This window comes from Rhipicephalus sanguineus, chromosome 3 (genome assembly GCF_013339695.2).
Source record: "Rhipicephalus sanguineus isolate Rsan-2018 chromosome 3, BIME_Rsan_1.4, whole genome shotgun sequence".
Lineage (NCBI taxonomy): Eukaryota > Metazoa > Arthropoda > Arachnida > Ixodida > Ixodidae > Rhipicephalus > Rhipicephalus sanguineus.
The window spans coordinates 129,992,301-130,125,375 of NC_051178.1; the positions used below are offsets into that span (position 1 = coordinate 129,992,301).

The 133,075-nt window shown below is 47.1% G+C and overlaps 4 protein-coding genes across 5 annotated transcripts in view; 2 read left to right on the forward strand and 2 right to left on the reverse strand.

The window, feature by feature from the left end:
* The first annotated feature begins 25,155 nt into the window (after nt 1–25,155).
* On the forward strand, nt 25,156–57,931 carry LOC119387139 (serine hydrolase-like protein). Of its 2 annotated transcripts, XM_049413384.1 has the most exons (3): nt 25,156–25,236; nt 54,750–55,028; nt 56,113–57,931. In XM_049413384.1, the coding sequence occupies exons 2-3, from the start codon at nt 55,018–55,020 to the stop codon at nt 57,071–57,073; spliced, it is 972 nt and encodes a 323-aa protein (XP_049269341.1). In that variant the 5' UTR covers nt 25,156–25,236; nt 54,750–55,017; the 3' UTR covers nt 57,074–57,931. The 2 variants fall into 2 exon arrangements, with proteins under 2 accessions (XP_049269341.1, XP_037510376.1); XM_037654448.2 differs by lacking the exon at nt 25,156–25,236 and having other exon boundaries at nt 54,713–55,028.
* On the forward strand, nt 45,968–54,837 carry LOC119385842 (uncharacterized protein K02A2.6). The gene is made up of 4 exons (XM_037653215.1): nt 45,968–46,252; nt 47,045–47,965; nt 48,683–49,267; nt 54,745–54,837. Exons 1-4 carry the CDS (start codon nt 45,968–45,970, stop codon nt 54,835–54,837), a joined length of 1,884 nt encoding a protein of 627 aa, XP_037509143.1.
* A 14,399-nt stretch (nt 57,932–72,330) lies between the features above and the next one.
* LOC119385843 (serine/arginine repetitive matrix protein 2) lies at nt 72,331–121,048 on the reverse strand. Its single transcript, XM_037653216.2, has 12 exons — nt 120,592–121,048; nt 115,014–115,061; nt 96,130–96,336; nt 94,554–95,011; nt 91,204–91,464; nt 88,961–89,173; nt 86,468–86,653; nt 84,575–84,783; nt 82,493–82,764; nt 79,463–79,616; nt 76,713–76,832; nt 72,331–75,423 (listed from the first exon to the last, which is right to left on the reverse strand). The coding sequence occupies exons 1-12, from the start codon at nt 121,046–121,048 to the stop codon at nt 75,237–75,239; spliced, it is 2,772 nt and encodes a 923-aa protein (XP_037509144.1). The 3' UTR covers nt 72,331–75,236.
* Nucleotides 121,049–125,100: 4,052 nt separating this feature from the next.
* The window catches only part of LOC119385844 (neprilysin-1), a 23,757-nt gene continuing 15,782 nt past the window's right edge, over nt 125,101–133,075 (reverse strand). The window contains exon 9 of the mRNA XM_037653217.1: nt 125,101–125,118. Coding sequence (XP_037509145.1) covers nt 125,101–125,118 — 18 coding nt within the window. The remainder of the gene's footprint in view (nt 125,119–133,075) is intronic.

The window sequence follows — 133,075 nt, forward strand, 5'->3', positions numbered from 1 at the left end:
AAACGCGGTGCGAAAACACCGCTGATGAAAAACGTTCATTATCTTTAATGTTTTTCATTTGTTAGTCTAGTCAAGTGTAGCCATTCAGAACATCGCTTATCTCATTTTCCTGAGTCATTGCTCTATCACAGCTGTGATGTTTTGATAACACGTACGCGCGTGTGTGCGTGCACACACACACACACACACACACACACACACACACACACACACACACACACACACACACACACACATATATATATATATATATATATATATATATATATATATATATATATATATATATATATATATATATATATATATTTGTGTTAAGTGTGGTTGGTTCATCAGTAATAAATGTTTTCTAAAATCGTTGGAATTTCTTGTGTTTACCAGAAATAAAAAAGAACAATGATATTTGATCATAGAATTCTGCTCCAAAACTATCTTGCATTGCTCCAAAACACACATTTTGGCGCTCCAAAGCTGCTCCAAAACAGCATTATTCCTGCTCCCTGAGCTGCTCCAAAACACTCAAGCCCGCTTTCACCCCTGGTGCGTATTCAATCGTACCTTCCGTTTGTATTCTGTTTATCATACTGTTCCCATCCATTCCCACAAATAAAAGCAGGCACCATTCTGCACGTTCAAGAACACGCCAATAAGGTGATGGATACGACGAGGGAAGAAGTGATCATTGCTATTGTTCTGCCATCTTGGCTATAGCTCCTTGTTGTACATATTCAGCATACATTTTCCCCGCAATTCTACCTATTATTCTTCCCATGACATTTTGGTGGAGGCATAGGGTAAACGATGCTTACAATTACTCTGAAAGTTTCCACTATTTATACATCTGCACAGTATAGTGTTTTAAGCAGCAGTTGCTGTACTCTACAAAAAACTTCACACTCAGAGCCTGGATACCTTTGACTGGTAACGAGTGAGATATACATTTTGCTTATGATCTGCCTTAAAGTGTACCAAAAAAACTCGCGGGACCCCTTTTGCATTCACCTAAGACAAGTGGAAGGCGAAAGCCATTTTCTTTTTCTCCTCAGGCGATGTATTGATTCTGCCCCGCCACCCTCGGAAAGCTTTCTGCACCTAACGTGGTTTTGCACTGCCTCCAGGATCGGAGGTACCTCACCTGGTTTGCACTGCCTCCGTGATTGGCGCATCTTTGACTAAGCTACGATATCGTGATGACGTCATCATGTGACGTGATGTCACGGTGACTCACGAATTTTGGCGATCTGTGACGACATTATGACGTTACATGGCGACGTCATCGCGTGATGTTTTTTTTTTGCGTAACTCGTGTTGACGCCGCCGACGGGGGACGCCGGTCAATTTTCGCGTTTAATGAGGCATCTAAGGCTTTTGCCTTCATATATATTTGTATTTTAGGACAAATCCTAGTTGTGGCTTGCGTAGGCTCTGTAAACTGCATCCTACATGGAATAACCTATTGGGATTCTAAAAGTAATTTATTCGCGTTGCTCTGTGACGATGCAAGAACTCATGTCATGAATTCTCCCGTTTACATCTCGGTTCATTGTGCTAGCTAAAACATTCATAGCTAAAATGCCCATGGTTAAGTGTACATAGGCGTGAACGAAGCTCAGAATTACCTTCTACACAATATGGAAAGTTTCCTATCTTGGTGGTAAACAACTCTGAAGAATACCGTTCACGTGACGAAGTGTGCATTTCTGCTGCTTGAATCTGATAAAACACTTTTGGCTTTGTAGAACGCCGCTGTAGAGCTTATCGGCGACATTGTGTTTCATTTCTCTTTCTATTGCCAGGGGCGCGACGTGTTTTTTTCCGCTGCTGGAAGAATGCCATGAAGGGTTTTGCTATTAACCGCGCATCGCCTTCCAAGTGTTAATCTTTTCGTGGCGACGCGGCTTGTGCCTTTAGCCGCGGCCAACTTTCGTGTAAGCTTTTCTCGATACCAAGAATTTTCAATTTTTTTTTTCGTGTTGAAAACTGTGAAGCGTTTAGAGTATCACTTTTTTGTTTTTCTGTTTCAATTTTCTGGCGCAACAAAAGAGCTAAAAAAAGCTCACAGGGTCGCTTAAGACGACTGGAAGGCGAAAGCAACCTTTTTCTTCTCAGTCGATGTATTGTTCCTGCGCCGCCACCCTCCGAACACCTAATGTGGTTTTGCATTGCCTCTAGGATCGGACGCACCTCACCTGGTTTTGCACTGCCTCCGTGATCGGCCCACCGTTGACCAAGCTAAGGTGCACGTGGTAACGTAACGTCATTACGTCACATGATGACGTCATCACGTGATGATTTTTTTGCGCCACTCGTGTAGACGCCGACGCGGGACTTCGGTCAATTTTCGCGTTTGATGTGGCATGTAAGGTTGTCGCCTTAATAATTGTTAGGCCATTGTTGAAGGCAGGATGTGGAAGCATCTGCGGTTAAGAGCACGCTGTAAGAACGGGTGAGATTGAAAGTGGTTGCTCGTGGTTCTCTAACACATTGTTATCGCAACATTCTATTAAACACGTGATTGCATATCAGCGAAACAGTGACGCAACGGGACAAATGAAAATTTGCCGCATTGCTGAGCAAGGTCGTAGTGAGTGCCGGTTTTTTGCCACAACTGTCAAATTGTTCATAATCCCTAGAGGTACACCGTTTTAGGTACTAAAAACGGGTTATTTACTCGATAAACATTTAAACACCCTTATAGCGGGTGTTTTTGGGTGAGCTACACAATGGACAGCAAAATACGCCCCAAACGGTGCAAATGTGTCAGTGCAAGATGACGCTTTTCGAGGTGTATTTTGTCCTGAAAAAAGTAATTGTCATCAGTCTTGCTAGCGTCTTTCTCGAAAGCTCCGCGCTCACGCTATGTCACGCTGATAACGCGCAAGCTACTGGTGACTGGGCTGTACCGAAGCCCTAGTGTTACATTAAAGAGCGGCACGCAAAATGAATGACAGTTTTGTTTGCAGACAAGTTAAAATGGCCAGGGGCGTATGCAGGAATTTTTTTCGGGAGAGGGGGCACATCTTTGATCTGAAGTGGGGGCCGGGCAGGCAGATGTGGTCGAGCGTCATTTTGTCAAGTGCGGCAAGTTGGGCAGGTTGGTAAAAATGCATAACTTCGAATGGGTAGCGCATAAGACAAGGATGCAAAAGATAGAGACGTAGACAGCACAGGCGCTAACTTCAAACCACATTTATTTCGGAACACACAAGAATATATACTATCACAAATCACAACCATCTCACGCATCACGCTCATATAATGACAGTACTAGGTGCACGTTAAAGAATAACAGGTGGTCGAAATTTCCGGAGCCCTCCACTACGGCGTCTCTCATAATCATATCGTGGTTTTGGGATGTAAATTAATTCCCGCAAGTAATTATTATTAGAAAAAAAAAAGAAGGATATCATCTGCAGACAAACACGCATAATATATTCCATGATACACTTCGCATGACAGAAAAAATATAGCGAAAGCAAAAATCAAAGGCAGATACAGGACCAACCAAGTGCAGTAAGGAATGTTTACAAAGTAAATAGCAGGGTTCATACACACGTGAACCAACATCTTTTGAGCATACTGTAGGCATCTATTATGCACTGCTTCCTCATCTCTGTATTATTGTAATTATCATCACGCGTTTGCCTTTCATCATCATCGTCTTCGGGTGTGTGCTATTGATCATCGTGGCCGTGGCCCTTGTTCACTCTCGACGTCGCGACCAAATAAACCTCGTTACGACTGAGACGTCATACGTGGTGGAGGTGACGTTACGATCCTCGGTCCTCTCCTCGCCCCGACTACTCGCTGGAGCTTCGTTCGGGCCGCCGCTTGCACCCACCGTGCCCCAGCATGGCGCAGAACCAGCCAGCCGACGCCCATGTCGCTCATATTGCCGCTCCCATTCCGGCGCCGCAAGCCTCACCTCTCTACGTCATCAACAACCTCCAGCGTGACCCCCCGATCTTCACCGGTCTCCGCGGAGATGACGTGGAGGACTGGATTGACAATTATGAAACAGTAAGCGCCACTAATCTGTGGGACGATCCTCACAAGCTCCGTCACGTCTCCCTCTATCTCATGGGTGTTGCGAAGACGTGGTTCTTCAACCATGAGATTGATTTCGCCGACTGGCCAGGCTTCAAGCAGCAGCTTCGCCAAGTTTTCGGGACACCTGTCGTCCGATCCGCTCTCGCGAAGAGGACCCTCGATGCTCGCACACAACATCCCGGCGAGTCATACACATCGTACATCGAGGATGTTCTTGCGCTCTGCCGGCGTGTCAACTCATCGAGGACGGAGTCAGACAGACTACGCCACATTCTGAAGGGTATAGGGCCTGTTGCCTTCAATGCCCTCGCTGCTCAGAATCCGTCTACTGTCGCTGACGTCGTCACAACGTGTCAGCGCCTCGATGAACTTGACTCCGTCCGCCTACAACCGGCCACTGTCGAACACCGTCCTACGGCGGACCGTGACCTACGCGACATGATCAGGGAGCTCATACGCGAAGAACTGCGGTCAATGGGCTTCTACCCACCTTCACAGTCCCCTGCACAGCCTTCAGCAACGGCCTTGCGAGACATCATCAGGGAGGAACTAACATCCTTGACCTGTCCAACGCACGTCGCACCAGATGCTTCTCGCCCACCGACGTACGCGCACGTTGCTGCCGCGCCTCCCAGCAACGTGAATTCAACGTTGCCGCTACCATCGTACGCGTCGGTTGCTGCTGCGCCGCCCGTCCACCTCCGGTCGATGCCATCTGAATCTCCATCTAGCCACCTGACTGCACTATCCTCCGGTGCACCGAACGCCCTCTACTACCCGCCTTGGCGTTCGTCTCGCCCAACGTGCTATTATTGCGGATATCGCGGGCATATCTCACGTTTCTGCCGCAAGCGCCAGCAGGACGAGCGTCGTGGTTACGATATGCGAGAACGTGATTTCTCCACTGGGGATTCTTACGGCCGGCGTTATTCGTCCCTTCCGCAGCGGTCTCCATCTCCGCCCGCATCGACTGACGCACGGAGTACGTACCGGTCCGCAAGACGCCGATCACCTTCGCCCTTTCGTCGCTCCTCCTCTCCGCTCCGCCCTGCCTCATTCACCACTGCCGACCGTACGGAAAACTAAGTAATGCAGTTTTTGGAGGGAAAACTGCATTCCGAAGTAGAACTGAAATTCCTCCAGCACGCCCGTTCAATATGCTTTCTGTCATAGTGGAAGGAGTTCTCGTCGATGCTTTGGTGGACACCGGTGCGACATTTTCTGTGATCCATGCTGATTTGTGTAAACGCCTCAAGAAAGTCACGACGCCTTATAATGGACCCACGCTAGTCGCAGCCCAGGGAAACACCATTCGCCCTTCCGCTCTTTGTACTGCCCGTGTTTTTATCGATGACATCCTTCATTACATCCAGTTTACAGTGTTAACCCAGTGCTCTCACCAGCTAATTTAAGGATGGGACTTTCTATCTTCTGCTTCGGCCGCCATTTGTTGTGGGCAACGTGTTCTACACCTTACAGACACAGACTCCATGTGAGACGACGACACCTACAAGCCACTTCGTCTGTTCGCTACGGAAGATCTCGAACTACCGCCACGTCAAGAGCGAATTGTGACCCTTACGTCTAAGGACATCGACCACGGTGACGTCTTGGTGTCCCCTTCATCCCATTGCGTTACCAAAGGCATAGCTCTTGCGTCAGGTGTCGTTCGCTTTAGCAACGGCTCCGCGCTCGTCATGGTCATGAACGCAACATCGGAGAAAATTCTCCTTCCACAGGGTACCACGGTGGCCTGCGTTGCCGATGCTGAGCCTGTAAGCGTGGCGCCACTTACACCTGTCTCTACCAACGACCCTCCAACTTGTGAGCCTCCTTCTTCCTCTCACTTTACTGCACTCCTCAGCGATGATTTGTCCGCTACGCAGGCGCAGCAGCTGCTTGCTTTGTTAACAAAACACGCCAATTCTTTTGACGCCTACTCCTCGACGTTGGGCCAGACTACCGCTGCAGCGCATCGCATTCAGACAGAGGGAACATCTATTGTGCACCGCCGCCCATACCGCGTGTCTCTTGCTGAGCGCAAAATCATCGAAGAAAACGTCGCTGACAGGCTCCAACGAGAGGTAATCCGTCCATCAGCTAGCCCCTGGTCGTCGCCTGTTGTCTTGGTCCGGAAAAAGGATGGTTCCGTGCGTTTTTGCGTTGATTACAGGGCGCTTAACAAGATCACTCGCAAGGACGTGTACCCCATGCCACGCATTGACGACGCCCTTGATTCCCTACAAGGCGCGGAATACTTTTCAAGCCTCGATTTGCGTTCAGGATATTGGCAAATTCCCATGCACGAAGATGATAAAGAAAAAACAGCGTTTGCAACTCCCGACGGACTCTGCGAATTCAACGTGATGCCTTTCGGGCTCTGCAATGCACCCGCGACTTTTGAGCGCATGATCGACACCGTGCTGCGTGGTCTGAAATGGAAGACTTGCCTCTGCTACCTTGATGACATTGTCATCTTTTCATCAACATTTCCTCAGCATCTGCAACGCCTGGATGAAGTCCTAACATGCCTCGCCACCGCTGGTCTACAATTCAACACCAAGAAATGCCGTTTCGCCAGCAAATCCATCAAGGTTCTCGGTCATGTCGTGAGCAAGGACGGAATTCGCCCTGACCCTGACAAGATTGCTGCGGTCCTTCACTTCCCTCGCCCCGAAAGGCCTAAGGATTTGCGAAGTTTTCTTGGTCTCGCATCCTATTTTCGTCGTTTTATACGGAACTTCGCTTCGATGGCTGCGCCCCTGCACAAGCTACTTGCTTCCGATGTACCATTTGTCTGGTTCGACGAATGTCAATCGGCGTTTGACCTGCTGAAGGGAGCCCTCACGTCAGACCCTGTACTATGCCATTTTGATGAGACCGCACCGACTCTCCTGCACACAGACGCTAGCGGCCGCGGTATAGGTGCTGTTCTTCTCCAACGCGACGACTCTTCCCGCGAGAGAGTCGTTACGATCACTGAGCAGGAGTGATCAGGATCAGAGCAGGACTATACGATCACTGAGCAGGAGTGCCTGGCTGTGGTTTGGTCAGTACAGAAATTTCGCCCTTATCTGCACGGCCGTCATTTCACCATCGTTACGGACCACCACGCCTTATGCTGGCTTTCTACACTAAAGAACCTCTCCGGACGCTTGGGTCGGTGGATTCTACGTCTCCAAGAGTATGATTTCGACATCATTTACAAGTCTGGCAAAAAACATCAAGACGCCGACGCTCTTTCTCGTTGCCCACTACCTACCGCTCCGCTCGACGCTCCCGCAACCGTTTTCGACAACACCTGCTCGGACGAACCTACTAGTTCAGTTGCCTCGCTCGCCTCGATGGACCAGCTACCAGCCGATGACGATCAACCATTCAGCTCTCGCCAGCTGGCTGAGCCGTACTGCCGGCGCAATATAGATCACCTCTCTGCAGCATCTCGTCCACCTAACGCGCGGCTTCGTCGTCAACTCTCGCAATTTAAGCTGGAGAATGGTGTTCTGTATCGTCACATCTACCACCCTGACGGTCAACTCTGGGTGCCCGTTTTACCACGCTCTCTTCGACATCATGTTCTTAACGCCTTTCACGACGATTTGACAGCTGGCCATCTTGGCTTCCACAAAACCCACGACCGCATTCGAAGCCGTTTTTATTGGCCTGGCCTTTCAACCAGCGTAGCAAGGTACGTAGGTTCCTGCTCTTCTTGCCAGCGTCGCAAACTTCCGACATCTGCTCCTGCCGGCCAATTACAGCCAATTCCGTGCCCCACAACACCATTCGAGGTCGTAGGTGTCGACCTTTATGGGCCTCTTCCCGTCACTGGCGCTGGAAATCGATGGATAGTGACTGCCGTGGACCACCTCACGCGCTACGCTGAGACGACTTCAGTGATTACTGGTTCAGCTTCGGAAGTTGCTGACTTCGTCCTTCACGCCATAATTCTGCGTCATGGTGCTCCCAGAGTACTCCTGAGCGACCGTGGAAGGGCATTCTTGTCACAACTGTTAAGTGAAGTCCTACGCGCTTCTAGCACTACACACAAGACAGCGTCTAGCTACCATCCTCAAACCAACGGCCTGACCGAAAGATTTCATCGAACCCTTGCCGATATGATCGCCGTCTACATTCAACCCGACCACAAAAACTGGGATAAACTGCTACCATTTCTCACTTTCGCCTACAACACGGCCGTTCAACGCACAACCGGCCACTCACCGTTTTATCTCGTTTACGGGCGTTCGCCTACATTTTTTCTCGACGTTTCTTTCTTCACCTGCAATGGCCATTCATCCCCGACTTCTTGCGAAGAATATATTTCGAGACTTGCGCAGTGTCGTCAGCGCGCTCGCATGAACACAGAAGCCACACAACAAGCCAGGAAGCTCGTTTACGACACATCTCATCGCGTTGTCTCCTTCCGACCTGGTGACGAGGTGTTGCTTTTGACATCACTTCGCACACCTGGTCTGTGTGACAAGTTCCAGCCTCGGTTTATCGGCCCATACATAGTTTTGGAGCAGACTTCTCTTGTAAACTATCGCGTGACACCACTTGTCGTCCCTACTGACCGCCGTTACCGCAGTACTGAGATTGCTCACGTTCCTCGGATGAAGCACTTCACGCGACGTTCCTCGTCGCCTTGACTTGCAGCGGCCAGGCTGGCCGCTTCCACGTGGGGGGAATTAGTGTAGGCATCTATTATGCACTGCTTCCTCATCTCTGTATTATTGTAATCATCATCACGCGTTTGCCTTTCATCATCATCGTCTTCGGGTGTGTGCTCCTGATCATCGTGGCCGTGGCCCTTGTTCACTCTCGACGTCGCGACCAAATAAACCTCGTTACGACTGAGACGTCATAATACAGCTGATATCAGTGTGTCCATTTCTTACGCAAGGTTGACGACGGAACAAGTTTTGCTTGCATGTCAATTCGAAATACTAGCTGGAAGCTTACGTTGTAAATGGATGATGCTCGTCGAATGCCACTTGTCGCGTTTGATTTTTACTGTCCAAACAAACCTTCTTTTCGGGTCTCTTGGAAAACGATACAGCTTCCAGCGTTCCTGAATGAATGGTGCACTGCGGTACGCAACACCCGGCCATGGTGACGGTAGCGAGCGCATAAAACTGGAGGGACCGAGCACCGAACTAAGAACAGCACGCGCGCAACGCACAAGTGACGAGGCGAGGGATTCAAAATGGTGGCCACGCTGCCCGCCAAGGCCGAGGAGGCGGCATCTGCCCTTTCAAAAGCTGACACCACTCTAAGCGGGCGCGCGCGCATCGAGGCACTCTACTGATACGCTGCGGCAGCGCCGCTTCCACCACTGGCGGCTGCCGGGTATCTACTAGAAATAATTCACAAACAAAACATTTCTTTCATGAAGTCACTGGTCAGGTTAGCAAATAAAGGGAAAGGGCACGAAACCGAGAGGAGGAGGGTTGCCGCGGAAGGCCTCCTTTTCCACTTGGCATGGCAGCGGAATGTGCTCGTGCTATGCAGGTACGCTGGGCGCTCGGGCGACGCGGCCATTCGTTTAATTTAGTTAACCATCTCTTCAATTTTGTTCGTGTGTTGTGAAGTGGACAAACTAAATCTTACCGATTTCTCAGTAAGACAAAACTCGATCAACACAAGAAAAATTTAAATCTTTTCTTTAAATCAGATATGTTTCGTACTAAAGAACAGATACATAAAATTATACAATCTCCCACTCAAGGGAACCATGAGGGGATACAAAGCAGCATTGGGGGCGCACGCCAAGTTTCCGTTACATTCACTCGGCGTTTCCGTTAGTGTGTGAGGTTTGTATTTAGTGTTTGTGTTATCATTACGTTGTGCTTGTGCGTTGCTCTTAATTAGCGCCGAGTGAACGAGTGGCGCCGACGTTGACGTTACAACTCATCTGAACGGGAGCGAAGCGAGAATGGCGAAAGCCGACAGAGCGCACGCGCTTATATACACATGAAATGGGGGAGAGAGAAGAGAGAATGGCAAGGTAAATGTAAATGGTAGCGAAGCTTCCATAGAAACCCATACGTTCAGAAAATGGCTGCTCATCAGCTGCTCATGGGGCTTAGCGCCATCTGTGTGAGGAGGGAACACTTCCGGCGGAACAAAAAATAAAGCGGATGTGACGCAATATCCGGTAAAAAAGTGACGTCATTTTGTTGGCCCTAGCGCGAAATTTGACCTCAAAATATTCTTCTTAGGCCCCTGATCGCTAAGGGGTCGCGCTACGGCGAGCCGGCAAGCCCTTGGCGAATGCGCTTGAAGTCAACGCTAGCTAAACTAGTATCGACCCGTGACTAAACAGCGGTGTTTAAGTGTACCGTCATGCAATTCGCCTTGGTTTTACCAGGAAACTTTATTCTTTGAGCTTTTATTCTGCGTTCGTGTCATCTTCCGCAGCGTGAATAATGTAGGCAACAGCGTAACTCTCATGTCTGCAGCGTTGCTTATTTGCTTCGCACATGCGCAGGGGACTTAAAGAGCGCATTGCATGTGTGCTTCAGTTCCAACGAGAAGAAATGACGCCTGGTCACGCCAAAATAATGATATTTCAGTTTTATTCAATGGCCACAATAACGCAATTACACACTCTACACAATGAGCAAGGAATGTCATAATATGTACAAAAGTGCGTAGACTACGTGCACTATGTTTTGCCTTTTGTTCCGATAAATTAACCTTACGTGTAACATATCAAGACATGCGAATTATAGTGATTGTAGCGCGACAAATAACTTAGCGATGTGCTCACCGATAACAGGAAATATAATACGCACGGCGTGTTCACGAAGGAAACCGGGCAGCAGAAATACTGATTCATGAAAGTCCAGCAAGCGCACTACTCCGAACCGTTGCCCCGGTGTCTTATCTAGAAGCGAGGGCTCGCCAGGCGTACGCGTGTTGCTATTGCATCCTTGGAATACCACATCGTTTCGTCGTTTCCGCGAGTACCGAGGAAAGCGCTCGGCGTGAAATGTTAGCCGCCTCGTGCCGTTGTCCGTTGAACACCGTAGCCAACACGTTCACCAACGATGAAACGCACCTCGCAACTTCGCGCACACCAAAATAAAGTTCTCACCAAATAATTGACAGAACGCATGCAAGTGCGAAACACCAGAACACCTGAGGGGGCGTGTCGCCGCAGACGAACTTTACGCGCGCCTTTCCGAACACTACAAGGACTGCGTCGCAGAGCAATCGCATGTGTCATTCTTTAGAGGGCGCTAATAAGAAGATTTTTCATAATGCATATACATTTTCATGAATTCTTTGTACACTGGATCTAAATAAATGTTATTCTGAAATAAATCTCGGTCATAAAATATAAATATTATTTTGTTGTTGAATGAAATTAGGTTTTTTGTTATTAGTGTTTGTTCCCACCACACCTAGTCGCGCTTCAATCGCTACTCCCATAACTCCCCATGCTGATGTCGCTGACAATAGGATCTGAACCGCTTTTCGCCCGAAGCTTCGCGACCTATTTGGATAGACCTTGAGAATGGGTTGCAGGCTGTATTTGGCTGCGGCGCTGCTGCAACACGTGGGAGGAGAGGCTGCGCCGCGGCTGCAGCTCGTGGGAGGAGAGGAGAGAAGGCGACCGAAGACCTGCGTAAAGGAGGAGAGTGGGAGAGAGAGTAGGCGTATGCGCAGTGGAGCGCGGACGCCACCACCGACGACAGAGACATCCCCGAGCAAAAAGCTGCTTCGCATCAAAAAACATAGCGTGAAAGCGTCAATCTGCAAAAGCAGCTTTAATTCACAACTGAAATATTCACATAATGAGCAAACATTGAACCCAGAATATCCGAACCAACGCGAAAATTATTAACAATCACGCGCAGGCCACGTCGTACTTGACTGAATCAGGTCTGTTATGACGGCGAACATATTTTTCTTACAGAACTCGTGTACCATACAAAACAGAAGGGCAGCAGCATTTCCTTGACGAAGAAAAGACCACTTGTCGAAACGTTGGCTCCAGCGACATTTCCTGTTAAACGTTTTCTCAATGTATTAGTGAGTCCATTACATGTATTTCAGTGCCAGTATTAGAAGGCCCACAAAGTTCCAAACTGACTACATGCATTTCCATGAACAGGAAGGAGCCTATATTATTGCTTCACATCATTTGAAGTACATGCCAAAAGTAAAAGATGAACAAACTGTGTCGCTGAACCAACACGCATTCAAGCCTTTCATTAAACGTATTTTACCGGCAACAGGCATGTCGTCATGACGAATTAGTCTAGCGACACTTCGCTTATGTCACTCCAGTCAGGCTTGCAGAGAACTGGATTTACACATGTACCCATGCAAAAATGAATACCTGCTCAAATAATGAACCCAAATACTTGTGCTCACCCGTTGTCACTTGGAAACCTGAAAAATCTTCGCGGAAATGGAAATCACTGGGTTAACACACCACAGAGCCGCGCAAAACATGTGATGCTCCGATTTAGCTATCTTCGTCTAATACTCGGTTGGCCTCCTCGACGTGGCTCCCTGCGGCTTCCGTTCGCTGCACGCCCCATCAAATGTCTTTATCTTTCCCGTATTCATACTTGGTACGTCAACCGAGCGAGATAACCGAGCGTGATCCAACTTGTGATATCGCTGAGCGAGTGGCAAGGGTGAGCGGAGGCAAGCGGTACGAACGTATACATAACTTGCAAGTGACGTCAATTCCTGTCTTCCGTTCGCCTTCACCGAGCACATACGTCTCAGTAACCTCGCTGTGTTTACGTTCGTGCGCGGATCGTTCAGCGTAGTGCGCGTGTTTCGATCGTTTGCCTTGCGCTTATGACGAACGATAATCGTTCAGGACACTATGCAGCCTGCAGTGTCGTCAGTGGTGTCGCACGTCATGGTTGAAACAACTTCGCACGAATCACCTACAGCGGCATTTTGCGGCGCTCAAACTGCACAGATTTCGTCCCTGATTGCTGCATAAAACCATGGCCCAATAACGTGTTTGGCGCCCAGTCGGGATTCGTTTCACCGAAGAGCTAAGAGGGCCTGCCGAAAACCAAGGCGCGATCGATGTGTTCAATTCGATGCTTCACGTTTCGACAAAAATTGACCTCGCGCATAACTTCGTGGCGATACACTCGGCTGAAAGGTGAGGAGATTCGGAAGCATAACTTGCCTGTTATGAAGTGACACCCGCACACTAGTGGTGCAGAACTATCGGTATATTGACTATCGATAGCATCGATAGTTTTTTAACACGAAAGTGTTTTATACCGGGGTCCACCACGGCTCCACTGACGTATTTCCGTCTCGGATATGACGTTGTAAAATATAAAGACTAACAGTGGGCAAAGAAAAAAAACCAGAAGAAAACGTTCCGTCACCGGTAATTAAACTTACGACCCCTCGCTCTGCAGCGCGCAGCGCGAAACGATTCGGCCACGGACGGCACGTTCCTCGCAATGCTAACGGCGAGCTATTTATATACACCATTTGCCGGTGGCTGTACTCAGAGATCTGTGTTACAGCGTGTTTTCATTATCACTAGCAAGATGGCGCGAAGGGCTCGAAGAGCGTAGAGTTACTGTATATAGCATATACAGTGACTCTAGAAGAGCGTAGAATTACTGTATATGCTACCTTTAGGTAGCAGAGTTGCGCAGGGCCGTAATTAAGGGGGGGGGGGGGGGGGTTGAGGAGGTTCTGACACCCCCCGAATTTTTCCTATTCTTTCCTATTTTCCTATTCGGGTGATAGTCAAATATTTGCATGCCTTCACAGCGACCACGAGTTGCCAAAGTTGGCAGTTCAACACACAAACACCCCCCGAAAAAAATTCCTGGGTACGGCCCTGGAGTTGCGCATCTGTTTTCCAAACGACGCTAGCAACCATGCATTGCGGAGAAGCTGACGCTCGGGCTAATTTTTGTATTTCTCGACGCCGCCGCTGCAGCTCACTCAATTAACACTAGTCATCGACAGCCAACGTTTATCGCCGGCCTTCGACACGGCAGACATGTTTATCGGCGACGCGGTAGGCATGTCGCCTGCAAAAATGGAGTGCGACTTCACCGCATAGCTGTGGTTGCTAGCCGGACCTATGCGCTACTCTGCTACCTAAATGTAGCATATACAGTGACTCTAGAAGAGCGTATAAGGAGAGTGCGCTTCAAAGGTCGTCGCCGTTGCGACGAGCGCCCGCGTCTACAGGGCGTGGTCGCTTGTGCGTGCGCTTATCTCGTGATCGCGGTGGTTTGTACGTCTCGCGTTGAGAGCATGAAGGTCACTTGGCTCACTGCAGCGGCCGCTTTTGCGAAAGGAGCGCGGTGCTCACGCAGAACTGAGTTACAAATGTGACAGAGTGTTCGCTCTCATCCTGTGCATGTTCGTTCCGTGCGTCCTTTCTGCTTGAGCGGCGCGTTGCAAGTTTCGAGCTGCTTGCCGTTCTTTGCGTGACATTACAATTTGTTGCTGTAGCATTCATTCCTTTGCCCTTGGGGCGAAAGAATGCGCAACAAACGCTCATCTACCTTTGTGAAGACACGTTTCACTTTCGTGTTATACCGATTCCTATGACAGAGGGATCAGCCATGTTTTTGAAACTATCGGTAGACAAACTATCGATAGTACTACTATCGACAAACTATCGATAGTGCTATCGGTAGTACCATGGTTAATATTACTAGCGATATTATTGCCATGCGTGTTTATTGCTTTACTTTGATGTATTCGGGTTTCACCCACAGAGACTGTTAGCAACGTTTGACGCAGACCGCGCCGTAATGTTTGAGAAGCTTCACGATTGTTTGAGATCATTCTGTTGTAAGGTTACGCGGCGGACGCGAATAGTCAAGTTTATTCGAGAGCTAACGCGAGCACCAGCGATAACGCTTGAAGATTCGACGACTGATGTATAAAAGACGACGCTTTCCACCGATGATCAGATTACTCGACCGCCGACCACTGTTCTCGCCGCTATCAGTGCGTAGCCTGTGTCGCTTGTATTTTGAGCTTTGATTTTCTGATCACAAGATCGCCCAAATAAAGAGCTCCGTATTTCCCAGTCTTGTTGCAGCATTCTTCACCGTCACAACCACGTTACAATACTATCGATAGTGTTGTGAATAATGACGTTGTCGCGGGCCGGTTATATTACCAAAATATTTGTTATCAGCTTCGCTTAATTTATGAGCAATTCTCGGCAAAAGAAATAAATTATTTCCGCAGTGAATATGGCGGAATATATCCATCAATAAATTAATACATTCGCATCCAAAAGCAACCAGTTACACCTTACAATTAACAAACTTGGTTCACTATGTTTTGTATTTTGAAATCATAAAATGCAGTATAAACTTGAAGCCGCGAAGTTCCACTACATGTAACGCCTTCCTTTCCGCTACAGCTCAATAGTTTGACCTTATGATCACGTGTCAGCAAAGCACTCAGGTGAAGAACAGTATGTCAACTTTCTTGCCCTTCAGCCTGCTCCTCCGGCTCCTCTATGTACCATGCGCGCGGGGAACCAAGTTTATTTTGCAATGATTTCGTGCTGTTGATTTTAGATGCGAAGTATCTTAAGGCGGAGCTCAATACGGTGGTGGTGGTGTGCGGCGTGACCACCCTTACTGCGCGCATGCGCATACCCTCTCCACACACCTCCTCTCCACTCCCCGTCACCATTCCCCCTGTCCTCTACACCTTTCCCCTCTCCCATCCCCTCTCCCCTCCCCCTTTCCACTCTTCCTCTGAAACGCGGGCTAGACATGCCGAAATTCTCTCCTGCGCAACGCCGCGATGAGCTCGAGCGCATGCGCGTCCCCTCCCCTTCTCTCTCCTCTCCTACGCTGCCCCCCTCTCGCCCGCCTGTCGACCGCGTTACCCGTTCGCCATGTGAAAATTAACGGCCAGGCTAGATGGAAGATCGGACGCGCGTAGCGTCCTTCTTCGCGTTCCACGACGCGAGGTCGGTAGCATGCCCAACGAACGCCAACGGAACGCGATCGTGCAAGTGCTCCGGCTTCGCATCGCCTCATGGTCCCCTTTAGCGGGAGATGGTGTAATTTTTATACTATCGATAGTACCATCGAATTTTTTACTATCGATAGCGCTATCGATAGTAGTTTTTACCATCGATAGTTCGATAGTGACTCAGCTATCGATAGTACCATAGATAGTTCTGCATAACTACCGCACACACAAACATTGTGTGGCGTCTGAGGTCCTTCACGCGCGCATAAGCCATGTGCTCCGCTTCTCGGACAGCTCTTTCGTGCGGTCGCACGGGTTTGTGATCACGTTTGGCAAACAGTACGCCCCCGCGTCTGGTCTTTTTTAGGGACGAAGCTCCTTAAGGCGGCACCCGTTCGTCCCTCGTAGTCGTAGTAGTGCGTAACCAGTCGTAACGCTAGTACCAGATCTTGACCTCCAAGCATAAGCGTGCACAGGGTTCCCCTTCAGGGGGGGGCGAAGGTTCGTCGCAGCGCCCCCTCCCTATTATGTCAATGTATGCGGCTGCCTTTGCGCCCCTCTTCTCGCCCCCCCCTACAATGTATAGGGCTGATTTTGCGCCCCCCCTTCTCGCCCCCTTGCCCCCCCCCCCCCCCTGCGCACGCCTATGCCTCCAAGGTGGTGCCGGTGGGAGATTTTTCCTGTGCGTTGTTGAACAATAAAAAATTCGCAGCGTGCGCGTTAACTAAAAGCCGAATTCTTCTGTCTCTCATTCCCCATTAGCAGCCATTGGCATGTTCCAGTAGGAAACGTTAGTAGAAGTGTAAGTGTTAGCTAAAAGCCGACTACTTCTGTCTCTCATTCCCATTGGCAGCTATTGTTTACCTCCAAGGTAGTGCCTGGTGAGATTTCTGCTGTGCGTGATTAAACAATAAAAATTTTGTTCAAAACGCCGTTGATTGATGAAATAAACCAACGAAAGACGCCAGATGTTTTCTAAAAGCAAAACGAAAGAACGCCAGATGTTTCTAAATCAAAACGAAAAGACGCCAGCTGCTTAACGAAAGACGCCAGATGTTTTCTAAAGCAATGGTTTTCTAAACAATGAAAATTCACAGCCTACATGTAAAATTAAAGTGAGCTGCAAGTCGTCATAACTCATCGAACCTTTAGTATAAACGCGCCCGATCTCACGTCGGTGATGATGTACTGGGCAGAATTCACGGAAGATTCACGGTTTACCGATGAACCTCCACAGCTTCGCCCACTCATCATCATTCACTCCGTGGATATGCTGTGATTTTTTTTATTATTGATTTACACTTCTCGTGCAGCAGCTAAATATCGCACAAATCGCCGTTGCGATGTGCAGCGTTGACGGGAAATGCGAGAGCCGCACAGCTTGAGTCGGTGTCGTTTGCTGCTATATATATGTGCTCGGTAATGGCGGCGCATGCCGCGAAATCGTATCCCAGAGTTCCGCGGTGTGACGTAGTTGCAAGTTATGTATACGTGAACCAGTTGCCGCGCTTTGCTCGATTTAATATTCACAAAATAAGAAATAGAAACGACGAATAAGCAAAAGAAGTGTTCTTTACAGTTATATCAAATTCCTTTATTTGTAAGAACTCGTGAAAGACAATAAATGCGAACATCCACATCAACCTCACTTCGTTCAACCAGATCTTAGGATGCCCGGCAACCGCTACGAGCGCGCATGTTCCTTGAAACCGAATCTGGCGCTTAGTTTCCGGGGCCTGCTAATAGTGCGAAGACTGAGAAAGCAGCGTAGCTGATGACGTTGCCCTCCTCATTTCCCTCCTCCTTATCCTCACAATCACTTCCCTTTCCCATCCCATCTACCTCCGTTTACTTCTTTTACTGTCTTTCTATCTTTTTCTGCCTTCGTTCCCTTTATTTCTCTTTCATTTTGTACTCGTTCTCTCGACTTCTATCCTTTTTCTTTCTTCCTTCCCTTTATTTCTCTTTTTCTACTTCTCCCTCTCTTTCTGTGCAAATGTGTACTCGTTCTATCGGCCACCCGAGTTATTGCATACCACGCCGGCGAAATCGACGCACGTGTTCTGGGAGCGAAGCAGATGAAGAGAGCGCGTGCCGGTTCATGATGGTGATAGTTTTCAGGTCACCACGCGGCATAACGAAAAGCTTAAAGGACCCCTGACAGCAAAATTTTTGTTTGTGACTTCTTTACTGTAATTTGTAGCTTTGTGTCTGGTAATCCCTAAGTTAAATCGTAAATGCGCTAGCGTATCGTATAACAGGGGCGTAGCCAAGGGAAGAAGGGGGGGTTGGGGGGGGTTCAACCCCCCCCCGAAATTTTTCAGCTTTGCTTGCGTAAATATATATATATATATATATATATATATATATATATATATATACATACACGCACACATACAAACGCACGCACGATCATACATAAAGTATGGTTGAACCCCCCCCCCCCCCCCCCCCCCGAAAAAAATTTCTGGCTACGCCCCTGTCGTATAACTAATTCTAGCGTAGTTAATTGTGACCATTTTAGCGTCACTTCAAAACGCCCGCCGAAAAACCACAAGAAACTAGCGCCCCATGTGGGGCAGCGTCAAAGACCACGTGCACTCAAGCTGTGGTGACGTTGAAAGTGGTTGAAAGAGCAGTTTTCAAATCGGGGCCCCGCGCGGTAGAGATTGAAACGATGTGGGTGTCTCGGTATGGGTTAAACCTGTTAAGCGCGTGTCCCCTCAGGAAAACTACCTCGAGAGCAGCCCGACAACAGAGCGATAGGGGTGAGGAACAATAGCTGATCACGTGGCGCAAAATTTGACACAGGACAAGAGAGGGGGACGAAGACGAGCGCTTACTTCCAACAAGGTTTATTTCGAGGAGCGTACACATATATACTCTCGAAATGCGAAAAACAAACAAATCATTCAAGAAGCTCACAATTGCCATGCGCGAAAATCTTACATTCTCAGGAAGGACAATTCTTTTTGATAAAGCCCGAGAGAGGGAGTGCTGACGCAGTTCAGCCCTAATCTACAAATCCTCTCTGCCTCGATAATTTCTCTTGTCGCTTTATTTCTGTTTTTTCCCACGATAACGGTGTCATGAAAAAAATGCCAGGCCTGCGCGGAAAGCGCAGCACAGTCACAGCGAAAGCTGGAAGAGCAGCATTTCTGGAGCCCGTTGTAAACTCTCTTGGGGCTACTAATACAAGTACACTAGCAAGGTACCCACTACGCCATAAATCACAATATTTGTGAAATTGGTAAGCGCCTACGACGCCATTATTCGTCATTGTGCGCAGAAGCGAGGTTCCAGCTACACATATGTAAGGCATTATGTGCATTATGTGCACTTTGTTTACGTGACGACTGATGATGATGAAGAATTGTGGCTCAGCCCTTTGTAATGGGTTGGAAGCTTTAAACGGCTCACCAGTTACGTAATTCGCATTGTGTGACGCCCGGTCGCTATTTGACTCTCCCACCATGCAATATAACATACATTGACGTGAGAAAGAGAGACAGAGAGAGGGGGGAAGAATTTTATTGAGACCCTCGCGAAGAGTGTACCCACTCCCTCACCCCAAACTTAATAGGCCTCAGGCCCTTACGCTCAGACTACTGCAGACGGAGACGTACCCTAATCCGAGCTCCCTACACGCCATTTATCCCGAGGTATTCCCCAGTGACGCTTGCCCCGCATGCGGAGACGTAGCTACTCTAGCACATATGCTCTGGGAGTGCAAGGCAACGCACACTAACCCCGATACTGCTTCGGCCAGGTGGGAGGCGGCCCTCCGCAGCTCCCTCCTGGCTGACCAGCTCTGGGCCCTCCAGCAGGCCCGCGGAGCGTCCGGCAGGCTTGGTCTGACGGTCCCGACGTGGGAGTCGCCCGCTGCGCGCTGACGCGCGCCTTGCAGGACCCAAATAAAGTTTTTCAACCAACCAACCTGAGGAAATGGATGATGGGCTCATGGGCTTCCTTGGCAACCAATGCATGTGCACTTGTGAGGAACCAACTACGCTATAAATCATCATTTCTGTGAAGTAGGGAAGCAGCCACTATGCCATTTTTCGTCATTCAACGGAGAGCCGTGGTACCCGCTGAAACCATCTAAGGCATTATGCGCACTTGTTGGTGTTGTGCCTGATGACGATGAAGAATTATTGCAGGGCCCCTTGTAGTGGGTTGGAAGCATCCAACAGCCCACTCTTTGCGCAATTCGCATTGTGTGACGCCTGGTTACAGAATTCGCGTTGTGTGGTGCGTGGTTGTTATTTCACTCTTCTACCACACTAAATTAATATGTTAATGTGGTTCCTTCTGGACATGAAGCCTGTATAGCGTCGTTTTGCAAGGCAGTTCCGAGCACAGGCATGGCTCTGAGGTACAACACTGGGCTCCCACGCAGAGGGCCCGGGTTCGAACCCCGTTCAATCCTGGAAATTTTTTCTTATTTCGTTTTTTTTTCTTATTTCGAGCGATAGTGGTTACGGACACCGGCGGCAGCGGCGGCGGCGGCGGCGGACAACTACGCCACCAAAAACGGCCGTTGAAATGATCTCATAACAGCTTTCGCTGTAAAAGCGGTTTGCAGCCACACGTGCTGCAGTGCAATGCCAAGAACCATCGCGACCATTCTTGACATTACAAGCATGTTCCCGGAGCCGGTCATTAATACAGCGGCCAGCTTGTCCTATGTACTTCTTGCCGCATGAAAGAGGTATCTGATAGATTGCATTTGCTGTGCATGTGACGAACGGGATTTTGTGCTTTTTTGAGCAACCTCGTTTTGCATTTGAAACATCCTTGGTGCACAAGTACGACAGCTTTTTCGGGGCAGAAAAGACCACCTTCACATTGGCCCGCTCCCCAACCTTTTTCAAGTTGTGGGAGACTCCATGTAGATACGGGACCACAGCAAGCCTCTGAGGCCTTACTGGCTCAACATGTGGGATCGCTTGTTCCGAGAGCTGAAGCTTCTTCACCAAACTTTCCGCAACTGAAACCTGTATGTGAGAAGGGTAACCGGCATTCGAAAGTCGCTCTGCTTGCTCTTTAAAGCTGGCTGCCATTAGATGGGGGCGAGACTTTTCTAATGCATTGTGAAAGCACAAGTTTACAATACCTCTTTTAACGAGTTTTGTGTGGGCGGAATGATACGGAAGCAGAGGTTTGTTGCTCCTGGGTTGGTACGCCCAACAGGTGTGGTCTTGGTGAAAAGTAAAGGCTATGTCTAAAAATCTTAGAGTGTTGTTAGTTGGCAACTCGTGTGTTAACAAGAGGGGTTTAAACCGCTCCTTGATGAAATTGAGGATGTCTAGAGCACAGGACATGGGGTCACAGTCAAGAAGAATGAGGAAGTCGTCAACAAATCTAAAAATGCGCGTGATATGCTCGTCACATAGGTCGCCGGAAACGGTTCTGTCAAGCTTGGCTAAAAACAGGTCACTTAAGATTGGAGCAATACATGACCCGATGCATATACCCTCCTTTTGAAGGTGGGGCTTCCCGTCCCATTGGATAAAGGTAGCTCTCAAGTAAACGGATAAACGTTCTAAAAAACTACTAGACGGCACACCAGCACTGTTCTGAAACGCTATACTACCAAACTTGTCAATGCATTCTTGTATACAACAAAGAAATGATTCATGAGGCAGCGAATAATGCAGGTCTTTTACGTCAATGGAAAATGCGCACATGTGCTGATTAGAACGAGGTCGGATGAAATCCAGAACATGACCGGAATTTTTGACCAGAAACGGGTCGTCTACTGCTAAAAGGCCAAGCTTACTTTGCAAGAACACCGCTACACATTTTTGCCACGTGCCATTTTCTGATACGATGACACGAAATGGTTTTTCAGGCTTATGTGTTTTCACACTGAAGAATGCCTCAAGAAAATCTTTTTGGCTATTTGCTATGCTGCTAGCTAGTTTAGTGAGGTTAAGCTTTTCACACAACTTTTTAGCCTCAGATTTGACTTTTGAAATAACAACATTGTCGTTGCATTTGAACACCGATGAAATAGCTTCGCTTGCTTTAGAATGGAAAAGGTTGAAAGAAAGAACGGCAAACCCTCCTTCCTTGTCGGCGGGAAGCACGGCGAGGGCGTTGTCCTTGAGGTAGGCCTCCACTTTTCTTAGCGGCAACCTAGATGGGTGTTGCGTCGAACGGAGGAGCACGTCAACGCCCGCTGAAACACATCGGCCTTGTTCCGAGACTGGTGCCCTCCCGGAAATTTGACGGACCAATGAGAGCCTTTCAGGCGCGGAAAGCCTCGGCTCAACCGCAAACTTCGGTCCAAGTGAGAGGGTCTCAGTCACTTCCGGTGGCAACTGTAACGGCTCTAACTTGTGAACGCTGCTCTTGCCTTTCTCATCATGCCTTTTCCTTGGTTTGACGTCCGTCCTCAAACGAGATAAGTCACAGGCCCAGATGGCTTCTGTTGTCTGGTGAATGATGCGCTGAAGTTCTCGAAGCTGTCTTCTTCCCGCGGCATCATCCTTGTTGCCCAGAACTTGAAGCGACAGCCATTGCCCCCTCTCTTGTCCTGTGTCAAATTTTGCGCTACGTGATCAGTCATGCATTACCAACATGCCCAACTTCATACTCAAGGAACAATAGCCCTCGCCGGGTGCCAGTCGTGGTATTGTGTGCACCCCGGCAAACCTTCTGTGACGTCCACAATACTTGCTTTACTCGTGGAACGTCACGCGGGGCCTTGATCTACGTCATACCAGGATGTCGCGAGGTGCAGCCAACTCAAATGAGCACTCACGCTTAGAGCATACACGGGCCGATTTTTCCGGGCCGGCCCGAAAACGCCATGCTCCGGCCCGCCCGAGCCGGCCCGATGTTCTTAAATGTGGCCCGTACCCGGCCCGTTTCAGCTAGTTATGCCTTGAGCATAAAGGAGGCACTGTCCAACCTTTGGTTTGTGAAGATATACCCGCCGCACACAAGATATTTCCTAGAGATTGTTTTAGCAACTTCTTTCAGTGTAACGACTTTCACTGGTACTGTGTATACTTTCGGTTAATTACGCCCGTAACACTCTTGCGAAATAATTGCAAGGCAATATAAAATATAACTGGAGTCATAGCTGGCTGTTTCATGTACGCACGCAGTGCTAACCACGCAATCTTATTTTCGCATTTCAAAGAACGACTACAAAATACAATAGCTCCACAGGTTGTGAGCCACACTCGGGGAAACGAGTGTCGCTATGGTCTGGCGCCTCACCACTAGTAATGGGATAATCAACAATGGCCTTCTCCCTGTGATAAGAGTCGCTCCGCATCTTGCACTTAAACTGCACGAGAAACAGCTCCTCAGATATTAATGAATCACAAGTCGCGTTGACCAGTCTACGGAGTCACGCAGGCGGAAACAGGCGCGGCGGGCATGCGAGCGTAGCTGCATACTCGAAATGTTTGCCTATATAGATACAAACGCGCACATCTTATATCCACTAATCTAGGCAGTTTACCGTTGGTTCCTTACACGGTACCCAAGAACGTCTTTCATTCACTATAATGGTGGAAACTTATATTAGGCGTTTCTTGAAATTACGTGTAGCATACCGATGGAGCAAAATTGTAGACGTCTTGTACTGTGCAATTTCTGTGCATGCCAATGCACTCCAGGTGGTTTAAATTACCCGGAGCCCTCAACGACGGCGTCTCATATAGCCTGGGTCACTTCGGGAAGTTAAACCCCTCAAAACAACAAAAACAAAGCCAAACAACGTACACACGCAATATACAGATACGTATGAGACCCGGGCCTAACACTGGCCTGGCTCAGGCCCGAGCCCGACCCGAGCCCGAAGATCACGGGCCCGATCCAACAATCCCTTACCCGGCCGGCCCGCGGGCCGAGCGGGCCGGGCTGGCCCAGGCCCGTGCAGTGCTCTACTCACGCTTACTTTAAAACCAAATTAAGATATCTTAAAGGCAACGTTCGTCACTAATAATCGGTCAGAAGTGCCCCCGTTTACAGAAAATTTAAACAACACAAACATCTCGAGGATTCAATTTTGGTGTCAGGGGTCCTTTAAGAGCTACGCTGTAGAAGGTAAACCTGGAAGACGGCCGCTACACGCTAAGCGCGTCCTGCAGTACCTAAACAGTTTTTCCAGTCCAGTCCGCTGTAAAAGAAGCGATGGCGCGCTACTCACAAAGGCCTGCCTTTGGTCCCCGGTTTTCCGGGTGTAACGCGGTGGGAAGTAAACAGCCGTTGGAATGCAACATCAGGCTCCCTCGGTCGCCATTAGTCGTCAGAAGCCCGCACAAAACAGTGACGGGGCTGAGTAAAGGTTTGGCGGGTTGGGCAAAATTTGGTGTCCCTCATTAGCTGATTAATGGGGGCGGCCTCACCCGCCAGTATCTCGGACGCTTTGTCGCTTGAGTGCATAGGATTTTCACTCAGTGATTCAGCAGAAAGTGGTGGAACGCCGTTTGCCGCCAACCACTGGCCTGCTATCCTCCTACCAACAGCCTCGTACAATCCCCCTTCAACAGTCCCAAATCGAGCGTAGGCGGGCACAGCGGCCACGCACGGGACATCGCACTTGGAAAGGTCTGCCCAATGACGACATCCACGAACTCCGTGGGCACACGAGATCGCCCGCTCCGGAGACGGTGGTGTGCCAAGAAACGTGTCCGCGTACGCCACAGAACTCGCATAAAGGGGCGTTGCGTCATCGCTGTGTCAGTTCAACATTGAGTGCGCCGAACCCCCGGGCTTCTGGCAAACGTTATGCCGCACTCTCGCTGTTCTAAAAGAAGCAGGCTAATTAAATTAAATAAGAAAATGAAAACCGGGGGCGCGTCGTCGCCTGGTGGGAAGTCAAACGCTGAACCAGCGGAGAGAAAGTGTTGTGCACACCCACTGGCTCGCGCAACTGAGCGTGGCGTCGTATAGCGTCCCAGCGGCAGCAGCGACGGCCTGCTGGTCCGCGAGCGCCAGTCTAAGCGGAACATTCGCCTCGCGCCGTGGTTTCCCGAGCGAGAGCCCGTAGTGTTACGTTCGGGGCGGACGGCACGGACGGCAGCGAGCAGCTAGCGCGGAGTGTGTTTGCGTGGCGCGCGCGCGCGTTACTCGATTTAGCCCGCGCCCCCCGTCGGAGCCAAGATCGCTCTCTCGCGACCCAAGGCGCGAAAATCGGTGTCACCGGAGCGCTGGGTTTCTAGGCTCAGTCGCCCTTGATCCTCGACCCCCTAGCACCAGGTGAGTGACGCACGCTTTCACTTTCTTCGGCTGACGAAAAGGATCGGACGCGCGTCGTCTCCTCTCGGAGCGGATCCGATCGGCTCCGCTTCGCTCCCAGCGCTATTCGCTTCTCGTTTGACGCATATAAGCTGATGATGCCGTTCAGGTGCGTTGTCTCTCGCGATGCGACGGCGACCCGTCAAACGAGCAGCGGCCTGTTGCGCTGCTGTCGTTCGTGCGAGGCCTGCTCGCTAGCGAGGTCGGCATACTTCCGCATTGCAAACGCCGCCGCCGCTTTGTAGTGCGTGAGCGCGCGCACGTTTGACGCGGCTTGACGGCCACGTGTTTACGTGCCTGTATACGTGCTAACTCATATTAGATTGGGACTCGACTGTACTTGTGACGTGGAAGCACTCTGCTCGAAGTTTAGAGCGTCTAACGACCAAAAGTTCGTGCAAGAGAGAGACGTGTCGTACGCGAAGGCATCCGAACCATGTGCACTTTGAACGATGTGCCGTTTGAAGGTGTTGATTATATATATACAGTACAATGGCCTAGCATGAGCTGTGTGGGAATAGAGCGCGAATAAGACTTGCTGCTGACTCGAGCACGCAAGAATAATTTCTTTGTCGTATACCCGCTCTGAGGTCACTAGCTGCGCCATCCTGCGATGCTGCAAAACATGAAGTCACATTTTTGTGGCCGGCGGCATAGGCGTGCGCAGGGTTCCCCTTCAGGGGGGGGGGGGGGCGAAGGTTCGTCGTAGCCCCCCCCCCCCATCCAATTATGTCATGTATGGCGCTGACATTGCGCCGCAAACTAACCGGCAGAGATTTCTTGGCATGATGTGAACCTTGTTGGCGATTAAATGACGGCATTTACTTTTCACAGTGTTACGTTACTTATTCCATTTACTCTCTGAACATAATTGTCACCGTTAGTTTTGCTAACCGTTGGATACAAAGCTTGCGACGCCATGCAATCTGGCGGTGCTTCCTCTTTGTTAAAGGCTTTTTTGTGACTGTATGTCGGGTACAATTCTTTTTGAACAACCGGAATTCGATTCGCTGCACAATATCGACGGCTGCGTTGGTCATATTTGACGCGTTGTAACTTGATAGTAATTCAAATAATGCATTTTTTAATGCAGAATGGTAGACAACGTAGTTAACTATAACCAGGTGAATTCAAAAAAACATCCTTGTTTGAAAAATGACTTTCATATTTCGACGTTTCTGACAAAAGGCAGGTTTCAACGCACTTTTGAAGTATAACAGTGCCTGACAAAGCTACGAGAATGATCTATAAAGAAAGTGCAAATCCAAAAGTCAATATCTACCCAGTTTTTTTTTATCCACAGTTTAACTTATCTACAGCAATAAATTCCTGTATTACAGGCATATTGATCAGTTTACCATGTTTGCGATTCTTTTTCTCAAATTCCTCGCTTCACAAAGGTGTAATAAAATACGCATCACGTTCTATTCATTTTTTCTTTTTGTAGGGAAAATTACTGTGATCATGGAAGTGTACAATTTTTTTTTTCGCTAAGTGCGCTCAAAATTCATAAATTGGCGGAATCGGTGGAAAAAGGTGTCCTCCGCTGCTTAAAGACCCGCCATCGGTGGTCTAGTGGTTATGGTGCTCGACTGCTGAACCCAAAGTAGCGGGGTCGAATCCCGGCAGCGGAGGCCGCATTTTGGTGGAGGCGATGTGTTAGAGGCCCCCTGTGATTATATATATATATATATATATATATATATAATATATATATATATAATATATATATATATATATATATATAGATGAGCACTCTGCACTAGCGCAGAGTGCTCATCTTAAAGTAATATTTCCATTGCCACCTCGGGTAGTCTTCAGACGGTCTCGCAATCTGCATGACATCCTAACTTCATCTAAAACAGGGGTTCGCGATAATGTCGGTTGTCGACCTTGCAAAAAACCACGATGCAAGGTTGCGCGCATATGACGACGTCACACATTGCTAAAGCACTGCTTCTGATTTCTTCTATAAACTAAAGGAAATTTCACGTGTGACACTTACAATTGCATCTATTGGCTCGAATGTTCCGTCTGCAAATTACAGTACATTGGACAAACCGAAACGCCCTTCAGATATCGGTTTAACAACCATATATATTATATATATATATATATATATATATAATATATATATATATATATATATATATATATATAGAAGTAACTTTAGTAACATATACGGAAGTAACTTTAGAAGCACTGTTATGCATACACAACATGCGCTTAAAAGAAATTTAATCAAATTGAATATCGTGACCAGGACCACCTGTTCGTTCCTTATACGGATGCACGCGCTGCGTTCCGCCATTGCGCAGTGCTTTTTGCATGGCAGTATTTCAGCGGCTTTCCGACAGGTTCACTATAGCAGTGACATACGATTTAATTCCAACGTAAATTTAGCCGCGGGTTGTTTGTTTGCTCTGCATGAAACTGCGCAGCCAGCCTATATATGGGCTACACCTGCCTTCACCCACGGACAAATTTAAAGGTAAGCCCTATATTTTTGACCGACTTGAGTCAATGGAATTCGAATCTGCAGCATTCAGTGAAACGTTGCTGTGACGGTTGATTCGTGTATCTTCATACAGTGAATCGATTTCCTGCATGGAAGGTGACGGGGTCTTTTATTTCTTCTCCGTTTTACAGCTCATTTTGCACTGGCGAAGCAGCTATCTGAACCAGACGTAGTCACGCTCCGTTGTATAGGCCGGCAAACTCACTAATGAGTCTGATGTTAGTCCGGGTGAGTAACATTTTGGAGAGGTCTGAGTCCGAGTGAGCCCGTTTGAGAAAAATTTTAGGCGAGTCTTAGTCCGAGTGAGTCTAGCGGAGGAAAACTTTTGGTGAGCCTAAGTGCGAGTGAACCCCAAGTGAGTCTGAGTTGGAGCTCCCACATTTTTTGCCAACCTATGGTCCTATCTACTCAACTCAGCATCACTATCGGCCTTCTGTCGGCTTACGTTTATACTCACGTCTACTCACACATATACTTGAACGGACAAGTGATCATACTGCAGCTCAATATTTATTTATCACAGGCTTGAGTTACAGGGGGAGGGGAGGTACCTTGACTGCCCCCCCCCTGCCCCCCTGCCCCCCCCCCTTCCTTCCGCAAACTCTTTCACGGAAGTTCTTGATAAAAATATCTCGTCTGGGTCATCTCTTTAAATAAAAATGTTCTTCCTGGACTGCAAGCACTGATAACTAGTATTTTAAGGTAGATCAAAAGGCGCCAAGTAGACCACCCAGTACGTGAGATATTGGTGTTAAAGAGCATCGACTCTATGACTGACAAAGTTAACTAGTATACGCTAAGAACTCATGAGGTCGACTCACTCAGTCTCACGAGGACTCAGATCGAGCCGCGAGTGTCAGTGTGAGTGAGTCCGAATGAGTAATATTTTGGTGCGTTGAGTTCGAGTGAGGCCGTTTGAGAAAAATTTTAGTGAGTCTGAGTCCGAGTGAGCCCTAAGCGCGAAATATATTTCATGAATGAGTTTGAGTGAGCTGCACCTTTTTTTTTGTCGACCTATGCTCCGTTGTGTTGACATTCTTGCTAGCAAAATAAGCTAGCAAGAATGTCCTGTGCGCACCTCGATCACTTTACTGATCACACATCTAGAGCTGGAAAAACTACATATCGACTAATTAATTAATATTTTATTTAAATAAAGGCTGTCCTTAATGGCTACAGCGGCATTCAAGGACGCCCCTTTGCTACAAACATACCGCGGCTTCGCCAAAAGCCAAAGAAATAAATATTCGGAAAGCATTGATGTTCTGAAGCTGGCGGGTGTGTCACGCTGCTTCGAGCCTGGGTATAAATACGCTTTGCCCATTAAATCGTGTTTATTGGCAGCGATAAAGTCTTTCTTATGACCACGGATATCATCACCGATGCCGTATCCATTCTCCTTTAAGATGCGTCTAGATATACACAATTCCGACAAAGCACGTCTCATGCGCTTGGACTAGCTGTTGCGGGTATACAAATGTCCCGGGCGGGGCAATTACAGAATAACCCGCTGCACACACGTCTTGTATATGTACATGGCACATACTCCTATAAGCGCGGAAACGCAGAGATCACGGCCGCGCTAGCGTACACTGTTCCGTTCCGCTTTTTCTTTTTCCTTCTCTTCCCCACCACGTCATGTTGTACGCATGAACCTGCGCGGCACCGAAAGAGGCCACTTCGGCGTGAAGAGGGCGCGTGACCTCCTTATTAATAAACTCGCTGACTTCCTATGAGTTCGGCGGTATGGACCCGACTTCCTTCTGATGGCTCGCGGCACAGGCGTGCAGATTTGTCGGCATACAGGTGTTTTTGGTTGGTAATCAATTCATTGAAGACATGACATTTGAGTTTACAATGTGGTGATCGACAGGAAGGGTTGCTGCGACTCGCCTGATGTAAAGAAATTGAATCGAGTAACATGGTCCGAATACATAGTTTCGTCCTGTCGTATACGTTACGTGAGTAACTGCAAGTTGAGGTAACACGGTTATAGAGTGAACTTACAAATTCCATGATTGCGACTAACAACCGAGAATACCGTTCGAAGTTTGGCGTGGCCGCTTCTCACTTTAAGCTGGCAGGCGCACGGTTATATAGGCTCTTGATGTTTGCAATGTGATGGGGAAAAAATAAAGTGCCACGCAAGACATTCCTGAGCACGAGGTATGAAAAGCGTATCCTTGTAGTGTTTGCGCAGTAATCATTGTTTAATGTATAGGTATATAGACTATATAGGTGTACCCGGCCAGCTACGAAAATGCATATTTCACTCAAATTGTTACGGGCCGAAGCCGAGTCATAGGTGTTCCCGGATTCTTCAGTGCCTCTCCAACAGGCAACATTTGCGTGATTAAACATGTATTGTTAATTTTGAAAGAAGGCCTGTCTCATTAACTCATAATAGCAATTCTTGTTTTCTGCGGAAGCAGTGATGACACGACTCGTGTTTCTTCATCGATGCCAGCGAAATATTAATCACACTGTTTTTTCTTAGTGTAGTTGTTTGTGCAGCATGTCCTTGCGCTAGCATTGTTGCTAATGGCAATTATAATAGCAATCTCTATTAACCAATCACGGCATCTAGCGGCAGGCATTTGCGTAATTTATCATTAACGACTTCCTGTTATTAATAATCTATGGGGACCGCGGTGATGGCGTCTATACGTATGCCCGTTTCATTAAACGAGCCCTATCTACATGGCGCGTGTGATACAGAGGCCCCACTCGACTTGCATTGTGCGATAGACACAATCAAACCGGCGTAGCCAGCGCGCGCGGGGGCTAAGGGGGGGGGGGATCAACCCCTCCCCCCCTACCTTCGTAAACAAATCTCGGCTACGCCCCTGGGACAGCAATCGTGCAATCCCATAGAACGGCTTTCTCCCCGTGTCCCCTGACATCGAGTTGTTGTTGCGGGTGTACATACAAATACAATAGCCACGTCAACGCACTGACCCACTTCGCAGTCGTCGGTGTCTTGCGTGTCGTCCGTACCCACTCTGCGGCGCCGGAAACTCGGACCAAGCAAATTGGCCGCCCACAGCGTATAGCTGTGAAGTTACCTGTAAAGCGAGCGTTTTGTTCGACGCGGGCTTTTGGGTTATACGCCCTCCCGAAGCACGCCCCCCTCCAGCAGCCCTCTCGGCTTGCCGTCGGTCGACGGATGACGCTGTTGCCGGGGCGCTTGCATCGACGGAAAGCGCGGGCCTTGTGTGTCGAAGGGGGCCCGCGCACTTCGCGCGCGGTGGAGGCTATGGCCCCGCGACTATTTCTCACGTGTGGAGCTCTATAGTGTGCTCAGCGGCTGACGCTTCGCTGGCCCACGCCGTCACGAAAACAGTTTTCAGTAGCTTGACAAAACGTGACACCTGAGCTACACCTTACTCAGGTGCACTGTGTAACATATACACTCTTAAGAGTGTATATGTTCAGGATATGTTCAGGAACATTCAGGATGTGTGAAATCGCGGCAGTCCCGTTGTTTCTTACGCACATTTGTGTTTTATTATTATTTATTGACATAAAAAATAAATGAAGGAGTTGTGGCCATTGCTGGTGATGGCTACCCCTTTCCGACTTGGTGTTGAGATAGAAAAAAAAAAGAGAAACAAAATTAGTATATATACATATATACAGTCCTACATTTGGTAAGTTCAAAAGTTCTCGTTTGAGCAGGTCACACATACGATTGCAATGCACACTTTCAATGTAGTCCGCTCAATATTCATCACAAATAATAGTGTATTAAAAAAAGAAAAAAAAACGTCGAGGCACTTTAATTGCTTTGTGATTGATCCGAGATGGCCATGGGCCTAGTATTTTCGCCAACGAGAACGTTCGCTCCGAGTCCAGCGAGTGGAGTTCCTGTTCAAGTCGCTGTCTATGTGTCATGTGCTTAAAACAGTCTAGCAACGCATGGTGCACATCCTTGTCGTCGTGGCCGCACGAACATGTTGACGATGGCGCACGGTGAATCGGGAACAAAAAGTGCTTTGTGCAAGCAATTACGAGTCTTAGGCGATGCATTAGTGTGTCGATACGTCGTGGGAGCTGAAAATCTAACTGGCACTCAAGATTAGGGTCAACAGCGTACAAGAGCGATTTCTTTGTGCTGTCTGAGAACCAGGTGGGACAAACATAATTCCAGTTTTAATCTTCGTATATGCGATGTATGTCGCATTGCGACATAGGCGGGTTTGTGTATAATGATGAGCGGCTTTTGCCAACTCATCTGCAATTTCATTTCCCTTGATTCCGCAGTGACTCGGAACCCACTGAAGTACCAAGTGATGTTCTGGCCTTGTAGCTTCCGAAAGCTCTTTTAAAGGGGCCCTGCAACGCTTTTTTAGTATCGTCAGGAGACGCTGCCGATCGGTAGTCGAGGCTCCTGAGAACACGCGAGCCAAACATTATGGCTCAGCACGCGGCCTGGAATTTACAGTTAATTGTCAAAGTCAGCTAGAAATCGCTTCCTCTTCTCTCTACAAATGATGACATATACCAAAATGACCGCGCCATATACCCAAATTCACGGCCATTGACCGATTTGAGCATCGTGAGATGCATAGTTTCCGTGGCCGCCGCGAGCGGCCGCCACGTGCCCGCGCGCGCTGGCGATCACACTGAAAGTAAGCCGCATGTTCGAGGGACAAAAAAAGTGCTCGAGGTAATGACGTGCGCGTGACGTAACTTCTTTCCCCCGTGCCATCCCTCCCTGCTTCCAGCGCGCTCGTCGGGATGAGAGAAGAGAGAAAGAAATTACAGCAGGCGACAAATCTCTGTGACTCCGCTCGTACTTGATGGATTCTACAAATTTTTGCGGTGGTCGATTCGTGAGGCAATAAACTCTTTTAATGAAGCCATTCGACGGTTACTTGGGAAAGTGTTGCAGGACCCCTTTAATATAGCGTATAATATACGTGCACTCGTTTCTTGTATTCAGGTTTCTTTGGGATTAACTTCGAGAGACAAATAGGTTTATTTTGAGAAAGACAAGAGTTTGGGCTTGCAGTGGCGCATGGCTTACGTGGCCTTTGCGAAGCACTGACCGATGGTCATTTTCATAAGTGTCACTTACGGGGGTGAGGAGGATGGGAGAGCGGCATCCCGCTTGCTTCCCCATCATCCCTTTCTATCGAAGCAACCAATGCTAGCAGAAAGCTGCGGCACTTGCTGGGCGGCGCAACCATCTCTCTTGCACTTCACTATTCACTACGTTGTCTTCGCTTGAAGACTCCAATGATAAGTGTGTATACTGTACGTGCGTTCCACGAAACCGGTCGTCACCGGTTTCAGTGGCAGGAGGTGTCCGCAAACTACGGAGTGCAGCAAATGGATGACCCGGATGGCCGGAACAAAGCGCGACTCCTTGTACGTTGAGCAAAATAAATAAACACGTTCGACGACGACTCGAGATAGCGCCGGAACGTCGCGATAGTGCATGCGCGTGCTTTGCGGTCACTCCGAGCTGCGCAGCGCGTGTTTGGGTCAGATTGTATGCGAGCGATAGAGTCGTCAACAGCTGTCGTGTGGTTGCGTGGTATCGCTGCGTCTTATCAGTGCGCTCCTTTGGTGAATCCGGCGTCGATCGAGAGTCCCCGAAGGCCGTTACTGTGCCACTCGAAAATCCCGCACGCTGTAGCCCCGTTTTTTAGAAGCAGACAGAAGTATTGACAGCTACACTTTTATTATATTGACACTTTATTACATTGAGGGACTTCGGTCAAACCTTGTGGTGTCTGTCGCAGACTGTGATCGTCAGGTTTCTTGACGTCATGCTTCCTTGGTAAGCCAATAGCTGCGCTGTTTCACTATATGGCGATTCACCTGGCTATTTCACCTGGCTATTTCACTATTGAAATAGCCAGGAGCTGCGATGAAATAGTGAAATGATGATATACGGGGAAATTGTGATGGTGGGAGCTTGGAGGACGTTTAAGCTCCGCCTTCATGAGTAGAATGCGTAAGCGTAATCGGGTCCCGTGGGCATCGTCTTCAACCGTGCCGCAGGGGAAAGGAACGTTTGTGCGCGTAACATTGGCCATTTCAAAGTATCCTAGAATACCTACTACAAGTGCAGTTGCGAACTGCCCGCTACGACATAATTCTTCCTTCTGCAAATTGGCGAAGTACCCACTACGCGTCCACGCGCAGCTACACAGCTGCATCCTTTGCAATCGGTGCGCAGCTTTACACCACCTACTTGTTGCGCGACTCACATGTTTTGACGCCTGGCGCGATGGTATACGCTTCTGCCACGCAATATTCCTTGCATGCGTTAAGGAGACTCCTCCCACTACATGACATTCATATAGTGTTTTTTTTTTTTTCGAAGCAGTTTCAAGCTATGGCGTGGCTCTGTGGTAGAACACCTGCTTGCCACGCAGACGGCCTGGGTTCGATGCTCACTCGAACCGAAGATATTTATTATTTATTTTATTTGCATCTTTATCGATTATTCGGTCACGGACAAGATGATGATTTTTCGCTCACAACCAACAACGCCGACGCCGTCGGCGGAATTTCCCTGAGACAAGCTCTTTAACCCTATCGCGTTAAGATGAAAATGAATCAATAACATTTTTTTTTAATTTATTTTCAACATACTGTTAATCCTTTGCAGGGTTTTTACAGGAGTGGGAGCAAAGAAAAAGAAAAGAAAAGCAGAAAACATTCACATAAATAGTAACAATAGTAACAATAAATTTTGGACCGAGCAGCTTTTCTGAACTTACTACATGCACGAAATACAGTAGTAGTGTACGCATTATACATATTATACACCCGTAAAAAAGAAAAGAAGTATGATAAATCACAGCTGTAACAGTTGGTGTAAATGCAAATGTGAGCAGCAGGCCATTGTGAGCAGCAAACATGCTGCTCACAATGGCCTAGCCTGCCTTTGGTCACCGGCATTCCCGTGGTAAAGGCGGGGAGTAAACCGTCCTTAGAATGCAACATGTAAGAGGTCCTCCGCCCCCGTTATCGTCAAACACTTGCATGGCCGTAAATGACTCAGCACATTAGACAATGACGGCACAGTTCCGACTGAGTTAGGATACGGGGGTGACTTGGCGCAATCCTTAATGGGACACTAAAGGCAAATAACAATTTATGTCAGAGTGAAAGCCCAATGTATGACAACTTCTAAAACGGCAATATTATCAACAGCAGTGCCCTACTTACCGAGAAATTAAGCTAAATGCCATGGCTAAATGGATGGATGGATGCTATGAGCGTCCCCTTTGTAACGGGGCGGTGACATGTCTGCCACCAGGCTCGAAAAAAAAAGCTTCCTTGTTTCATGTTGGCCTAATACCTTATCTACATTGATTAAATCTGTGTTATTATACCAAAAAATACAAATTCACGGTCTATCTCTCTGCCTCTTAAGGCAGAATGACCTTATTATTCCCCCATTATTTATTTTTGTTCTTTATCTCTACTTTTCTGCCACCAATACTCTAACCGTCTCTTACTTATTTCTATCGCGGACATGTTCAGCTTTCCATTGTTGTCCCTAAAACCCAAGGCTTCATGTAGACTCGTGCCCACACGTATACCTGGGTGAATATCGCCACATTCAATCAGTACATGTTCCATCGTTTCCTTAGTTCCCCCGCAGCATGTACATTGTTTCTTCTTCGTTACTGAATCTCGCTTATAACTACACGTTCTGGCAGGCAGCCCGACCTTGCTTCAAACAAAGCGCTTCCCCTTGAATTATCATAAAACCTTTCCCTCCTTATTTCCTTTTTTCCCTTTCGGTAGTTACTCAGAGCCGGCTTCTTTTCCATCGCTGCCATCCAATAAGTCCTCTCCGCCTCTCTGACCTTCCGCTTAATGCTCCTTGTTGCCATATCGCCCGCACTGCTAGCCGTATATTTACTGGTGAGCCTCCTAGTTCTTTTTCTCCACTGCGTGTCAACACTTTTTCTATACAAATACCTGAAAACCTTCTTTGCCCATCTACTCTTCTTCATTTTCCTCAGCCTCTCTTCGAATCTCATTTTGCTCTGAGCTTCCCGCACTTCAAAGCCTGTCCATCCCATATCACCCTTTACAGCCTCATTTGTCGTCTTCCTGTGAGCGCCCAACGCGAGGCGGCCCACCGTCCTTTGATTTACATCCATTCCTGATTGTACCTCTGACTTCATGCACACCACTGAGTTCCCAAATGTAATCCCCGGGACCATCACACCCTTCCACAGCCCTCGAAGCACCTCGTACCTATTGTACCCCCATAAAGCTCTGTGCTTCATAATTGCAGCATTCCTCTTTCCCTTTGCTACCGATGCTTTCTCTTGTACCTCCATATATCTATCCCCCTCATTTACCCATACTCCGAGGTACTTGTACTCGCTTACCTTTTTTTGGCCCTGTATAAAGACCGCATGGTCTTCGTGATCATTGAATCACCATCAATCCACATTTTGTTGCACTAAATTCTAGTCCTAGAGCCTCACATTCCCTTCCGCATATATCTGCCAGTCGCTGTATATCATCTTGACTGTCCGCAAATAAGACAATATCAGCATCAGCATAAAATAGACCTGAAAGCTCGTCTGTTTGTGTGACTCAACCATCGTGCCGAGCCCCTGTTTGTGTGACAAATTAAATCCAATGTTGCTATCTCTCTCGCTTTTTTTTCCATGAATAACAGCGTCACAGCATGTACAGCCCCTTGTCTCAGCCCCTTGCTAATTTCAACGCTGTCCTTGCTACTTATTCCTTCCCATTCTATACAAACTGTATTTTCTCGGTATGTTTCCTCAAAAGCTGTATACAGTCGTCACCTATTTCCCACTTCTTCCAGTATATCCCACAAAATTTCCTGATTAACGTTGTCATACGCCCCGGTAATATCTAGATAAGCTCCCACGTATAAGGGCCTGTTTTCTATTTTCTATATTTCTATACACTGAGTAAGAACAAACAGATTATCGTATAGCTAATGTAATGGTTAGCCGCCTGTCGATTCGAAATCCATTCTGAAGTTCTCCCAAAATATCATTTTGTTCCACCCACGCTTCTATTTTTAATTTTATTGCCTGCATCGCCAACCTGTATAGCACCGATGTAATGGTTAGCGGTCTATAGCGATCGAATGTTATCCTTTTCTCCCCTGCCTTTATATATTAAGTAAATGTATCACATGATGAGCGCCACGAGTGGGACATTTTCGAAGTGATCCCGATGACGGGATATGGTATGGAAGTCGGCCTACAATAAATCACTAGTAATCAAACTAGCAGCAGTAAAAAAAGAACATTCCGAGCATCAAAAGACGTAATAAAATGCTGTTTGTTCGTTTCCGCTTGATTCATGGAAAACAAAACCTCCGTGGCGTTGCCATGGGGAACGGCGCGCGTGGTTCAAAGGTTCCGTTTTCGCCGAACTGCGCCTCGCCCGTCTCAGTGGTAGTTTCGGGATCGCGTACTGCCGTGCGTGTTTTGCGCACTCGTGAAAGTCGCTCTGACAGAAAGTTCGACAAAATGCCGCATGCGTGTGATATTGCCGGATGCCCGAATGGTGCACAACGCCAGTGCTGCAGCAAGGTGCCGCGGAATGAACCCTTACGCTCGAAGTGGCTTAGTGTCATGCCATTGCGCCAGTGTGCTAAACAGTCAAAACCTCTGTGTGCTCGCTGCCCTTTCGTACTGAGGATTACGAGACCAACCGCAACTTGGTGAAGGCTTTCAATGTGCCCATCCGAGCAAGTCTTCGCCGCAGCGCCCGTTGTTGCTACTGTGGGTCCCGCTACTTCCGCTCGGCTGCTACTAGTGTCGGCGGCCGCGCAGTAAAAGCGGGCAACGTTGGGCACGGCAGCAGTGACGTATGAAAGTCGTATTTTCAGGCGGGAGATTTGAAGCGCGCTAACGCGATGCGGACCACTAAAAACGTGATTTTATTTCAAAATAAGCACTTCCTTGGCACAAAAGCAGCACTACGAGGTTTCTGGACCGCTATTTCAACAATCAACGTCAACTTAATATTTGCCTTTAGTGTCCCTTTAAACGATTGGGCGGAAGAGAGCAAGACCGCCTCCTGCCCAATCCCTGCCCTTGTTTCCTGTGTGCACGCCTTTGCTCGCCACTCGTTGCACATACGTACAGGGTCCGTGAAAAGTTCCCAGGCCACTATACTATGTATTTCTGTGACAGCGTGGCCTAGGAACTTCTGACGGACCCTGTACGTGTGCCGTGGTGAATATTATTTTCATCGTACACCATTATCTCGGAGCTATATTATAGTGGCATTGCTTTGAAGTTTTAGTTATATACTACGAACTTCAACTTCGCTATAAATTGCGAGAATCGTTCAGTGAGCCGCAGTAATCTCATTTCCTCCATTACCCAAGCGCATCCACTGGCTTCAACCTCTATAGTGAATAAATTATTCTGATATCTGTCAGCTGACACTCGAATCGCGAGCAACGTGCCGCGCTCTCGAAAAATAAGCCAGGCGTATGCTTCAGCTGCAGGATTTCTGCCAGCAGCTGGCAGCGTAGCATTCCAATGCAATGCCTTCTATGCTGCGTAACAGGAGAAATAAATAAAAAAATAAATAAGAAGAAACAATAGGAAATGTACAGTCGTCAGCAATTAAGCTTAACTCGAACGCTCCGCAGCGTGGCCTGGACTGGTTTGAAGGATGTCAGCCGCGAAGTGCTGGCGCTGTTGCCGAGATGATACCTCGGTGTGCTTGGATAGTATGTATAGGCATGCATTAATAACGTCTCGGCAACAGAGCCCAAAGCTACGCGGCGCTGGCGTCAATCAAACCGTTTCAGGACACGCTATTATAACGAAGAGACCTTGATCCCTCACGCGCACACTCATTTCAGAAATAAAGGATTTTCTATTTTACAACGAAGAGAACGCACACGATTATGTTGTACGTGGTCATTTCAATTACGTCACAGTCGCGATCAACGTAGCCGCGTCTTTTGCCTCTGTATGAAAAATTTAGAGATTTACGGCGGAATATATAATCGGTGCTACGATTTACATTACCTATTGTGTGACTCTTCTGTCGGGCTATGTTAATGCTAGAACGAAGGAATTTTTATCGCATTAGTTGGAAAACGGAATAAAAAGTACGGGTGAATAAATTTTGCAGTTTTCAGCCACAAATTAGGTTCTTGGATAAGGCGTAGTGCAACTCGTTACTGGCCTCCCTTTTATATTTTGTAAATAGTGGTCCAAGCGAGTTGAATTATCTACTGCAGTGTTTACCATACAATTACTCTGGAACTAACTAAATATATATGATACCAAGGGTCCGTATTTATTGCTAAATATTGTAATCAGAGCGGTGAATTGGGCTAGTTGGTGGTGGTTCATGATGTCTTGTTGCACTTCGGATTACGAGACGAGCAAGGGCGTAGCCAAGGGAGGGGTTTGGGGGGTTCAAACACCCCCCCCCCCCGTAAATTTTCAATTTTGCTTGCGTATATATACACGCACACATACAAACGCACGCACGAACAAACAAAAAGTATGGTTGAACCACCCCCCCCCCCCCCTTGAAAAAATTTCTGGCTACGCCCCTGGAGACGAGGACGAGACAGGGACTACAGGACAGGTGGCGCGCAAGGCGTGTCCTGTAGTCCCTGTCTAGTCCTCTTCCTGTATCATCCGAAGCGCAACAAGAAATCGTGAAATATTTTAAGTCAACGTCGATGCTGCAATATTCATAAAAGAGCCAGTTGGGTGAAGTTACCCAGAGACTAACGCAGAATTTAGAAACACTTATTGTTTATACCTATTTACCTACACCCAGAGGCGTATCCTACACCTATACGTTTTCATTGCCTTGCATCTGTTTTCCGAGCACCACACCGGTTGTCGTAAAATTTTTACGAGCAAACAATCGTAATATCCCGACTTGAAGAGAAAAAGACCGCGCTGTTTCCACTGTGTGATATCACCGTGAACAATACATGTTGAAACGAGAGTAGAGAAACTCCCAGTTTTCTGGTATTACGAAGCGCGGGATGCTTGAATTGTCGACTGAAAATTCATGCCAGTGGAATCGTGGTTATAGTCGAATTGAGCATTAAAAATTGCAGTGTTCTGTGTAACGATACATGAACACTGGCGAATCCGGAAGGGGGGAGGGAGGGGTACCTGTGCAGGCTATATATATATTACGCGCTGATCTGATTACCGATGGTCAGTGACAGCGATGGAATATCAAGATATGAGAAAAGAAGCCGATGGACGGCACAGAGTTAGGTGGGGTAACGAAATTGCTTAGTTCGCTAGAATAAAATGGAAGCATGCAGCTCGCGCAAGATAGAGTGGATTGGAGATAGAATGTGAAGAAGCCTTCGTTCTACAGTGTACATAGACACAAATTAGGAGCCCTCCCCCTTTCGGAAAAATAGGGGCAAGCGAAGCTTGGCATGTGCGCATGCCTGATTTTGTAATAATTTTTCTTTCTTTATATCTACCGCATTGCGTAATGCTCCCTCCTAACTTTTCCCTTCCTCCATGCCCGGAACTGGGCCTTCGCCCACGCGCTTAGCAACGTAACACTTCTGTTGCGGCAGGCAACAAGGAAGGTCATGCGTGAAACGATGAAATGCAACAATGAAGGCAACAATGAAATGTGGCAGCGTGGAATGACAAGTTACCTCGATAAAAGATCAGATTTACATAGAAGAAACGGCTGATCGCCGGCAAGCCCACCGTCTAGAGAGCGTCAATTATTGGAAAACGGCGCATTCAAATACACTTGTCACCGGCGTACCTTCGAGGGCCATGCACATTTCTGCACACTCGCTGCAACCGCCGGGTTTTTCGCGTAGGATGCCGCCGTGACCGAATTTTGTAACTCATAAAAGCTTCGCTCAATAGGCTGAGGATGATGATGATGAAAGAAGCCCTGCTGGTGGTCGAGATTAATCGAGAACCCTCTACATACGTCGTCGCTCAACGCCTTGTCGTCGCGCTGAAAATCGACGTCCTTACATCGGCGTCGCATTCGGCGACGACGTCGTATAAACAGCAACGCGCAACCGCGACCAGCGAGTGCAACTCGAAGCGAGCGAGATGCTTCGAGGAAAGACACGCATGCATGCACACGTGCATGCATGCGTGCGAAACGAAAGAACACAGACCGCTGCATGCGCTAACAACCACATGTGTTAATTCTTTCAGGCTCTCAACCACTTTTTGCAATACAAAAAACAACAAAAACGATAAAACCAGCATGCACAGAACCATTAGTCTGGTATCTCCTTCGGTGCTTCGTTGCTCGAGGACGCGGGTTCGATCCCCTACCACGGGTGCGAAATGCAAGGACATCAGTAGGTGCACGCGTTAAAAAAAATGTGAGTAGTCAAAATTAATCTGTATAGCACCTTACTACGGTGTACCGCACATGGGTGTTGTGGTAATGGCACGTAGACCCCACAAATTATTTCTTTTTGGAGCTCCGAAAGGTCTGTAACGCTCTTATTTAGCTTTGGAAATAAAGGGGGGAAATGTACATTCACTGTGCAGTGGACTCTGCGCCTACATGTTTGCTTGTGTATCTACAAACAACGCAACAGAAAGATAACCGCGAAGGGCTTTCGGTGGACGAGAGGGTTTTCCAGCTGTCGTTATCTGAAATGCTCGTTTCGGGAACTCTATACGCGGAGGGAATGCTTAGAAGTAGATAATAAAAAAACGCGTTGCGGAACACGCGTTATCGCGCTGGGCGCTTGCCACGAGATAAGAACTGCCTTTGGATGTATACGTGATCAGAAAGCCAAGCGCCCTACTTCTCTTCTTCGAGGCTAAATGAAAGAAAAACAACGAGTGGCAGAGCGGCGCCATATTTCCTTGATTTCGCTAGCACTATGCGACAACGCCATTTGAAGGAACGCAATAACCGTGCATTTTAACGCGATAGCGTTAAAGAGCTTCGTTTCGCAGAAATTGTGGCGTTGGCGCCGGCATCATTGGCTGTGCGCGAAAAATCAGCGCTGTCCTTGAGCGAAAGTTCGTGAGAGGCAAATAAATAAATAAATAATAAAAATTTTCGGTTCGAATGGGAATTGAACTCGGGACTTCTTCAAGGTAAGTGGGTGTTCTGCCGCAGAGAAACGAAGGGGTGCTTCGTCAATGTCAATCCGCAAAAGGAACAATTATGGCGTAGTGAGCAGTTCGCAACTCTACTCGCAGTATAGGCATTCTAGGATAGTCTCTAACAGCCAATGTTACGCGCACGGACGTTCCTTTTCTTGCGGCACGGTGTCTACCGAAAAGCGAAGCCAGGCTAGCGATATACAGAAAGGCGATTCGAACGGGACCCGATTACGCCATCGCACCCTACTCTTGAAGGTGAAGCTCAAGTGTCCTCCAAGTTTTTTTTATGTATGACCGAAACATAAAATAAAGTAAACCCACCTTGCTGCTAGACTGCAATGCATAATTCCACAACATCCCGCATAGCTGCACAAAAGACAGCTATGAATGCCATAGCGGGGAACATTCATATTGAAGGTTGTGCGCCGCTAGGACAAGAATTGCATGCGCTGACCCCCTGAACGGCACGGACGGCAACCAAACCTGCGATCATATAGGCGTGCGCAGGGCTTTCCATTAAGAAGAGCCAAATGTATATCACCGCTGTCTGCACAGCGGTGAAGATGTCTGCGCCCCTCTGGGAGTTCTATTGCCCTGTGGGTAACAACCTTTACTTACACGGCTATACGAAATTTTATTACACACGACAGCTGGTTCTAATACATGTCACGACGAGAAGAGGCGTCGTTGAAAACTTCATGTTGCGATCCTGACCATCCCTGTGCTGCGCACAAATATTTCTGTGCTGCGCACAGAAATATTTGATACGAGAATTTGGCAAGCGATATAACTACGAGAAGTTATTTATCGCACTTATCGCTTAATCTCTTGCAGTTATAATGATTTTTCATTGCAATGAAAGATCCGCAAACAAGCAAATTGCATTTGCTCCATCATACGTTTAGACCTTAATTACCCAGCTCGAGAGCGTGGGTTCGACTCCCGGCAACGGTGGCCGTGTTTCGACGGGGGTCAAATTGAAACGTGACATCGTTTCTTTCTTTTCCTTTTTTTTTTCTCTTAGCATAACGACTGCTATGAGCAATTGCTCGTGATAACCGCGTCATGTCAGTGCAAGGCCAATGTTGGCTCCGATATACGTGTCCGAGTCAAAATTACACCGATACCACACGAACTGTACACGCTGGAAATGATAATAATAATATCTGGGGTTGAACGTCCCAAAACCACGATATGATTATGAGAGACGCCGTAGTGGAGGGCTCCGGAAATTTCGACCACCTGGGGTTCTTTTACGTGCACCTAAATTTAAGTACACGGGTCTCAAACATTTTCGCCTCCAGACGCTGGAAATGAAAGTGCATACTACATCACTTATATAGCCGTAAACGTTCGCGTTTCAAACCGCGAGTACTCTCAGAGTACTTCATTGAAGGACTCTGGTACTGTACTCAAATTTTGGTGCACGTTAAAGAACCCCGTGTGGTCGAAATTAATGCGGAGACACCCGCTACAGCGCGTCTCATATAATCATATCGTGGATTTGGCATGTAAAAGTCCAGCAAGTATTATTACTTATAAGGTGTGAAACCACAAGACCATGAAGCACCTTTTATACACCCACAGAGACGTTACAATTTTGCACTGCGGCGCAAGATCGCGCAGGTTATCTTCGAGCTCACGACACGAATTTCGAGATGTCCCTATCAGAAAGATTGATCGCGTGTACTCAGAGAGCCTGTCCCGGCCCGGCCGTTGTGCGCGCCAGCGTTCGCACTTATCTTTATGCTGACATTACGTTTGCGACGGGAATGCAGGCCGTGTAATTCGCCATGTAAGTGGACTTTCTGCTCCCACAGCCGGTGAAGAAGTATGCTCAAGAACACGTGACGAATGGGTGACATAAATGGAGAGTCGTTCGCTTTTTTCAGTGCCCGATGACTGCCAGCGGGGCACTGACAAAAGAAAGAAAAAAAAAAAGGAACTGTTGCACAAGTATGTGATAGGTGATATATGGCTTTATCTTTCTGTGCATCGTCCTACAAGTCACCTTTACGCCAGAGAAATCGGACGCTTTATCCGAACGAATATTGTAGATTAGGTCCCTAACGACGGTAAATTTTTTCAATCTCGATTCCTTTCAATTTATGCCATAATTGCTACACTACAGTTCAAAACTACAAATAATATCCCCTACGCCTTTCTTGGCTGTGTCTAACAAAGAAACGAGCCCTTGATTCAGGCCCGTAGCCAGGGGGAGGAAGGCAGCCCCCCCCCCCCCCCGAAATTTTGATGTAGGGGGGTGTTTAATGGAAAATAAATAAAAAAATAGGTGTTTTTCTCAAATAGTCAAGGTTGTCAGCAAGTCCCCCCCTGCCCCTCCCGAAAAAAATTCCTGGCTACGGGCCTGCCTTGATCCATTCGCCTTTTGTTCGTTACGTCAGAGTGGTTTATTCGAAACTCACTCGAAGGGAGGTTGAACTACGTTTCTAATAACCCTAACTTAAAATCTAGGACTGTATCAAAAGCTTCGATATTCATTATTCGAGAGTATCAGTCGTTCGCATACGCCTAGAAGTTAAGAGCTGAGAGACAAATATGCAATGTCTCGGTCTCCCGCATCGAGTTGGTGAGCTTCCGTTGTTGATGCCGTTGCCATTCTGCAGAAAAAGGCGTTCAGCTTGGTTGACAAGACCAGAAAACGTTTCGACGGCGTTTACATCCTGTATATAAGCTCTTCCTGCTGTTGCTGCTATCATATCGCTGTATATATATATTTCAGGCATATATATGTTGACTGATCCCGTGACAATATTGCATGATAATATACCCCACGGGCTCTGAGATCCACATATATCTTACATGGGTGTCGGCAGGGGGTGCATAAGGGGCAATTTCGTTGTTGTCATGGGAGCATATATATATCTCTGATTATAAAATCCACGCGGCGGCTGCATTTTCGATGGAGGGGGAAATGTTTTAGGCCCGTGTACATAGATTTAGGTGCACGTTAAAGAACCTCAGGTAGTCGAAAATTCCGGAGCCCTCATACGGCGTCTCTCATAACCATATCGTGGTTTTGGGACGTTAAGCCCCAGATATTATTATTCTAAAAACCAGAAGAGTCGAGGCCACTTGCAAAAGCGCACCGGCGGGCAGCGCTGTTGGCCGACTTATATGGATTGATGGGGCACCCTTAGATATTGTCCAAATGAGCTGGAAACCAATAAACATATTTTAAGTCGCGAAATTACTTTCCGGTATCCGCCTCGTGCATCGGTATGGTGGCGCCACCGCTCGGCTAAGGTGGTTGTGCCCTCTCCCAACCCCCCATAGGATCCCATGCATTTTGAATGAAGTTTGCGATTCCGTTGCGCAAAAACAAACTAGCGTCATCTCTCGACAACACACCACACCGACAATCCAACACCTCCTCTTTCTTCCACCGACTGGCCATGCTCCAAGCTAACTCCTCTCTCCCCTTTCTTTTATTTCTTTCGGTGGCCGTGAGAGCGCGCGCTGTGCACTGTGTAGTGCACAGCGCACAGCGCGAAGCTTCCAGGCCTATTTATGCTGATAATATTGTCTTATTTGCGAACAGTCAAGATGATATACAGCGACTGGCAGATATATGCGGAAGGGAATGTGAGGCTTTAGGACTAGAATTTAGTGCAACAAAATGTGGATTGATGGTATTCAATGATCACGAAGACCATGCGATCTTTATACAGGGCCAAAGAATACCGAGGGTAAGGGAGTACAAGTACGTCGGAGTATGGGTAAATGAGGGGGATAGATATATGGAGGTACAAGAGAAAGCATCGGTAGCAAAGGGAAAGAGGAATGCTGCCATTATGAAGCACAGAGCTTTATGGGGGTACAATAGGTACGAGGTGCTTCGAGGGCTGTGGAAGGGTGTGATGGTCCCGGGGCTTACATTTGGGAACTCAGTGGTGTGCATGAAGTCAGAGGTACAATCAGGAATGGATGTTAATCAAAGGACGGTGGGCCGCCTCGCGTTGGGCGCTCACGGGAAGACGACAAATGAGGCAAGGGTGATATGGGATGGACAGGCTTTGAAGTGCGGGAAGCTCAGAGCAAAATGAGATTCGAAGAGAGGCTGAGGAAAATGAAGAAGAACGAGTCCTGGACCCGCAGAGCCATGAGCGTGGGACGGCCACCAGTGTTTGAGGGAACGTGGTCAACGTTCCGAGTTCGCCTCGAAGCATACTTCGAAGCGCAAGACATCACGGACGCGACGAAGCGACGAGCGGTGTTAGTGGCCTCGCTACCGGACAGCGCGATTCGAGTGATCCAGGGACGTTGCCATCCGAGGCAAATCAACGCACTCAACTACGACGACGCCGTAAAGCACCTCGAAGAGTACTACGCCCCGGAAGTCAACGAAATAGCGGCAAGTTATGCTTTCTTCACGCGATCACAGCAAGAAGGAGAGAGTGTACAGGAATTTATTGCAGAAATAAGGCGGCTAGCAGAAAAGTGCAATTTCGGATCGTCTCTCGAACGCATGCTGCGAGACCGAATCGTGTGTGGAGTCTTGGATGAAGATGTGAGACGACATCTGCTGATTTTGAGGAAGCTGACGCTTACGGAAGCAGAGGATTTCGTTATCTCAGCCCAGAACGCTGCCGCTAATGCTAGAACCATGCAATCTGCGGATCAGAGTACCATCCACTTCACGCGGCCGCAGAACCGGCCGAGAAAAGGGCAACCGAAGGCCGAACGCATGACATCTTGCCAGAGGTGTGGTAGTGAAGCTCACTCGAACGAGCAGTGCTATCACGTCCGTACGATATGCCGCCGGTGCGGTAAACGAGGGCATCTCGCTCGAATGTGCCCAGGACAAACTCAGTGGAATCCCCGTGGTGCTTACGCCCTGTCGGCAGCATCTGATGACAGCTCGGGAGATGAGAAGAAACTTTACACACTAGTGGCTCATAAAACGACTGATGGCCGCATGGTTAAGCCAATTTTCAAAAAAATCACTTGGGATGGTGTGCCTGTTAATATGTTGATCGATACGGGGTCCCCCGTGAGTGTTATCTCAATGAGCCTGTTCAAGCAGAATCAAAGCAGATGGCCGCCTCCAAGCAGCACCACTCTTAGACTGTCGTGTTTTTTGGGAGAGCTTCCAGTGGTTGGAGAACTGCACATGAAAGCAACCTGTGAGGGACACGACATACAGGGTACCCTGGTTATCGTCGATACTCCTGGACCAGCGCTGTGCGGAAGGGACACGATCAAGGCGTTTAACAACTGTGGAGTGGCCATGATGATTCCAAATTTCGTCGCAAACCTCAACACGCGCAAGGAAGACCGCACAAGCCAGCAACTTCAGACCTTGCTCAAGGAGTTCGAAGATGTGTTTTCGCCAGGTTTAGGACTATACAAAGGTCCACCTGTGAAGCTGATCTTGAAAGAAAACGCCACGCCCCGCTTTTGCAAAGCACGTACGGTGCCATATGCTTTGACGACCAAAGTGTCCGATGCTTTGGACCGATTAGTGGCAGACGGCGTTATATCACCGGTTATGGCAGCAGAATGGGCGACGCCGGTGGTTCCAGTAGTTAAAACTGATGGGTCCATTCGACTGTGTGGCGATTTTCGGCTGACAGTGAACGTGGCCACCGTGACTGAGCAGTACCCATTACCTCGTGTGGACGACATCTTCGCAAGACTGAATGGCGGTGAAGTATTTAGTACACTGGATTTGACTCAAGCGTACAACCAGCTGCCCCTGGATAACGAGTCCAAGAAGCTGACTGTCATAAACACTCACAAGGGCCTATTTTGCTTCAATAGGCTTCCTTTTGGAATTAGCTCAGCTCCGGCCATCTTCCAGAGGCATATGGATTCCCTGTTCAAGGATCTTCCGGGTGTACAAGCCTATCTGGATGACATCATAGTGGCCGAAAAGCGCAATGACACTTCATTGCTAAAGCAAGTCCTGCAGCGCTTACGTGACTATGGGCTCAGACTAAACATTAAGAAATGCACATTCAGACAAGAAGAAGTCACCTTTCTTGGACTTCGAGTCGATGCTAATGGGCTCAAACCGAAGGACGACAACATTGAAGCAGTTCTCCAAGCACCGGTCCCCAAGTCGGTGAGCGAACTGAAATCTTGCTTGGGCTTAATCAACTATTACGCCAAATTTTTGCCGAACCTTTCCACAGTACTGGCCCCATTATACAATCTGCTAACTAAGGGGGCTACGTGGAAATGGCAACAGGTACATGAGGAAGCGGTTCGAAAGGTTAAGCAGGCCATACAAGCGTCAAAGTTTTTGACACACTTTGACCCTAACAAACCTTTGAAGTTGGAATGCGATGCTTCACCTGTAGGAGTGGGGGCAGTACTTTCCCATCGCATCAATGGCACAGACTATCCGATAGGATTTCGCTCCAGAACTCTGTCCAAAGCAGAACGAAACTACTCCCAGCTAGAAAAGGAAGCGTTGGCCCTTGTATTCGGCGTGACTCGATTTAAGGACTACTTATATGGCAATCACTTTGTTTTGGTGACCGACCATAAACCCCTGACGGGTTTGTTTAACCCAGGAAAAGCCATTCCTCCCATGGCTGCGGCAAGGATTCAGAGGTGGGCACTTCTCTTGGACAATTACCATTACACATTGCAGTATCGCAGGGGAACAGAAAACTCGAATGCTGATGCCTTAAGTCGCCTGCCATTACCAAACAAACTACACGATACCAGCACAGAAGATCCGCCAGAGTATGTCCTGTACTCGGAATGCTTGGAGAAAAAGGCGATTAGTGTCAGAGACGTGGCACATTTTACAGAAACGGATCCTTTGCTGCAGCAAGTGAAGTTTTGGATCAAGAAAGGCTGGCCGAAATTTTTGTCTGAAGAGCAGATCCGCTTCCGGCCATACTTCAGTAAGAAGGCTGAACTCACGTATTACCAAGACTTAGTCTACTGGGGACACCGCATCGTGCTTCCCACCGCTCTAAACCGACGTATCTTGGACTTGCTCCATGAAACGCACCCAGGCATGGCGACCATGAAGAACATTGCAAGATCCCTGTTTTGGTTTCCGGGGCTAGACGGTGAGATCGGGCGATTGGTGCGGGAGTGTCCTGCTTGCGTACAGGCTGCAGCGATGCCTCCAGCGCAAACACCTGTACCATGGCCCACGACGGGAGAGAAATGGAGCCGGCTGCACGCTGACTATGCTGGTCCTATTGAAGGACACATGATACTGGTAGTCGTGGATTCCGAAACGAAGTGGATAGAAGCAGTCCCAACGAAATCTGCAACAGCAGAAGTGACAGTGGAGGCTCTCAGGGCGATGTTTGCAAGGTTCGGTCTACCTCGTACTCTTGTGACGGATAACGGACCTCAGTTCACGGGCTTCCACTTCCGCAATTTCCTGGCTCAGAACCAAGTAAAACACTTGACTACAGCGCCCTATCATCCACAATCAAATGGTTTAGCGGAGCGGGCCGTAAGAACGTTGAAGGAAGGCTTGAAGAAAAACTATGAAATTCCGCTGCAAACTCGAATATCTAGACTTCTGTTCCGTTATCGCCGTACGCCAGTGAAGGAGGGCAAGTCACCAGCGGAGCTCTTGCTGGGATATCAAATAAGAACAAAACTCGACTGCATTATGCCGACCACCGAGGCCGTGAAAGCAAAGCCGTGCAATGAACGTGAACAGCGATGGCAGGCTGGACAGCGTGTTTGGACTCGAACTTTTCAGCCACGCAAAAAGTGGATACCAGGTATCGTGCGTGACCAGCAGGGAAAGCGCATGGTCACAGTGGACACGACTCAGGGAATGGAACGGCGGCATTTTGACCAAGTGCGACGGCGGGACGTTACGGTCGACGAATCGTGCGACACCGACACGCTATCGCCCCGTCAAGAGCTTTCGGGCGAAAGCGCAAGCGATTCGCTGACTCCGGCAACTCAACCTTTGCGGCGCTCAACGCGACAGCGCCGTCCTCCAGATCGTTTGAACTTTTAAGAAGGGAAGAAGCTGTGGCATCGGAGACTACCATCATCATCACGAGCAAGCATCACGGCTCGCCGGCTGCGTGTTCGGCTCGTGATGATGATGGTAGTCTCCGATGCCACAGTATAGAAAAAGCGTTGACACGCAGTGGAGAAAAAGAACTAGGAGGCTCACCAGTAAATATACGGCTAACAGTGCGGGCGATATGGCAACAAGGAACATTAAGCGGAAGGTCAGAGAGGCGGAGAGGACTTATTGGATGGCAGCGATGGAAAAGAAGCTGGCTCTGAGTAACTACCGAAAGGGAAAAAACGAAATAAGGAGGGAAAGGTTTTATGATAATTCAAGGGGAAGCGCTTTACTGTTTGAAGCAAGGTCGGGCTGCCTTAGAACGCGTAGTTATAAAGCGAGATTCAGTAACGAAGAAGAACAATGTACATGCTGCGGAGGAACTAAGGAAACGATGGAACATGTACTGATTGAATGTGGCGATATTCACCCAGGTATACGTGTGGGCACGAGTCTACATGAAGCCTTGGGTTTTAGGGACAAGAATGGAAAGCTGAACACGTCCGCGATAGAAATAAGTAAGAGACGGTTAGAGTATTGGTGGCAGAAAAGTAGAGATAAAGAACAAAAATAAATAATGGGGGGAAAAATAGGGTCATTCTGCCTTAAGAGGCAGAGAGACAGACCGTGAATTTATATTTTTTTGGTATAATAACATAGATGTAATCAATGTAAATAAGCTATTAGGGCAACATAAAACAAGGAAGCTTTTTTCTGTTTCTTCGAGCCTGGTGGCAGACATGTCACCGCCCCGTTACAAAGGGGACGCTCATAGCATCCATCCTTCCATCCAGTCGACAGCGCACCCGACAATGCCGGCTGGGCTCGTCGCTTTCGTCGCGTCTTCCTTGAACGTTGCAACGTTAATATTGCGTAAGGCGGTGGCCACACGTCGGGCGATGAACCCTGATTTCGTTCAGCTGCCATCTCATCAACGGCAATGTTTCAGACGCCTCAGCTGTGTACTTTTGTCCGTTGGTTGCTGGACAAGATGGCCTCCTGCAAGACCGCGCGTTTTTCCAAGTCAGCTGTGTGTGTAGTTCTCGGCGTCGTAGCAGTTTGATGACTCGAGGACGTCAACTGTTGCTACATCGTGGGAACCGCTGAAGTGACTGCAAGCTTGACGACATTGTACCAGAATATTCTACGCGCACGATTGTGCTACACTTAAAATACCACGCTTGGCCTTGAGCGTCAACCTGATACGCCTGTGTGCAACAAGTGTGTTGTTATTGTTGTTGCGTCGGTTAATATTGAATTGCAATTGGAATACCGTTTTTGCAAAGGTAAGTGAAGCTGTAAGTAGTTGCCCTTCTATATGCTCGCTACTCCACGAACATTACTTCTAGAATCCCATTTTATGTTGAGCTGCACGTACCAAAGGAGAATCTATCATACGAGATACATTACACGCGTGCGCATTTCCTATATGAATCTGAGTAATGCCACGCGTGCGCATTTCCTATATACGTCTGAGTAATGCCATGCTCAATTTAAAGCGCATGTGTTAGAGGATTGTGGCTTCAATGGTGAAAGTGATTATATAATCCGAAATATGTGATTGCAATGCAGTTAGAACTTTCTCATTGGTTAACGCGGTCTCTGAAAAAAAAAAAACGCTGTGTGAATGTTTGTTGGTCATTTGCTAAAGTACTTTTACGCATTATTATGCAGCTGTGTGACGGCTGTTAAATCGTTTAGCAAGTTAGATTTTGGTTTTCTTGGCCTAGTTGAGTGCTACGAGTGTTGGGCGAAGATGAAAACGCGTGTCTTTTGTGCGTTTCTTAAGCAGGCATACAGCCGTAATAGTCATTGTTGTTGTACTGCTTGGGGTGTTCAATAAAACAAGAATGCTGTTTTGTACTGCAACAGTTGTTATTTCATCTGTGTTAACAGATCACGCAAACAACTTGGACACATGCACGTAAGAAACGTACGCAGTGCATCGCGCGCACGCATAAAAAAACGGGCCTGTCATTTTAAAACAAATCATATAGAACAATCGACGTAACAAACGGCATATGATTGTCTAGTGGAGCAGCATCGGCAGTACAAATATCAAACCAGAATGAAAAATGAAGAGAAAAACGGCGAGTAACGGGCGCTTTGCCCACGGCTTCTATGAGCCGCGCGTATCCACCTTTCGCCACCGTTCGCCGTTGGTGTCGCCACCAGTACAACTGAAAGCAGCAGCGCACGAGGCGGATATGCCATGTGCATATCGGTTATGCGGCGCGAGCTATCCACTGCAGAGCGGAAGAAAGCGCGGCGCGTGTTTCGCTATATCCCACAGTTGTGCCAATAACTCTGCGTGCAGAGTTGCGCACATCCGGAAGACCAAAATCCCTATATTAAGACCTGGGCAGAAGGCTCTCCTAGCAGAGCACTGATGCATTACATTCGCACTAAAATGAAAGCAGACAGCAAAAACCGACTATTAGAAGCTACACCGACGCGCATACTAAATGACAAGGGGGATTTACTCGTCAACAAGAAATCTTTTTAAACAAAGTTATGGCTAACTCTGCATACACACCACACATACTAGACAAATGGCAGCAATCTACCCGACCTTCGAGTGAAAATATTTCTACGCGATGCACACACTGTCAGAGGCTGTGCCGAGCAGATTTAGAACATCTCATTTGGACATGCGCAGCTTTCTCAAAAGGCAGACGTCACATTGAACACCTGCTGCACGCCGACATGGCAGCTCTACGTAACTTAATAAAGTCTGACCATGAAGCCCAAAAAGCTCTCGCAACATACGGTAGTCAAAGTGGCCTGTTTCGAGTGGTGTAGGAGAGGTCGACTGATTCGTGCGAGGACGTGAGGTGAAGATGCCCATCACCCTTTAATCCCCTTACCCCTCCAACAGCGACCAAGAGTCGCCCTTTTATTTCAATAAAGGTCACATTCATTCCACAGTTGTGAGAAAAGAGCTCTAACAAAACGGCGCACGCTCGTCAGCGACCAGGTGAGCGCCGCGGACCGTAATAACAATAACAGCACGCGGAGCGCATGCCTACCGATGCGCAGATAATCGGGACTAATAATGCCTAGCTGTGTGCGGAGAAAAGATAATGCAAGGACAACGACTGTCGTACTGAAAACAAAGGTCCGCGGTGCAAGCTGATCCGCATGTTACTGACTTCAAAACCGGCTGCGTGCAAAAAGAAAATAAGAATGCGAATTATTGCTTCGTGGTGTCATTCGATATAGGTTTAATGACACGAAACGACAAAGATTACGATTAGGATGCCGCAGGGGAATTTCGAAACTGAAGCTTATAGGAGAGATGAAAACATGAGGTGCAGGTTGCTATACAGCTATTGAGAGTTCGCGCCGTTGGTGTCAAGCTCAACGTATAACGTGTAACAATGCTTTGGCAGCGGATACGATAAAAGAGGCAGATGGATAATAATTGCTTACAAGAGAAATGGTGTGCTGCTCCAGCGCAGATGTTGGGATAAATAGTACATGTATAGTGAAGCCTGCGTGAAACGCTTATTTAAATTTTATAAATAAGCCAAAATTGAACGTGGGTCTCATTTAATGTTCATGTATACTGCACCGCTCGCAAGCTATGCTAAAATGCAAACAACAGTTAATGCGAATGCACAATGCGAGATGTCGACGCAGTGATGTGACGAGGACAAAGGAAATGCTTGATGTTTGTAAAGGAAAAAGGGTGAGATGCACTCACGCGTTCGGAGCGAACGAACCTCGACTAAATTGAATCGCGGACATACTGGGTTTCGATTGCATCATCGCACCAGCAATCAGTCTGTACGCGAACTATTTGTCAGGACATCAGCAGCAGCGGTCGTCAGATTAAATAAGTCTTCTAAACGGTCAGATAAATGATAAGGGGGAAGGTTCGCTAAGGAGGCTTCGCTTTGCTGCGAAGCTTTTAGGTGTCTCAGCTGAGACTTGGCTGATAAATCATGGCGTGTGAAATGAACAATACGCTAAATAAGCTGAAAGACTCGTCCACCACAGCTGGCCTAATTACCCCACAATTCTTCCACTAGGACATCTCAAATAATTTACCATGAAAGGCACAGGAAGCGAGAAAGAGAGAGAACGACAGACAATGACGGAAACCACGGCCGCTGAAACTATGGGGACAACGACCTATACAGAGGGCAAACGTCTCCGTGGCCCTTGTCCTGTGTTCTGCCCGGCGCGTTTGAACTAGACCCCTACGCTTTGCATGGTGTGAGTTTTAGCCTTTTTCAGCGTCGCCACGACATACGGTCTTGCACTGCGCATGCAGGCAAACCGATCATCGACCTGAAGGCCGGAGACCGAGGAGCGAGACAGACGCACTCAAACAGGACCGCTCGCTGATCTCATGCAACCGAAAACCGCTTCTTCTCGGTCGGCAGGACGTCATCGACTTTTGTTTCGGGCCAGTGGAGTGTGGCGAATGTCGACAAGGGCCGCGCAGGCAGAAAACAAGCGTGGAAAGCGCGGCGCTCTAACGAAACTACAAGAAACGCGAGAGGAAACAGCCAAGAGCACGTGTAGTCGGTACTTCGACGGGGCAAGGACGAATCGCAGCGTCTCCGAGGACGCAACAAAGCCCGTTCCGCTTTCTCGACGTCATCTCAAGGCGCGCAACTTGATAGGGAAGGAGTCAGCTGCATGAGTGCGCGCTCACAGCCGCGGTCGTGAGTGTGTTCGGCCCGTGACGAAATCCTTTGCAGGCATCTCGGCTAAGGGCCACGCGAACGCATCTCCCTCAAGGCTTCTTCGCGGATTCGTATGACGTGCGCCCCGCGCACTGACTTGCTGTTTAGGTCTGTTCTTTCTTTTTTTGTTTCCCCTCGCAGCGGAGACGTCGAGAGGAGGAGGCACGTGCTTCCAGCGAGGTTGTGAATCGGTTTACACTCCGCCCCCCGAGCCGGCCATCCCGCTCCGGCTGATAAGGCTGATTGCGGAAACGGGGATGCCCTCTATCTGGACCCGGAGTCCTGCTCTTTATCGGCAGCCCGCTCTTTGTTTAGCGATGATCAGCCGGAGCCGGGAACGAAGTTGCGCGCACTTTGCCGCAAGCACGTCGCTCCTTCATCCATGACAGTTGGGGACACCACGCCGCCGCCACCATGGCTCTGAGGTACGTGGCTCTTATGACCCTCAATATTGTCATAGCCCCTCTCCCCCCCCCCTCCTTCCACCCTCTGCGTATTCGCATTGCAGTTTCCGCATATATCTTCAATATTTGGGCAGCTGATTTGCTTAAGCAGTACACACACGGCTCATTTGCGAATGGCATGCAGCATCGCAAGGCGACATTGCTCGCAGAGCCACATGCCAGTGATGCGAGAGCAATCAGCCTTTTGCTGCGTACGCGCGCACGAGATGTAGTTTCAGTTGGGGTGCGCACACCTATGCAGATCTTGTGACAGTGTAATAAACGACTCCAGGTCACTTTCGGTCATTCACAACACTAGATGACCGTTGTCGCATTTATATTTTTAGTTACCCGTTGTGCACTCAGCGCTGATGTCACTCCTGGTAATGGGAGCGGCCACGAATGTATCTGCTTTTGCAGGAGTAGCAGCGTCTCGCTCAGTCAAGGGTCATGAGTGTGAAGGACTACCCGGCTGCTAATGCCTCGGCATGTCAGGAGCAGAACTTCTTAAGCAAGTTGATGAAACATAGCTTAGCAGAAGAGTCCTAATTTTCCCCATTCCTTGTACATCGGAATTTAGCTATAGCGCTTTCCACATATTATCCTCACTTTTCCCCCGTAAAATCGCGTGTCATGAATACAAAGCCGCCTGGGGAGCAGTACTCGTTTCCTTAAACATCTCTCATTTTTCCTTAGTTTCTAGCGGTGCCTTCGCGAGGTCGGTCAGGGGAAAGACTTTTCAGAGAGAGATTTGCTGTATCTTCCTGCTTCATTACAACCTCTTCCATCTCTCATAATTTGACTGCACATGATTGCGCCACTTCCATCATGAAGGCACTTGCTCCCTAATCACTCGTCAAGAGAACACGCTAAAGCTTTCTCAATGCATCGCGCCTACTTACTTACTTTCCCTTGTAGTCTTGGACAAAAGACACACGACATACAAGATAGCAGCACGAATGGGCTAACGTAGCCAACACTGTAGGTACTAAAAACTTGATTACAAGGCCAACTAATCGGCATGCACACCTCCGAGTCAGCCTTCTTTTTTTTTTCACCTTCGCAGATTGAGCAGCCCTGCACTGGTTTTGGCGAGAGGCTTGTTGCGGGAGGCGTCGCGCGGCTGCGTAGAGCCGTCTCTGGTGCTTGGCTCGCGCCGCGATGCGTCCTCGGCATCGCTCAAGGAGCGTCTCACCCGCGACCTAGTCCTTCCGGTACCGAACGGCCAGCTGGCTGGCAAGCAGTGGGGGCCCGACGACGGACAGCCAGTCCTGGCGCTGCACGGCTGGCTGGACAACGCGGCCGTCTTCGAACCACTGGTGCCATTCCTCAAGGCCGAGTTCAAACTGGTGGCTCTCGACCTACCGGGCCACGGCCTGTCGTCGCACCTTCCGGCCCGCGGTCACTACACTCTGGACAGCTACGTAGAAAGCGTGCTGTCGGCCGTCGACCACCTCAAGTGGGACACCTTCTCTGTCCTTGGTCATGGAATGGGCGCGGGCATCGGATACTACCTCGCCGCTTTGCAGCCGGACAGGGTTCCCCGACTCGCTTCCCTCGAGGGATCCTTCCCAGCGACGAGCCCTAGCTTCGAGCCGCACGAGTGCGAAGACCATCGCGACTCGTACACGAGGCAGGAGGTCATGGACGTGCTGGTATCGAGAGGACACGGTGCCGCTTCGGCGGAACTGCTCATGGCCAGAGGTTGCAGGCGCGTGTCGGGAGGCCGCTACGTGTTCACGACCGATCGCAGAGTGAGGTGCGCGCGGCCACAGGGTCTCTACCCTGGCGTGTTCGACAGGACTCTTCCGCGCTACAGGAACAATCTGATGGTGCTGCAGCGGGACTGCAGGCTCACGGACGGCGCGAGGCCGCACCTGGAAGCCCTGGAGGCTATCGTGCGCTGCCTGGGCGCTGAGGAGTGCGCGCGCTTCAGCTACGTCGTGCTGGAAAGCGAGAAGAACATGCATGTCAATTCAAATCCAGACACAGTGGCTAGCAGGGTGAACGACTTCATGTGTACGTGACGCGCGTCTCCGAAAGAACTTTGCTCAAGACAGTCTGGTGAATGACGGCACTTTTATTTTATTTTATTTGAACAGGGAAGAGCTGCAAGCTAAAAGCATATTGGGGGATCCTCTATAACGGTATAAAAGCTACGGAGGAAGAGAAGCTCAAATTGGCATTATCCAAGCTCATATGTAATCAATACAAAAACATAATTATAGCAGTGGCGTGAACGATCGGTACCCTATAACAAGACTTATGTCAATTGACGAGCAATATGAAGGGGAACACACATGTTCGTGTTTGAGACGCGATTACTATTGATGTGTACATAAAAATCTGACGTATGGATCTGCACTAGGTACCTTTTCATTTGGGCAACGAACACTTTAGTGCTTGACAACGGCGCTTAGCCACTATGACGTCTTTAAAGTAACTTCAGTGTTCCCTTTCATATTGCTCACGTCTGAACGAATGTCGGGCGCGTGGGAAACACACGACGACCTCGAAGCTCTGCAATAAAGTTAAACAAAAGCAATTTGCCAATGTGGTAGAAATAGCGTGAGGGGTCGGTATTACACGGAGATGACTCGAACGCTGCGTGCGTTGGGTCACGGCCGCAGCTTTTCTGCCTCCGTGGTACGGGAGAGTGCATGCATGGCCAATTTACAGCGCAACCGTCCATTTAACTTCACCGGACAGCCGGTGCCGGACACTCGGTCTGTTCCAACCATATAGCTTTCTGGCCCAAAGACAACTACGTCTCCATACAAATAAGTACGTATGTATACTGCACAGTGCTTAAATACATTGTATATAGAAAAGATGACGACGAAGAATGAGGGGTTTGGAATGTTGTATATAGCAGATTGCAAAGACCACACTTGATAATTACACTGATCGCGAAATAACGGCTGCTCTTAGACAAAAATAACGGCTGCTCTTAGAGCCAAGTGCAGAAACTGCATATTGGAAAACTATTATTCTTGAGAGTACGTATATATCATTTTGTAGATATATAATCGTGTCGAGGGGCCTTTGTCCAAGTATATATATATATATATATATATATATATATATATATATATATATAATTAAGGCAAAAGGCTAGTAAGGCGAGAATAACTTTCTAGATAATCAGCTTGTGAACGTTAGCTGGGGCACCCAAAATATGATATTATTTGCGCGTATTTACATTTTAAACGAGACAGAACGTAGCTGAAATGTGAGAGCCGCGAGTGTTCTTCCCGAGTGCCTTAGAGAAAGAACTAAGAACTAGTTTTTCAGGGCAATAAAAGTTTCTTAGTGACGAAGGTTTATCAGTGTCTTGTGTCCAAGTTTCTGCGATGCGATGTCGGCCAAAGCTCTGCCGACTGTTATCTCAAATCCCTGTCATAAAGCAGTGGCCCATAAACGCTGTCGCCACTGCAGAAAGCGCTGACCTGTTTATGAAAGACGATAGTCTTTCTTGGGGAACTTAAACGCAGAAATTTTGGTCTGTCTGTCACACGATTCAGCCACCCGGCCATAGTTTAAGCACTTGCTGAACGCCCAGCCATCTTCAACTGGTAGCTGCGTTCATACTTGTGAACATTGTCGATCAAAAAGCAACATATCTGAGGCGCAACATCAATACGTAAGTATTAGGTGGTGTGTTCCTTTACTAGAAAATACATAGATACGTAATTCTAAAGACCCTAGTCTTTCTTACGCTGCGCTGAATATGATAGTGTTTATTAGGCTGCGCTGAAACGGCGCAGAAACGGCCAGCAGAAGACTATCGTCTTTCGTCGACATTTGCAGCGAAGCACGCAGATACGCGGCAAATTTTTTGCCTTCTTCATTCTGTAACTCTGTCCTGTAACTTCATTCTGTAGCTCTGCCGCGTTGCCTTGACCGGCTCCGACTGACGCCAGTGCCGCATGCGTTAGACACGGCATATTTGCAGCAACTAACGATAGATGGAGGGCCAGCCGATTTCACTGTAGGCTTAATCCGCTGTACAGAAATTGGTCGAGGCAAAAATTAAAGGTGAAAGTGAACGCTGGATGACAGAGATTCACGAAAAAAAGGAGGCCGCGCCTAGGATATTTTGGAGCCACATAAAGGCGCTAGGTAGGAAGTCTGTCACAATGCAACAACATATTGTAGGTGAAGGAGGAAATCGATTGGAAGGGTGCGAAGCGCTAGGTTACATCCAAAAGGTAACAGCCGATTCTTTTAAAAAGATCGTCCAGGGGATTTCCCCGGTGAGTAAAAGTGTGGCGGAGAGAGCAACCGAGGAAGAGCTATAGTACTTGAGAATTTCAACTGGAAAAAGGCCGAAGGAAAAATTCCAAAGCGCACTGCCGCGGGTTTAGATAGGATTCCCGTTAAGGCTTATTAACTAACTAGGACACTAAACACTAAAAACTAAACACTAAAGAAGCATTGTTGAAAGCCGTAGAAAAATGCTTAAAGGAGAGACAAATACCGGACAGTTGGCGAAAAAGTAGAATGAACTTAATCTATAAAGGCAAGGGAGAAAAGGATAAGATTCGCTCGTATAGGCCACTAACCATTACATCAGTACTATACAGGTTGGCGATGCAAGCAGTAAAAATGAAAATAGAAACATGGGCAGAACATAACGATATTTTGGGAGAACTTCAGAACGGATTTCGAGTCGACAGGTGGTTAGACGATAACCTGTTTGTTCTCACTCAATGTATAGAAATATCTAAAATAGAAAATAGGCCCCTGTACGTGGCTTTTCTAGACATCGCTGGGGCATACGACAACGTTAATCAGGACATTTTGTGGGATATATTGAAAGGAATGGGCATAGGCGACGACTGTACACTGCTTCTGAGGGAGATATACACCGAGAAAATACAGTTTGCATAGAATGGGAAGGAATGACCAGCAAAGAGAACGTTAAGATTAGCAAGGGGCTGAGAGAGGGATGTCCTTTGTCCCCGCTGTTATTCATGCTGTACATGGTGGGTATGGAAATATCGCTAGAAGGTAGCAACATTGGTTTTAATCTGTCACACAAACAGGGCGACGGGATGATTGAGCAGAAGCTTCCAGGTTTATTTTATGCGGTCGATATCGTCTTACTTGCGGACAGTCGAGATGATATACAGCGGCTTGCGGATATATGCGGAAGGGAAGGTGAAGCTCTTGGACTAGGATTTAGTGTAACGAAGTGTGGATTGATGGTATTCAATGATCCCTGTGATCAGACGGTGTCAATATAAGGCCAAGAAAGACCGAGGGTAAGCGAATAGAAGTACCTTGGAGCGTGGGTAAATGAGAGTGGTAGATACATAGAGGTACAGGAAAAAGCCTCGGCAGCAAAAGGAAAGAGGAATGCTGCAATAATGAAGCACATATCGTTGTGGGGATACAATAGGTACGAGGTGCTTCGAGGCCTGTGGAAAGGTGTAATGGTTCCAGGGCTTACTTTTGCGAACTCTGGTGTGCATGAGGGCAGAGGTGCAATCGGGAATGGATGTAAATCAAAAGACTGTGGGACGCCTCGCGTTGGGTGCTCACGGGAAGACGACAAATGAGGCTGTAAAGGGTGATATGGGATGGCCAGGTTTTGAGGCGAGGGAAGCTCAGAGCAAAATAAGGTTCGAAGAAAGGCTAAGAAATATGAAGGAGAGTAGATGGGCAGAGGAGGTGTTCCGATATTTGTATAGGAAGAGCGCGGACACACAGTGGAGAAAAAGAACTAGGAGGCTCACTAGTAAATATACGGCTGGTAGTGTAAGCAGTATGTCAACAAAGAGCGTGAAGCGAACAGTCAGAGAGGCGCAGAGGATTTACTGGACGGCAGCTACGGAGAAAAAACCGGCTTTGAGTAAATACCAAAAGGGCAAAAATGAAATAAGGAGGGAGGCATTTTACGATAATTCAAGGGGAAGCGCTTTACTGTTTGAAGCGAGATCGGGTTGCCGAGATCGGGCCTATGTTCAGACGTTTGTAGCACCCTAAGGTGGTCCAAGAAAAAATAAGCACAAAATCGCATACGATTGAGAATCATAACACGTTCGTCCACAGAAAGTTTAATCGAAGTAGTTTTTGTTTTAGTCAAGAAAAAAAAATTTGAAATTTAGTCCTACCATTGCATTATTTGGTATGGGGGCAGTACAAACCGACTGAATTTACTGCATAAAAAAAGAGGTAGTGTATTCGTAGCACATGGATTTCAGCTCCTTTTGTTAGTACTTTATAATGTATATAATATATCAAGGAGATGATAAACAGAGGTAAAAATTACTGCATATCTACGGGTGAATGATGAAGAGCTTGGGCGAAGCTCCTGAAGCAATCATGGTCTCGGGATCCGCGTCTCGTTGAGTCCCTTTCGCAGCGGCGTCCTTGGCGCGCACCGTCCCGGGATCCGCCTGGCTGCCGCCAAGCGAGCGCCAAGCAAGCAAGCCTCTCGGGATCGAGAGGCTGCCACCAAGCGAGCGCGGCGCCAGGCGGATCTCGTCGCGGCGCGCGCCCGCGAAACCGCCGTCAAGCGCGCGCGGTGCCAGGCGGCAGCCTCTCGAGCTCACACCTCGGGATCCTGCCGACGAGCACGAGACGCAGCGGCCTTCCGCACCCGGCGCTCCTCGTCGTCCATGGTCCGCCAAGCAGCACGATCCGGCAAGCGCACTCCTCCACGTACGGCGACGATCAAGGAGAATGAGAGATAACGGGCGCAGCCGGCGCAGCAGCCAATCTGAGATATGGATGGATGGATGGATGCTATGAGCGTCCCCTTTATAACGGGGCGGTGACAAGTGTGCCACCAGGCTCGACGAAAAAAAAAAACCCTTTACTCTTCTTTTTCTTAGCGTTGGCCTAGTGTCTTTACTTCAATTAAAACTATTTTACTCCAGAAAAAAATAACTTAAGTTTTCAGCTCCGTTCTCTGCCTTTTACGGCAGAATGTCCTTTTTTTAATATTTATTTTTGTCCTTTCTCTCTAGTTTTCTGCCACCAATACTCTAACCGTCTCTTACTTATTTCAATCGCGGGTGTGTTCAGCTTTCCATTGTCTCTAAAACCCAAGGCGTCATGTAGGCTCGTGCCTAAACGTACACCTGGGTGGATGTCTCCACATTCAATCAGAACATGCTCCGCCGTTTCCTTATCTCCCCCGCAGCACGTGCATTGTTCTTCTTCTTTACTAAATCTCGCTTTATAACTACCCGTTCTAAGGCAACCCGATCTCGCTTCAAACAGTAAAGCGCTTCCCATTGAATTATCGTAAAATGCCTCCCTCCTTATTTCATTTTTGCCCTTTTGGTATTTACTCAAAGCCGGTTTTTTCTCCGTAGCTGCCGTCCAGTAAATCCTCTGCGCCTCTCTGACTGTTCGCTTCACGCTCTTTGTTGACATACTGCTTACACTACCAGCCGTATATTTACTAGTGAGCCTCCTAGTTCTTTTTCTCCACTGTGTGTCCACGCTCTTCCTATACAAGTAACGGAACACCTTCTCTGCTCATCTACTCTCCTTCATATTCCTTAGCCTTTCTTCGAACCTTATTTTGCTCTGAGCCTCCCTCGCCTCAAAACCTGTCCATCCCATATCGCCCTTTACAGCCTCATTTGTCGTCTTCCCGTGAGCACCCAACGTGAGGCGTCCCACAGTCCTTTGATTTATATCCATTCCCGATTGCACCTCTGCCCTCATGCACACCACTGAGTTCCCAAAAGCAAGCCCCGGAATCATAACACCTTTCCACAGACCTCGAAGCACCTCGTACCTATTGTATCCCCACAATGCTCTGTGCTTCATTATTGCAGCATTCCTCTTTCCTTTAGCTGCCGAGACTTTTTCCTCTACCTCCATGTACCTGTCACCCTCATTTATCTATACTCCGAGGTACTTGTATTCGCTTACCCTCGGTCTTTCTTGGCCTTATATTGACACCGTCTGATCACAGGGATCATTGAATACCATCAATCCACACTTCGTTACACTAAACCATAGTCCTAGAGCTTCCCCTTCCCTTCCGCATATATCCGCCAGCTGCTGTATATCCTCTCGGCTGTCAGCAAATAAGACAATATCGTCAGCATAAAATAATCCTGGAAGCTTCTGCTCAATCATCACGCCGCCCTGTTTGTGTGACAGATTAAAACCAATGTTGCTACCTTCTAGCGATTTTTCCATACCCACCATGTGTATCGTATCGCGCCTCGCTCGTGCGCTGCGCACGATAAGCTCAAGGGGCTTCGCCCGACTGTTCTTGATGCTATCGCTTGTTCATCTAAGGGGCGTTGCCCAGAGTGTATTATAAATGTGACTGACCAAATAAAGGTAGCAGCACTGGCTGCCTGACGGACGCACCTGCTGTCACGCTGATTCTTGGTCCCATACATGGTGTCAGAAGCATTTACGCCGTAACCCAAGCCGCCCATCCGAGGAATGCCGGCATGGAATTCGTGAAGCCTCCAGAGCCGCTGCGGTTCGAAGGCGATATAGGCAAGCGATGGAGCCTTTTCAAGCAGCGTTTCGAGCTCTTTTTGACAGCTACAGAGCCTACGATAAAACGAGGGGCGTCGACGAAAACTGCGTTGCTATTGAGCGTCGCTGGAGAAGAAGCCATCGAGGTATGCAACACATTCAGCTTCACCGAAGGCCAGGACAAGGATGACTATGACGTGGTAATCAAGAAGTTCGACGACTACTGTGCTTCACAAGTCAATGAGGTACATCAGCGTTATCTGTTCCGTACCCGAAAGCAAGAACCAGGTGAGCCTTTTGAACATTTTTTACGAGACTTGAAGATGAAAGCAGGAGCATGCAACTTTGGAGAGCAAGCAGATTCAATGATAAGAGACCAAATTGTTTTTGGCACGAACGACGCTAAGACTCGAGAAAAGCTTTTGTCCGACAACAAGTTAACGTTGCAAAAGGCCGAGGAAGCATGCAAGGCAGCTGAGATAACGGCAGCAAACCAAGAAATCTGGACACGAGAGCAGAAACCAGTAGACGCCGTGCACAAGACACGTGGCAGTTCACAGGCTAAGCAGCAGAAGAGTTTTAAATGCCGAAAGTGTGGCCGGGCGCACGCACCACGCAACTGCCCAGCGCACGGACAAACATGCCGCGCGTGTCATAAGAAAAATCACTTTGCCGTTTGCTGCAAAACAAAGCCGCAAGTAGGTGAGCTTCAGGGCAGCGATGATGATTTTGAAGTTCTCACGATTGGTAGTAAAAGCAGTCGATCAGACTGGATAGTCACGGCAAAAGTTGGAGGAAAGCTTATTGCTTTCAAAGTGGACACGGGGTCTCGGGCTAATTTGCTCCCAGCCGCGTTGTACGCAAGCATGAACCGCAAGCCGCAGGTAAAGCCCAGCAGTGCCGTCCTACGCTCCTACGGTGGAAACGAGATCAAACATATGGGTATCGTGAGGCAAGAAGTGACATTCCATGACCGTACTTCCGTTCAGGACTTTTTCATTGTCCGCAAAGGAGCTCAAGCGATTCTCGGTCTGCAGGCATGCGAGACGCTCGGAATAATCGCGCGACAGGTGGACAACGTTTCGCAAAACAGTTCCGATGGAGTTGTGAAAGAGTTTTCCCATCTTTTTTCTGGCACAGGTTGTCTCCAACGCCACTACCGCATGGTCCTGCGCGAAGGAGCACTCCCAGTCGTCCAGACAGCACGCAGAGTACCGCTGGTCTTGAGGGAGCCGCTTCGAAAGGAGCTGGATCGCATGGAGAGGGAAGGCATAATTATAAGTCACGGAACCTACAGAATGGGTGAGCCCTCTCGTCATAGTGCGCAAGAAGGATGGAAAACTGCGTGTGTGCATGGACCCGCGTAAAATCAACGAGGCCATAAAGCGCGAACACTTCGAAATGCCAAGGAGAGAAGATATCGAGTCAGAGCTCGCGGGAGCTAAGGTGTTCACGCGGCTAGACGCCAATTCAGGATTCTACCAAATTCCGCTGCATGACGAAACGTCGAGAATCTGCACTGTCGCGACGCCTTTCGGTCGTTACCGTTTTTTGCGATTGCCTTTTGGCATATCAGCAGCCTCTGAGGTCTTTCAGAAAACCCTTAACGACATCTTTGAGGCATTGCCTGGAACTAAAGTCTATGTCGATGACATACTGATTTGGGGATCATCGAGGCAGGAGCACGACGAACGACTGAGGCAAGCGTTGAAGGCTGCGGAAAAGGCAGGGCTAACGTTTAACCCAGCTAAATGCGTCGTGGGCGTCACTCAGATAAGCTTCCTAGGCGACGTAATTTCTGCGGAAGGCATCAGGCCGAATCCTTCACTCATTCAGGCAATGCTGCAGATTCCTGAGCCACGCGACAAGCAAGCAGCACAACGAATGCTAGGGGTTGTGAACTACTTCGGCAAGTTTATTCCCACATTAGCTGAGAGGACGAAGCTACTGCGCAGCATAATCAAGAAAGATGAGGTGTTCGAATGGACTCCAAATCACGCAGAAGAATGGCGTCAAATATGCCACAGCTTGAGTAGCCAACCGTTGCTGGCGGTGTTCGATCCGGCAAGAGAAACAAAGATTTCATGTGACGCATCACGCAGTGGTGTAGGGGCCGCGCTCCTGCAGAACTACAACGGCTCGTGGAAGCCTGTAGCGTACGGATCAAGAACGCTGTCTGAAGCGGAAACGCGCTATTCCCAAATAGAAAAAGAAACCCTTGCCATAACATACGGCTGCGAGAAGTTCGACCATTTCGTGTACGGCCGAACGGTCATCATTGAAACAGACCATCACCCTTTGATTGCCATATCAAAGAAAGCGATTGGCGACATGCCACCTAGGCTGCAACGTTTTTTCATGCGATTGCTCAGGTATAACTTTGAACTGAATTTCGTTCCAGGGAAGAAGCTCATGCTCGCAGATATGCTGTCGAGAGCACCCAGCAGTGAAGGCAGTAATGACGTCAGCACGGATGACGCAGAAGTGCATGCCGTAAGTACGGTATCCTCATTTATCAGCGAGGGAACGTGGAAGCGTCTTGCCGAGGAAACTGCCAAAGACAGCTACCTGAAAGTAGTGCTGCAGAAGTTGACTACGGGTGAACCAATAGAGGGCCCGCTGAAGCCTTTTCTACCCGAGCTCTCTTCCATTAGAGGCGTATTGTTTAAGGGGCTCAAGGTCGTAATTCCGGGCAGCATGAAGCGCGAGACGTTGCATAGGATCCATGAAGGGCACCTAGGAATCGCCAAATGTAAGGCTAGGGCTCGTCGTCTCGTTTTCTGGCCTGGCATGAACTCTGAAATTACAGCATTCGCTGAGAGGTGTGCAACATGCAAAAAATACGCGTACAGCCAGCCCAAGGAACCACTTATGATGCGTTCCGTGCCTGACCAACCCTGGTATCGCGTAGGCATAGACCTCTTTTGCTATGGCGGAAAGTCCTACTTGTGTGTCTACGACGCATTATCAAACTTCCCGGAAGTCGAATGCCTCCGAGACACTACTGCAAGGACCGTCGTCGACGCCACTAGTGCTATCTTTGCACGTTACGGCATACCTATGGAGGTGCTAACGGACAATGGTCCTCAATTTTCAAGCAGTGAATTTGCTTCATTTGCGCGCACTTACGAATTCAAGCACATTACCTCAAGTCCAGGGTTCCTATGCGCCTGTCCTGTGTACCTCTTGTCTATGTCCCCGTCCCATAGCGCTCGTATGTCCGTATCATTAAGAAATAGTACGTTTTACGGAGAGTTCTATAAAAGTAATTGATGTGTTTGGTCTACAATCGTCTTTTGTAAAAAAAATCTCGAAAACGCTCCAATTTACTCAATTTTAGCTACGCGCCAAGTAGTGAAAAATATAAAGCTACTCTAAGCAACTGTCCTATAATGAAAGCGCGATGCTCTAAAAACACAAAAAAGCAAGTTTCGAATGAATGCGTGAAACGGTCCATTTATAGCGAATTTTTCTTTCGTACCTGATTTTCCACCATATCGAGAAGTTCGAATGGCGCTCACGTGCCCGAAAAATTTTTGCTCCTCAAAATATTTTGGGAAAATACTGCAGAACTAGTGTCTATATGTGCGTAATTTTCTCAGATTTTTTCAGAGAAATTGATTTTTGTCGAGCGCCCAGACTGGGCCAGTTGGCATGGAATGACCCATATATATATATATATATATATATATATATATATATATATATATATAAAGAGGGAGAACTACACTTTCTCTGAATTTGACGTGATCTTTTATATTAATAGAGATGATGAGATGATTTGCTTTTCAAAACTGTTTGTTTTAAATCAAGGAAGAATCTGCACAGATTGGGCAGGCTGGACCGTCCTATACAGCGACAACACATCAGCGTTTAATAACAATTTGGAAATAATAACGCGTGAAGTTTAATAAGTACAGCCACATTTAACCTGCTCTTCATCTGAGCATTCCATCTTCCAACTTCACAGTCTCAGTTTGGCGTTGTAAATACGATAAGTATGAAGAGCCTGCTATGTCTCTAGTTCCTTAAATTCTCACTTATTAAACAAAACATGTGGCTGACAAAGCAAGATACTTCGCAGAAGTCTTCAGGATAAGCCGAGTGCCAATTTCTTTACTGTTAGAGCCCTCCAATATAAAGTCTTTCCAAAGAAGAATGCCATGTTCAGTCGATTAATATTTATGGAAACCACATTGAGCTGGTTGTGTATAGTTATAAGATTACAAATGACTACGAATTTAATACTACGTGTCGCTCCTTGCCCTCTTACTTTTCCCAGCTTGGGTGGGAGGTGGATGGGAAAGCGGTGAAGTGGCTCTTTATTCCACCCATCCGGCTCCTCCAAGTAAATAGCTTATGCAAACAGCTGAATCGAAGGACAAATTTTATTACATAATTACGTTATTGCTGCGTGCAAGTAAAAATTTGCCTGACTTGTTAGTTTCCCAGTCTTCAGCCGACAATGACCACTTTCGAAAGTGGGGGGCTCCGCCCCCCTAACATTTCTCAGTGGGGGGGCTAGCGCCCCTCTTGCCCCCCCCCCCCCCCGGTAGATACGCCTATGGGCGTGGTTCCGTTTCCTAAAGAGCGCCGAGCGTAGCTTCCGGTCACCGGCATGCATAGGCGTGCGCACGGGGGGAGGGGTGCAGGGGGGGGGCGGCCGCCCTCCCTATTCTCCTAAGAGGGGGGGGGGGCGAAGTCAGCCCCACACATTGACATAATAGGGAGGGCGCTGCGACTCGAGGGGGGGGGGGCGCTGCGACGAACCTTCGCCTAAGATAGAGGGACTTCACCTTCTTCGCCTACCTCTGAAGGGGAACCCTGCGCACGCCTATGGCGGCACGTGGCACTCCCACATTTGCCATTGACTGGGAGTTATGCTCAGCGCTCTTTAGGAAACGGAACCACGACAAAGTGTTCTAGTACTCTAACCAACGTTACTATGACTCTAACGCCGCGCTGGCCGGATCGACATGCCTTGCACGACTTCCGGTTTGTGCCACGTTTCGATTTCGTTTTTGCGCCGTTTTGCTTATTTAATATTATTTTAGAAATTGCTGGGAATTTCTACTATCGGGCATGTGACAGGAGCGTCTCAGGAACATACAGAATCGCCGTTGCCTAGACATGGTCAAAAATTCACCAGAGTTAATTGGCATTAGGAGCCGCCTCTATTGCAATGGGTAAATGGCGTGCGCACACTTGGACGCTTTGCGCTAACAGCAAAAAGTGGTAATCGTAAGGGACGACAAAAGCCACATAAAGATAAGAAAAAAAGTGCCGCGTAGCTTTTTTTTTTTGTCTTTAATCCATTTGGTCCTACAGCATGTTCTGCTGGCAGCACTAGCTGACAAGCTATACATCTGTACCATGAAATATAAAATAGCATGTAGCAAAGGATTGTATGGGTCAGGAAGCTAAGCCAAATACGAGCTAATACTGTACAAGTTCACATTAAGAGGGAGAGGGACTGGGGAGGTTGTGCAATGCACTGTACAGATAACCTGCGTTAACTCCGAGATACTGTACAAGTTCACATTAAGAGGGAGAGGGACTGGGGAGGTTGTGCAATGCACTGTACACATAACCTGCGTTAACTCCGAGTGGTTATAGTTGCTACCACGTGGGTACCACTGGAACAATTGGCAACCTGTAGGAGAAGCCTTGTCCTGCCAATTGATACTATGATGTCTCGTACGTCTGATAGCGATCGGTCGTTTGATAGCAGGTTTAGTGTGATAGCTAATGACGGTGATAATAAGTGAAATGAATTGTTTGTCCAAACAATTTAGTTTTTGTAAAGGTTTCTTTCGAGGTGCATCATAATTTTTACAGTGTAGAATAAGGTGCTCTATGTCTTCTTCAGCTTCTGAGAGTGTGGGTGTTGTACTATATGCCTTTGTATAGCCTTGTGTTTGTTTTCTACTATGCGACGACAATTACTGTGCAAGCGAAGAGGAGCAGCCGGAGCCACACATTGGCACCAACCTTTCCTTACATACATTTAATAAAAAAAACCGCATTGTTGATGGTTTAAAAAAATATGAAACCACGTACTCTTTTACAGAACTTTCTTTATTTAAAAACACTTCAGTACAAGACTGACCACACTAGAGTGTCACGAGTTGAAATCACTTTTTTTTTGTCCTAACCTAACAGAAGAGAGAATATTTTCCTTCTTCAAAACAATGCACAGCTGCTGTCCCTGATAAAACTACAGCGTTGTAAGAACAAATGAAAGCCTTCTGGCCACAGAACACTATATACACACACTTCAACCTGCCAAGCGAACTGGTACATTGTGTTAAGAAGTTCCAGCCACACTTAGGCAAATCAAGCCTTGGCTGGAAAAGCACAAAGGCCTGCAAAGACCGTGAGATGAACGTCAACACATTTACAAAAACAGAGAAAAAAAGCATTTACAAGCTGCTCTTCCTGTACAAGCTTTCAAACTGTCTCGTGGAGGGCACGGGCACACATTAGACCACCAGGTCTAAAAACCTATGCATGAGCACACCATGTAAGTACAAACACCTCGCGGATCTCTGTACACTTGTCGGCGTTGTCACACTAGAAATAACAGACTCGCTGTAACACCATTCACATGAACATAGTAGATTAAGGAATGGAACTAGGGAAACGCACACACTTCATCTGAATAACTGGTGTAAAAGAACACAAAAACACAAGGACAAAACGTTTGTTTACATTTTACATGTTATTTCTTTTCTCCCTTGTGCAAAGCGAGTTGCAAAAATAATACATATCTACAGGACATGTGCTTTACTTGTCGCGCCTTAGACCACCCCTCTCATATATTTTTTGGGCACCCAAGCACCAAGCTTCTACATCTACAATTACAAATGTATCATTGGTGCAATTTACAATTACATATTTTTGGCACGTTTACTTAAATCAAGCAAAACGGCTCTGAAGAAGTCCAACAACATAAGCACAATGTACAATGTACAATGAACAGCCCAGAAAATGCTTTTTCGCAACAATGCCCATGCAAATTCTTGGAAAACTAGTTCCACTATGAAAAGTATAGCATGATGCGGCATCAAGCTGATGCTTCATATTAGGTGAATGGTTTGAAACAAAACCTGCCACATGTCAACCTAAAATCAACACCCTCTGACAAATTTGTTGGGTAAATAAGTGATAGGATCAAACCAAGAAATGGCATTTTGCTAGTGGATTGCTGCATCATTCATGCAGTTCTTTTTATTCTCTGGTGCTGAAAATATATCTACTTGACTTAACATGACTGCCTTAGACCAGTATGCATTGGCTCATGCTAGACAATCATTCAAAAATCTCATCATTTTAATACTTCCCTTACCACTATTGCACATCAAAACCTGCTGGAGAAAGCTGGCAATAATTGCCTTGTCATTCAACAACACGAGCTTTGACATTGTCACGCGGCCTTGAAAATCTCTATAGAATACAGGTAGCTTCAACTGTACAGCCTGTGCAACCCTATATCCATGTATCAGTGCAGCAAACAGGAATAGTTACAAACATACAAAGCAAAAAAAAGCTGTCACTTTCTTTAGTGAAAAGAGAATCACACTAGATACAGCTTGTCTGACTTCCAAATAAATTGTAATAACAAGCCTCACTGGGGTTTTTGAAGATTATTTTCACTGTTCACAAACTTCATTATCATTTGATGTTTAAAATTTTGCCTACATGATCACGCTGAATTCCAGTCACTGTAAAGTGTTCAAGAAAATGAAATCCATAAGCACAAGCTGTGTTCCCAAAACAGCTGTGTTCATATAGTTTTAGAGCCCCATCATTATTAAGCATTTCCTTCCTTTTCACGTGCCAAACCAGGCCACCAACATTTATTAGAGAGCAGAAAAAAATGTTGATCGTTCTAGCAGACATGCACACACATGGCACACATTTTACAGCCATGCACGTATGTAAAAGAAAGCATTTACTATTGTTTTATTTGACTTGATATGTAGATGTCCATGTAGTCAGCTGCTTGGTTTATCCACCTTTTGCTTTTTAGAAATTGTACATGACACATTCCGTAATATTGAAACACGAGTAGAGTGCTGCGTATCTGCTGCAATGGCCACTTTCTGACATCCACAGACAACTGTAAGAATGACATCTCTAATGAACCCTTGGAGCGGCAACCCAAATTGCAAGCAGATGCACCTGCATTAAGTACATAATCAAAATACTATGTTGCCTTTACAAACTCACTCACAGTATGAACAATTGCACATGCTCTCACATCAGTAAGCTTTGACGATGCGCTGCCGAGCAAGAGGTGCAACCAAAATCTGGCGATCTCACCGTACAACATAAAGAGGCAAGAGATAGAAAATTGAACTAATTAGGAGGAAATAAGTTTTGTTAACGTTGGCACATTGCAGATAAGATTTGTGTTCAGTACAAAAAAAAAAGCTGTTCATGTAGCTACTTAAAGCACAACATAACATCAGGATAACAATTCGCACTGTTTGAATGCTTAAAATTCAGAATATGGCAAATTAAGTCCGTGAACGACAGCATATTCGGTTGCTCATTTCACGCAACATCCTTTCGAGGCTTAATGCAAGTAAGTGGAAGATTACTGTTTTACCTTAACCAACGACAACATTTCAGCTTGCTGCCAACTATCGGAAAGCACATCAAAGTACACCATAATCACGAAGTGCCTAGCACTGCCTCTAACATAAATGCAACAACTATATGCTAATAAATATCAAGAAGAGTCAGAAGCAAGCTTAGTAGCAGCCTGCTTACAGCAAGTTAGAACCCTTCTTTTTATTCATCGTGGTACTGACACTTCTCTGGCAGGGAATGCGCAACTCCACAAGGCTCCACAACGTACGTCTTTCAACTTCCAAGTACCGCTGTCTCATTCTCACAGCTGAGAAGGCACATCACGCAAAATGTGCTCGAGCAGCAGAAAATGCAAACAATGTTGGCAGCGCAAACGAAAGTCGGAAAGCTTGGCAATGCACCTGGCAGAGAAAAGTTTTCATTGTGACTACAATGGCACATCAGATTCTATCATGGTACTTGTCTCACCATGTGTTAGCTTATCTACAGCCATTCATTAGCCAGGACTCCAAATACATATTTCTAGAAATTCTGCATTGATAATGAATTGAAGGTTTCACAGTATTGTTGAAATGTGGAAAACACGAGAATTGTGAGAACAATTAATTTTGTGAAGTCAAGCTTCAGAAGATTGAAAGAGATATCTTGCAAATATGTACAGTCAAATTCCAATACAAGGTAACAGTCTACATAAAAGTAAGATAGTTAAACCCAACAATAGTTTTTACAAATTACATGCTGATATCAACAAAAAACATTTTAGATTTATTTCATTAAATCCAATAATTCAATAAATTTATATTTGCTATATCAAAGTTCTACTGTTCCATGGTTCAAAACTTTGGATTTTATGACAAATGAATAAAGCTTGAGTACTGGCTAATGACTGACAAGATAAAAAAAAAACAGAGCAATTACATTTTGCACACAGTTGGTACCTCTTCCAAAGGCAGAAGCCATAATACCATGGCTTATGGTTGGCACAAAGCAAGAGCCAAGTAACCTGTGATTGCATGAAAAAATTTCAATGCCAAAGAGCTCGCCTGGGAATGTTGAGCATGTTCGGCAAGGCAACGACCCTTGCACCAAAATCATTTTGCCACTTGCATCATGCGAAATGATATAGATAATATGCTTGGGGTGCAACAGACTGGCACTATGTAGGCAATGCTCAACCACGGCAGTGTGCTTCTAGTAAGAGGGGGGAAATGTCTTTCTGTCAATGCTAAGCTACTGCTCCTCCACGCTAAGTACGTAACCTCACTACTACTTTGTCTCTTGGGGGCAAGAGCTCAAAGGTGCCGTAGGTGACTACTGTATAACGATGTGGCAGAACACAGTAAGTGCTATGCATGTTAATTTTCTGTCCATAAGTGTCAAAGGAACAGTTACTTCTCGCATTGAAAGTGCTCCCACAATCAAAAAGCTGTCTTATTACACGGCTAATTTGTGTTAGTCAAATACGCCAATTTTAAGAAACATTTGTGTTTCGTTCAGGAGGTTTACGGATGTCCACCAGAGCTTTTCTGCTTATACAGATCCTGTTTTATAATCTCGTGCTGTTTTTGTTCAATATTGAAGCAACAGTTACAACAACATCCTGATACCCTGTAACTGCAGGAAATTATAATATCCTGCCATCTGCTGTAGGTTCTTGAGGCAACTACCTGTTATGTGCCAATGGACTCAAGAAAATATTTTGTGCATGTATTCAGAAAAAGAACAGGCACGGCAAAAGCGAAACTGGTGATTTAGCGGAAAATTTTGTATGGCAGCTACAGTTCAACCAGATTATTAGCCCATTTATGTGCGTGCCACACGGTATACACATTCTGGAAACTAGCAAAACATAATTGTTACCAGCTCGGAAAACGGCTGACAAAATTGAGAACAACCTCTCGCTATTTTTCGCCTGTGTGACGTAAGGGCATAGGCAGAAGCAAGTATGGCAGGCAAAACATAAGCCGAGTACTATCGCATGAGCATCTCCAAGTGGTATTTGATTTTGATGCAGAATGCCTGCCCAAGCTTGCCGCATGTTGATATTGTTAACAAGTAGGTAGTCAAAGCACCATAGAGGCGTTTCTCTGATCCAGGACCACTTCGCTCCTTTTAAGCATAGCTCACGTTTTCATCCTTGCAGCTCAACTCTGCAGCTGGCGATAAAACGACTTCACACTCATCATGCATAAATTTCTTTCTTTCTTTGTGTAAAATGAAACAAAGTGTATTGCTTAGGGAGCGCCTAAGCTGAATCGACTAGACAGTTTCACATCATGGCAACAACTAAATAAATACTCAGTAATATTAAGTACATTAAATCACTTTTTTTTCCCGGTTATCTTAGGTGCGGTAAAAACAGAGTGAATTATGTATATGGAATGTTGCCACTTCAACAAATGAAGCAGTTTGACATCTACGTTGAGGTCAAGTCCTGCCGTGCAGGACATGTCATTATAAGTACAACGGCAGTCATTAAAGATAAAACTAAATAAAAGAGAATGCTCGGGAAGCTGTTTCTTGAGCTTTATATAAAAGAAAGCAAAGTGTGCAGCTAAAAAAGCATCGCAAGTTACAATTACTGGTGATATTCACACAACATATGGTGGCTACTTAGTCAACAGGAGTTTCTAATCACAAATATTCATGACAGAATAAAATAGAACAAAGAGACACGATAAGGTTGACAGTAACATTTCACTTCAGTCTGTAAAAACTGCATACGCTTACGTGAAATGTGGATCCACTTTGCTAAAAATGTGCAAGGAACCTCATTCATAAAAATGCACTGCATTAATTAAAGGCTAGATTTCAATAGTTGTAGTACTTTGTCCAGAATATGCACAGAAGCTGTTTGCTTACAGACTCAGCTAACTCCGCCCTTGCCAAGGCAGGCAGAAGGGCTTAAAAGAGAATTCGGCACATTATACTGAATTGTGTATACAGCCCAACTCTGAAAGAGCTCTAAATTGTGGAAAAAAGTTCTTTCTTTCTTTTTTTTTTTGGCATCTGTCAGTCGGTTGTACAATATAAAACATTAAAGAATAGAATGGGCGTTTGAAATAGAATAAGCAAATTAAAGGTATTCTATGCCATGCTGCCAGCACACAGCAAGTGATACAAGCATTTTCAGAGAAGTTGGTCGATGACTGGGTAGAGAAGCGACATGTGCTCGGCTCCCTTGATGGGCAGCTTGTTGACTGAGTAGTGGTGGATCATCTCAGGGATGCTTTCGAAGGGCTTGCTGAACTGGCCCAATATAAACTTCCCGTCTTCATTGTGCACTATCTTCATGTGCATGAAACCCCGTGCACTCCTGCGCAGAAAAAGGAGGGGGCAGTGTGTAAATACTACAACGAGACATAACTTTTGACAGAACCTTTACCGTTACAAAACCGTTACATAACCTTAGACATAACCTTTACCTTTTGAGGTGCGCAACAGGCAGGCACATCTGTCATACGTCATGTAGGGCCCTGTCATATGTTTTTATTGTACGCATTTCCTTGTTTGTATGCGTGCATTCATGATACGTGCTGTGAAGATACTGTAGCTGCATGGAGCATGTACAAAATCTCTGACCTTACCACTCTTCAAAATTTAGTGAGAACAAATACTCTGTCTAATTGATTCACTGGGTTTGCTGTCCCGGAGAAACGCAAGGGTGGTGAAAAAGACAGTCAAGGAATGCTCTGGCTGTGCTTTTTAGAAGGTGTACTAAAACATTAGAGCATTCAACCATTCAACCAAGCAAATACTTGGTGAAATTTTTTTTGAAATTTCAGTAGCAAGTCTTGAATTTCTAATCAGTATGTTTCATCCTGTTCTGTAGCTTGTTATGTTGCAAATGATGTGCACGAATATTGATAAGATTACAACTTATGAGAAGGTGTATTTATAGCACTTCAATGTATTTCGCTTATCATAGTTACAAAACCACATGATTCACATATTATAACAGTAAGTCACTGTACCTAGGATTACTGTAAATACACCTCTGATATATGACATAGCAGAAAAATTCTTGCTGTTTCACGTATAGAGTTGTAGCAATATCATTAAACTATAGGTGGATAGCATGAGAAGTTGATCGACTGCAATGTTTGCATTTTGTTACACCTTGTCTGATAGTGGCTGACAGTGGTGAGCCAACATAGGTTGCAACAAGCTTTAGATTTGGCAGCAAATGCAGTGCTTTGTTTGGGTTGGGAAGGTTGAGTTTAATCTTATCAACATCTACTCTTATATCTAAGCAAAATAAAATAGCAGCAATACTTCCACAGCATGACATACAGCTAGCAAAAAGATAACTTATCCATAAAATAATGCTAACACTATTTGAAAAAAAAAAACAGTATAAATAGACTTCACGCTTCGAAAAATGTTAACAATAGAAGCTTTTTGCAAGGCTTCTAGTGGTGTAAGGTACCAGAAGTTAAACAGTTATGCTGGAGATGGGCAAAGAATGTTTACCCTTTGAGTACAGTAAATGAATGAGAGTGAATGTCAATGCAACATAGCCGCTGCTGAGAATAATAGCCTGCTGAAAAATCGCACAGAGATTTAATAAAAGGCTACCACAATATGTGAAGTGCATCTGCTTACTTCAGGGAGAGTGAGAAGTCGTGCTTGGAACTTTCGCTGTTGCGGACGAGGTAGCTTCCTTCCTTCAGAACCCTGAGCAAGTTCTCAGCGTCAAGGCGACTGATCGAGCCATGGTACCACCTTAATGGAAGAAAGCATAAAAAAATAAAAACATCTTTGATATCAGATCATGCTGACCCTGTGGCATAGTACATCACTCCTGCAATGCCTTCGTTTCCAGGTGTGCAAGCCTATAAAATTCGTACGGAAACACAACGACATTGCCCAGTCTACCAAACATGTAGAACAATGTGTTTAGATATCAGAAAAGTTTCTGTTGTTATTGTTGTCGCTGTTAAAGACAGCAGACCAAGAAACATCTATTTAGCCATGCTTACGCCCAAAGTAACATTGTCAAGCCATCAGTTTGCCGATTTTTCTTTTAATGGCGCAGCTGTTTAAGCCGGCCGTAATCTGTCCAACGCGAACAAAAAAACTTCGCGCCATGATGACATCACCGTGTGTTGCCTAGCAACTGATTGCACAGCAGCACGCCTGCTTCGCTAGCCCATACACTGCTCCGCCACCAGCCCACCTGCCTGGAAACTGCGTGCAACTGCTCGATTGCACGAGACATGGCCAACTGAGCATGCGGTCCTTCGTACTGTATAAAGCTGGCACATGGCGGTGGCGCCAGTCGCAGACATGGGGGGATTGAAGGAGGTTTGCACTGCCAATGAAGAAGCTGCTTACCGGGAATTGCGGCGCGCTGCCAAGCGAGACGCTATACTCGACTCACTTAAAGTAGTCCATGACCTAGTATGGCCCAAATGGCGAGAGGCGACTGTGCTGAACTTGGTTGGAACTTGGCATCACTTTGTATAACTTAGCATCACTTGGCATCACTTCATATAACTTAGCATTACTTAGCGTCACTTTGTATGGCTAGGACCAGCTAGGAACAGATCAACTCCATTGTGCCTTTAGCCTTGCACCACTAGTGCAAGCTATGCCCGGCTTATTTTACAGCAAAAGCTGTTGTAGGATCACAACAGCAGCTGATTTAAGTGGCGTAGTTGTCCGCCGCTGCCGGTGTCCGTAACCACTATCGTGCAAAATGAGAAAAAAACTTAAGGAGAAAAAAAATAGCCAGGATCGGATGGGATTTGAACCAAGGCCCTCTGCGTGGCAGTCAAGTATTCTACCACAGAGCCACACCGGCACTTGAAACTCCTTCACAAAAAGGCCTTATACAGGCTTCATGTCGGGCAAGGAATCACGTTAACATATGTTATATAGCATCGTAGAAGAGTAAAATAACAACCAGGCGTCCCACAATGTGAACTGCGCAACGAGTGGGTCGTTTAATGCTTCCAACCCATTACAAAGGGCTCAGCCATAATTCTTCATAGTCATCAGCCACAGCTTCATAAAGTACACATAATGCCTTACAGATGTGTAGCGGGTACTTCACTTCTCTGCAGAATGAGGAATAATGGCATAGTAGGTGCTTCCCTACCTCACAGAAATTATGATGATTTATGGCGTGTTACTTGTATTTACTTATATTATTCACCCCAAGAGAGTTTACAACGGGCTCTAGAAAGGCCACTCTTCCAGCTTTCGCTGTGACTGTGCTGCGTGTTTCGCTCAGGCTAGGCATGTTTTTTTAAGGCACATGAAATGTCCATACATCAGAAACTTGCAGATCAAATCAGATGGCAAATAGTCATTGTGACTGCCATGACAAGGACAAGAAGGAGACAAATACTAGCTTACAGGAGGAGCAGCTACCTTCTTTGCATTCTAAAAACATTCTCTTTTACATTTTGCTTTTGAAGTATTTCTGCTTACACACTGACACATCATTCACTCACATACTTAAATTACCAACACGCGATAGGAGGGACTCAGCACATTAAATCAGTAGCTAGATAACATAATATGTGTGAGAGGGTACCCAAAAGTAACTGAGATCGTACTCATGCACATTGTGTACTTGTAGCTCAAAATTGCACCACTAAGGCGCCGTGGGAAGACCTCTCGTGAATCAGTACGCTAAACTGCATTAACCAACAGCTACGCATTTGGTTTCCATGGCATTTCTCTCTGTGAGCCTGTAAAGCACTTGTGGAATGAATAGATTGGCAGGAGCAAAAGAACCGTGGTGAAATGAGCGGTCGTGGCTCTAGGCATCGGCTTCACTTTGCGTCAGCATTTTTGATGGTGGCACATAGCAAGGAAGCACCGTCGTCCCTGATAAGCGATAGGTTGACAGTCCGCGTGCACGGTTCTTTCACTCGAAACACAGTTGAGAGTGCTGCAGTACAGTAGCACATTAACGCAGTCACGTGGATCTATTAACATTTCGCGAGCTTTCTTTAAACATTGGAAAAAATTACCATGCAGCATGTACATTGCCACAAAACATTGGCTCAGTTGTTTTGGAATGTGCTCTACAACGTAACAAAACACCCTTGGCCCTAAAGTGAATATTAAGAATTTTGCACAATTGATCATAGTTAACTAATTAAGTGAAATATAAAAATACCCTAAAGAGCACCACATGATGTTGTTGCTTCCATTCAGTTGCGAATAACCATTTCATTTTAATTGTGATTCTAGTTATGTGAAAAACCAGGTGTGTGTGTGTGTGTGTGTGTGTGTGTGTGTGTGTGTGTGTGTGTGTGTGTGTGTGTGTGTGTGTGTGTGCGTGTTGTGGGGCCTGTGTAAGAAAAGAAGGAAGCCTAATTAGGCAGGTAGGCACTCACCCTTGCTTTTCAAGAGCGACACTAGTGTCTACTTTCTCGCCGACGACGCTCAAAGCGGCGCAACCAAAGTTAAGCGTGAGGTTGTGCCGAGACCGCTTGGGCGAGTTCGATGCATTCAGGTTCAAGTTCAGGTTGAGCATGGGTCGCGCTGGAGCTGTGAAGAGAGAACACAATAAGAAATTCCAGTAAATCGAGTGTGAATACATCCTGAACAGTCACACCTTTTACAGTACTTTTTATGTAACATACAATCTGACGCGATGTGCTTCGCACAGCTCAATGGCAATCAGTGACATCATATTTACAGTGTCCACTCGGTTCATTCACCTGATGAGTTCATACGATATAAAGATAACACAAATGGGATGTGTGATGATGGGCCATTTTTATGCATCATTTTCCCAATAAACAAACCAATTTTTCGTTCCTTGGGAATATTACAGAAACATTTTGTTGCTGGGCCTTTACTTTTGGGAGTAATACAGCAATGCTATGATTTGCCTTTAAAAAGTACAAGGTAATTCGGTGCACATAGTTGAATGTTTAACACAGTATTCCAATAAACCGTGAATTTGTTTTGGTTGATGCCCCTGTCATTGACTTCACATCCAAGTCTTGCCCTAAAAACGCACATGCAACTTTGCGAGTTTCTATCCATTGTCAACTTGTAAATATAGTTACCATCTGAAATAATAAAACCTATATGGCTTATCCTATAGGCAATATTTCCATAGACCTATTTCAGCTGGGATTGTTCTCAATGTGCATAAAAATCGGGCAGGTATTGTCAATGGTAAAACAATGAACATTCCTTCAACTAACATTTCAAGTAGGAGACTTGGAATTGAGCCACAGCTGCCCTGCAACTGCCCGGACAGTAAGTATGCAGTATTTCCTACACTCATAACAGCTAAAACAATTTTAACCCAGAAAATTTATGCATGAGTCCCAAAGCCTGCCCTTTTAATCAGCACAAGCTGACATGCCCAAGTCGTTACCACAAAGCAAAGCAATGTGTATTGAGAACACTGGGCTTGATCTTTGTCATTGTTGGCACCAACTGGCACAACAAGTGCAGATAGAGCTAGTGAATAAACGGACAAAGATCTTGATGTGCTACATGATATCAGTCATGGGTGCATTACCAGCAGAAAGGAAGTGTTGTAGTCGGTGACCTGGTGTGAAAAAGTAACCCTGTAGCACTTATGTGAATTACAAACATGCAGGACGTATACAGTTGAACCCACTTATAACGATACCAGTTTTAACACTATACCGGTTATAACAATGAGAAACTTCTGCACTGCAACTTTTGTATGTTTTCTATGGCGAAATAACCCGCTTACAACAATGCCCGCATGCCGCATTATTCGTTATAATAATGATTTCTGGCTGTTGGGTGTCTGTACCGAAAGGTAATGGAACGCAAGATCCTTGAAAAAAAGGAATAAAACGAGAAATTCAAAAGTATGGAAATTCAAGCGGCTTATTCCCCCAACAACCCTAACGTTCCCCAGCGCCCCTTTGGATTCGTGGTATGCTTCACCGCAGAGTGTTATGGCATTGCGGCAAAGCTGACTTTTGAAATCCGCTACGGTGCGGGAGCGGCGGAGGCTTCTGTTAAAGCACTTTCAGACATGCAGTTTGAGTAAAAAGTTGAGACTTGGAACAGTTTCAGCGTCCGAAACTTCAGACGTTGTCATACATTGGCCCTATGGGGCCTGCGGCGGTCCCGTAAAAGCGTCCGAATTTTCAAGCATGTCTGAAAAATCGGCAACTTTTTCAACCTTATCACTGATATCTATTGGTATATCCCTTTCGATCTTAAAGTTTTCTCATAACAGCCTGCCGTCCCATTACTTCGTTTTTTGCGTGCAACCCGTTTATAACATTTATCGGTTGTAACAATGAAACTTTCGTGGCACTTGAGCATAGGCATGCGCAGGGTTCCTCATTAGGGGGGGCAAAGGTTCATCGCAGCGCCCCCCCCCACCCTACTAAGTCCATGTATGGGGCAGATTTTGCGCCCCCCCCCCCTCTTAGGTGACTAGAAGGGTCAATGTACGGGGCAGATTTTGTGCCCCCCTTGCCCCCCCCCCCCCCTTTGCGCACGCCTATGCACTTGAGTATTGTTATAAGTGGGTTCAACTTTATAAGTAATATAGGCTCTGTACGCACACATAGAAAAATCTGCAGTAAACTTTGTGCAATCAGTACACAAGAATTCAACAGTCCTGAATTATTGCCTAAGATAGAAATTTAAAACTCGTCCTGTACCTTTATACACATATCCTTTTTAATTCTAGTCACAGGTCCCGCCAAACAAGTTGTAACAGTTACAGTTACTGACAATCAAGTGATGGCATTATCTTTTTCGTTCCTGTAAGAACAGTAATAAAAAAGTCACAAATGCAAACATATATAATTGTCTCCCAGTGAAAATATACATACTATAAGATTTATCTATCTGTGCTTTTCTCACTCTTTCTTTTATCGATAATCTGGCATTATTTTTCAGATGGAATTACCCGTTTTAGTAACCATAACAGAGTAACACTGCCATTGCCATGTAAAAGAGTAACAGCGTTACAGTGGCAAGTTCAGAGAAAAAAGTAACGATTTGCAGCCACGTACAACTTTAGAAGGTAGCGGCATTTCCTTCTCAAAGGCCGATGAATACGAACGTGGACCAATGGACGTGCACTCCAGAGAGACATTAGTGACTCTGCAGTTGGCTCCGCCATCCAGCTCATGGGCGCAATGATTTTGTAGCGCACTAGCACGTGCCACAAGAATGCGAACAGAAGACGAAATGTACAGTTTGTGGACTCCCGACATTGACGTCTGTCTGTCTGTTTCCACAATTTCTTTAGTCGCGGAGGCAGTCGATGGTCACGCTTTGGTCATGTGGGCGGGGCCTCTTCTGCCTTCTTAAGTTCCATTTGAATGTAGTTGCCCATAACACATTATTAGTACTACTATCTAGTACTGTTCTAGACTGCAATGTATGTGAGGCAGCGAGTCACTGACCACTGGGCCTGGCATGTGGACCTGCAGCAGGTGACTCCATCGCGATGGACGTGTTGGATGAGGATGAGGAGGAGGAGGCCATCATGGCCACCGAAGGGGAGGATGAACTAGGGACGCCGCCACTGCTGCTCGAAGCTGTTGGCGCAGGGCTGGCATGACAGGGATCCGAGGCCTGCAGAGCTGTGCACTCGGGGGACGGAGGGGGCAGCCGGACGGCCGAGGGCTGCACTGCTGGAGTGTGCTGTGTGGGCGACTGCACTGCCGGCCGGGACCTAAAGTGTCCGTTAGAGAGAATGTTCAAAATCTGGGGCTTTACGTGCTGCAATGACGATGTCATTATGAGGCATGCCGCAGAGGAGGATTCCCGATTAACTTGGACGTTTAGGTTTCTTCAATGTGCACATAAATCTCCAAGTACGCAAACACGCTTGCACTTCAGCTTCACCACAAAGTAGCTGCCGTGGTCGTGATTGAACCTACGACATTGGGTTGAATTTAGTGCCATAATATTGCAGGTTATGTGCAATGGCATAGCCAGGAATTCTTTTCAGAGGGGGCATGCCCTTGCCCGTGAAGTTGATGCTAGAAGGCGGCTGTTCAAGTGTGCCTACTTTGGATATACTTTCGGTTATGTAAAAAAGGGAGGTGATATAATTTTAATGATCCAGGACAAAGCAGCTCCCTCCCTCTGAAATAATTTTACTACTTGAGAGTGCCCCGAAATGCTTGTTTGAAGATAGTTTTTGCAAACAGGCAGAGTTTATTGCTCAGAGACTGATTAAAATAAGTAGTGTTCTTAGAATGAATTATAAACATGCAAGACATATATAGTGACATAGGCTCTGTAAGCATATGCAAAATTTTGACGTCATACATAGAGAATTCAGTACAGAAGAATTAATCAGTTCTGAATTAATACCTGTAAAGATTGAGTTAAACTCTTCCATTATACACATATTCTTCTTTATTCTAAATGAAAATTTGCTTGACAGTTTGTGTAGTTTGCATCCTTTTAAACTGTTTGTATCAGGTTTCATTATACGGGCTGCACAGACCAAAAAATATCAAAACTCTGGTAACTCTTTCATTCAATACTCAAGGACTATGCACAGCACTTATAAATGCACGACTCCTCAACAAGTTAAAAGATTCCCAGTGCGATTTTCAGAAGAATGTTCTGGTACTGCTGAACAAAACTGAGGGAACTCAAGTATCCATTGAAGGACTCTAGGAAATTAATGAGCAATGCCAGTGGAACAGAATGCATCGTTATGCTAATACTAGTACTGTTATGTGAAAGATAAGTGCACCCTCCAACTCAGTGTTCTACTGACGCCATGCTGTGCTGCAAAACGTATTCTTCATTTTCGGTTGCAAAGGCCAGACAACTGATGATGACAGCTTTCGGCATGGTGCCTATGTGGATCATCTTGACACAAAGGACTGCATGGCTGCAGGATGTATTAACATCATGATGTCCGCTCGTGCGTCTGTCGCTGTTATCATTTTATACCATTGAAGAACACACTGGAACAATGAACCAACTAGCCCATACCAAAATATTGATTGAGCATGTTTTAGTTTCTTTATGCTCAAGCCCTTCTAATAAAATTAGGGAAAATCGTGCGATCTTCTGTGTCAACATTGCAATGTTATCGTTTACTTCTGTTATGACCACCATGGCAACTTGTAACTTGGTGTTAATGTGCGTCTTATTTATGTGTGCTTCTTTGTCCTTGCCTTCATTTCGTGCCATTGAAGAATGCTTTAAAACACAGCCTGTTTTCTAGCCTGTAGTCAGTGATGCTTGCAGTAAAATATGCGTAAAGAAGCATAGCTATCGGAGCTGCATGTGCCAACTCACATCAGGCCTATAAAATGAGAAGTCATTAAACACTTCAGTTGGAGATTACTCCGAAAGTGTTTTAGAAAGTGCTAGTACAAGCAGAATGACAAGATAACACTTGGCTTTATGCAAAAATTAAGGTGTAATGGTACAAATGCACTTGTGGTGCGAACAAAACAAATTATTAAGTATATATAGTGCATTCAGCAGTTCAATTAGCCACTTTGGTTTGTTACCTATGGTCGGGGACTTGCGGAGGCGAGTCACCATTGCTGCGCTTGATCCTTGGCAAGTCCCAGGGCCGGTCGTAGTCACTCTCTGGTCTCGTGTCCGAGCTGGGGCTTTGATTGTGTTGAAGCAGCGGTCTTACGGCTGGATACCGTTTGCTGTTGTCAGAGAGCCGCCGCTCAGCATTCTCACTTTCAGTCGAAGCCGAGGAGGCCCCCTGGAAGTAGTGAATTTCACACTGAAAAATTCGAAGTGCATCTGCATTTTTCCCTCCGAGGCATTTACTTATTGCATGAGGTAGGCTAGATGGGAGCACCTTTAATTCATCACTGAGGAAAGGCAAGGGGTAGGAGATTTCGTGAGACAATAACAACCATCTAGGAGTTGAAGCTGATAAAGACAGTGCTGCACGAACCTTGAGTTTGGTGGCTCTTCAATGAAAGCGGTGAGCAGTGAATTGCAGCCCTGGGCAGCTAATGCGTATCCAAAACTTCCGTCTACTGGTATCATTGCTGCAGGTCCATTAATTGGCTGAAGGCAGCTAAGGGCTGATGTTCCCTTTTTTTTACCACATGGAGCCCTCATGACTTGTTCATGCACACAGCTGCACTAGTGTGTAAACAATATAGGGCTATGACGTCCTTTCAGAGGCTGTCTGAGCTCGTAACCTATGCAGTCTGTGTCACTCAATTTCGGTGATTAGTTCTGCACATCATTACTCACTGTATGCCACTATGTATTTCTGGAATAAACTAAAGAACTCATTTACTGGCTCTTTCACCTTCATTGGTTTTAGCACTGATTCAAAGAAAAAAATAGAAGTGATTGATGAAGTGTTTTAGAGCTTGCTGTTTTTTGTAGAGCTGTGCGAATAGCAAAATTTGGGGTGCGAAGAGAATTCGAATATTGGAGTGTGAGTGCGAATCGAATCGAATATTTTTCGAATATTTCTTGTATATTTCTAGAATAGTTTTCGAATACTTCGAAGCGAAATTGCAGAAAAAAGTTAGAGAGGATTTCTAAGCATACTCTTATGAGATAGCAACATGAAAGTGTTTCTTTTCGCTATGTTGATGAAGCACTGGCAGGGTGGTGTTTCATAGTTGTCTTATCAAGAATGAGGCAATATAGAGGCCGAATTCTATTAATGTACATGATTTCGTGCAACCAAAGTGTTGCCGACAACACTTTACACGTGTAGGCAAAGATGCCATTTCTTCAGCCTCTCCTCCTCTTTCAACTTCTGTGGAAGCCCAACTGATGTGGCGGACAAAGGTGTGCTCCCTTCAAGTCCGGCATGCCAAATCTGCCTCGTAGACGTCGATATATAAGAACATCTGAAATTTTGGATGCTAATAAGCTTCGGCGTCCGATTTTTCAGACTTCCTTCACAAATTTCAGGACAAAAAGAGCATTAATTGAGCCCCCAACTCTGCCACATCTTTCGTCTCCATGTTGGAACCAGCGTTCTCTTGAGTTATTACACTTGCGACCGTAGCGGAGCTTGAAAGGCAGCTTTTCCGCAATACAAGAGTATAATGAGGTGAAGCATATTAAAAATCTGAAGGGGTCACTTTCAATCGGACGTTGACTGTATTTGTTTTTGGGAAGTTCGAATAGTTCGAATAGTAAAATTCCAGTGCGAATCGAATCGAATAGCAAACACTATTCGAAAAATATTCGAAATTTCGAATATTCGCACACCCCTAGTTCAAAGTAATCGTAATGTTCCTTTGTTAAAGTGTGTGAATATTTGTTTGGAATAAAATGTGGAATTCTAGGGCTGTTTTGGAAATGGTTGCCTTACTATTTGGAAACTATTCAAATAGTATTCGATCCGTATTCGTATTTGATTTGGTTCTAAAATTTGCTTTTTGGACAGCCCTAGTAAGAATACAAACCTTAAACGGTGCTCCATTGATCACTGTGGGCGGTGCGACTGCTACCAGTCTGCCCCGCTTTTCTTCAGGTTTTCGAGGACTGTCACAGGAAGAATTGGACAGGCTGTCCACTGATGGAGATGCCCTGAATGACTGGAGGACACAGTTGGAGCCATTTTGAAGTGGTGCAGCCGTGGGTGCCACATGCTGAAAGGCAACATCCATATATGGCTTGCAATCACAACTCCCGCAGCAATGTTCCCTTCAAACCCTTTATTCTGAATGCACAGTGTGTCGAATAGAAAGCAACTTCACAACCAAGCATGCTAGTAGGCCGGGTACAAAGCTGTAAGAAGTAGCAAAATTTCTGCCTTTATTGTTATATTGTTTTCTTCCTTTTGTTCATGTCTACTTACATTTCTCATAATTTCAGTTTGCTCCTCTTGGAATCTGATGCTGAATAGCTTGCTGGACAACCTGTCCAGACTGACTGAACACCTGACTCAAAAATGAACATGTGGCTTACTGAACGTGTTCAATCTGACTGAGCAGTTAGGCAGTTGGTAAGACTGATTGTTTAACTGTCTGAACAACTTGTTCAGGCTGGCCACCCAGTTTTCCCCACACTATAAATCTCTGTGTCTGTTACAGCATAAAAAAATGTGCGCAGACATTCCTGTGGTACGGTAGCACTGTCTCAAAGAGGACCTGCAACACTTTTACAGCGGCACTTTTATGACTAGGGCATTCTGGTTGTTGGTAAGCAAAAATGTACGTGCTGCAGAAAATGGGCAAACCCCACTAGTCACCATTGGTCCATTAAAAATGAAGAAGTGAACACATGGGCACCAAACAACGATTAACACTGTGCACAAAATGCCAAGTGCATGCAGCAAGCCAGACAAGATGGCGCATGTCACGTGTAAATATGCATGCTCCTCATGTGGAAAACTTTAAAGGAGCATTAGCTAAATTTAAAAGGAACTTTCTGGACAGACATTCGGGGTTTATTTGCAGGGTGTGTGATATGCTATGGTTCGAAGTCCTGTCTCACCTCTTTGTCTTGAGTGGCCAAAGACATGGTGCTCTTTGGCCACCCATGGCCCTTGCGCCACAGAACACCACTAATCACCATCACCCCTGTGTTGTGTGCTAAACAGCCTCACTGGTCATCCATTTCACCTTCACAGAGCGGAATGGCTCCTAAATTTCTTGGACATGGTCAGAAAACACTGCCGATCAGTAGTCAAGGCTCCTGTGAACATTTGAGCCAAATGTTATAGCACTGCATGCCACAGGTAACATACAATTACATTTTAAAGGCAGCTAAAAATCAACTGCTCTTTTCTTGGCAAATTATGTCATCGACAGGCCCTAATACATCATCGGAGGGGAAGACATGGCCATTGGCTGATTTCAGCACTCTTATGCCGCATAGTTACCGTGACTGCCTCAGGGTGCCGCCATGTGCCAGCAACACGCTCTGTAGTGTGCTACAACTAGCTAACTTTAATTAAAATTACACAGTAGCAACACTAGCATGCTTGTGGTCACACCAAATGTGAGCCATAACTTTAAAAGAAAAAAAGAAGTGAAAGAGCTCAAGGTAATGGCATGCCATGAAGGAGCTTCTTGCCCCTTCGTCATCTCCCCCTGTGTAGATTTCAGCGCACTGTTTGGTATGATAGGAGAGAAAGAACTCTTGAAGCAAGCGACAAAAGTGTTGTAGGATCCCGTTAAAGGGGTCCTGAATCACTTTTTAAAGTAATCGTTGAATAACCTCAGTATTAAAGTTTATTGCTTCATGAATCGATCACCGCAGAAATTTTTCTAATTTGCCAAGAATGAGCGAGGTTACATGGATTGTCACATGCTTTAAGCGCTTTCTTTCTTCTTTCATACTGATGAGCGCACTGGAAGCTACATAGGGGTGGATGACAAAGGATAAAGAAGCTACATTAGCTTGTGTCACGACCTTATTAAGCGCAGGTCATGAAACATGATCACTCTCTCCGTCTGCGATTCCAGTGCACAATAGTGCTGCTACTGTGTAATTTTAGCACACTATAGAGCACGGCACCCGCACGTGGCAGAACTCCCGTGGCAAGAAGCGCATCCACTCAAAATGCCACTCTTGGTTTATGCCAGCTATCGGCCAATAACCACAATCTGCTATATGACACCATTTAGCAGCCGCCAGCAGCTCCGAAGAGTGAAGAAGGGCCTCTGTATGAAGAGAGTGCTTGAGATATTGACAACTTCACGTTCCGCTTGCAAACTCTTCTTGCCATGCACGACTGCAAGATTTGGCTGAGCTGTTCACAACAGCATCTGTTTTCTGCTGTATCTGTTTCTTGACCAAGCATGTGGGATGGTTCAGGACCTCTTTAAATAAGGGAACAATGCTATGCACTCTAGTGCAATAGAAAAAATGAACAGAGAGAAACAACGAATTTTCTATCTTAATTGCTGCTGCAACAGAATAGACTGGCAAGCAGGATTTGTAAAACTTACACTGGAATTAGCAGTGACTGGTTGTAGTGGACCGTGCCGGCCTCGCTTCTCATCAGGCCTGCGGGGACTGTTGTCTGAGGAGGAGGATGATGACACATTGTCTGAGGATGTGGACCGGAACCCATTGAGCAGCACGGGCGCCAGGGCCATTGGCTCCCCTTCCTTGCGGTGGCCACCATGCCTTGGGCGCCGCACTGGCTCTGAAGGGAGCACCTGAATCAGAGTCAGGGTTAAGGCTTTTGAGTCATTCTCATCACTATATGTTGTCACAGTCCATAAGCAAAATTTATAGGGATGTTTACGTTGTATATTTTGATGGCAACAGCTGCAGTAACGGAACAATTAGGAAGTGTTATGTGTGGTGCCTAAGCCAAAGGCGAACCAGCGGCACAGCGGTTCCTTTTGAGTAATCCTTGGAAAAAGGGATAAGCTTAGTGACTAAGCCGAAGTGAGCCAGAGAAGGGGGCTCACACTAACAACATATGCCCCTTTTTTTTGGACTACGTCTCCAGGTGCAGGAATCTGCTGCCATGCGTCTGAGGTACTGGTGGTCTTAGCAATGTTGAATTGTTGCCGTCCCTACAGAAAAGATGCCGATTGGCTCTGTCAAGAGATCCGCCTTAGTGGTTCATGGTAGTGCATTAGCTAAGCATCGAACAGGACAACTTCCTTGTGCAGTGATGTGCGTACTGCTAAGTACTTCTTTATTGTTGTTCACCTCTCTGCGGTGTACTTCTTTATTGTTGTTCACCTCTCTGCGGTACTTGTTTGTGAACAATGTTGCTTGTTGGGCGAGTTGGAACAAGTCAGTCAATGATATTTAGCGCAAACACTAGACAACAGACAAAGGAGAGGACGTAGGTGCAGTGCATTCTTCCAACTAAAATTTATTCGAAAGGAACACACATATATATATACGGACCAAAGGAAAAAAAAGAGAATAAAAGAAAAAGAAAAAAACCTGGGAGTGAAAAGAAAAAGAAGATAAAACCAAAGATGTGCCCGCTTGGAAAAGAATAACACGTAATATGCGCTGCGTCAACATCCTCTCCTTTGTCTGTTGTCTAGTGTTTGCACTAAATATCATTATGACTGACTTGTTTGTGAAGCTGACAGATATGCTTCGTCCTTTCCGAGGGGAAGAAGAGTGGGAAGAGTGTCCTCCTTTGGAAGGACAATTTAAAAGGACACTTCGAGTGTGTTGACTAAAAAAAATTTAAGGTAATTATAATATATATTTACCAAAATTACCCAAAATACGCCCATCACGCCAACAGTAATAACTATCAATCCAATCATACAAAAAGAAAATGGCCTGGCATCATTATAGTAGCTGTAAATGTAGGCAATGCAGTGAACTAGGATCTCTGCGCTATCATTGATATTAGGTATATTATATAGCCTAAGAACCAAAAATTGTGTTGTTTCAAAAGGTTGTTTTTCAACAGAAATATTATAACATCAAAACTTATTCACTGTTTTCAATTTTCCTAGTTCATTGCAAAGAATAATGTCTAAGCAAAAAACACGGAAAGTTTCATTGAAAAATATTCATTTGTTCAAAAGTCATGAGCTCTTGCGCAACAAAAACCGACTGAAAATCAGGTTTTGAGAAAAATAAGAATTAAATTTTCCAAACATTTCATTTTCAGGTTGAGGGTGGTCACAAAAAAGATTAAATACAGACTCAAGTTTTTCTGCGCCGCAATTTCGAATGTCTGCACATTTTTAGAATGTCAAAATTGAAAATTCACTTTTTATCTAAAGAAAACATCATTTGAAAGGGTGACGACGTTCCTTAACTGGGTTAGTTGGATTGTCTCGTCTGTTTCACCTGGTCGTCTGTGCTGTTTCGCCTTAAAGTACAGCTTCCTCCTGATTTTACAATTCCTTTAGCTGCTAGTCCGACTTGACATTGGGTAGCTCCTCTGTTAGCTTGCTTTCTAAGTAAGTAGCAAAAGCATGCTAAAGCTGCGAGAAGTATGACTTCACTCTATCTTGCTGCTATCTGAGGGGCAGCCAACAGCAGCAGTTTCATATAGATGCTTAGTGCTATGCACAAAGGAGCCTACATATGGCTATTCAGCAAAAGAGGTATGCCTGCCAGAGAAAATGAGCACACAGCACTGCAGAAGAATGCAGAGATATCTGTGTAAACAGTTTTATCAACACAATACATGACCGAGTTTCATACTGAAGAAAAGCATAGAATATAAAAGCATCAGCAAATGACAACTCCTAACCTTGACGCCTGCGTGGATGCTGCGCTTAACGGCGACTGCGCCGAGAGGTGCAGCAGGGGGGTTCTCAGAAATTGGGGACTGCGGTAATGGGTGGTTCTGGTAAATGGCCTTGTCGGCCGCCGACGCTTGCTTGCTCGCCAAACCCTGCCCTCTGGTGGCAGGAATTGGAACTGAAGGGTTGCCACTGCTGCTGGAACCACGAGGTGTTGGTGCTGGTTGCTGCTGAACATTAGAAGATGCTGAGGTGCCACTACTGCTCCCCTGCAAGTGGCAAGAATTTAAAGTGATTAAATTAACACTGGTACATATTAGTACTTTAAAACATTTCTTGCTCTTGAATAGAGTAGCACAAACCATTAGCACATGTGCACAAGCCTCTAAGGTTGAGTAAACCATTTGGAAATAGCACAAAGGGCACTTATGTTCAATAGGGAAAGGGAAGTAAAGAAAGTGAGTGGAAAGTAGAGGCCACCTTTTCTAGATATGATCCCACTTTGAGCACCAGGTAGCGGTACCTCTCTCCCCATTAGAGAAACCGGCGGGTGCGTGGCAGCACTGTGACTAGAACCCAGTGCCAAACCAGACACCGCAGGAAGGCTGTGCTAAGTGCTTATCTTTTCCCTTATTTTTCTGCCAGTCACCGCTCGCCCTAGCTTGCTCTGCTGCCCACCACTTTGCTGTGGCCTCGTGCAGCAGCGATGGGCTGTGAGACGAGTCTGTCCCTTCTTCCCCTTAATTATTTAGGACGCTGCCAGTGATTACACTCTAAAAACAGGTTGCACCCATTGGGGAGTCTTTTTGTCTCACAACAATAATCATTATCCGGCATGCTTGTTTTTCCTTAATAAAAAAATTCAGCCAGTTCCACGCCGTGAAAACCATCTGACAGCGAAGCTGTAAGCGCACGAGTGTATGTGATTGGTTTACGGGATGACATGGTGTCATAAATCCGCCGCTATATCTGAAATGCGAGTGCTTACACTTGATTGGGTAAAGCGAGATCACATCACCAGCGAGCTCAGGCAGTGGTGCTTCCGCAAACGTCTCATGCAACGTGATATTTAGTGATATCACATGACCTGCTGGCTCAGGCAATGGAGTTTCAGCGAACGCCTAGCGTCACATGATTTGCTGCAGGCAAGTGACCTTTCACGCACCCAGGTGCTTAGCCTTGGTTTATTACAATTAATGTAAGCCTTTAATTAATGTAATTAATAAGAGTTGGGGCAGCTACACACTAGTGGTGCAATGACTGGATACAGCTTCTCCTCTTCCTTTCCCTCCTCCTCACCCTCACATCACTCCTCGTTACCCTCACTTCCCTTTCCCATGCCCTTGCTATATTGTACTATACACGGCTAAGATATGCTCTCTCTCTCCCTCTCTCTTTCTTTCTGTCTCTTTCTCTAACTCTCGTTTCTCTTTCTTTCTGTTTCTCTCTATCTTTTTCTCGTTGTCTCGCCCAGAGCAACACAATCCTATGGTTCCCAAAAATGCTTGCTCTGCTAGCGTGCCTGGATAACCGAGTAGTTAGGACGCTCGCCTTCGGCTCGTAGGTACCCGGGTTCGAATCCCGCCTCGCCAAGAAATTTTATGTTCTGTTATTTATTTATTCTCCTCTTCTCTCCTCCTCCTTTCCTTCCTCCAACGCGTTGCTAGGCGGCGCAATCGGCGAATCCAGGCGCAGCTGTGCCAAGTGGTTGCTAGGCAACGCGAGTTCCTGCGGACGATTCAGCGCCGAACTTCGAGGCTAAACACCTCCGCTGTTAAATGTGCGAATTGCTTCCCCGGTATATTTACCAAAAGTTATCATCATCACTTCGTTTTGTTTCCTTATTCACTCTTCCATCTGGTCGCGTGACCTGTGTGACGCCATTTGTGATCTCAAGGCAACGGACGTATGGCGATAACGCAAGAAAATGCACGCGAAATTGGTGACGATTATCGTTTTCGGATGGAAAGGTTACACCCCTTCTTTTTAGAGAGCAGAACGATCGGCGCTTTTGAGCAGGCGCGATCGGGGCACGCGCTGCGCTCAAACGAGACAAGCATACGAGCCCATAGTGTTTTCAGCGAGATCGCGGCTTGATAAAGCTGCTCGCTTCGTGCTCGCAATGTAAACAGTGAAGGAGCGGCTTGATAAGAGCGTTCACTCTAACCTCGCGGCTTAAAAATCAAGACCGCAGGTTGATAGGAAGTTCGCTTAACGCTCGTGCGACGATGAGGCGTAGACAGCACATCGTTAGTGAGCGTCTGCTAAAGACAGTACCGGGGATGCTATTCTGGACATTATCAAATTCCGCCATGTTGTCAAATTCCGCCACTGGTAAACTCTGATTGGCCTACAGGGCTGCTACGGCCTCTCTGATTGGCTTAAAATGGGGCCATTACGAAATTTGACATGACGGAATTTGACAGCCTCCAGAATAGCACCCCGGTGCGTTCTCCCTCAACTAAGTTTCAATTTTCGAAGAATATTTGTTCGGAATTCATTTTGCCCACAGAAATTAGAAGCGTCAACCTTTATTATGACTGGAGCCGGTTATTAACCCCTCGAATGAAAAGCTTCAAATTGCATTTGGATCAATTGACAAAGCGTCAGCAACGCTGTTGCCTGTATAAGCAAAGACGTATCCAGTGCCGAGGCACAAGAAACTTTATCGCGAATATTGCTGACGCTATTTCAGGAAGACCCCATGAGGTCTATGCGGGGCCAGCTGGCTTAATTTTCGTAATATCACTTATGTCAAAACTCTGCTGACACTGAATTCTTTTCCTAGTTGTTACGGTTTAGAGTTAACAGAGTTTTACTGCATAGTACTCATTAATCCAGAAGATGATGCCAGCTCTTATCCAAATTTTATTGCTACAGGATCATCATGCACATCAGTATCATAGGTCAATATGATACTGCAATATGATAATGCTGCTTGACTGGTGACCCGAAGGTCGCGGGATCGAATCCCAGCCGCGGCGGCCGCATTTCGATGGAGGCAAAGTGCTAGAAGCCCGTGTACTTATATTTAGGTGCATGTGAAGAACCCCAGGTGGTCGGAATTTCCGGAGCCCTCCACTACGGTGTGCCTCATATCGTGGTTTTGGGACGTAAAACCTTAGCAGTTACTACTGGGTCATTAGGAGTTCTGGTTATGCAAAAGAGATTAAATTGGTCTACGACGAAATCATCGCTTTTTCTTTCTCGTTCTTCGCTGTTCCAACTGGCGCTGCATTTTAGGACATATATATCAGCCAATGGGTCTTTTCGAATCGATCAAATTGCGATAAACGTACTGTTCAATGCATAGACTGCGATAAACTATACAATTCAATGCATAGACTGTCCCGCATACCTGGTGCGGTGGTGGCTTCGGGCAACAGGCATCCTGCAGTGAAGGTTGCCTCGTGATGCCACCCTTGCGCCCCGGCGTGACTGCCACTCCCGAAGACGAAGACGACGATGGCACCGGGTATAGGGGACCTGCACGCGGCTGCTGCTGCAGCCCAGCGAGGAGGACGGGGCTTTGGGCCATTCGGTCCAAGTCCTGCTCCGGGTCTCGCTGCTTGACGCGAGAGTCGAACGCCGTCTCGTAGATGTGCCTCTGGCGGGCCATCTCGTCGGCAGACAGCGCGCCCCCCGCAGCGGGGGTGGCGGCGTGTGCCGGAGTGGGGGTCTTGTTGTTGCGCTGCTCTTCGGCCCTCAGTAGCCGCAGAGCCACGGCGGCTGGGCCCGTGTCCCAAGGGTCGCAGTACTGCACGTCGCCCGCGTCGTCGCCGCATGCCTCTGCTGCTGACGCCGCTGCTGATGCTGCTGAAACCAATGGGAAGAAATGCTGAGACCTCATTCTGAACATCTTGTGACCAGGGGCGGGGAGATTTATGCGTTGTGTTTTGACAATGTGACAGTGCTTGCTCTTGGGGGGCAGAAGAAAATTTAGAGGGGGGGGGGGGGCTGTAGCCCACCCCTTGCCCCCTTATGACACCGCCCCTTCTTGTGACAGCGCAGTTCGTTTACCCGCCGTCATAAATTTGGTGCATTTAATTAGGCTACGTTAATAAGTACTGACAGGCCGAAGGTATGTGATATGCATATACATAAAATCAGTCTTTTCGAAAAAGCTTCGAACTCTGAAAAAGAGCTCACTTTAAACATGTATCGCTACGCACGTCCGGAAGTTCTAAAGGAGTTTTTTGAAACTCCCGTCATGCGTCTGGCGCATGCATGCGCGACGTTTTTAAACCTTTGTCCTTAAAGTGAAGAGGTCCGTTGGCCTCATCACCGACAGCCTTGGAGATCCAAAGATTCAGAAGCGTGAGACAAACTCATGATGGCATTAAGCGGTAGTCTTTGTCGCGGTCGCGCCGAGAAAAGAAAATGCATATAAAAGAAGTCTTCAATGTTGTTTAACTTGCCTTTTATCATACTGCTTTGAAGGAGTGGCTAGATTTTTACGCACAGGCTGTCCCAAAGTGGCAATCGACGTTTAAGCCACTCATAGTTATAGACATGCTGTATATAGCACTCATTGGTACATTCGTTATAGCAGGGTATTTTGACACCGGGAACGGGAGTCGACAATGCCCACGTTTGACACTGCGAGAGCATCCCATTTTGATGATTTGGTAACGCAACACTAAGAGAGACGAATAAAGAATATACAGACATGCGCATACTCGCAACCGAAATTTTGTTGAAAGGAAAAACATAAATAGAAAAGTACAGCGCCAACTGAACATCAACTGCGTTGTACTTTAATGTTTATGTGTTTTCCTTTTCAAGAAAATTTCAGTTGCGCGTATGCGCATGTCCTTGTATGTTCTTGCTAGTATTGCGCTACCAAATCATCAAGATAGAACCGTACCAACTCGTCCAAATGTCTACGCTTCTGCGAGAACATTCGCGCCAGTTTAACTAAGCGCCTTTCTCACCAGCTTCATCCGCTGTCTTGGAGGCCTTGCTGCCGGGTTCGCTATGGGTGGCGGAGGACGCCGACGCGGAGCTCGAACCGGAAGCCTGCGACTGATGTGGTGGCGGCTGAGGGCTCGACTTGCTGCCACTGTTGCTGAGCCGCTGGTTCTCGGCAGCGTTCTTCGACGAGGACGAGCCGCAGCTGACGCTCGGGGACGTAGGGGCCGCTGCATAGAGGAAATTGTACGTTGAGCTCCTAGGCGAGCCAAACAGCCAGCATCACATCAATCAGCGTGGTTGATGTTGCCTAAGAAATGATGTTACACCGAAATCCTACACATGCCCATCTCTCTGGAGGTCGGTTTAAATTTTCAATTTGAATTTATCCACAAAGAACAATCTACAAAAATGTAATAGTTGTAGAAACGCAACTGAATCCCTAGTCTAAGGCTAGATGGGAGTCATTGAAATGTAATTATCAAGAAGAGCATGCCACACAGCAAAACAATAAGTATACAAACAAAAATATTTTACTAACATTATAACACTTAAGAAACGAATTATAAGATATTATGTATGTACGGTGCATAGAAATTAGTGGAGATAAAAATTTTAATTCAGTAGTCACTTAGTTTGGTTGTTGGCGCTCCTAACTTCTGCTAACAGAGATGCTAAACGCGCACAGGGAAATGACACCTTAATAACGCTTTAACAACGATAGAAGAAACAGCCTGTCATAGTGCTAAGTACAAGGGTTAAACATCATACAGCTTATGACACTCTTAATCTGCGCCATAATCTGGGTCGACCAGTGCTTTTGCATCCCGGTCCGCGTGGGCAAGCTGTTGCCACGGCCAAAGAGAACCTCTTCGATGTGGCCATGTGCCGGATGAGACAAATAAGCCACGGTGGCTTACAGACGGAACGTATGACATGTTCCCACCGTCCCATGCTGATGCCGTTTTGCAGCTGTCACCGCAGAAGGGTGCCCCATTCAACTTATAAACGTTAGAATCGGAGTCGTTCTGACTGCTTTTCTATAAGATCGCGTAGAATGTAGCCGGCCATCACCCCCTTATTTGTCACCCATGCGTTGCGCCTGCAAATCCACTGAAATAGATTTGCGTCTTCAAGTAACGCCTTATATGCGAAACATTCAAATTTATAGTTGTACTTAAGATTATACTGTACTATAACTTGGTTATGTCAGTTTGCAAGCTGGAAGAAATGAAGTAGGAGCACTTGTCCAAGATACAGAATTGTTCGGAGTTAGAACGCGCGCGCGCGCGCGCACACACACACACACACACACACACACACACACACACACACACACACCACACACACACACACACACACACACACACACACACACACACACACACACGCACGCACGCACGCACGCACACGATTACCTATGGCAATGAAACACACAGAGGAGGTGAAATAAAATTTATCTTGTTTTATCAGACTTCGTTTGTCACGTCGATAAAGTAAGGATGTGCATATCAAGGCAGCAAAGCCTCTGCTTCATATTACCAAGGCTGGAAAGTTATTACCGCAGTAAGCTGTAGCCGCTAAATAAGGAAAAGACTGTTACGAAAATGAAGGCTTCCGCAGCGTCGTCTTAACTCCGCCATACAAACAGTTACTTCCCAGCTTCGGCCCCTGAATGTTGACGCCGGACGGCAAAGACAATATACTAATCCTCGAAGGGTAATGTACGACTATACGCTACCGGATGGGACGCGTAGGGATTACCCGGAAGGACACGATAAGGAAAATCGCTCGAAAGAATGGGAGTATTAGGGAAGTGATTAGTTTGTCCGGAAGTAATGACTCCCCGAGGCAAGGCGAAGCCTTGGACAATGGAAGAAGAAGCGCGCTCGGCGACGAGCCGACAGCGAATTAGAAAGGCCGAACAGCTCGATCGAAGAGAGAGCTTCCTTGCTTTATCGTGCCGTTTATATTTACCCCCGCGTACTTGTATCTTTTGTCCTTTTTTTTAAATTTTCTGAAATAAATACGTCTTTTTATTATTAGCGTGGTAAAGAGACCGCTCGAAGAGAGTGCGATCGGCGCGGATCAAGATGCGCACACAGTCCTCGGGGCACCGCGGTACAGCTTATGCCCGGAAAAGCCCGCGCGGCTCGCCAAATTTGACGGGGCCTTCTCCCCGCGACGCGATGCGGAACACATACGATCGGATAGGGACCCTTGGGATTCCAAGCCGCGCAGGGAGCTCGCGTCTTGCTCTTCCCGTTTTCCCTCTTCCACATTTTCGTGTCATCGTCCGGGATACCAGAAACATGCCTCCGGGAGAGACACGCGATTCAACCGACCGGACAAGCCGTTCCCGTTTTCCCAGCGCTGAGATATATCCATCGCATACACTATATACCGTCTCCACCTTTCCTCCCCCCCCCCTCCTCATTCACTGGTGTTCGCTTCCCCAAGCCCCTTCGTCTGATTCCAACTAATACGCGATGTCTCCCTAAAACTGTACAGTCTTGAAACAGCTGCCACCGGCGTCTTCCCCTCAAACTCCACATCGACTCATCGCAACAATTCCTGAACGTTAAGTGGCGTTTAGTTATAACGCCATCGAAGTTTTATATATATATATATATATATATATATATATATATATATATATATATATATATATATATATATATATATATATATATATATATATATACTATGCGATCGCGCGCAGAGCACGCGGCAGTCAATCGCAAACCATTCGTACATGTGCAAACGACTTCGGGAATGCTCCCCTGTCGGTCTACGTCACTTGTAGCTGGTTAGCCTTCCTGCCTTCAGCCTTTCTGTTTCCTCCTATAGCCTCGACAGCCGCTGCACGGATTTGCGTAAATCAGAGTATATGCATACATGCCGAAGGAATCGCTCATCCGGTTCGCGGCGGTTGTGTCTCGGCTTCATTCCCCGATAAACCGTTCCGAGGCCACTTCATCCGAGAATTCCTATATAAAGCTGCAGCCGGGGAGCGTCCAATCGAATGGAGGCTTTCGCGGAGAACAACGGGAGATGCGTGCGACAGTGTACACACGCTGGAAGGGCTGATATATTGGGGGGGGGGGGGGGAGTCGATTCTCGTTCAAGACGGCTGCGTTTCCCGTACTTCTACTTAAGCCGGAACAAGCGTCGATAGAGGAGATCGCTGACAAGCCATAGCTTTGCCCGCCGTGTTCCAGGGGGACCACTTTTTTTTTTTTTTTTTGAGGAACTGCATAGGAAGCGTGGGCTTTTACGTCCGGCAAGGAAAGCTGCGCGAACGGAGCTGTTGACGGTGCTTCCCCTGGGAGCGGATTAGTAGATGTGCGGAACCTGTCCGACGCTAAAATGGCCATGTATACGGTCGTGCGGATATGGAGGTGAAAGTGCACTCTGTCGGAGGAACTCGGACAACCCTGCGGGACAGCGGCATGACATATATGAAGCGGACGGTGAAGATTAAAGCTATGCTGAAAATAATGCTTGGTTTTAGAGGAAGCTTCCCCTTCTGTGTAACCTAATGGATACGAAGACAATATACGGCAGGCGCCACGCTAAACTCTGGATGTTAGAGAATGGCTCATAAAAATCAGTTTTAAGAACATTGCATACACGAATAAAGTACTGATAAGTGTACCTTGATAAGCTGGAAAAGAAAGACACGCCTTTTAAGTTTCGGCATGGCGAACAATACAGATGATAAGCAAGTGATGCGAACAGAAATGATAGTTGCATCTTTTCTCTGTCCATGTCACTCGTAACGATGTCTGACCTGCTTGCCATGTAGAACTCATACAAACTAGTTCTGCTTAGAACGCCCGTCAAGTTAAGTTCTAAAGTTTAATCACCCTTGGAAATTATGTGTCTATATAAATAGTCCTATCATCGATACAGGAACGCTAAAGTATAAATCCCACAAAAAGAGTTTATGAGCCTTCGAAAGTTGAAACGTCTTGTCTACGTTTATTCTCTATGCAATCACCTGAAGAAGTGAACTTTGGCAAGTCTGCGAAACCTTGGCAGACATACTGCTGAATCTTGTGAAAACAAAAGGAAAAATTGGCCGCGTATCTGCGTGCTTCGCTGCAAATGTCGTGTAAAGACGATAGAAGAGGCGCTGTGTGAGATATGGACGCCATCTGGCAATACGTCGGGAAACATGAGTGCTGTGTTGCGTGCTGGTAGTCCCGGCGCAGCAGCAGGCGAAGACCGGCGGTGACCAACGCGACCGGCGGGGACGCCAGCCAGCCCGAAAACGCGGTTTGGCGCGAAGCGCTGAAGCAGAGGAACGTCCGCACTCAACGAGTACTCTCCACACACTCTTTTATTTACACGTTGCGTGGGTAAAACAGGAACGCCAGAGCGGCGCCCACAACCGGCAGCCTGAAGGCCGCCCACAACGCTGCTTTTTCATTTTTTAAATATTTTTTTTCACCTTCTTGGCCTTCTCAAAACTAAAGTTTTTCAACACCAACCCATGGCATTCGTACAGTGCAATACAGAACCGAAACCGAAACACAACAATGACGTCGTGCGAAGGGCACGGAGGAAGGCAAATTTCAGCGCAGTCGCATTTTCAGCTTTGTTGAAACAGCGCTCACTAGACGACGACGAAGTAAAAGAAGGCACAGGACAGGCAGCGCCTGTCCTGTGCCTTCTTTTACTTCGTCGTCGTCTAGTGAGCGCTGTTTCAACAAAGATGAACGCATACCAACTCGCTCAAGCTTCCATTCTTATGCACTTTCAGCGCAGCTTAAGAAACTACGGTCCTTAAAATTACGTATGTATGAATTTTCTGTTAAAGGAACACGCCACCTAATACTTACCTAGTGATGTTGCACCTCAGATATGCATGATATTTACTTTTTGATCGACAACGTTCACAAGTATGAACAGCCGTACCAGTTCAAGACGGCTGGCCCTTGGGCAAGTGGTTCAACTTTGGCCGAGTGGCTGAATCGAGGGACGTGCCGACAAACAGAAAGACAGACCAAAATTTCTGCGTTTAAGTTCCCCAAGAAAGACTATCGTCTTTAAAAAATTCGGCAGATCCCACGTACCGTGAGAATCGATGCTATGCGAAGCATGCGCAGGAAAGTGACTGTGTCGAAATTTTCACATTGAGCGAAACGTTACGGAATGACGCTAGAGAAATGTGCAAACGGTATACACACACATATTTTGAAGAGTCGCACATGTATTATATAACCAGTGCTTTACAGCTGCTTAAAGGGGTCATGAACCACTTTTCCAAGTAATGATCTAATGACCTCAGTATCGGAGTGTACTGCCTTTCGAAATCGATTGCCGCAAAAATTTCTCGAATCCGTCAAGAATCAGCGGAGTTACGGGGGTTTGGCGCACGCTCCCAGCGCTTTCTCTCTTTTCTCGTGCCGACGAGCGCACTGGAAGCTAGACAGGGAGGGATGGCATGGGGGAAAGAAGTTACGCCAGCGCGCGTCATGAAACGCGATCGCTCTCCCGCTGTGATTCGCTTGCGCGAGTGCGGCTACCGTGTTCTGAGGAGTGCGGCGCCGGCAAGTGGCGGCACCCCGCGGCAAGAAGCGCATCTGATCCGAACGCCGCTCTCGATTTACGTCGGCTATCGGCCAATAAGCATGCTATGTCTCTTGCGACGTACAGCGGACAGACGCCCCGCCCACCGACGAGAGTGAGAACCGGCCTCTGTTTGAAAAGAGGGTGCCTGGGGAAACGGCAACTTCGCGCTCCGCTTGTGGCCATTACGCGGCGCGCACGACTGTAATATTTGGCAGAGCAGTTCATAGCCGTGTCAGCTTTCCGCAGGATGTGTTTTTTCAATCAGCCCAAGGGGTGTTTCATGACCCCTTTAACGATGCCAACAGCAAGATAGGTGTTACCAACACCAAACGCAGTAAGCTGATATGTTGTGTTTATATTCTTCAATACTGGGTAGCGCGAATCCAAAAGGACAAAGAAGGAGCACAGATGCACAGGACAGGTGCTACTGGCAACTAAGCTTTATTCAGAAAAGTTCCCTAGATATATACATAGCCGAGCGGCACGCGCAGGCGCGCTGCACGTACGTTAGAGTCACAGTTGCAGTTGTTGCAGTTGCGTTACAGTTGTTATGCTTATACTTCTCCGTTGCGACGGAGAACGCACGCACGTTTCACGAACCCGTGTGCATATGTTTAAGGGGTTCTTGGCCGTTCTTGAATAAGGTCATCACCACAGTGATCAGTGAGCACCAGCAGCTGGACAGGACTATCGGTTCCGTTCGTGATCGCGGCTGCGAACGGTGTAAGTGTAGTGAAGTGCGAGGTATAGTAGAGCTCGTGGAAACCGCGGATGACTTTTACGAAGAAATGACCTATGATGCCTTCGGTCATGGACGTGGCACCGAGGTCTTGTGATGCCCTGTCCACATCCAAGCCATCTTTCATGCCGTCTAAGAACAAGGCGTTGTTGGGTTTTCATAAATGAATGCTGAAGTCACCTGTATTCATGAGGGACATGGTCTTCTCGGCAGAGTTAGTGTAGGAAGCATTGACCCCGGTTTTTGCGTAATCCACGTTGTCGAAGTTGTGGATTACGTGGACGGGTGGATGGTAGCCCAGCGTCACCCTGGGGTGCACTGAATTCAGCTCCCTAACTTTCCTTGCGTCGGCCGCTGTGGTGTAGTGGTTACGGTGCTCTGCTGCTGACCCAAAGGTTGCGGGTTCGATCCCGGCCGCGGTGGTCGCATTTCGATGGAGACGAAATGCTAGACGCCCGTGTACTGTGTCATGTCAGTGCAGGTTATGCAATACCAGATGGTCCAAATTTCCTGAGCCCTTCACTATGGCGTCTCTCATAACCACGTTAATTGAGACTTATCACCTGTGGCACATACCCGCACAACATGAACTCTGGTATGCGGGTATGTGCCAGACGTGACTGAGGTAAAGGGTTTCATGACGTACGCGCCAGTTATTTTGCGTTATTCATGCCATCACCAGTGAATCGTGTTCGTCATACATTGATCCTCTGCTGTGCGAATTTTGGTATATACTGCAAGTTAGGCAGACGACCAGGAGAGCGCCCAGACGTAGGCGGATAGATAGAAACGCCCAAAGTGCCTGAGGTTCGCTAAGAAATGCTTCGCATTAAAAAAAAAAGGTCGCACAAGTTCAACGTGATGCGATTTTTTTCCGCGAACTAGATAGACGTATGCATATACACAGACTGCACGGTGCGCGCGTGTCTTCGCTGTCAGCATGTATTTCGAGTTATGATTCACAAAAAAAAGTGAAAAAAAATTCGGCAGATCCCACGTACCGTGGGAGTCGATGTTATGCGAAGCATGCGGCGGGAAGGTGACTGTGGCGGAATTTTTTTACTGAGCGAAACGCTACAAAATGACGCTAAATGTATGTATAAATTTTATACGCACACATATATGTTGAAGAGCCGCATATGTGTTATATAACCAGATGTTTACACTTGGATAACGCTGCCAATGGCAACGTGGGTATTACCAACGCCAGAAGATGTAAGCTGATATGTAATATTTATACTTGTCCCTTATGATGGAGAACGCACGCACGTTTCACGAACCCGTGTGCATGTGTGAAAGAAGTTCTTGAGAGTTCTTGAACAAGGTCATCATCACCGTGGTCAGTGAGCATTAGCAGTTGGTCATGACTTGTTATTGGATTCGTTCGTGAAATCATTGACGAAGGGTCCATGTGTAGTGATATATGAGGTATAGTACAGCTGTTGGAAATCGAGGATGCCTCGCTCATTTCGTTGACAAATTATCTGTCGATATAGCCGGCGACACGTCGGAACCTGTAGTCACCGTTCGCGTTCGTGAGGTATAGGCCGTCGAGGCTGGTAGGCCTAGATAGTGCTAGGTAGACCAACATCAGTGGATGGCGCTTGTCGAATTAGTAGACTATCTGGGCGTATGTGACCAACGTAGCCTAGTATACAAAGCGGCTGTCAATCAATCTGGCATCATCCTCGGTCAGCATGAGGCCATCGCCCAGCCTCGTAAGAAATGAAGATGACACTGCGTCATTCTGACGGACTAAGTGCACTTTACGGTGCGATGATGTGAGGATCATACGTAACTATCGTTGATGTATTGATCCGGGGTCGAGCAATGCTTCAATATAGCTTGCTGAATCGCAGGAATACAAATGCAATGTTTATTAGAGGAGTATCATGTAGTGTTTATTGCTTTTTTGCAAAATTAGATAGCCAGCACCACAACCACAGGTGACTTTGCACCGACATTACGCCTGCGTAGGCTGTTTTCCCAAACTAGTTTATAGACTTGGCGTGGCTCTGTGGTAGAATACCTGATTGCCACGCAGAATGCTTGGGTTCGATTCCTGCTGGGATCCTAATTTTCATTCTTTAAATTCTTCGGGTCAACGCTGCCAATGTCTGTCTTTCTTAAAGGGGTCATGAAGCACCCCTTGGGCTGATTGAAAAAACACATCCTGCGGAAAGCTGACACGGCTATGAACTGCTCTGCCAAATATTACAGTCGTGCGCGCCGCGTAATGGCCACAAGCGGAGCGCGAAGTTGCCGTTTCCCCAGGCACCCTCTTTTCAAACAGAGGCCGGTTCTCACTCTCGTCGGTGGGCGGGGCGTCTGTCCGCTGTACGTCGCAAGAGACATAGCATGCTTATTGGCCGATAGCCGACGTAAATCGAGAGCGGCGTTCGGATCAGATGCGCTTCTTGCCGCGGGGTGCCGCCACTTGCCGGCGCCGCACTCCTCAGAACACGGTAGCCGCACTCGCGCAAGCGAATCACAGCGGGAGAGCGATCGCGTTTCATGACGCGCGCTGGCGTAACTTCTTTCCCCCATGCCATCCCTCCCTGTCTAGCTTCCAGTGCGCTCGTCGGCACGAGAAAAGAGAGAAAGCGCTGGGAGCGTGCGCCAAACCCCCGTAACTCCGCTGATTCTTGACGGATTCGAGAAATTTTTGCGGCAATCGATTCGAAAGGCAGTACACTCCGATACTGAGGCCATTAGATCATTACTTGGAAAAGTGGTTCATGACCCCTTTAACGCTCCCGCATTTAAGCTACCAATGTCTGTTCTCGCCGTTCCTGGGAAGATATAAACTGTGAATCACCTGTGGCGCATACCCGTACACCGCGGCCCCTGGTAAACGGTTATGTGCCACACGTGTCTGGAAGAAAGGGTTTGACGACGTACGCGACAGCATTCTCACGTTATTCATGTCATGACCCGAAAGTCATATTCGTCAAATCCCCTTACCCTCCCATGCAAATTTTGGTCTACACCAAGTTCAGGAGGCGATCATGAGACCCAGACGTAGGCGGCTAGATAGATAGATAGATAGATAGATAGATACGTAGATAGAAACGCTCAAAGTACCAAAGGTTCGCTAAGAAATGCTTCGCATTTAAAAGAAAACAGGTACTAACAGCTCACTCAAAATTTCAGGCAATGTAGACTGGATTCTTTATTCACTTTCTTTCTAAACTTGACCAAAATAGATAAGATGCACACATATGCTTATTTTTTTATTCTCCCCTCTTGAACACCCCTTAGCTTACGAAAAAGAAATAACTCGCATGAGCCATGCCTCGGCTACACCGCGTGAAAGTTTCTTCCAAAGCATTTATAACGATATGCAAGAACCTTGCGCTGTCAGGATATTTCATATGGGATATAACCCAGAACCCAGTGAAACGGGGGTATAGGAGGAAGCGCGCAAGCGTTAATACAGCACTCGCTTCACGAAAAGCCCCCCATGCTGAACGAGAAAGGTCCCGTATATTGACGATGTATCCGCATGAACAGCGAGGCGAAGCGACAAAGGGCAGGCACTGCTGGAAGGAATAAATTTTAACAAAGAACCACGACGGTGACAAAAAACAAATAAGAGAAAACGTTCAAAACGTAGAAAAGAACGTTAAAGAGATACAGTTCGTCGTAAAATACACCGGGCGAAAAACTTTGTCAGAGGCCCCGGAAAAACAAAATAGGAAGCGTACCCAGTAGCGAGACAGCAACGAACGCCAGCATGGTCGATCAAGAGAAGAAAATCAACCAAAGAGAAAAAGCACGAGAGAGAGGATCGCGCAGCCACCGACATTGACGATAAATGGGTTATAAACTGCCGAGATTACGTACTCGATGGATAGAAATTTAGGCAAATATAGGGCACGCAGATGCGACTTGCCCACAGCGCCCCGCAGGCATTAGGTTTTTTTTTTCGCTATTCCTTCTCCCTGCTTCCATCGTTTTTCCAACGCCCATAAGAAAATATACAGATCCTCAAAGCACCTAGCGTGGCACATTCGACCTCCTTTCCTAAATTCCCCATGGCCCACCTTTCTTGAATGTTGTCTTTTTAGCTTCCTTTCTCACCAGGTTTCGAAAACCATCTATAGCCTTCTTCCTCTTCCTATAATTCTCTTTCTGCATCCATCTATCCCTCTCACCCTATCCTGTCGCGTCATATTTATGTATCTCCCGAAGGCTTTCCCAGAATGGGTCTCTAATACGCCGGGACGAAAATTACATTTCTGATCGACCCGCGCACACGCAGACACTATAGCACGGTCACCAGAAGCACCCTTTTCTTGATATTTATTGTAACGTTTTATTTCATTGCTTTTCTTAAATAAGTGGCTCGCTGGGCCGCACATTCGTTTTCCCTCCTCCTTCGTGGGTTTCTATCACTGGAACACCACACACCCACACACACACAACACACACCCACAACACACCACACACACACACACACACACACACACACACACACACACACACACACACACACACACACACCACACCACACACACACACACCACACACACACACACACACACACACACACACACACACACACACACACACACACACACACACACACACACCTTTTTTTTTTCCTCCTTTTATTTGTATGTGTGCTTCATTGCAGGTGAAATTGTTCCAGGCGCACCGCCGCGAAATAGAGAGGCAGAAAACCCCAGTGTATACAGAAACGATATAGGCGATATAGGCAATCCCCGCGAATCCTCCGAAACGACGGTGGTAAAATATGAAACGGGAGCGTAGAACACATAGAAATAAAAAAAAAAGCGCGACGAGGCGACGGCGACGAAAATTAAATGCCTCTTTTATTTACCCTCTGGAAAGACGAGCTCTCGAGCTTCGTCTTCGTGAACGTCAACTCTTGCACAAAAAATGCGAGCTTTGCGTAGATAGCCCAGGAAACCGTAAACACGTCTGCACCAAAGGGGATCAACCGTGCCTCCCTCGGGGAACAATTGAGATTTATTCAATGTCCCCGTGCAGCGATTGCTTCTCCAGGTAATAACATCGGGCCCAACTACGGAGTAAATCCCTCCCACGCGCGTTTTCGAAATCCCTGGATGCGGGAAATGAAGCGTGGGGCCTCTAAACTGGCGAGTAACACAGCAGGTCCCTCACTCTGAATTCGCAAAGGTGAGCCGATGACTTGGAATGAACGAGCATAATTAGAATTTGATACGACAGTGTATATACTTAATTTGTAGCGCTTCACAAGGTATTAAAGATGAAAGGCCAATGATATACGAACGCTTGTAGGGCAGCCAATAAACTGCAGGCGATAAATTAATTGTGTTGCACTAGCCAAAAGAGGAAGCTGCTGCAGATTTTACCACTGTCATAAACGGTAAAGTTTATCTATATACAGAATAACGAGCGTGTAGATTATTAACGGTTGCCATTTCGCTTACGACTCACAGCAATAAACAAACAATCTTCTCTCCATTTCTTGTCCACGTTATCGACGTTAACGTGGCACGTGTGATTTTGCGTTATATTTCGCAACATGAACTAACGTCATCTGAAGAACAGGCCACTGGCCCGTTGGGGTAAGTTGGCGCTCATTCTAAACCGTCCACCCGCAAACACCAATTACGCGCCTCAAAGGCAGCACGGCGCTGCTTAATTAGCAAGCACGATCCTCAAAAACCGACGGAGCGCGTCGCGAACATTTAGAATTCGCGCAATCGGAACTTTCTCTTATGTGCATGCGGCAAATCGAAATGGCAAGTCGAGAAAACCGCGGTTAGCGAAAACAAAGAGAGGACAACACACCTGTTATACTCTACGCTGAAGCAACGTTGGCACTTTATTTACATGTTAACAATACTGAACTGGATTTCTTGGCAGTTGCACCCCGGTCAGTGTGCACCTTCTTCTACACACACACACACACACACACACACACACACACACACACACACACACACACACACACACACACACACACACACACACACACACACACACACACACACACACACACACACACACACACACACACACACACACACACACACACACACACACACACACACACACACACACACACACACACACACACACACACACACACACACACACACACACACACACACGTTCATTGAACCATTATTCCTGTAAAGCGTTGCACTACCGTGTACTTCAGCGCTTGTAACGAAGCCACTAAAAGCGCACCCGTGCAGCGGATTACTGCGTCCTTTCAGAAGTAAACATATTTTAGCGATCAACAGAGCCTCAACTTGAGCTAGTTGGTACGGCATTCTAATGTGGTTGCGCTCAGCAAAAGACACAAAGGACAACACGACACATAGAACTGAACAGGTAGTGTGCAGCCCCTGTTCACTGCGCACTACCTGTCCACTTCGCTGTGTCGTGTTGTGCTTTGTGCATTTCGCTCAGCGCCACCACATTAGAATTAGCGATCAGGCTCTATATCTGATTTTTGCTTCTATGCGACTATCTTTTTTTTTTCTTTAGTCAAAAAGTGGCGCAACAACAAACACGCTGCAATACATCACGCGTCTGGGGTACTCAGTCGAGTCACAATGTATTACAATATTTGCCCCTGTAAAGCGTGCACCGCCGTGGGCAAGCACGCATGCGAAAAAGCTACTCCACAAGAATACAGACTCCAATTGCACGCGCAAGCGCATCACAGCGATCAAACATTTCCTGTGCTTTTCAATACTGTCTGAATATCTGTTTCCTTTTGTCACTAAAATGGCGCTCTATAAAGCGCGTTGCAGTACACGAAGCGACGGGGATGCCCAGTCACATCACAGCAACGCACAGCAATTTCTGCCGCCCCTGTAAAGCGTGCACCACCTTGGACAGATGTGCATGCAAAAAAAAGCTACTTTACAAGCACATGTTCTTGTCCGCATTCTGGCACAATAGAAGAACGAAAAAATTACGAATCACGAAAACACACACACAAATAAAAACGGCAACGGTAAATATCGCAGACAATAATTAATAGGCAAGAAATAAAGGCGGAGCGCGATGAAATAGGTGCAGTCATGGCGTTACGACAGGCACTTAAAAATAACGAGCACGCATGCTGCGAGCGCTTTGTCAAAAGGAAAGCAACGTTGGTGCGTTGTCTTGTTTTGTCACAGCAGTTACATTAACATTCGAACATAGAAAACGTTGAAGATATTAAATGGTTAAATCTCTGGCGTGAATAACTGATCCAACAGACACACGACAGCTTCATCTTACTGTTAAACTCTCAGGAGAAAAACAGAATGAGTAAGAAAAACGCGTTTGGTAGGTAGGATAACTACGTCATAACAGTACCGTACTAGTTTTCAAACGTTGCTTTTAAGGTCAGCAAAAAAAATCGTCAATACACTCACTCCCCAGCACGCTCGAGACGCTTCAAAGGCTACGACCCACTTCATCAACGTCTAACAGCAATAGCATTTTTTTTCCTTGCTACTCCTTCAAGAATAAGAAAAATAAAAACAACGGTAAAGGCTACACACTGAATGATGAAGGTAACGAAACATAAAAGAAGGAAGTTTTGTGATCAAAGGGAGCGCGCCTATAACAAGGTCCATATAGGAACTCTTTTAGCCCACTCTGAGCGGATTGGGGAACATGTGCCGCGCCAGCACGCTACGAACAGCCGGGCAATAACTTAGCTGCTCCACCTTATCGGTGTTCGCCCGAAAACTTGTTTGTGACGCCTTTCGCTCGGAACAAGCCCAGCTCCTTGCGAAATCTCCCAGCGCTGGCACGGAGCAGACCTCGCATCGCATTTTTCTCATCCAGGCGCCACGTTTCTTCCAGCGCGATACAACTAAGCTCCCGCTCGAACGTTAAGAACAGATGTTCGGCACTTTCCGTTCAATTTGGCACCGAAGGCGTAGATCTACGCTGCGATCTGCCGGGCAAAGGAGAGCGATAAAGAATAAACGCGTAAAAGCGAAGTATAACGCACGACAGGCAACACAGCGTGCCACCAAGAGGAACTACTAACACCGGGATAAGAGCTGGTTTCATAGCAGAGGCTGAAAATAGCCTACGACAGAAGAGAGTGTTCGCCTTTGCCGAGATGATAACTAGCTTCGCTTCTCACGATATCCTTCGAACAAAAGATAAGAGATAAAGAAAGAAAGAGAGCAACGGAGGATTGGAAGTAACCCCTCACAACAGCCGCGCCTGACAGCTCGTCGTCGTGGGGATTACTGCGAGTTGGACCACTAGGATGAGACTGTCGCCTTTATTTTACCGTCGCACCTTACCAACCGTCGCCCTCGAGTTTTCTAGTTATCGTTTCGTCGTATCCCTTACTCAAATTACACAAGGCTTTCAGTTGGAAAAAAACAGGAACGGTGGTTAGGGTAAAGTAATAAAGCCGCAACGGATCGCCAGTCTGGCGCTAGTATAGGTTCCCAATAGCTCTTAATAGCGCGTAAAGCTTGTCACCACGTAGATAGTCACTTACAGTGTTTTCGAAATTGAACCGCTGTTCACGGAATGGTATGACGTACAAACGACACACGTTTCGCCATGGCGATCACTTAAGCCAATACGTCCTACATTATTGTTCGGCCATAATTTGTTGCTTTCAACTTCGAAAAATCAACCGATCGCAAAGAAAAAAAAAGTAAGTCAAACGAAAGAATAAAATTTTCATAAACTAAGAAAGCGTATGGACGGAACTATTCATTAACTATTCTTTCGGAAACGCGTGCGCTTCTGCGACCACAAACAAATACTGCACCCTTTCTCTCTAGCTCGTTCTCCTAAGCGCAGAGGGATGCCATCTTATTAGCCTCGACAAACTCAACCAGGTGCAGCAGCGTTTGTCTTCAGACACGAGGAAGGGAGCGTCGAGCGGGAAAGGAGGGCGACACAATTCTATCCGTCGGGGTGAGCGACGAGCTTCATCGGAAGGCGCGACGAAAGTACGCCGTGGGAGCAACCGTTGGCCGGAGGCCTAATTACGTTAAAATGGGAAGGCACGGCTTTCCTGAAGAGGCCGACGAGGGGCCTATTTCTGGGCCCTTGCGAACTTTACGCGCCGAGAGACTACATTAGCATATTGCGCGGGGGCGCCAAAGAGTCTGGCTGGCCCGCTTACCTTTTCTCTCCACTCTTTGCTGAAGACTAACAATGAGAGGGGGAGAGAGAGAAAGAGAAAGGGGGAGAGAGACTAGGTACGGAACCTGTGAAGCTCGAGAGCTTGTCAGTGGCGACGCACACGCGCCGCGGCAGAGATTAGAAACGCTGCCGGCGCGTGGAGGCGGATGATAAATGACGCCCCGGTATTCTCGGCAAAGTTGTGCGGAGGCGGGAAAACTCTGTTGCCCGGAATATCAAGGTGGATACAATTAAACGCAGCCAGTGAAATTAACTTCTGCGCTCGAACTTTGGAGCAGCTTTTTCTCGTTCTTTTTTTTATCTTTTGTCCTTCCTCCTCGCCTCCGCCGGCGCAGGGTAACTAACCGGATACTGCGATACGGCTAATCTCCCGGCCTTTCTCTTAGAAGTTATATCACTCTCTGTCCCACGGATGCAGACGCTTATTGCTCACGTACCTGAACGTTTACAAGCATCTTTCTCGCGGCTGACGGCCAGCCTGGCCTGTCGTCATTGTATTCATTCTCGATCATGAAGGCCCAACCGAGGCAATTCGCAGAACGCGTGCGATGCTCGTGCTAAGATGCGTAGTCACGCAGCGAATATTCAGACACGGTAGTATTTATCGCGTTTATTTTCTGCCTTGCCACATTTCCAAGTTTTTATAAGCAGGATTGAAGACCATGACTTGACGCAGCCCTTGCTGATCGAGTTAAGCGCGTGTACAGCCTGTCTTGAAAGACACCAGTAGTGATGGCGTAGCTACATAATAAGGGCTTGGTCACGGAGAAGCTAGCTGCCAGACGTGTATTCTGCTCAACGCCTGGCTTATCTGCCTTCAGGCGACCTCGTAGTCATCATTTAATAAATTGCTCGATTACATTGACCATTTCATAAAAGACGGCATTCCGCTCTAGTTATCTCGACAGTATTCCTAAACCAATCTTCTAAACTTTCTGCCGAGGTAGCTTCGATTAACCATTCATAAAAATCACACTTTTTTTAAACGTATCCTACATTGTTAGCGCAAGACATATATGTGTGGTGCGCAATCGAAAATGGCACATAAAAAGAATAAAAATATGCTATACCAAAAAGCATCCAAACAACATGAAAAAAGCAAAGATAGAGTTAGAGAAGACGGAAATCCCAAGATCCCCTGATCACACTTTCAATACTCTGCCGAGAAGCTACGAGAGTTGTTAGAACTGACTATATTTTATATTTTATAACCGCTTTTGAAATATCCTGCGCAACGGAACAGGAAAGCTTTTTTCGATCAACGTTGGGACACGCGGGAGTAGCTCGGGAGCAAGGCCTCGAAGAGCACAACGCACGAGACTGACGTAATGGCCGCGTCGCGATGAAAGCTCGTCCTCCCTGCGTGGAGGGAGCCTCATCATCTCTACAGGCATTTCATAAGGTTGTTCTCTCTCTCTCTCTCACCAGAAGTAAGAAAAGTAAGGTAAATGACACCAACACGTGTCTCTTACTGTTACCGATGTAGTTACTACTACGGTTAATTAAGCCTTATGAGTTTTTCAGTATCAGAAACAGACTCTACACAGTTCACTTAAGAAACCACGTGAAGTCTCCACGTGAAGCAAGCCACGAACCTCTCAAAGGTTTCCGTCTCTTCTTCTCTTTGCGATATACGATACTCGAACGTTTGGAAATAACACAAAGCTATGTCACCGACATGCTCCCAAGAAGGCACATGGAGAAAATTAGGAGGCGTGTGACCACAGTGAGCTTAGCATTGTTAGTGAAGGTACGCTATAACGTTTCTCCTAGTAGAGGCAACGGTGACACAGTCGTCTCAGGATTAATTAAATACGATATACAGCACCACCACAAAACACTCTTCCTGCATCCGCAGCATTCAGCAAAGATAGCAAATAAGCTAAGTCACCAAACGTTGCAAGCGCGCGACAAGTACAGCTTGTTGACGTGACAGTGCTCTTTCGAGCTTTATTCAAACACATTTCACCTTCCTGCTAAGACATGTACTACGCAACACGCGTCTTCCCACACGCGAAGCTGACATTCATATGCACGGCATTCTCCTTTACAAATAACATTTTGAAAGAAAAACATTTCTCACCATAATGTTGCTAATGAAGACACGTAGCGTTGAAAAAAAGCACGCGCAAAATAAAAAAAGGAGGAAGTAGCCGGAGCTAAAGGACCACCGCCCAGGAAAAAAAACGAACGCCGAGGAATATAAATCGCATTCCGCGCGTTGTTCGTATACCAAAGAGAATCGCGAAGCGAGAAGAAAACAAGATTGCTACGTGACGTCCTACAAATCCTCAAAACACGCAGCCAGAAATATACGGAGCAAATACAGAGCTCATCCTACGCGTTGGCCGCGCTTCAACGCATTCATGAGCGACAAGCTCGATGAAGCAGTGTCGGGGAAGGAGCCAGGGGTGAGCGCAACACAGTTCAACACCCCGTCGAGAACACACGCGCTCGTGCGGCGTGTATATACAAGCATGTATACCCTGTTTCGCGCGAGGAATCGCGAAACAGCAGCTCAGCGCTCGCGGTCCATAAATCTTCGTTTAAGCCGCTCGTCTGGGTGGCGCGCTGCTTTCGCCGCAGCGGACGTTCGCCGCGGCGGCGAGCTGAGGTTGTCCCTTTCCGGTTCAGCGGGTGAATGTGGATACACATCCGACCACGGTGAGTCTCAGGGATCACGGGAGGACTCCACCTCTTGGCAAGAGGCTCAACGAATGGTCTCCTTCGCTTCCGTAAGTGCTCGCAGCTACACCGCGGTGTAGTTGATGACAGCATGAAATACAATAAAAAAATAAAAAAGAAAAGCTTTGCAGCAGAAACTGAATGGAATGTACTCGCGACGGCGCTAAAAAGTACAAGAAAGGAAACAGACGCAGAGCCAAGCTCACAACGCCATCTCCTGCGGCCGGAAACGCGCCGGGGATTGTTAAATATCCCCGAGCTTCTTTTCGAGTCGTACTCCGTTGCAGAGAGATATCGCGCACGGATCGGAATCCTTTATAACTCCGCGTTGTATGTATATATATACAAACGAGAGCGAGGGAACCATCTCCCGAAGTCCGAGCGATGGGCAGGGAGGCGGCGGTAGCGCGGCTCCTGCATGGAGCCAGGAGGCTTTCTCTTTTTGAGGCGCGAAACGCGTTCAATTATTCAGCTGCGACTGAGAGCCGCCGACACTCACAACGCACTCACACACACCGCAAAACGAGAGCTCCAAGGCGCATAGTTTCTCGGTTCGATCGTGCCGAAAACCGCGGGCACCCGCAGAGGAGAAAAACTGAAGGGTGTAAACCCGATTTTCCTTACATTCTTTTCTTATTTTCTTTCTCACACATGAAAGTCTCCCGCTTATCTTTGCTGCATGCACCGTATACGAGATATCTTGTTTCGTCCAGCGCATTACGAATTTACTCGAGAGCGCGCATAAGTCTTCACACTCACCCGACCTAGATGGGGAGAAATGGGGGGAGCATTCACTTCGTTGCTGTCCTGCGAGAAGAGAAAAAAAGAACAAAAAGAAAAAGGAGGGCGTAAGAAATAGAAGCAGGAGTTTGCGGTTGTCATATTAGATTCAGAAGCTGCAAGGTGTTCGCTTCATCGTTATTCATCATTATCAGCCTATACTGCAGGACGAAGCGCTCTCTTAAAGGTCTTCAATTTACCCTATCCAGCTGCCACTGGATAGGGTAAGTTGATTATATACCCCCCTATCACCATATCCAGTTTGAGCTGATTCCATATCGTCCCTGCGAACTTCTTAATCTCGTCACTGCATCTAACTCTTTGCCGTCCTCGGATGCGATTCCCCCACTCTTGGTATCTATTCCGTTACTATAAGTGACCACCGGTTGTCTGTCCCATGCATTACGTGACCGGCCAAGGTTAATTTCCTTCGCTTAAGTGTGCTTTTAAAAAATGTAGAACCGTACAATTACATTAGGTATGTCATAAAAAGCGAACGCGCACTAAAGCAAAGCGCGTTATATTAATGTCATGCTGTATTACCTCAGTGAGACCTGAATTATGCAACTTTAAAGCCTAGAAACAACAGCGGAGTAAGTGGTGACTAAGCTAACGAAAATAAACATAACGATGTGTATTTTTGGTAGCAACAGAGACAGTCAGCGAATCCCATTCCTATCGACACTGTAGGTATATTACGAACGTCCCACCAACACTTCACGACAGAACATGACGCATGGGAGGCGTCAGTGAACTCGACGTTGCCATGCCATCTTCATTGGTTTCATTTCGTCCTCATTGTTTTATTTATTTTAGCATCATAAATTCTTTAATCCATTGTTCTTGATACCTAATATATACAGCGAACTTCAATAACATTTGCTGGCAGGCTAGTTGGTGAAGCATAGTTCATGGGCAAAATACAGCACAAACCAGACGATTAACACAAGGAAGACACGGGACAGAGTGCTGACATATACAGCGAGAAACAAACAATGGGTGAAAAGCAGAGACATTCTCCAGGGAAAAAAAAAAGCTATGGATTGAGGTGCTTCCTACGTCAGTCTTTACACAGCAGCCCATGCGCAACAGGAAAGAGAACGCGTGTGTATAGCCATCTCATCTAAAGCATTTGTTCGAATATCGATTTTTATGCGACGCGCGGTTTCTCGCTGTGCGAGAATATCGGCTAAAGGTTCAACAACTCAACCCACTTTACGAGTTTACGCGCGAAATGTCCCGCATTAATACGCGAGAACATGACACATCACCGAGCACCAGCCGCGTACTCCAAACAAAGAACGACACTACACTTCTATGACAGCCTCAGTTGCGGACACGTACTTTTTATAAGTCGGATTAGCTCCCGCAGTATGAGGGTCTTGCAGCACGTCGATAACACGAGGTACCGGGCGATCACTATAACACATTAGGGCGCAGAAAATTTCCTGCCCAGCCGTCTCCCGTACGCGGTGCGTCTCACGCTCAGTTAAGCCCGCATTATTGCTCCGGCATCGTACGATCCCACCTCAAAATGCGTTGCCATTGGACACACGAACTCGGGAAACAGATAAACTGCGTAAGCCTCTCAACGCAGGGGAGTAACTCGTATTAATTATACGCCTAACAAGTGTACAGCAACAATTCCCATCGGCGGCTATTAGCGAGACGAAACGGCCAAACAAATGTTTAACTGATAGGCAGAGACAATTGGGGCGAAACTGTTCTCCGTTGAGAAAGACAGCCGTTGAAGGCCCATGCGAGTCGCATACACGCGTTCCGTTTCGAGCCATTAGGCGCCTAATTAACCATACGCTCTGGAAACGCACGCCCCGCCAGATGCCGATCGCCAAAGCATGCCGTTAAGAAGAAGAAGCGCGGGGCTCAAACAACCACACCAGCACCATAACACAGCGTAATGTTCGCGCTTAAGCCCATCCCAAGCGCAAGCATCGATCAGCTAGACTTTTTTTGTTTTTCATATTGCCCGAGAAAGCGTGGCGTTCTATTCGGGGATGGCATACGCTAATCCCTCTTGCGCTCCGCGAAATCGCGCTCGCCTCGACGGGCTGCAAAATGCTGCTGTTTCCGCCACAACGGCTATAAAGGCATTTTCCTCATCAACCCATAGGTTAATTTAATGACGGAGCGGCAAGAGCGATAAGCATTTAATCTATTAGAAGGCATCCGCCCTTTTGTCATTATTTTCGGACATTTTCGTTGTTGCAAAATGGAACGCGATACCGGCTGGAAAGCAGCTGACGCAAAAATACTAAAACGAAAACTAAAGTGAAGCAGACGGTGGCCGCGTTCCGTGGAATGCGAAGAGCGCCTGCACGCTAATTACACGGTGGAAGCGACTAGCGCAGCGTCATTGCTTCGCGTCATTTGCTCGGCTTGCAGTCGCTATACTTTGTCATTCGGGAAACAGCAACAGAAACGCGATTAGCGAAGCGAGAACTGATTCTAAGCATGCTTCATAATTTAAGGGGGAGGGGGATGGAAGCATCTCGAAACAAAGGGCACCGGAAAACTGATCGATATTTGTATACGTTAGGCACATGCCGCATTATATCAATCTGAACAGCATCAAATCCATAATATAAATGACATATTTTGATAAAAGAAGGTTGCCATGCACACACCGAATGAAGAGATCAAGACAACACAAACGCCGACTAATGTAAAGGCGCACTGCGGCAGAAAAGAAAATAGACGCAATAAAGTATCTGCGAATGCATAGGTGTGGAGCGCCACCTGTACACCCAGCACACGTGGGTGTCTACGAGAGAGAGATAGCTATAGTCGGATACAACCTCAGAAGTCCGGAGAGGTCCCACCTGCAGACGGCCGAAGCGCGGAAGTCGATCGCCTCCGCGACTAAAGACCTAGTCCCGCTCACGCACTTGGCTATGTTCTCCGAAGGCGGTGCCTGACCGGTAGTCCGGCTCATGACGTCAGTCCAGATTTGCGCGCCCATTGGTGCAGGCTTGCGTGCATCCGCCTTTGAGGAGGAAATGCCGCGGACTTCTAAAGTTGTATTCGACTATAGTCAGGAATAGCAATTCATTGACGTGCCAGGCGTTTCATTCACGCGTGCCGGATTAACAGGAGGCGATCCATACCTGCGCATGCGCAGATAGGTTTTTGTGTCTACTTTATTTTCGGCCGCATTGTGGCTTTTCAGTTCACGCAATAAACATTAATATGCAGAGTATCTTTCTAACTCTTCTCTCTCACACATATGCGTGCATGTGTGCGCGTTTGAAAATACGATGAATAGTTATAAGTTCAGCGCTCGTCTGCGCCGCAACCTGTTCACTGCACGAAACTCAGCAATGCGCAGTTCGTTCACAGCGATGAATGCTACCTTAGAAGACAACAAGTATAACCGTCTAATGGATTCCTATTACAACGAGAGAGCTTCGCTCATGAGAGGAGTTCCAGCCCTGTCTCTGGTATATATATATATATATATATATATCCCGCAGGTATGCCGTTGGTGCAAGCAACAAGTCATATATGTGCGCCGCTAATGCTTTTGTTTATTTTAATGGGAATCAAGCATCTCAGAGGAATTCGAGCAGGGTTTCAGACGCGCTATATCAGTCAGCTTTTGGTGCCAGAATGACAAGTATTTCCGAGATAAATTTAGAAAAAAAGACATGTGTAGCGATATACATTGGGATATACGAACTATTAATAAAGCTGTAGTGAAGGCGAATACAGCATTAATTATTTACGAACGAAATGTAGAGGTTGCGGGAAGCTTGTCGCATTTACTCGTATTCCACCACTCCCGGATAGTGTGGGCTAACTGCCGGCTAATGTTGTCAAATTTTGGCTATTCGCTGTTATTTAACAATGTAATGCAATATAAATGTGTACTACCTATCCATGCATCAACCTCCATTAACGCTTCGCACACTACGACAACCCTTCTTAGGAAATATTGCTGCCTTTTTTCCCCATCTTTATATGCGTTTCCGGCGCATTTCTGAGAGACCTCGATAACACTTACATTATTTTAAGTAGGAAAAAAAGAGATCAGCTACCCATGTAAAGTACCGTTACACAGGACTTCTATGGGAGAAGTGTGTTCCAGTGTGTTTGACGAATTTCCTTTCAAGAAAGACATAAAGAATTTCAAGAAAGACACAAAGAAGGATAATTGTTGCGGTTTAACGTCCCAAAACCACGATATGATGATGAGAGACGCCGTAGTGGAGGGCTCCGGAAATTTCGACCACCTGGGGTTCTTTAACGTGCACCTAAATCTAAGTACACGGGGACATAAACAAGGAAAACGGCAATAAATGTTTCGGTAACGCTCACCGCGCATTGCGACTACGGCATTTAGAAGCAGTGAAACAAACAGCACAAGAGTGAGATGTAACGCACAATGTCTTGACTATCGGTCAGTGGTTTAATCAAATGGCGTAATACGTGTGGAACTCCGCAAGAGGCTGTATAGGCCTAATAGCACAAAGGTTAGAACGCAAAGTGGGCGTCTTGCAAGAATTTGAAACCAAACAAGAGCTCCGACGACACTCAGTGCCACATTCAGTACCACGACAGAGCTGTACGTAATGAACAGTGAAAACATAATAATAATAATAATAATAATAATAATAATAATAATAATAATAATAATAATAATAATAATAATAATAATAATAATAATAATAATAATAATAATAATAATAATAATATCTGGGGTTTAACGTCCCAGAACCACGACAGAACAGTGAAAACAATAAGGTGAGTTGCTTGTTACTATCCTGCCGATCATGCGTTCGATATCGCGGCTTGTACTTTGGCTCCTGCTATTGTTTTGAGCCCCGGTAGTGTTAGTGTGGGCATTGATTTTAATATTTTCTGTAAGTGTAAAACCTAGAACGATTGTATATGTTACACTTGGGACCGTTTATGTTATGTAATATGATAAATGAGCCCACTTCCATTACTGAAGTATGGTACAACTTAAACGCATTCTATATATGGCAAAAAAAAAAAACATTATTCGCGAAGAAGAACGTCTCTGTAGAATAGCATGGCATGCTTATATGACAACGTTCTTTTGTTTTTGCAGAAAGCGGTCACTAGTAGGTATGCCCAAGATTGATGGCACAGTTCACGTAGGAAACAAACGAAGATCTTCAGCGACAAATTTGTCGCCTAGTATACCACTGTCAGGTTGTGGTGCGCCATATTACAGGGGGATGAAATGTCACGCTGCCCTGAAATACACGAGCAGTCGTATACAGCTGAGTTGAGCCCGTAAGGTAACCGCATAACCTGAACTACTTGAACGCGAAGTCGGCATGCAGTATATACGAGGCAGCATATTGCGCACATAAATCTTTCTCTGACTACTGACTCGCGACACGCCACGCCGTATAATTTGGCCACATATTAGACCCAACTATAGATTGCGACCAACATGCATCGTCGACTTCGCTACTGCGGACCGAAGCAACGCGCGCGATATTATTGACAGCGCGACGGAATAAACTAATCTATCTTTATGAATGAGTCGAAAGGCCGCCAATCTCACCTTTCGTCTGGCAACAACACTGCGACAGGAAGAGGCAAGAACCGCCTTTAGAGTTCCGGTCGGCGCTACGCAATTTCCTGTCCCCCGCTTGCGCGCGCTCTTCGACAACTATCCCGGCAGCACTCGCACTGACCGGTGTAACAACACTCGAGTGAGCGTTCGCGGGCTCGAGGAACCAGTAATCCTCGGTGCCGCCTCCGGGACAGCGGTCTGACGACGACGCGGACTTCTTCTTCGCCTTTCGGTCCACGTCGCCCAGACAGGTCTGGCTTCGTTGCAGCAGCGGTCGCCGACGCCAGAAGGTCGACGTCCCGCCGGCCTCGGGACGCCGCGTCGTTCGACGTCGCGTCGATGCGCCAACGACGGCCGTCGACTGTTGGGAAGGCGACGCCTTATCCCCGACGGTGCCGTCCGCGCTCGAAGACGCTCGAATCTCGGGCAACCTCACGGCGTCCATGTCACAGGCGCGCACAAAGAGGCCGCGTTAGCAGTTGGAGCTGTCACGACTTCATCTTGATCCAAAGGGAGATTCCTTCGAATTGAAGGCGCTGAGACAATGGCGTCGCCTTGATCTCACGAAAAAAAAAAAAAGCACAGCTTCAATGGTTCTATTCTCTCAACAACGTAGACTACCACGCATGTTGCAACGTCGCATTGCACTACAGAAGAGACGACACATCCGGACAACGGCAGCACCGGACGGAAGCGTCAGAGCGGTCCCTCTCACTGTGGCGCTGTCGACGCCAGCCCCTCGTGGACGCTTTGCCGGCTCCCACAATGCGTCACGGGGAGATCCCACCACCAACTGCACCCGAGACTCCCCCAACTTTGCAAAGGAAGGGAAGCGCGGGAGCTGTGGGGACGCAGTGCACACGGCGCGCACTTGCCGCCGCCAGCAACACTTTTTGTCTCCCCACCATCTATAGACCCTCAGTCTTTGCTCGAGGGAGCGACGCGCGCCACTCCGAGCACGGCGCTTTTCCCTACGTTGACGAAAGCCGCCGCTGGCGGTGGTGGTGGTTGATGGCGAAACCGAGCGCCGAAGGATGACGAAGCGAGAGCACCGCCAGCGCCTTGTTTCCTTCCCACTCTGTCTTCGCCCGACTCTCCCTCTCGGTATCTGACTACCCTCCTCGCACTGATTCACATGGCGAGAGACTGACTCGGGACCGCCGACGCAGCGATGACTCATGCGAGTGCCAGCCGGCCGCCGAAGTCACGTTCTTCGATTCGCGCACAGCAAAACGCGCGAACATTAAAATAAGGGGAGCGCCTGTACCAGGAACGAAAAAAAAAAAATGTTGGGAGGAAAGAGAGAGAGAAAGGGCAACAATCGACCGAAAACGGCACTCGAAATCAGATAAACAAACACACACGCAGGGGCAAACGGCAAGGTAATCAGGGCATCCCCAGGAGTGCAACCTCGCGTAGCTGCCTGTATTGATACGCAGTTAGTCGAAGCAAAAAGGAACACACAAGCTGTCTCGAAGACCACGCTTGCAACGGGCTAAAGCTTCTGCGGAGGCTTCGCGAACTGGTATTCGAACGTCCAGGCGGGTTCTTCGACTCTGAAGAAATTGCATCAGAGATGGCTTAGAGGTGCAGAGAAAATGAAAAAGGGACTGCGGCGCCGTTATATTTGGGACCGGCCAGCGAGCACGCCCCCCAGTGCGTGGCGCAACGGAGCTGTAGCAACCGGCGGTCACTGACACGTGCTCCAGAGGTAATCGGATCGATAGGCGCAAAATGTGCTCGTGCTCTGCCGCGCTTAGTTTAAATGCTCGCTCCTGAAGGAAGATTCGATCGGCCGTTGCGACACCAAAAACTTCAAAGATGAAACCCAATTTTCTGTTTCACTTTGGCAAACCTATAATCGATGCTTCCTAAAATATTTACTCATCAAAGCTACACTGGCAAGAGGGACGCGAGACTGCAAGACTTTCCATTTGAATGCGTCAAATTAATGCATAGCGGTGAGTGCTATGTATAATAGAAAACGTAGCAAAGATTTCTCAGAGCCAACTTCTCAAGGAAACTAGAAGAAAACGCGAAATGAAATTGACCTCTCGTGAACACAAAATAGATGGATAGATAATATGAGGATATCCCGTGAAGCGAGGCGGCGGCTGATAGCGCCAGACTGGTTATTTTCGCTTTCCTTCTGCGCTCATTACCCGTGCTTAAGATCCGTGGTTATATAGTACTAACGAGCCATCGGATTCGATGAAAGCTTGCCGTCATAAGAACAATTTTATTTAATCCTGCGTGTCTGTTCTCCGCCTTTGCGCCATCAATCCTACGGCATCCTTTTACTATTTTTCACCGCCGTACACATTAACCTTTCCTCTATAATGCCTTATTAAAGCGCAAGGCGTCGAAAGAGAACTACGTTCTTATTGACCTTTGGACGGACACTGCATTGACCTTTCGATGGACACGATAGATTCGCAGGCTAACATGATAAATAAGTCCCACGGCTCGTGCGCTATATTTACGCGCAGCGCATATATAGCCGTAATCGGCAAATTTTGCCTTATTTAACACTGCGTTATCAGACATCTTGATTTAGCGTTGACTTATAGCAAGTGTTTGCTCGTTCAGAAACCGACTCACTTAAAGGGACACTAAAGCGACAACCAAATTTTCACGCATTAGTAAATCACTTTTTCACAATACCGCGAAAAGACGCTTCGTAAGCAAGAAAAAGCGCAATATGAAAATGCGGTTGGCGACGTCACCTTGACGTTTCCGCACCAAGCGCCATGACGACATATATTTTGAAGGCGTCTGCTAAGACCTATATCGTTCCTAACTGGTAAAAATGAAGTACATTGTCCTCTGAAGGGGCCAGAGACATAACGTAGCAAGTTTCAGGAAATTTCGTTGGACCAATGTCTCCAAAATACGAAAAACACACTTTGAAATCCGTGACGTCAAGCACGGAGATTTCGGCGCGAAATTTAAGAATAAGACTTTGACCTCGATTTCCTCCTCTATTATTAAAGCTATGGTGGTGAAATTAACGGCATTAGAGTTTTCATAGTAAAATTTATCAATCTAAACCAATTCATTGTTTCACTTTGTATAGTGTCCCTTTAATTTATATGCACGCTGATTAAAAGGAGGTTGTTTTTTTGATCGAGAGAATGATTTATGCAGACATACGACAAAGAGCGAGTACATGCCGCCGTAGCCGCATCCAATTAATGCCTACGCTGTTGCTTTCAAAACGTAATTACAGTAGGACGAAGCGACGCGCGTGCGCAAATCGACCGTCTCGCTCGCTCACCGCTGTCCCCACGCCTCAATCGCCACCAGGTATACATACCTTGTCCGGAGACAACGGGGCGAAAAATCGAGGGAGGAATGACGTCACCGAATGCCGTGACGCAATCCACAAATGTTTGCAGACAAAGCGGTAGGACGGGAGCGAAGCCGCGGCTGCCAACACGCACGAAAACAGCACGCCACCGGACTATACTCCGCGGAGTTATGTCCCCACGGGGCCAAGGTGGGAGCGGCAATCAAAAGCAACTTCCGTATCGCACGGGGAAATAGGGGAGCGAAAATATGAACGCGCGCAGCAGAGACACTCGGGAGAAAGCAAAAACGGTGAAATGACGACACGAAAAGCGGGGCGCCGAAAGAAGAAGGAAAGGCGGGAGGGATGGAGGGGGCGGGGGAGGAGAAAAAGAAACTCGGCGGTGGAGGATGGCGCGCCACGCAAGAAGCTTTAAGGAGGAGTTCTGGATCAGCGTGGAGAGAAGACGACCAATCAATAATGCGGTGACGTCAACCCCAATATCGAAAGAAAAAAAGAAAGAAAAAGACATGTAGGTTAGCGCGGCACCTTCGGCGAGAAGCTCTAAAGATCAGAGAGAGAGAGGAGTGGCGAAGGGAGCGATATATTTGCAGGGTGTAGAGCACGTTTGTTTGGGCGTTCGATCCCTTGTTTGTCCGCACAAGCGTAAAAGTGGCTGTTTACAAGCGAGGAGTGCTGTGGCCGGCTAAGGAGCCCAAGTAAGGTACACGGTTCCGTTCTTCGACAGTTCCCGAGAGAGAGAAGAAATAGTAGAGAAGGAAAGGCAGGGAGGTTAACAAGTTTAGGACAACCAGTTTGCTACCCTACACATTGGAAAAGTATGGGGGAGACTGAAAGATGGGGAGGAAAGAGAGACAGCACATCTCACAGCACACACAAAGTCCTTAATAGTTCCGGAAATGTAGGTGCAAATAAGGGGCTAGAGAATGCGAAACTAACCGTCACGGTCGAAGCATGAGAAATTGCGCGCAAACAGCCTTGGCAAGTTTATTTACAGACGCTATGAAACTTAAACGGACCTATAAGTATCGAGGGGGGGTGTGTCAATCAACCAGACTTTTCATAAGTGAGTGCTCGTTGTCACCTGCTGACCACTTCCTCCCTTGAAAATACGGCCGGCATCGCAATTTGCTAACATCTGCTCTTATGAGGAGTTCTAGTTTAAGTTCCGAATTCCTTGCATGAACTCAGTGCGCCAACTTGTGCTGCAAAAAAAAAAGAAAAGGAGATTGGATCACACATGCTCTGGCGGTACCCAGCCCTTAATGCCTCGCCGCCCATCACGAAGGAGCAATGGGAGGAATCCCTGAAGAGCAGCAGTCTTCACACTCAACTCCAGGTCGTCCAGAGGGTCCACAACATAGCGACGGAACTTCGACTTCCGGACCCATCGTGGGCGGAGACACCGACTTGATCTGGGGGGGACTCCGGCTTCCCTAGATATCAGTTCCTCAGGACTCCGATAAAGTTCTTGTCATGTTACGTGGAATGGAGCTTCGTCATAAACTAGCCAAAGGAAGTGGAGCAAATAAGCGATAATATCAACGACAGTGCAATACTCAAAATGGATGACGTCGCATGTTCATACGATAGGTCGGCAATGACCCAGAGGCATCAGCTCTGCGGCGGCAGGGTAGTGGGTCACATATACTCGAACGCTCGCTTAAAAACGGGGACACATTCTCTCTCTTTCTGTGTGTGCATGCACGCGTATGCAGAGGCTTCATCATCATTTTTTTTTTCAGCAGTACGAAGCGGCATGACAACCTACACGAACAAAAAAAAAACGCATTGTGCACAGCTACTGGCCGAGTGAAAACAATACAACTGACAGCGAACACAAATACCAAGACTCCACCATGGAAAACACCATGTTTTGACAAGAAAGCGATCTTCTTCAGTTTGGAAACGACGTCATAAAATGTCTTCGGTCCTCCCACGCAATACGGAAGTAATTTCTGGGCCATCGCGCAACAGGAAATGGGTGTCCGCCAACGACGAGCGCGGGCACGGAGAGGAAGACGACGTCATCGCTGATCCGACCCTCCCGGTAGAACAGAGAGCATACAGAAACGCAGGCGCAACTCGGCGGCAGTTTTTCACTGCTACGCTAGCAGGCCATGTTTAAAGGTACAAAGCAGATATTCCGAAGGCAACGTTTTGGAAATGAAAGTACATCTTCAGGGTTTGTATCCAGAAAAGCTTCTTAAGTTAGAACTGTACCGGAAGGGAACTGAAAGCTGCGTGAATTAGGCCTCAGCTTTTTTTTTTTCTATTGAGCCTATAAAAAAATTAGGAACCCGAGAAAATAAAAATAACCGTCTGCTGAGCATGCCCTACATACGCTTTGTCGTTAAAAAAGAAAGAAAGAAAGAAAGAAAGAAAGAGAGAGAGAGAGAGAGAGAGAGAGAGAGAAAACAAAGCGACACTCCGCCACAGGTGTATTTTCTTACTCGAATAAAATGATGGTATATGCTGTGTGACAGTTACTCTGTAAGAATTGTTTTGTAAATCAGCAAACATGGCTGCGACGGAGCTCGGAAACACCGACACATATTACGTTCTCAGGCGAAAGCTGCTTCTCGCTCTCACAGCATGACTATCGGTCCTAAGTTTTGTCGTCACTTTTGCTAACAGAAACTACAACTACCAAAAATAAATGAAAAAAAAATAGAATGTACAAACAAAAAAACGCCAGGCCTGCGCGGAAAGCGCAGCACAGTCGCAGCGAAAGCTCGAAGAGAGGCATTTCTAGAGCCCGTTATAAACTCTCTTGTGGCTACTAATACAAGTACACTAGCAACGTACCCACTAAGCCACAAATCATAATTTTTGTGATGTTGGGAAGCACCCATCACGACATTATTCGTCATTCTGCGGAGAAGCGAGGTACCATCTGTAAGGAATTATGTGCAGTTTCTTGATGCAACGGCTGATGACGATGAAGAATTATGACTGAGTCTTTTGTAATGGGTTGGAAGCATTCAACAAACCACTCGTTGCGCAGTTCGCATTGTGTGACGCCTGCTTACGGAATTCGCGTTGCGTGACGCTTGGTTATTATTTTACTCTTCTATCACGCTACATTACATATGTTGATGATGATATGTGGTGTTTAATGGCGCAAGGGCCAATTGATGGCCAAAGAGCGCCAGTTCATGAGACAAAGGATGTGAGCAATGGTTGCGGTAAGTAGCTGTAAAGGGGCCTTAAAATTCCTCGCGCTAAAGGCGGGTAAAACATATATATATATATATTAAAATCATGACAGTGACGTGAAATATGAGTAGTGGAATGAATGGCAAGTGGTCGCAAGAATAAGACTATGAGATATGACATCAGCACGAATGCCTCGTCAATGCCCTTGAGTCCAAGGGCCGCGAGGCAAGTGCTGTCTTTAGCGTATTCACCGCAGCAGCGACCTCTGTTTAGAGGCCGTGCTACGGATCACCTTGATATATGACATGAAAACTCCGTACGTCGTTTAAAAAGCAGACAGTGACTGATATGTAAAAAGCGGGTCCCTACCGATGAACATTGAAGGATGAAATGGAAATTGCTGCCGGTAGGGTAATAAAAAGTGCTTTTTTCTGATAGCATCGAGTTCCTTGCACTGAATGAGGACGTGAAGGACAGTGAGTGGCTGACCACATCTATCACATAAAGGTGGCTCGCCACCGGACAGAAGGTGTGTGTGTGTACTGTATGTGTGACCGATCCTAAGTCTGCAGAGTGTAACTTCTGTGTGGCGTGATTTTGATACTGGCGGCCAGTTACCGAGATGCGGTTTGACAACGTGTAGCTTATTTCGTGTATGCATATCCCATGTGGTCTGCCAAAAGGCTCTGAAGCTTTCTTTTCAGGAAGTGTTTTAGGTCTAGTGGGGGAATAGCTAAGGATGTGTTGTGACTGTTTTCGTGGGCGGATGCTGCTAGCTGGTCCGCCAACACGTTGCCTTGAATCTCGCGGTGCCCTGGCACCCAGCACACTACGACATGTTGTTCGAGTGCGTATATCGTGCTTAAAAGAGAATACAGCGAGACAAAGACGGGTTTTTGTGTCTTTTAAGAGTTTTTAAGGCTTTTACCACGCTTAGAGAATCTGTGTAAATCACTGCCTTTTGTAGTTTAATTGTTGAATGCGTTTAACGGCCGCAAGTATCGCGTAAGCTTCTGCCGTGAAGATACTTGATTCAGGGTGTAGAATACCGGAATCCGTAAAGGATGGCCCGACGGCTGCGTAAGACACAGAAGTATTGGACTTTGAGGCGTCTGTAAAGAATTCTGCACAAGTGTATTGTGTTGTAGTTCAAGGAAGTATGTACGGATTGTGCAATAGGCGCGTGTTTCGTTACTTCCATGAAAGAAAGATCGCAGTCTATAAGCTGCCACCGCCACGGCGGTAGTTGTGCAGCGGGAGCCAATAGACAGTGTTCGGAAAGTGGCACACCCGTTTCCTGAGCTAAGCCCCTCACACGAAGTGAGTAGGGCTGTCGCATCGAAGGACGGTGGTCGAAAAGGGCAGAACTAGATATATCATTAATTGTGGGGTGTGAGGGGTGTTCGTTGTCTGCGTTCACTTTGAGATAGTATAGAAACGACATGTAAGATCGCTGCAGGTGGAGCGACCACACGTTCGATTCGACGTAGAGGCTTTCCACGGGGCTGGTGCGAAAAGCACCCGTAGAAATACGAATGCCCGAGTGGTGGACAGGGTCAAGCATCTTCAACGCGCTTGCTGTCGCAGACTGATATATTATGCCCCATAATCTAGGCGCGTGCGTATGAGGCTTTTATAAAGATTCATCAGACACTTCTTGTCACAACCCCACGTAGTGCGTGACAGTACTTTAGAATGTTCATGGTTTTATGCACTTGTTCTTTATATACTTTATGTGTGATATGAAGCTTAGTTTCGTGTCTAGAATTACGCCGAGGAATTTATGCTCCGTTTTCACAGGTAGCCGCTGACCATGCAGATCAATGTCTGGGTCGGGATGTAGGCCTCTCTTTCTTGAGAATAATACGCAAGTACTTTTTTGCGGGTTCAGGCTGAACCGTTCTCGTCTGCCCATTTGGTTACCTTGTTTAACCAAGTTGCACCTGCCGTTCGCACATTGAAAGGTTGCAAGATTTATAACCGATCTGCACGTCGTCAACATATGTGCAATAAAACATATTCCGTGGAATACACAGACGTAGGGAATTCATTTTTATAATAAAAGTGTGCAACTCAGAACAACCACCTTGCGGCACTCCAGTTTTCCTGGACAAAATTGCGGGACAAGACATTACCACTCGAACACGGAACGTGCGATTGGACAAATAGCTTTCGATTATGGTCAGCATCTTTCCTCGGACACCTAAGTGGGATAGGTCTCTTAATATTCCAAATCGCCATGTGGTGGTCGTAGGCCTTTTCCATATCGAGGAACACCGAAAGGAAGAATTGCTTGTGAACAAAGCGTCGCGAATTTGTGCCTCGATACGGATAAGGTTGGTCAGAGGTAGATCTACCCTCTCGAAAACCGCACTGGTATGGGTCAAGTGAGTTGCTGGCTTCGAGGAAATGTAGAAGCCGCCGATTTATCATTTTTTCAAAAACCTTGCACAGACAACTTGTTAGGGCTATTGGCCTGTAACTGGATACTGAGGATGGGTCCCTTACCCTGCTTCAGAATCGGAATTATGATGGCTTCTTTCCAGGCCGAGGGGATCTCGCCGGAAAACCAAACAGCATTGTACAGGGAAAGGAGGGTTTTTTGGGTTTCAGAAGGCAGGTGTTTCAAACATTTCATATACAACACGGTCGGAACCTGGGGCGGATTTATTGCATGAGTTCAGCGACGTCTGTAGCTCAGCTAAGCCGAAAGGTTCATTGTATGCTTCCTCGTGTTTTGTGGATTTGCGCTCTAGTTTCTGTTGTTCGATTTTTGCTTTGTGTCGTTGGAAAGCTTCCGTGTAGTGTGACGAGCTGGACACCTGTTCGAAGTGTGCACCTAGGAAGTTCGCCTGGTCTTCCAAGCTGTCACCTTGTGTGTTTACTAGGGGAAGTGAATGCGCTTGTCGGCCTGCTACCCTACTAACCATGTTCCAGACTTTAGCCTCCTGTGTATATGAGTTAATTCCCGATAAAAATTTCTGCCAACTTTGTCTTCTTGCCTGTCGGCGAGTTCTCCTGCCTTGTGACTTTATGCTTTTAAAACTGTCCAGATTCTCGGCTGTCGGCGAGTCCCGAGCAGCCTCCATGCTTTATTTTGTTTTTTGCGCGCGTTTCGACACTCAGTGTTCCACCACGGCCACGTCGTTTGCCGGGCAGTCCAGCTGTTTGTGGGATACACTTCATTGCGGCATCAATCAAAAAGCTGTAAAGTAGTCTACAGCTTCATCTATGCTTAAAGCACGCATGTTGGTCCAACTTAAGAGAGCCATTTTACGAAACTGTTCCCAATCGGCTTTGTCCATTTGCCATTTGGGAACCTGTGGAGGACATTCGTTAACTATTGGGGTGCTCAGAACTATAGGAAAATGGTCACTTCCATAGGGATTATTAATGACTTTCCATGTTAGAAGGGGCAGAAGTGATGGAGATGTGATGCTGAGGTCTATGGACGAGTAGGTATTGTTCGCAAGGCTATAGTAGTTGGCTCTTTTTTATTCAAGAGACACGTGCCAGAAGAGAAAAGGAACTGTTCAATTAGACGACCTCGCGCATCGCAGCGGGAGTCACCCCATAGACAGCTATGCGCATTAAAGTCCCCCAGTACAAGGTAAGGTTCAGGGAGCTCATCTATTAAAGACTGAAATTCATGTTTTTGCAGTTGGTAATGTGGAGGTATATATAGAGAGCAAATGGTGACGAGTTTGTTCAAAAGAACCGCTCGAACAGCCACTGCCTCAAGGGAAGTTCGAAGTGGTAAATGTGTGCATGCTACTCCTTGATTGACTATAACGGCTACACCCCCGGATGGCGCGATAGCGTCATGCCGGTCCTTCCGGAAAATAATGTAGCTGCGTAGAAAGTTCGTGTGTTTGGATTTTAAGTGTGTTTCTTGTACACACAGCACCTTTGGTGTATGTTTGTGTAAGAGTTCTTGGACATCGTCGAGATTTCTAAGCAGCCTCTCACGTTCCATTGTATAATTTGTGCTTCCATATTGGATGTCAGGTAGTGCTGTGTGTACGAGAAGGAAGTGGGTGTTGTTTAGGCCGAAATTTGGAGCTCAAGCAGCAGGGCCGTCGTCGGGCCCATTATCGGCTTTTGGTTTTCTTAGCGCGCTCCAGGGAGCTACGCCGCTCTTTCGGTACCAGAGGCACCGGAGTTGTGTCCATTGCCTCGTTTGAGGCACTGGACGCCCGCGTATGCGAGCTGCTGGCTTGTTTGTCCGACTCGCCTGGCGAGGCGTGGTCGTGAGACCCGACGACCCTGGAGTCGCCGGGATCTCTGGCTTGGCAGGTGGGGACTTCGCTGGTGTGACGAAGTCTTGGACGCCACCGAGCGGAGGGCGATGTGCTCTCCTTGGCCTCTACGGTGCCGGAGCTTGTAGTGGCCGCCGGTGTGGTCAGATTCAGAGTAGGCGGGGCAGCCTTCGCTGCTCCCACCATGGGGGCGGGTGGCGTTTGCCTCGGCACGCTGCGAGTGGTCGGGCAAACGCGATAGGCCGTTGTGGTGCTGCCCCCGTCGCACCACTTCGGCAAAAGATGTCTTGCTGGAAATGACGATGAAACTCGCTGTCGTGCTTCGCGGAACGTTACGTTTTCTTTTACTTTTATCGTGAGTATTTCTTTCTTTCTTCCAGGCCGGGCAGGCCTGGAGTACGCAGGGTGATCACCTTCACAGTTCGCGCAGTGAGTCCCATCACCAGCGCAGTCATCAACAGAATGACCCGTCGTTCCGCATTTTGCACAGGTGAGCTGCCCTCGGCAGCTTTGAGACGCGTGACCAAATCTTTGACATTTAAAGCATCGCCGCGGGTTTGGTATGAAAGGTCGTACAGCAAGCTTGACGTAGCCGGTTTCAATGTTTTCGGGTAGTGTGCTGGAGGCAAAAGTAAGTATCAAATGCTTGGTCAGTATTTCGGTGTTGTCGCGCCTTATCTTGATCCTTGGACATGAGTGACATTTGAATCTTTCCATCCATCTAGTAGTTCTTCCTCGCTGAGGCCAATCAGGTCCTCATCGGACACTACACCTTTGACAGTGTTCATGGTCCTGTGCGCGCTCACAGAGACGGGGATGTTTCCAAACGCGACTAGATGTGACAAATTAAGGTACTGTCCTTGTCTTTAATTCGAGGAGTAGGTCCCCGCTTGCCATCCTTGTGGCCTTATATCCGTTCCTATGGTGTCTTTCAAGCACTTAGCAACAAGAAAAGGTGAAATGGCTCTAGCTTTTTCAGATGATTGTTCACAGTGAACCACGTGGTATTCGGAAAATTGTCGTGTTTTTGGGCCAAAAGAATTGAGATGCATCGGTGCGTACCCTTTTTGGGGCACGATCGGTGGAAGAGGGGTTCGAGGGTCCCATGGAAAAAGTCGCTTGTTCGGCAACGGCGCCTACCACCCACCACGGAGCCCAACAGGGGGACGTGGCAGAACATGCGAAAAGTCTGCGCAACGCCAGCAGTACGCCGTCACTATAACCTAATATGGTCTACCCAAGGTTGGGAGCCACACACGGTTAACCCTTGCCGCCAGGAAAAATCGGAAGTAACGAGAGGGAGAAGTAGACAGGAAAGTTCAAAAGTGAGAGAGAAAGACGAAGATGAGGGCGAGAGAGACAGGAAAAGGCGACTGCCGGTTTCCCTGGGTGGGCAGCCCAGGGTGCCGTCTACGTGAAGCCGGGGCCAAAAGGTGTGTTGCCTCTGCCGGGGGTTCCAAAAGGAGGTCGCCGATTCCATTTAGACACGGCTATTCCCGGACATGCTTCCCGTCAGCGTTTCGACACGGAACGGGTTGAGATTGCTCAGGACTGTCATTGTTTCTTCGGGCTACAAAAAAATGGTAATTGGGGAAGGAGACTTTGGTTATTGGATAGTGTAGATTCTTCGGTGCGCCACGTTTCAGGCGGCGATCAGGGTACCTGGGGGGGAAAAGTTGGCCATACGGATAAGTGCAAAAGTCGGCGGCGATGGTGGCCACCCACTTAGGAGACCACAAGGGGA

Excerpts from the sequence above, each read along its gene's own strand:
- LOC119385842 (XM_037653215.1), top strand. The coding sequence starts at position 45,968 with ATGAAGAAGAACGAGTCCTGGACCCGCAGAGCCATGAGCGTGGGACGG. Across the intron at positions 46,253-47,044 it reads CGGAAGTCAACGAAATAGCG|GGTACCCTGGTTATCGTCGA; the intron begins GCAAGTTATGCT and ends CACGACATACAG. Across the intron at positions 47,966-48,682 it reads AAGCACCGGTCCCCAAGTCG|CAAGTGAAGTTTTGGATCAA; the intron begins GTGAGCGAACTG and ends CCTTTGCTGCAG.
- LOC119385843 (XM_037653216.2), bottom strand. The coding sequence starts at position 121,048 with ATGGACGCCGTGAGGTTGCCCGAGATTCGAGCGTCTTCGAGCGCGGAC. Across the intron at positions 95,012-96,129 it reads CAAGACAGCGGATGAAGCTG|CAGCATCAGCAGCGGCGTCA; the intron begins GTGAGAAAGGCG and ends CATTGGTTTCAG. Across the intron at positions 91,465-94,553 it reads CGAAGCCACCACCGCACCAG|GGGAGCAGTAGTGGCACCTC; the intron begins GTATGCGGGACA and ends TGCCACTTGCAG.